This window comes from Dasypus novemcinctus, chromosome X, assembly GCF_030445035.2.
Source record: "Dasypus novemcinctus isolate mDasNov1 chromosome X, mDasNov1.1.hap2, whole genome shotgun sequence".
NCBI classification, from domain to species: domain Eukaryota; kingdom Metazoa; phylum Chordata; class Mammalia; order Cingulata; family Dasypodidae; genus Dasypus; species Dasypus novemcinctus.
In genome coordinates, this window is record NC_080704.1 from 113,813,872 (window position 1) to 113,958,050 (window position 144,179).

Consider the following 144,179-nt stretch of genomic DNA (forward strand, 5'->3'; position numbering starts at 1 on the left):
GGATAATAAGAGTAGAGAACATTTGTTAAACATTTATGTGCCAGGCACTGTTCTAAGCACTTTGCATGGATTAATTTAAGACTCAGAAACAACCCTATGAAGAAAGTATTATTAAAAATTATTACAAAATCATTTCCTAGATGAGATTGAGGAATTTGACCAAGGTCAGAAAGCTAAAAATGACAAGTCTGGGATTTGAACTCAGATAGTCTCTTTGCTCTTAACCATTGCACTCTACTGCTCTTGGGCACCAGTGAAGAAAATGGGTTGTCCAGGGAACAGTGACAGCCTAGGCTGGTGGGAAACTGATGGAGGACCTTGAATGCCAAGTCTAACCCCCTTGGAACAGCTTCTGCCTCTCCTCCAGAAAGAAGATGTCACTCTGTCTCTCCAGCATATGCCTCTCTAGCCAGAGCCCCTGGGGTTGGGCACAGGAAACCCAGGAGCCCAGTAATGGCACTACGTGGAGGCAAGAAGCAAGGTAGAATCTACTCTGATAGAAGAGGAAAGGAGAATATTTTCTCCCCCACCCAAGCCTGTCCCCAAGACGAAAATAGCAAATGGTGCTTGGGCCGCTTTCCTTCTTGTCCAAATGTCCTAAATGTGCCAAGTCTTGGACCCAGTCCTTCAGGTTCTTGGGATTAAGGGTCCCCTCTGGAGAACAGTTTGTTGCTAAGTCAGCACTCCTGCAGTTTCTGCTTCTTGACCTGCCAATTGAGCCAGGGCTGGGTCCCATGTGGTGCAGGCTTTCTTGGCAGAGCATCCTGCAGCTCTCCATTTGCTCTTCATTTGGACTGCAGAGGCTTAGAAAAACAAAGTTCTGAGGAAGGAGGATGGGTGGGAGGAAGAGAGTTTGGGAAGGTCACTCCCAGCTGGGCTTCCACACTCCTTCATTAGATACATCCAGTCCCATCCAGGGTTCCTAGGGGCCTCTCCAGTTCCTCTTCTCTGAGATAGCCTCCTTTCCCAGCCTGGACTGAGGCCTTCAGAAGATGGAGTGGCACTGAATTCTCAGTCGTGCGTTCAATTGTGTTTTTTTTTTTATTTTTGTTTTTTGTTTTTTGTTTTTTTTAATCCAGATGGCTTGCTGATCCTGCCTAAGTCAGCAACAGATACTGGTAACTAGGGGCAGATATCTTCTTAGGAGGTGGATCCTGGTAAGCTAACAACAACAGAAGCTAACATTTATTGAGTGCTTACTATATGCCAGGTACTGTGCTAAGCACTTTATTGTTTTGGTTTTTCATTTACTCCTTATAAAAATACTATAAGGTAGTTACTGCTATTCTTATTTAAAGATGAGCAGAAAACTAAAGCACAGAGAGATCAACTGACTTGTCCAGGATCAAACAGCTAGTGAGTAGTAGATCCAAGATTGGAATTCAGGTGTGCTTTATTGCAGAACTCTCTGAGATTTTCTAATTCAGCAGCGTGGAGGGTGTGACCTCCTTGGCAATTGCCCCACCTGCCTCACTTAGGGGCTAATACACTGCTGCAAAGCCAGGCAGATGGCAAAAGGGACGAATGGAAGTGGGTGACTGATACCACGACCTGAACATGTCTCCCCCATGGCCACTACCATGCTTGGGACTGGGACTGATTTGTCAATGGCACCACTTTCAAGACTTCCAAAGAGAGGCAGCTGGAAGTGCTGTCAATGCTTTCTTTGTGACAGCTCTTAACATAGCCCTCACTAGCCTCTGTTCTATAGTGGATGGCTACCACTCTAGCTCAGGCCCTTATCAGGTTATGCTTGTATTTCTGGAGCATGCCTTAAAGTGGAAAAGCTTGGGCTCTAGAGTTAGAAAGATCTGGGTTTGACTCCCAGCTCCAGCACTTAGCTGTCTGGCCTTGGGCAAGTGTCTAACTTCTCATTTTCAGTTTCCCCATTTGTGAAATAGGATAAATAATGATCTCTACCTTGCAAAGTTGTAGTAAAGATGTGATGAAATAGAGTATGGATTTTACTTAGAGATTGACATATATTAACCACTTAACATATGTTGGCTGTTATCATAATTATAATTATTCCTTTTTTTCCTCCATCATTGAGTATATGGTGGTTGTTCAGGGCATAGTCTTTGTAAGCTGGCCTGGGTTAGAATCTCTCTTTGGTAGTTTGCCATGCAAGTGAATCTCAATTCCCTGGGCATAAGAAAAATTATATCCATCTCACAGGTCTGGAGTGAAATGAAATGTAGGTAATATTGTAGGTAACTCAGTGCTAATACTTTTTGTCCCACACACCTTCAAGCGTTTTCTGCATACTTGGCCAGATTTGGTTTCCTAAAACATACCTTCCATCCTGCTCACACACGTGTACTGGAAAGTCATGACTTATGGGAGTAAGTTGAGTATTCATGAATTTTCTTTTTTTTTTTAAAGATTTATTTAATTTTTTATTTCTCTCCCCTTCCCCCACCACCCCCCCCCCCCCGCCACCCTGGTTGTCTGTTCTCTGTCTATTTGCTGTGTCTTCTTTGTCTGCTTCTGTTGTTGTCAGCAGCACAGGAATCTGCATTTCTTTTTGTTGTGTCATCTTGTTGTGTCAGCTCTCTGTGTGGGTGGCGCCATTCTTGGACAGGCTGCACTTTCTTTCACTCTGGGCAGCTCTCCTTACGGGTCACGCTCCTTGCGTGTGGGGCTCCCCTATATGGGGGACACCCCTGTGTGGCACAGCACTCCTTGTGTGCATCAGCACTGCATAGCTCCACATGGGTCAAGGAGGCCCGGGGTTTGAACCACAGACCTCCCATGTGGTAGATGGACGCCCTACCCACTGGGCCAAGACTGCGTCCCTTCACGAATTTTCCTTACATCTTTAGCCTTACCCCTGAATTCACCCAACTCTCCCCCTCACTTCCTGCAGGCTTGTCACTATACTGTCCTTGCACATGATTGCCTTCATGCCCCACCCAAGTCTAGAATGACTTCTTTCTCCCTTATGAATCAAATTCTACCTTTCCCTTCCAGATGCTCCTCCGACCCACACTTATTCCAGGAAGACTCCAAGCCATGTTAACATTTCCCTCCCTCCACATACCCCTCATCTGAGCCCCCTACCATGTAGGGAGAGTTAGCCTTCCTTTCACTCATGTTTCACAGGTAAGCCAAGCATGTCTATCGAGGTGATCAGGGAAAGGGCTGTGGCTTCCTTCCTATCAACCCGGACATAGTATTGGGTACAGAGCGGGCCCTCATTCCTTGTACATAGAATGGCATTTTACTCTGAGTAGCTGGTCTGAGAAGACTAACAGATTCAGTTTAGTAATGCCTTGGAACTTGGGGGTGGGGATGGGTGGGAGGTGGCAAACGGCCATGATATGTGCACAGGCCAGGAAGGGATTCTCTGTTAGCATTTTGGCCTTATAAAACAGAGCATTTAAGATCCCAGGGGGAAAGGATGAGAGGAACTTTAGAAGACAGCTATTGGCTTGGCAAGAATAGGTCAGAAACAAGGCAAGTCAGAAACAAGAAGGAAAACAGCAGAGGACACTGAGAGAAGGAACCGAGGGTATTTCTAATCATGATTAAAGTAGTAAAAAAATTGTCAATGGGCCTCTTCCCCCAACCCAACCTTAGCCTAGACCAGTAGCTCTCAAGATGTAGTCCAAAGACCCCTGGAGTTTCCTAAGACTCTTTCAGGGGGACCCATTGAGGGGTTCCCTGATATCCTTTCAGGGGGTCCAGTGAAAACTATTTTCATGATAATTCTAAGACATTATTTGCCTTTTTCTGTGTTGACATTTTTACCGATGGAGCAAAAATAATGGTAAGTAAAGGTGCTGGCACCTTAGCATAGAAGCAAGGCAGTGGTATCAATCTGTATTCATGTTCACTATGTACCACTGGTAAAAGAAATGCCAGTTTCACTTCAGAATATTCTTGATGGAATAGTAAAAATTATTAATTTTTATTAAATATCAACATTTGAGTACATATCCTTTTAATATTCCATGTGACAAAATGGAAAGGATGCATAAAACTCATTTTGGTGCACAGTTCTATGAATTTTGACAAATGTATAGAGCCATGTAATAACCATCACAGTTTCAACATACTAATAAATTCCTTTGTGCTGCCCCTTTGTAGTCAACCCCTTTCCCCAACCCCAACCCCAACCCTTGGCAACCACCGATCTGTTCTCCATCCTATGGTTTTGTCATTTCTAGAATGTCATTTAAAGTAAGCCTTTTCATTGGGGCAGTTGAGCAAGTTAGGCCCTGAACACTATTCCATCTATCTCTGGAAGTGGCTCCTCAGGAAACGGAGGTTGGCTATCACTGAGGGCACCAAGGTGGAAGGGAAAATTGACGTTAAATGTGTGGAACCAAAGTAAATGGGGGGTAAGAGAGGAGTTTCTTGAGAGTACACAAGGATGGATATAAAACATGTAATATTACACCATAACATATAGGAGATGACAGACTGATAATGTAAACCATAATGTAAAACATAGGATAACTAAAAATGTAAAGAACTGTGTATCCTAAAGTATGCACCATAATGTAAACACAGATGTCACCTTGTTAGAAAGCTAATGTCTCAGACTCTGTACATCACTTTAAGTAAATATGATATGAATAGGGCGTAAGAGTATCACTGTGGAAGGGAAAAGGTTTTCTGGTGGATGTGTGGGAGTGCTGTATATTATATATATACATTGCTGTGGTCTAGGACTCCTGTGAAGAAAAGCTGAATAATTAGGGGGGGGGGGGGAAAAAGAAAAAAATAGGATGTGGAATTTTTTCAAGTCAACATTCTTTATCTAAGTTCTTTATCTAACTTTATCCAAGTTCTTTATCTATCCTTTAAACTCATCGCTATATGCCATTCCCTAGTAAGGGACCATGACATTATATTGGGCTTCAAATTTCGGGGAGTTCTGGATCACAGAGTGTTTCAACAATGGCAATGGAGGGATACTGGTATGGGATACCAATGACAGGTGATATATGACTGACAGGGAGCTGTACAGAACATATGTCCAGGGTGCATGGTAATGTTTGGATATACTCATAGTGGCAACAATTAAAAACCACAGTAGGGGGGGTACTGGGTTCCTGGCCAGTGGTGCTCTGTCGTGGTCCCTAGGGGAGCAGTGACAGTCTCCCAGGTACAGTGGTGGGGAACGGGAGGGAGTGAGGGTTCAACAGTGAGCCCCTGATACTAATGACTATTCTTGTGAGCTGATAAACCCAAAATAATAACAAGGCCTAGAGCAACTTTGTGCCTGGGAATTTCCTTCTGTCAGCCTTCATGTTACTCAAATGTGGCCAGTCTCGAAGCCAAACTCAGCATGTAAATGCAATGCCTTCCCCCCAGCGTGGGACATGACACCCGGGGATGAGCCTCCCTGGCAACGAGGGACCACTATCAACTACCAACTGATGATGCAACTGGAAAATGACCTTATACGGAAGGTTCAATGCGGATCAGCAGAATATCCATGTCTACATAAAATACCATGACTTTAAAATGCTGTTTGACCTAAAGTAAGGGGGAAATGGAAAGGAGAAATGAGTTTATATGGCTACGAGTTTCTAAAAAAGAGTCTGGAGGCTGGCAGAAGGTTTGCCCTCATGCACAACTGAGCAGAGTCAGAGAGACAGATAAAGCAGATACAACCCCCAGATATTGGTTCCTTTGAGGGCTAAAGAGACCCATGGGAGTTACGGTCATGGCCGATGGGGTTAACTACCAGGGCAGATGGCCCCTCTTTGGAAATGGTGTTTATGTGTGATGAATCTGGACTCAGATGGGATCTCCCTTCATAAGACTTTCATGCTAATGTGCTGGAGGTGCAGTTAATGTTGGGGTTTAAGATATATTTAGGGGATTTGAATCTCTGGACTGACAATGTGATAGCCAGATCCTGAGCCTCAACAGACTCCAGCACCTACAATCTGATTTATTGGACTTACCACACTCAGCTAAGATGGAGGTGAAGAAGGACAACCACCACACCATGGAGCCTAGAGTGATTACAACTGAAAATGGGAGGATTGCATCCAGCATCCAGGTGGAATCTGAGCCTCCTCTTGACATAAAGGTGCAATGGACACAACCAATCCAGTGTCCACATAGAAGAGGTGGCATTGGATTGGGAAAAGTGGACATAATGGACAAAGGGTATGGGGAAAGGCAGGAAGAGATGAGAGGTGGAGGCGTCTTCGGGACATGGAGCTGCCCTGGATGGTGCTTCAGAGGTAATCACCGGACATTGTAAATCCTCACAGGGCCTACATGATGGAATAGAGGAGAGTATGGGCCATGATGTGAACCAATGTATATGAGGTGCAGAGGTGCCCAAAGATGTACTTACCAAATCCAATGGATGTGTCATGATGATGGGAACGAGTGTTGTTGGGGGGGGGGAGAGGGGGGGTGGGGGGGTGGGGTTGAATGGGACCTCACATATATATTTTTAATGTAATATTATTACAAAGTCAATAAAAAATAAAAAATTAAAAAAAAAAAAGCAAAACAAGTACAAAAATATAAGTATATATACAGATTTATATAAGTATATATACAGATAAGTATATATACAGATTTAGAATATTAACAAAAAGAAGTTTTTAAAAACTTTGGTAATTTTTTGTTTTACAACACATATGAAAGTAATTAACTTTTCATTTATATTTACTTAAAAATTTTAGAGGAAAACTTCAATATGTCCTTTATTGTATCACTCTGATATTCTAATATATTCTAATTTTGCTTTTGCAGCATTACAATTACTTAATAAAAACAGGCACACTACAAAGTTCAAAAAAAAAAATAAAGTAAGCCTTTTGAGTTTGGCTTCTTTCATTCAGCACATATATTTGAGATTCATCCATGTGTTTCAATAGTTCATTCCTTTTTATTGCTGAGTAACATTTCCTTATATGGATATAACTCAGCTTGTTTACCCATTCATTAGCTGAAGCATATTTAGACTAGTTCCTAAATAATTTTTAAGAGTATGGAGCAGTCTTGAGATTAAAACATTTCGAGACCCATTGATCTAGAATGGTCTTTTCTCAGAACTCTCCCTATTTTGGGATTTCATAGAACAGTGTTTAGGCAAGTGAGGGTGGTGGAGTTAGAGATGGAAACCAGTAGATGGACGAAAGAGCTATTTTTGGAGGTTGCATTGGAAGGGCTTACAGGTCACATGGAAAAGGATATGGAGAGTCAGAAAATGAAAAAGTTAAATTAAAGCTGACTGAGGTTTCTGGCTTAAACTACTGATTTCCTCAAATGGAGAAGACTGAGGAAGGATTGGTTTTAGTTCGAAAGGGAATCAAGGATACAATTCTGGACATAGAGTTTGAGACGTCTTTGCACTATCCAAATGGAGATGTCAGCATATACAAGTCTGAAGTTCCAAGGGCAAGTCTGGGCTGCAAATGAGGATTTGAAAGTCATCAGAGTATACTTGGTAATTAGAATCATGGGGGGGGGGGGGGAGGTAAATGAGACTTCCAAAGATTGGAATACAGAGTAAGAAGAGAAAAGGACCTACGTCAGGGTCCTGAAGAACATCCATATATAAAGGTCTGGCAGAGAAAAAGGGGCCAATGATGCAGTGGCCCAAGAGATAGGAGAAAAACCAAGGGAGTGTTGTATCAAAGAGGCAAAGAGAAGAAAGTGTTTCAAGAAGGGCAAAGTGATTAGGGGCACTGAATGCTGCATAGAAGTCAAGGAAGTTAAGGACTGAAAATGACCGTTGGATATGGTGACAGGGAGGTCATTGGTGACTTGGCAAGAACTTCTTGGTTTGGTGGAATGGGGGAAATGAAATTTCTCTAAAACTCACTCTGCTCTAGATCTAAGCTCCTCCAAGAGTTCTCTCCTCCCTACCTTTTGCTCTCAGAATCTCTTCTTCCAGACTCCTCTTATCTTAGCACTATCTTCTCCCTCTCTTTCAAGATCTTGCCTTATTCAGACCTCTTGGAAGTTTTTCTTCCTCAAGGATCCCTCTCCTACCTTTTCTTCTGGTCTGTTCCCTGACCCATCTCTTCCCATACACACCACTCACTCCTTTCCTTAACCAGATACTGGTTTTGTCTCCTCATTTCTTTTAGACCCCTCTCCATTCCTCCACCTACCTAGGCTTTCTGGCTCTCCACAAGGGTCTTAGGTCTTAGCAGAATGATTACAAAGCAACCTTCTGGGTTAAACCCTGAGAAGTCATATAACTTTGGCAAGATTCCACCAGGATCTAATGGTACCGACCTGTAGAAAACAGTGTTAGAACCTAGTCCTTGAATGATTGCCAGTTTGGTAACCACATCCTGCCCACACAGTGCCCTCATTCTCCCTGGCACCTTCTCCTAAGAGTTTGCCTTTCTTTAACCTCAATTGCACCAAGTTACTGTGGGCTGATAACGTGTCAGTCTACTTCCAATTCAACATACTTTCATATTCATTAGCCCAGCCTTGGGAATTCAGCTGGGTGAAGCCTAAAGAAGGAAATGGAGAAACTTGCCCCAGGTCACAGCTCTGAGTAGACTATTAGCCTAGTATCCCTCCCACCTCTTCAGTCTTGCTTGCTTTCAAGCCCAAAGAATGTCCCCAGGCCTGATCTCAGTCATGGCTGCCCTTTTAGCCTGCCCAGCCAGTCAAGTGGGAGCACCTTGAAGTGACTCCTGCTCAGGAGCACTGCCAGGTAGTCAATGCCCCATTTCTGGCTTGCTTCTCGGAATTCACCCCAGGCTACAACTTTGTTCACTGTGATATTACTTGAAAGGTGGGAGTAGAGTATAATGATTTAGACTGAAGCTCCAGAAATTGACCAGGCTTGTTGCCCAGACCTGGCTCTGCTCTGTATTAGCTCAGACTAGGTATATGAAAACCCTCAGCACAGTACCTGGCTCAATCAACAGTGGTTGTGAATATCCTTATCATTTTCACAGGTGAATCCCTGGAAGGGAGTCAGTGTGGTACACTGGAAAAGTTTACTGAAACTAGACACCTAGAGACCTGGATTCCAAGTCTATTACTGCTTAACTTGGGATTTTGGGTGATTAATTCCTTTCATCTCCCTGGACTTAGGTTTCCTTATCAGGTAATAATAATAGCTGTTTTACTTTTGTAATATAGTATTTGCCTTTAAAACAGGCATGTTCTTTACTTAGTAATTCTATTCCTAGGAATTTGTCAGTTTGTATGCATATATGTTAGGTGATAATAGTGAAAAAAAATGTAAATAACAAAAATGTCTAATAGTTAATGGTTAAATTTCTATATGATAGAATACAATGCAGCCATAACAAAATGGTATAGATTGTTTATTGATCTGGAAAGAGGTCCATGATATATTATTTAGAAATATTAGAAGGTTACTTTTGTAAATCATTTCTATTGCTCTACAGTACATCAAGATATCTCTTGCTGGCAATATTATGAGGACCCCATATTCTTCTTTATACTTTATTTTTGGAATTCTTTGCAATAGAATCTTGTATTTTTCTAATCAGACAAAAAAACAAGGAAGTTTTTTTTTCCATTTGGAGAGAAACTCATTTGCAGCGAAACTCATTTGCAGCACTGCACTCCACAGAACTTTTGGGAATCTCAAATAAGATAAAGTAGTACTACTGTGTGCAGTACAAATAGGAGGCCTGCCATTATGATGACTATCTCAGTCCCATCTTGTAAGGATGTGCTCTTTGAAGTCACGGGAGTCTGAACTTACAGTACAAACGTTTGTCCTTGAGTCTTGGGGTCAACTTTAAGGCTGGGACTTGCTGGAGAGCAAGGCTAGGTAGAGGAGGCCTGGGGGGGTGCTGTAATCAGTGCGGGGCTGCAGTGTAGGCTGCCGGGATACTAGTTCACAGGACTGTGTTTATGAGGCTTATTTCCTGCTGGGTCTCAGGGCTGCAAGCCAGGGACACCTAATGGGCATAACAGCCCCCTCCTCTCACCACCCCCAAAGGTGGAATGCTACAAATTCTTCCTTGGGCCAAAGCCCCTCCCAAAGGCCTCTGCTGGGCTCACAGAGGTCACCACACAAAAGCCCAGCTGGAGTTTTTGACAGGAAAAACACAAAACCCACCAAAACCTTTCTTTAAGTACCTCAAGCTTCCACAGCCTCCAGGGGTTTAATTCTGATCTGTATAAATTTCTGACCCAAGGCTCAGATTTGCAGATGGATTTTGCAAAGCTGTGGTTAACAATTAGAAATCCTTTATCACTTCAGCCTGGGGTCCCTTGCATCTGCTCCCTCCCCACAGCATCCTTTCTTCCATCTCTCAGGGGCATCTTCTCCTACAAGCCTTCGCAAAAAGAACTGCTCAGTAAGTATCTCAATATTGATTCATTGACTACCTTTTAAATTGATCTAGGTGGGCCTTTCTGAGTTAGTTGCTATCGTTTTGGCCCATGGATTACCTTGGGTTTCTGAGTGAAGGGCACAGGAAGGGGAATTCAGGTGGCACTTAGGTTGGTGGTATTTGTTTCCTCAAAGCTATCACAAAGGCTCCAGTCTTTGAAACTACAGGACCAGAGGAAACTGTCTTCAAATTACATAGTTTCTGGCTTGCTCTTTTGGGAATAAAAGGCTGAGATAAAAGGCTAGAAGGAAAGAAACTACTGTTTATCTCTGCCTAGCTAGGGGGAGCCGAAGAAGACCTGAAGGGGTGCTCCGTTATAGCCAGATCCAGAGCTTTCTTTGGCATGAAGGCTCAGGGAGTCAGCAGAAGGTACATTTTTTAGTGAATACATAAAGTCTCCCCTTTAAGCCCTCAAATGACTACCCTCCCCCACCAGTCTGCAAGTCTGTCATTAGAAATTCCTTCTTTGGATTGAGGCATTAATCTCTTCTAGTGACCTCTTTTAAAATGGAGTTAGAACCAAATCATAACAACACTTCTAGGTGGAGAGATTGTAGGTGATTTTTTTTTTCTAAATTCTGCCTTTGTATGTTTTTCAGTGTTCTAAAGTGAATGTGCTTTGCTTTGATAATCAGGACAAAAATAAACTTCTTTTTAAACAATTAGAAAATCTCTCAATCTGTTTGCAATTCCCTGAGCTGTCATCAATCAACAGAAAGGTGAATTGCTCCAAAAACATACTTTCCTGAAAGTAAGACTTCAACGGAATGGCTTTGCAAGTTACTAGAGCCCTCCATTGTTGGGGGTGAGTTGCAGGGATGGGAGCATGTTTCTCAGATTCCTCTGAGAGGCTTATGAGATCAAGGGATGGAGAAATAAGGCTGACATAGAAGAGGACTGTGGTGGACTCCTTCACCCGGCAGGAGGTATCAGAACCCAATGTGTTCTGCCCAACTCATTCTTATGAGGGTGCCTCCAAAGAAGGGGTACCATGCACAAGACTCTGGAAGCAAGATACGGGGAGAATAGCAGAACAAGTTTACAGGCAAAAAGTGAGTTAATTCAAGAGCTACTGTCAGTTTTTGACCTTCCTAATCCTCTCCTGCAGTTCCAATCCCTCCCCTAAGGAAGATTAGGTAAGGATCCTAAGTGGAGCCTTCTTGTCCAGGCCTTGGGTCATGGAGTATGTTCGCCCCATGCCCAAAGGAAAGATTCACCTGGCATGGACGTGAGTTCTCTGTTCCTCCAAAGCAGCCAGAGCTTGGCTTCTAGGAGGATCTCTTAAAGAGAAGAGTTTCTTTTAAAGCTGCCTGCTTCTAATAACAGCATTCAGTCTTCTATATTTATCAAAGTGGCTTCTATTCCCGTTACCTTATTTTAGAGTTAAAACCTTGGAGATGGGCAAACTAGGAATTGGAGAAGTTAGGGGACTTCTTCAACAGGTTAGATAAAGAACTGGGATGAGAAATTAGGTCTTTTGAGTCTCTGGTCAGGGGCTTTTGTCCAAACCCTGTCTGTCCTCACGTCTACAGCTTTTCAGATAAGCAAAAGCAGAATCTAGCCTGGCCCACCATCCAGTCATTTGCTATTTGGCCTGTCCCTGCCTTTCTGACCTTGGCTGAATGCTGACCTTCATTCAGCCATTTCTCCCAATTGAATAAGCTCTAAAACTTCACTGTTTCTCTTGCCCAGCTCTGCCAAATCAAACTCTCTAGAGATTCTAGATGACAACGATAGCATTTTCTCGACTCTGCTCTCCCAATGCCCAAAATTGCTTTTCTACTTAGAAGGAGCTTAGAAGGACTGGCTCTGGAGAGAGGCCCTCCTCTTGGGGACACTGTTGACTCTCACAAGAAACTCAGGTTGGGCTCTTCTGCTACCACCACAAGAAGGCTAAAGCAGGATCTGCTTCTCTGTGAGGTAGGAGGTCTACTCCCTGAAAACCCTAAGGTGCTCACCAAACCTCACAGAAAGCCCAGATATAGAAAGGGAGTATATAGGAGAAGTATTTAACCCAACCTGGATGGGAAGGGGTGTGTCCAAGGAAGGCTTAAAATAGAGGGTGAGTCCTGAAGGATGACTAGCAATTAACCAAGCAATGTTGGATGGTAGAATAGCACACTTAAGGACTTGGAGACAGAGAGAAAGGCAAATTCAGAGAAGTATAAGTGCTTAAGCATAGCTGGAGCATGTGTGTATATAAAAGCATAGGGGCACGAAGGTGGAAGTTAATAGTGAGAGATGAGGCTGAAAGGAAAAATGGGTCAGAAAATGGAGGGCTTTCCTGCATTCCTGTGCTAGAGTCTGTGAACTTTATCCTGAAAGCAATAAAGAGCTCCTGGAGGGAAGTGGACTTGGCCCAGTGGATAGGGCATCTGCCTACCACATGGGAGGTCCACAGTTCAAACCCCGGGCCTCCTCCACTGCGTGTGGAGCTGGCCCATGCGCAGTGCTGATGCGCGCAAAGAGTGCCCTGCGACGCAGGGGTGCCCCCTGCATAGGGGAGCCCCACGGGCAGGGAGTGCGCCCCATAAGGAGAGCCGCCCAGGGCGAAAGAAAGTACAGCCTGCCCAGGAATGGCGTCGCACACACGGAGAGCTGACACAACAAGATGACACAACAAAAACAAACACAGATTCCTGTGCCTCTGACAACAACAGAAGCGGACAAAGAACACAGCAAATAGACACAGAGAACAGACAACCGGGTGGGGGAGGGGGAAGGGGAGAGAAAGAAATAAAATAAATCTAAAAAAAAAAAAAAAAAGAGCTCCTGGAGTCTTTTAAGCATGGCAAACGGGTGAGGTGAGGTGGCAGTCATGATTTGATTTCCATTTTAGAAAGATCCTTGACTACAGGGACAGGAGTGGAATTACAGAGACCAATTTGTGGTGCCTATGAGATTTTCAAGGGGACAAAAGATAATGTTTGCATGGTTTGAAGTAAGGCTTGGGATAAAAGCAGATGGATTCACGATATACTTTGAAGGTAGATATGATATGAATTCATAACTGATTATATATCAGGAGGTCAAGAAGAGGTGAAGAATCAAGGCTGACTTGCTTGGATTATTGGCTCGATGGTGGTCCCATTGAGAGAAGGAATGCTGTGTGAGGAATAGTTTGGAGATGGGAGAGAAGAGAGCAGATGATTTCAGCTTTGCAAATATTTTGAGGTACCATTAAAATATTCAGGTGGAGCCATTCCAAATGCAGTTGAATATAGAAAGCTTGCGTTCAGGAGAGAGAGCTGTGCCAGAAATATGGATTCAGGAATCATTGGCATTATAGACTAAGTAGATGAGATCACCCATGGAGAATGTGAAGAGTAAGAAGAGAAGTCTAGATGAAACCTCACAGGGAATAGTCAAATTAAAGAGTGGACAGAAGAAGAGGAACTTATGAAGGAGACCTAGAAGAATCATTTGAGAAGGGAAAACTGGGAGTGGTGGTACTGAAAACAAAGAAGACAGAAGGGGAGGTACAAGGTGAGATGACAGACCATTGGATTTTGGGACAAGGAACCTATTGATGACATTGGTGAGAACATTTTCAGTGGAGAGTTAATGGCTGATACCATACTACAGAGGGCTGAGTAGTGAGTGGGAGGGTGAAGAATTAGAGAATTAGACATCTGTATATTTTTGTTTGTCTTTGTTCATTGTTTAAAAATCTTGACTACATAGAGAATGGGGAGTTGATGCTTAATTTGTACAGAATTTCTGTTTAGGTTGATTGTAAAGGTTTGGAAATGGATGGTGGTTGATGGTAGCATAATACTGTGAATGTGTAGTGAATAGCACTGGATTATATGGGTGAATGTGGTTAAAAGGGGAAACTTTAGGTCATATATGTTACCAGAGTAAAATTAAAAGATAAAACATAGGACTGTATAACACAGTGAACCCTATTGTAGATTATGGACTATAGTTACTAGTAAAAGTATAAGAATTTTCTTTATGAATTATAACAAATGTAGAACACTAATATGAGGTGTTTTTTAATTTATTTTATTTTATTTTTTTCTCTCCCCTCCCCTCCTAGTTGTCTGCTCTCTGTGTCCATTAGCTGTTTGTTCTTCTGTGACCGCTTCTATCCTTATCAGTGGCACCGGGAATCTGTGTTTCTTTTTGTTGCATCATCTTGCTGTGTCAGGTCTCTGTGTGTGCGGTGCCATTCCTGGGCAGGCTGCACTTTCTTTCGCGCTGGGCGGCTCTCCCTACGGGGCACACTCCTTGCACGTGGGGCTCCCCTACGCGGGGGACACCCCTGCGTGGCAGGGCACTCTGCACGCATCAGCACTGCGCATGGGTCAGCTCCACACGGGTCAAGGAAGCCCGGGGTTTGAACCGCGGACCTCCCATGTAGTAGGCGGGCGCCCTATTCATTAGGCCATGTCTGCTTCCCTATGAGGTGTTAATAATAGGGTGGTATATGGAAAAACTACACCTAATGCAAACTACAGACAATAGTTAGTAGTATTATTTTAATAATTTTTCATCAATTGTAACAAAGGTAACTACTATTAAAAACTTAATACAATAACATAAAAGTGCTATCATCAACTGTAGTAAATGTTCTACACCAATGCAAGGTGTTGGTGGTAGGGTGATGTATGGGAATCCTGTGTTTTATGTATAATTGGTCTGTAAATGTACAACTTCTCTAATAAAAAAATTAAACTAAGGATCTTGGCTGCAAAGAGAATGATCAATATAGAGCAATAACTGGGTAGGGAGAAAATAGGATAGGAAAGTCAGAAAGAGTGGTAAATATTTGAAGTAGTCACCAGGAGGATGCTTAGCGTAGAGAAGTAAAAGGATTGTCAAGCAGCACTGAAGGCCCCACTGAAATGTATAGCCATGAGGTATCTAGGATAGATCAATTGTTCCCAGTTTAGTGATAAGAAAAGCAATGCCCAGAAGGGACTTTCTCAGTGTCATAGCTGGTAAATGACAGAGCTGAGATTCAAATTAGGTTTCCCTCTTCACCACCATCAAGTATTCATTGGTTCTTGCTCCACACTGCTGTGAATCAACATTGGCATTGTCATACCCATCATTGGTGAATAGTATTGACCACCAACCATGTGCTCAATGCTGTGGAATTACAACAGAAATTTAATATATGGTTCCCACCCTCAAAATGCTTAGAATCCAGTTGGAGACATAAGGTGTTCAACAACTGCATATACATATGGTGAAACTCTCTTTTCCCTGCCTCTTTCATTTTCCCCCTTCTTCTGATCCCCATTCCCCTCTCCTCTCAATCTTCTTTCCCCTTATACTCAAGTGTCATTGAATCATCTAGAACAGGGGTTCTTAACCAGGGGTCCACAGACCAAAGATTTAAGGGGGTATATGAGCTGGAATTGAAAAAAAATCAACTTATTATCTTTATTTTCTCTGACCTCTAACTGAAATCTAGCATTTCCTTCACTTATGAATATATACAATGGATTACAGTAGTATTAATTTCATATTACATTACAGTTGTTGCATATCCCAAAAAACCACTTACAATCATCCATACTTTGAAATTACAGTAGTTGTTAGACTCGATGATAGCTGAGTGTCATAAAACTATTTGCAGCTACATTCTGAGAAGGGGTCCATGTTTTTCACCTGAATGGCAAAGGGGCTGTGGAACAAAAAGGTTAAGAATCCCTGATCTAGAAAATCCATTTCTTATAGTCATATGGAGCCCCTCAAGGTACATCTGAGATGAGCCCTAAAGGATGAGAAGGCATTAAACAGAGGAAGAAATGGAGGCAGGGTGTTCAGCATAGAAGGAATAGCCTGTGCTCAGGTTTAGAAGCGGAAGATAACGTGACATGATTGGGGAACCGAAAGTAATTTATATCAGCAAAAGTATAGAGTATGAGGAGGGCAATGTCAAGAGATGAAGCTTGAGAGGTTATAGAGTGCAAACAAGTTTGGACTTTATCCTTTCGGCAATGGGAGCTACTATAGTGTTTTATGTAGAGTAGTGACAACTTGATCAGATTAATGTGTTAGAATATCACCTTGGCAAAAGTGTAGAGAACAAATTGGAGAAGACAAGATTGCAAGCAAGACCAGTTAGGAAGTGTTGCAATAATCTAAGTGAGAGAGGATGTTGAAGCCCTGAACTAGGAAAGTAGCAGTGGGGACAGAGAGAAGGGGAGCAACAGATTCAAGGTATATTCAAGAGGTAAAATGGTGGGATGTAGTGACTGCAGGATGTAGGAGATAAAGGAAAGAGACGTTTCAAAGATCACTCCCAGGATCTGGTCTGGCACGAAGGGCTGGGTAGAGGTATCATTCAGTGACACAGGGAAGAACTGTTTGGGGAAGGGTACAGTGGGGTAGGTGATGAGTTCTGTTAGAACATATCAAATTTGAGGTGCCTGTGAGATTTCCAAGTAAGCATTCTAAATAGATGATTGATTTGTCAGCTCAGGAGAAAGGTTTATGCTAGAAATACAGTATGGGAGTGCCAGGGGTCGGGTGCTAGATTAAATCATGGGGCTGGAACTACTGAGGAATTTAAGAGATGAGTAGGGAAAGAGAAATCTTGAAGAAGGCTAAAATGGAATAACCAGATTGTTGTCGGTTCAAGAATTAGTGGGCTAGGGGGTCTTGTAAAGATGTGGCAAATGATGGGCCCTTGACCCTCAGTAGCCTGAACCTTGGTGAGAGTGGGGACTCCCTCAGCACTAAAATCCTGGACAGCTCTCAAATCCCAGAGGATTGGCTCAAATGCCTGTCCTTTACAAAGCCCTCTATTCTAGGGCAGCTTCCATTTCCTCTGTCTGCCCTAGTGACTTGAGCAGATAGCCCAGGGAATGTCAGGGCCTCCTCCCTGGATCAACCTTTGCTCCACAGTTCTCTTATATTATCTGAGAGGTAAAGGGCTGGTGGGGGCATCTATTAGGAGACCATACAGGATATGGCTGAATGTGTTTTACATGTAGAAGTCCTTAGTCTAGACTGGGGAGGGGATTTGGGTAGAGATGAGAGTACCTGATATTTCAGAGTCATGGACAGAAGCCTTTGTTGTATACAGAAACCTGATCTGGAGTAGATTTCCATTGGCCAGGCCAATGCTCTTGGAAATTCAAGAGACCACTAACAAGCTGAGGTCCAAGGCTGTGTCCTAGGACCTCGTCCTCCCAATCCAATTCCCTGGAGTTTGGCCTTTGTCTGCTCTTGAGGGGTCCTGTGGCACCGTTTCTGGGCAATGTGTTAAAACAGCAGGCCTTGGAGACAGAGCCATGGAAGCCAACAGCCTGACCTAGAGTTAACACAGCCACCACAATTGCCACTGCCATCACCACCTTCTCGGAAAGCAGCCACCTGTCTGGCTCCTGGCTTTGTCTGGCTGCCAACCTAAGGCATGCGCCTACGCAGGAGGTGATGACATTTTGGCTCCACTTTCAAAGTTTTTTTTTTCTTTCTCGTGTTATTTCTAAAGATAACAAAGGTCAAAAGGCATCCAGCATTTTCTGGTTTCTCATAAGCTTCTGGTCAATATTTAATCTAGTTTATGGATTTTTTTTAGGTCCTCTAGATGCCTTCTTGAGCCTGCTTGTGGCCACCCACAGATACTTGTAAGGAGGAAAGAAGTCAGCCTGACACAGACACTCTGAAATGAGGGATTAGAGGCTGAGATCCAAGGAGCAAGAGCTGCAGCCAGAAGACAAAGGAGCACGACCTGAAGACACTTCAACTGAGAGGTCTGCCATGGCCTCTCTTGGCCTTCAACTTGTGGCCTATATCCTGGGCCTTCTGGGGCTGTTGGGCACCGTGATTGCCATGCTGCTCCCCAGCTGGCGAACAAGCTCTTATGTGGGAGCCAGCATTGTGACAGCAGTCGGCTTCTCCAAGGGCCTCTGGATGGAGTGTGCCACACACAGCACAGGCATCACCCAGTGTGATATCTACAGCACTCTTCTAGGCCTGCCCTCCGACATCCAGGCTGCCCAGGCCATGATGGTGACCTCCAGTGCAATCTCCTCACTGGCCTGCATGATCTCTGTGGTGGGTATGAGATGCACAGTCTTCTGCCAGGACTCCCGAGCCAAAGACAGAGTGGCAGTAGTGGGTGGAGTCTTCTTCATCCTTGGTGGACTCCTGGGCTTCATCCCTGTTGCCTGGAATCTTCATGGGATCCTGCGGGACTTCTACTCACCACTGGTACCTGACAGCATGAAATTTGAGATCGGAGAGGCTCTCTACTTGGGCATTATTTCCTCTCTGTTCTCCCTGGTAGCTGGAATCATCCTCTGCTTTTCCTGTCCAACTCAGGGAAACCACTCCAACTACTACGATGCCTACCAGGCCCAGCCCCTCGCCACCAGGAGCTCTCCAAGGCCTGGTCAACAGCCTAAAATCAAGAGTGAGTTCAACTCCTACAGCCTGACAGGGTATGTGTGAAGAGCCAGGGGCCAGAGCTGGGGGGTGGTTGGGTCTGTGAAAATCAGTGGACTCTCCCCCCACCCCCCAGCTAAAGGTGAGGGACATTGCCACTGGATAATGTCAGAAGTTGCTGCTGAGGATAGACTGACTGGCCATCGGATCACGTGAAGGCAGAAAGGAGAGCTCGTGTAACAGCATGCAGGTTGAATTGTCAAGGATGATTGCCAAGCCAGCCTTTCTGTCCCTCACCTTGCCTCCCGCCCCCTGCTCAGTCCCGGACCCTCAATCCCAAACCCCACCTCTTCCCTTGGCCAGGCCTCAGAGGCTCCCCTCTGCTGTTTTTGTTTACCTGGGAATCCATCCAGAAAACCATGAATCACATCCCACTGACTGACCCTCTCTGTGACCAAGGACTCTCCCTCTGGCTGAAGTTGGCTCTTAGCTCATTACTGGGAGTTAGGGGGAAGGAAATGTGATGGCTTTATGGGTATGGCTTTATCCGCCTTCTCAAGACTCCTTCCAAAGAAATTGATTGGCCAGTAATGGGCCCTGGAGCCACCCTACTCCTGTTATGACTCCCCAGTGTCCAGACTGGTTCATGCATGAATTGCACTAAAGCCATCCCGTGGCATCCAGGGAAAGGAAGGCAAATGGTTGCAAGATGAGAGGGAGGGAAAGCAGCATGGGACCAAAAACCACCAGGACCACTGCCAGAGGCATTTTCCAGCATTCTCTCACATTTGTAGGTCAGGAATCAGACTTTGGCTTGTTGCTAGAGGAAAGCACAAGAAGATTTGGTGGAAAGCAACAGGCAGCTGACTCCACTGAGGAGCTGCCTTAGAAGCTGCAGCCCCAACTTTGACTGAAGGTCCTGCATTCCTCTGAGGCACCTAACCTGATCTCCTGTCTAAACAACAAGGTTAAGGACCCTAGACAATGATTTCCTCAGGAAGAGGAAGTCAATTTTCTAGAGATAGCCCTTGATGGGGAGATGACTGTGTGGGAGCTATGGGAGGCCGAGGAAGATACTAATTCTTGATTTTGGCTGAGAAAGAATAAGAACTTTGGTATCTAAGAAGCTTAGCGGACATGCGTGCTGGCTCCAGTGGGTATTTCTGTTGGGCCAGAGAAAGGCAGCCTCCCAGAGAGTCTCTAGGCCTCTTGGAAAATCAGCCCAGAGGCTGAGGTCAGGCCCTTTGGAATCTACCCACAGAGAAACTACAGGGCCTCTGAGAGACTGTAGCACCAGTGGGGCCCTGTCACCCTTCACATTCCCCACCCCTTCACAAGACTGTCCAGAGTTGTTAGAGGACATCCAAGGGCACTTGTGGAATATCTATGCCTGAGGTGCTGTGCCCATGATGTGAGTGAGAGCTGAGCTGCTGCCTGGGATTACAGTTGAGGTGGGAGAGTAGAGAATGGATTCCAGGCATAGTTTCAGCTCCAAGGTCTGAAAATGCTCCATTTCCCCTGGTGTAGGGGTTGAGGCAAATCAAAGGCCATTTTTCCTCACAAGCCTAAGCATGACTAGCTTTTAAAAAACTCCAGTACCCCTGCTCAAACCACAGTGCCAGAAGAAGGGACTCATTCATTGTCACTAACATATGTTTCATGTTTCAACCTTGCCTGTGTTCAAGATATTTTCCCAACTTGAAAGGCCCTCTCTCCTTAGCCAAGTCCTTAGAGAACTTGCTACTTCATTGAGCCTTCTCTCACCACTCCATCCCTCTTCCAGCCTTCAATGTATAAATTGCTTTTTTAATGCTTATTATTCACAATTTTTGATTGATAGTCATCTTTTTATGTGCGTGTGTACACTGTAAACTCTTGGAGGGCAGGGGCCATATCTTAGATCTCTCTGCATCCCCCAGAATATCTGTAAGAAAGCTGGGTATACAGTAGGTGATCAATAAACACTTGTTGATTGAGTAAGTGTTTTATTGTTTAAAAGGGCAGGTGTGACTGGAGGGAATTGGGCTAAGGGGAGGGTAGGATGGAAGCTGGGCTTTTTCTCCACTGGGCGGATAGAAAATTCTAGAATTTACTGGAAACATTAAGAAAATAAGAAGCCCCCCCAAAACACACACACACACAAACACACACACACAAAACTTGCCTAGGACTCCTCCCATTGTGCAACAATTGTTGCATTTAATTTAATTATTAAATGGTTATTTGTTTATTTCTTTCATATTCTGAACCACCATTTTGAGTAAATAGATCTGATTATCTTTCCCTCTAACAGATGGGGAAATTAAGCCCCACACAAGTAAAGTGATTTTCCCAGGGCCACACAACTGGTGTTAGTGTTCCAGTTTCCTGACTCTCAAAATAGAACCCCACTGCTTCAATTATATTCACAACAAATAGAAAAAGCTTGCCAGTGTGCCCCTAGCTGCCTAATGAAAACAACACTATGGCCAGCAAGGTACCAACAGGAGCACACAGGCTCTCCTGGTTTCACATGAGGGGGACTAGGGAAAGTAGGAACAATTCATCAAGTATATGACCTAGAACTGTCCCTCCTGCCATGTTGGTGAGGAATCCCACTGGAAAGGTTGCCAGGCTTACATTTTAATAAGACAAAATACCCAGTTCCAATTCCCCTCATTCTGGAGGTGTGTAAGTTTGAGATACCAATGATTTGATCCTGGTCTAACCTCTCTAGGAATAAACAAATCCTATTTCATAAACGTGTTAAGGATGAAATACTGACACTGACGGTGTCAGATTTAGCTTCCCCAGGCCCTGGATCTAAAGGGCTCAGTAAGACTCATTCTCCTGATGATGCTCAAGCACATAGGAAATGGTTATCAGATACCCCTGTTTTACCAGATATTACCCTTGAACTCCTGAAGTGTGCCTTCTTTGGTGCAAAGGCTGGGATGCAGTATCCAAGTCCATTTAGAGGGTGTGGCAATAGGCAGGACTAAGGATGGAGGGAGAGGGCTCTCTGTACAGAATCTTAACAAGAGGTCACTCCTCTGGTCTGGCATGAGGAACACCAGAGCCTTTGCTGGGGGGCAACTGGGGTTTGGAAGATTAGGTTGCCTTGCTGACTCTGCTGTGTTGAGCAGGCAGCAATCTGGTATACAGTTTTGATGACCCACCACTGGCAGCCAAAACACTTTCAGAGCCACTGATTAAACCGTATCTTCCATTGCATCCACCCCAGTGAAGCAGGCCTTTTATAGGAAAAAATGGAGGCCCAGGGACCTGAGTAAATTCTCTAATGTCACAGAATGTCAGAGTCTCCTGTTTTGGAGATTTCTTCCTACAGCAATGTGAGTTCAGGATTTCTGTCTCAAGAGAGGTATTGAGCTTCTGTTGCTCTTCAAACTCCTGTAGTCCTCCTGTCCCTGTCTGTCTTTGAGGGAAATAGGGCACAGAGCTTCCTTTCATTTTAGGATGACGCTGGCCTGAGGGCTCACCCTCCCTTTGTAATTCTGGGAAGACTCTATGGAAGGAGTTAGAAGTTCGTCTTTGACTAGAAAAACCAGGGCAGACCTGAAAAGAGCAATCTGTTCCTTTTGACTGGTTGAGCAAGAAAAGCCTTGCTCTGTGTAATTTCCTAGAAATTGTCCTGAGTCTGGGTCCAAGTTGAACAGCTTTCAGCTCACCCCATTGCCTTCCATCATAAAGTAATTTAGATTAGGCATAGGCCAAGGGGATAGTGAGGCCATTGGGTTTATGCCCCAGCGTCATGGCTTTGACCCTTGCACAAGGAGATGTTTCTGCCCTCTCTCATTCTTTTGATGATAATGTGACTCATATCCCTTCCCCACTTGAGGCCCCAGTGACCACTATTATGTGATCATTAATGAGGGAAAGACTGAAACTGGCTTCAACTTTCAAAAAGACCTTCATCCAGCCAAACCACCATTCATCCAGCCAGCCAGTCAGCCATCTAATTAGCCTGCCCACACTAACTGAGTCCTTTCTCTGTGTCAGGCTTTGAGCATAACAGGGCTGAACAAGGTAAAATTTGTGCCTTGTAGGAGATGACAGTTGATATAAGGGATTTAAGAAATGGACACCTAACTGCAGTGCAAGGCAGAATATGATGTATACAGTGAGAGAGCAGAACAAACTGATATAGGATAGGAGTGCCAGGGGATGATTAAAAAAACATTGTAAAAGTCCCCTCAATTCCCAATCCACATGAAACGAGGGTCTGACACTACTTGAGCTGCTTGGGAATGATGATGAAAAGAAACTGCTTCCTCCAGCTGAGGGACTATGGGAAACAGAGAAACAGAGTGGAGAAGAATGCTAACTAAGGAGGAAACTGGGATACCTAGGCTAAGTCCGGCATTGCACAGGTAGGTCAGAATCCTTTGAGTTTGCTTCACAGGACCCCTGAGTAGCTCTAAGGGATGGAGTGATCCTGGAGTTCAGCCTCTCTTCTGGTCTCCTTCCTCTGAGTAGGTCACTGGAAATTGCTGGAGGTAGCAGAGGCAGTGCTCATTTAGGTAGCCTGGGGCCATTTGGCCCTGGACCAGAGGAGAAAGAGGTATGGGAGAAGAGTGGGAGAGGAGAGAACATATGCCCAGTAATTAAGGAAGGCAAATGAGGCCATACAGGGTCAACTGTTGCCCTCCCACTCAGCCCTTGGGTCATGACAGGGGTTTCTTTTGTGCCTGCAGCTGCCCACTCTGGGACATAGAGGTCCCACATTGGGAAGTGCATGTGCTCCTCCTCAGGTGGCTGAAGCCTGGCCTTCACCCAGCTGGTCTCCCTGTCCAAGCGGCTCCTGGCTTTGATGAGAAAATATGTTATCTCAAGAGGGAAAATAAACCTCAAACAGGAAGTCCAGCAGGTTATCTCCCTCTTTTGTCCTAAGTGGTGGCTCACTAAATGCTGTGATGTGATCACTGATAAAATATTAACAGGCTTTATCAGGCACGGTGATACCAGAGGCTGTATTCTGACCATCCCCTCTGCTCCACACAATCCACCATTTTCCTAGGAATTGCAGCTCAGGAATTGTTAATTAACCTTCACTTACCAAGTGCTTTGCCTACCCCTTCCAGGCAAAGACTACATGCTGTGTTGGAAGAGATTTGGGGTTTCTAGTCTTAGCTCAGTCCCACGTGAGTTGTGTACCCTAGAGCAAGTCAATTCCTTTCTCTAGACCTCATTTCTCTGTATGACAAGCAGGAGTGTCATAGGGCTTGACAAAGCAGGATGCCACCATACAAGGGCAAATCATCAGATTCCTTTAAGAGAGGGCTACTGCTTTCCTGTCATCCTTAAAGTCTCTTTCCTCCAGAATTGCATTCTCTCCACTTTACAAGTCACCTACTAAGAGGGCTTCAAAGAGCTGTTTGCAAAAACTTATGACCTTGTGGAGATAACATGCAGAAAGCTCATCTACTTTTGAGGAGATATTAGAAAATGTGAAGGGATGTAAAATCAGATGCCAAATGAATGTGGGCAGTTTGGCAGGCAACCCAGCATTTCAATGGTAGCTCCTTTTTTCCAATAGCCCTTTCAGAGTCTGTGACATTTGACAGAAAGTTCTACGTGGATTGCTTAGGAGACAGAGCAGTCACACCTGAAGTACAAAGAGGAGCATTTTGTTGCCTCTTCACCTAATTTCTTTCCCTGAAATTATCCAATGCGAAGCAATAGGTTGGATCATCATCCTCCTAGAGGGATATTTGATGATATTGTGAAGACTCTACTCCCTTGGGTTAAAGGTGCTGAACACTTGATTAAAAATCACGTACTTTTTTTTGGAAAGAGGCATACACTCAGCCATTAGCACCAAAATTTGCCAGAGTTTCTCAGTTAAGCACTGAAAGGAGACAGAATGAGAAGATGAATACAACGGGTTTAAAAATTAGAACAGCAATTCAAAGCCAATGGACATTGAAATGTGGGGGAATATTACACACACCCTTCAACTAAATGACACATTAGCAGCTTCAAGAAATGGGGATGAGGAAGAAATCAAGAAAAAGACAATGGGAAATGTGGTGCCATCCTCATCTTGTGAATTCCAGAGGTACCTAATATGGTTAATTTTACTCCTCTGTGTGTAATAATAAACCAATATATTCTCAAATATCACTTTCTCACTCCCCAAGAGAGTTGCTCAACTCAGCACTGTCTGGGTCAGAGGCGGGGTGGGGGCAATGTGAAGGAGCCAGTGAGAACACCCATGGGCAGAGGCCAACAAGTCCAAGACCTCCTGGAGTGTAAGAATAGGGTCTTGATGGCTGTTTTTATATCAGGAAAGCTGCCAAGCAACACAGCCCTACGTGGAAAACCCAGTCAAGAGGAAATGAATGTCCATGTTGTTTGGAGGGATATGTGTTACGTAAGTGAAGAATTTCCTGATCATGAGGGCAGTTAAACATTGTGTGGGATTGTGGACCTTTCTTCCTTAGAAATTCTTATTAGTGTGGGCTGGCTCTAGCATTACTCTGTTAAAAGGAAAAAGACTAAGCTAATGGTATTAAGATGGGCAATATGGTATAGTGGAGAGTCTGGGCTCTGGAGTCAGACAAATCTGGGTTTGAATTTTAACTTTGAACTTTATAGCTAATGTGACACTTCGGTTTCCTCATCTGTAAATTATGGGTGATACCTGCCTCTCAGGGAGGTTATGGCATATAGTATGCCCTCAACAAATAGTAACTGTTATTACCTGGGCATATTGATGATCTCAAGAGCAGTGTCAAAGTGAGTCCAAAATGTGTGTCTTTGGAGATGGATGACAAAGTACATTTTCTATCACAGATCTGAATCTATATTAGAGAGGGAATATTCTTTCTCAGGTCAAAACTTTTCAAGATTCTTTTGAAAAGCCTGAACACTTTGAAGACCTTGGCTAGAGTGCTATTGACAGCAGCTAGAGATAAATCAGATTTGCAAAGTTAGAGAGGAAAGCAGGGAGGGTAATGACTTTTTTACTTTCATCCACATCTGTGAAAATCTGGGGTGGAATAGAACCATGATTAACCATGTCACACTGTTAAAAAGTTCAGTCCAAGGGAACCTCAGACTGGGATATCTCCTCAATTATGAAGAAAACTGGGGAGACTTCTCCAATCACTTTCCTGTTTCATAGTCTCCAAAGCAGATCGAGCATAGGCGCCCTCTTGCTGATTAAGAAACCCATTCTGTTCCTTATGCTCCAAATTGGATAATTCACTCTTCTGAAATCCTCTTGGGTATTCCTGTATTTCCTCCCTACCCAGTCCTGTGACTTTGCTCATACTATTCCCTTTTCTTGGAAAACCCTCCCCACATGCCTCCACTTTTCCAATCCTTCCAGGTCTCCAAGACCCATTGGAAAGACCAGGTTCTTTGGGAATGCTTTCCTGAACCCCTGCCTAGAGTCATCTTGCCCACCCATAAAAATCCATTGGGTATATGTATGGAGTGTGGTTGACACATAGAAAGCACCCAAAAATATTTTAACTTTTCTTACCTAAAAATAGGCTGGGGATTTCTGGTGATTATCATCAAAATTTTCAAGTTTGGGGATGGAGACAAGAGAAAAAATTTTCTTGCAGATTTTATTTTCCATTAGAAAATTGAATGCTATTTGTCTCACTTAATGACTAAAGCTTTCATATGCCCCAGACTATTCAAGTCAGTTATTTCAAATTGCCTAGTTTATTATTTAACCATGTATCTTTTTTTAAAATGGTACTGGGGCCAGCCAGGGAATGAGTCTGGGATTGTCTATGTGAAAGCTGGCACTAAACCACTAAGCCACATCCACTTCCCAGTTGTTTTTTTCATTTGTTTGCTGTTTATTTTTAGAAGGCACCAGGGATGGAACCTGGGACCTCCCATGTGGGAAGCAGGTGCTCAACTGCTTGAGCCACATCCATTCTCCTCCCCTCACTTTTGATTCAGAAAGCATAGTTTCTTAATTTTCTCCCTGCTTAATGTAATTCATGATATAGAGATGTCCTTATCATGAAGCACAAGCTATTATTTTGGGGAAATTACATTTGACTTGGCCTGAGCTCACACCCAGCATTGTTGAACAGACCCCCATGCTTCACTTCTAACACAATGTTACGGAAAAGAGGTATTAAATTCACAGAACAGAATGCCAAAACATGTTCTATCTGGATATTGCCCTTGAGAACCGAGAACCTACTAATTAAGCACATCTCTACATTTTTACCCCAGATTATTATTTGCAGTCACTAGCAAATCTTCCTGTTCACATCATTTCTGGGCTAGTCCTCTGCCAGGTACCCATGTGTTCATCCAACAAGTATATACTGACTTCCTATTATGTGACAGGGACATTTTTGCTTGGTACTGTTTTTTTCTGGTCTTTGCTTATGGATAGCTCTTCTTTCTGCTCTTGAATAAACAAACCATTGCTGTTCTTCAAAAACTGAGCAAAAGCCTCCTTGGATTTTTCTCCATTTATTGCCCACTCTCAATACCTGGTCTCTACAGCCTTTTGATGGTCATGATCTGTAAACCTCAGTATTTTGTATTGTGTTCACCATTGTACATTACATAGGTGTCCAATAAAATCTTGTTTAATGAGTTTAAGTAAACAACCAAACATATCATTATAAATTATTAGAAGCACTATGAATTAAACAAAACGGGAAGAAATGATAGAAAATAATAGGGAAGATAGAGAAAACAGGCTACCAGGGAAGGCATGTCTGAGAAAGTGACACTTACGCTAAGTCCTGATGGATGAGGAATAGCCAGCCATGCCAGGAGTGGAGATAAGAGCATTGCAGGAGAGGGGACAGCATGGGTAAAGGCTGTGAGGTATTTATTTCAGGAATATTTATTCCAGGAATAAAGGACAGTGTAGATAGACCATTGTGAGCCAACCGAAGAGTGGCAAGAAACAAATCGGGAGAAGTAAATAGGAGTCTTGTAGGGCACAGTCTTGGTTTGTCAGAGCTTTATGACAAATACCACACAAAGGTTGGCTTAAACAAGAATGTACTGGCTCAAGATTTTAAAAGTCAGAAGTTGCAAATCAAGGTCTTGGTAAAGTCATGCTTTCTCTTGGAGTCTGTAGCGTTCTGGCTACAATCCTTGGGTTTCCTTGATGCTCACCTTTGCCTCAGTCACATGGCGAGGTCCTTGATCTCCTCCTGTGGCTTTCTCTAACTTCTGACTTCTCTTTATAAGGCCTCCAGTAATATGGATTAAGAACAACGCTATTCAATTTCGCTACACCTTAACTAATAATATTTTCAAAAGGACTGATATACACATGGATTCATACCCACAGGAACACGGATTAAGATTTGAATGTATCTTTTGTGGGGGACATGATTCAATCCCCAAGAGGCATCATAAAGAATTTGGATTTTATTCTAAGTGTACTGAGAAATCATTAAAGAGTTTGAGAAGTCGCATAATCTGATTATTTTTTAATCACCATGGCTATATGATAATTGTGGGAAGTGTAAGCAGGGGCACCAGTTAAGAGTTGCAGTAGTCCATGGAAGATGACAGTAGTTTGGATTATGGTGTCCATGGTAAAAGTGAGTAGATTCAGAATATAGTTTGGGAGTAGAATTGATAGTTTTGCTAACAGACTGGATGTGGGAGAAAAAAGGAAAATAAAGAATGACTTATAGGTTTCTTGGCTTTAGCAACTGGGTGAGTGGAGATGTCATTTTATAAGATTAGGAATATTGAGGAGAGGAGCAATCTTGGGGGTGGTGGCATATTGCTTATTTTTAACATGTTTTATTTGAAATGTCTGTGCAACATTAAGTGAATGTCAGGTAGGCAGCTGAATATTTGAATATGGAGCTTTCTGATACACGAGTCAGGACAAGACAATTTGATTAAGAGACTTATAGGTAGCACAATAAGACTTAAATGTTCAAAGAGAACTGTCATATCTATCTGGGTTAATCATAGAACATTTCAGAAAAAAGTTGACATTTAAGCCAAAGAAAAGATGAAGCAAAATATTCCAGGAAAAGAGAATACTTGAAAACAGTTAAAATGAGACATTTTGAATTGTATTACAACAAAAAAAAGATTTTTAAAAAGTGGAGGGTGGCGGACTTGGCCCAGTGGTTAGGGCGTCCGTCTACCACATGGGAGGTCTGCAGTTCAAACCCTGGGCCTCCTTGACGCGTGTGGAGCTGTCCACGTGCAGTGCTGATGCACGCAAGGAGTGCCATGCCATGCAGAGGTGTCCCCCGCGTAGGGGAGCCCCACGTGCAAGGAGTGCGCCCCATAAGGAGAGCTGCCCAGCGCGAAAGAAAGTGCAGCCTGCCCAGGAATGGTGCCGCTCACACGGAGAGCTGACACAACAAGATGCCGCAACAAAAACACACACAGATTCCTGTGCCGCTGACAACAGAAGCAGACAAAGAAGATGAAGCAAATAGACACAGAGAACAGACAACTGGGGTGGGGGTGGGGGGAAGGGGAGAGAAATAAATCTTAAAAAAAAAGTGGAGAGCCAAAAAAAAAAGGATGTAAGACACTGAGGAAGAAATGGAAGAGATTGCCTTGCCATACAGGGCAACACCTACTATAGTGATGAAAGGCAAAATGTCAAGAAAAAATTTTATAGTATTTTTCATCTTTAATACCCCAATTTATTTTTTTACTTTTTTTCCAAATTATGTATTTTATTTCTAATGTTTAAAGCTATCATTACTATTTCATTTTCCTATTAATTGAAATTGGCAATATATTAGGCTTCATTTTTGAAGAAGTTTTGGATTACAGAGGGGTTCAACGATCACAGAGGAGGGGCACTGGTGTGGGATGTCATTGACAGGGGAATGTATGGGTGGGAGTTTTCCAGGGTATGCATATAGGGTTTATATACATATATGTTCAAATGTTCGTTGGTATTGACATAGCAGGTAGAGTTTTATGTGACAACTGAGGGAGTGCTAAGTTCCCATCCTGGAGAGCTCTGTCACATTCCCCAGTGGAAGAGCAACAATCCCCCAAGTGCAAAGGCAAAAACCAGTGAAGATGATGGCCCAATGATGGGCCCTTGATACTGATGATTATGCTTATGAGCCTGTGTGCTTAAAATTTCAGCTTGGCCTAGAGCTGCAGGGTGCCTAAGAGTTATCTCCTGAGAGCCTCAATATTGTTCAAATGTGGCCACTCTCTAAGCCAAACTCAGCATGTAAATCCCCCCAGCATGGGACATAATTCCTGGGGATGAGCCTCCCTGGTGCTGAGGGATTAAAACCAAGCACTGGCTATTGATGCAACTAGAAAAAGACCTTCAAAAAAGGGGGGACATGGTAAATACAAATGAGTTTATATGGCTAAGTGACTTCAAAATGAGTCGGGAGGTCATCAGAGGGGTTGCACTTACACACGTCTCAGCAGGAACTCAGAGACAGCCAAAGTAAATACAATCCCAGGTAGTGGTGCTCCTGAGGGCTACAGAAACACCAAGGTCCTACGGTCATGGCAGCTAGCTCTGGAGTTCAGTGCCTTGCCAGTGGGCCCTACTTTGGAATTTGTGCTCCTTAGTGTGAGGGAGTTGGACTCAGATGTGACCTTTCCACACATGCCTCTTCTGTCATGTTTACTGAAACTGTGGTTGGTGTATGCCCAGGAGACTTGAATCTCTGTACTGTCCACACGCCATCGAGGCCCTGAGCCTTAGCAGAGTTGAAACACCTACTCTCTGGTTCATTGGACTTACCCAGGTCAGCTAACAAGGAGGTGAGGATGGTCAACCATCACAAGGAACTGAGTCTACAACTGCAAGCAGGAGAATCCCATTCATTAGCTATGTGGGATCTAAGGTCCATCTCAACTGAGAGGTGGACATCGCCATCCCAGCATCCTCAGGATGGAGGAATAAAATATGGATTAGAGTAGACTTACTGGTATTCTACTATAGAATTATTGTGACTCAAGCAATGGAAGAACTTATATCATTGATGTGGAGACAGTGGCCATGGGAGTTGCTGAAGGCAGGGAGAAGGAAAAAGAGGTGTGATACGGGGGCATTTTTGAGACTTGGAGTTGTCCTGAATGATATTGCAGGGACAGATGCAGGACATTATATCCTGCCATAACTCACTGAATGGACTGGAAGAGAGTGTAAACTAAAATGTAAACTATAATCCATGCTATGTAGCAGTGCTCCAAAATGTATTTATCAAATGCGATAACTATACCACACTAATGAAAGAAGTTGATGTAGGAGGAGTGGGAAGTGTGGGGAATGGATTCTATGGGAAACTCATATTTTTTTAATGTAACATTCTGTGATCTATGCATCTTTTTAAAAAAAGGAAAAAATTTTTAGAGTTTTTTTTTTTTTTAAATAGAGAGTGGGAGCAGATGTGGCTCAAGCAGTTGAATGCCCGCCCCTCACATGGAAGGTTGCGGGTTTGGTGCCCGGTGCCTCCTGAAAGAACAAAAATGAACAAGCAAAACAAAGAACAAAACCAACTCAGAGCCAATGTGGTTCAGTAGTTGAGTGCCAACTTTCCACATATGAGGTCTTGGGTTCAATCCCCAAGATCTCAAAAAAAAAAAAAAAAAAAAAGTGAAAAGGAAAACCTAAGTGCATTCTCAGAAACTGAAAAATAGTTCAGTTCAGATGTAAAATGGTTTGTGTTTAGAATATTGGAAGATAAGGCTAGAGAATAGTTGAAGCCAGATCACAAGGCCTTTGAGCACCTAAGGAATTTATTCCAGGGAAAATTGGTCTTTGAGCAGAGGAATCACCTGATGAGGTTGTTAAGAGCTCCTTAATGAGAGTGAGCAAGGTGGATCAATGAAGTGAGAATAAGATGCAAAAGAGGCCATTTAAGTATTTATTTCAAATGATCAAAGAATGAGGTAATAAGGACCTAAATGTAGAAGGCAGAAATGGAAAGGAAAGGGCAAATGTGAAAGACATCTGGAAGGAGAATTATGATTCTGTTAACCTAACAGGAAAAGCCCAGGAGAAGGAATTCACTTTTTTCTTCCAAATGTCTTTTGTCTCCACATTAGATCACAAGCTCTGATAAGGTAGGGAGACACTTTTTCAATCTCCCAATAGAGGCATTTAACGCTGGATAAAGGGACTTCATGGAGTTATGGTTTCACAGGAGACAGGTAAAAAATTTTAGTAAATGAACTCACTCAGGTAACTATTGCTGGAAGAAGCAGTATGGGAAAAGGGAATGCACTGAAAGTACGAATTAAAAGGAGTTAAATTTCCCCGCATTTTCCTTTTTAAAAGCCAATTGCCTGCCCTCCTTTCTATCCTGCTCCCTCACTTACCCAACACACCCGCTTACACACACAGGCTGAACCACCATTGTTCGAGTATTTTCTTCCACCAGACTCTCATCCATATTGTCCATCTCTGTACAAGGTCTCACCCCCTCAGAGCCCCCATTTCATGAACAAGCATCACTTAGAGAATGGTTGAAGGTGCTCCTCTTTCAGTAACATTTATGTTTAGACAACTGTGGTCTTCGATATCATAATCCAAATGGAAAAATTGAAAATTAGTCATGTGTGAAGTTACAGCTCTAGTAAGGTGGAGGGTTACGGGGCCAGGGGATATCTTTAAGTACTCATTCTAATGGTGAAGCCTGGATTTTACCTCCCACCATCCCTGACATTCTAATTGGAGTATCTATGAGAGGCTGTCCTTCCAATGAGATAAAATAAGCTGGGAAATGTCTTACGAAGTAACTGCAGAGCAGAAACAGAATGAATGTCCAATACCTTCCTCTGGATTAGCTATTTCTTTTGCCACTGTTTGATTCTACCACTTTATTGTTTCTCCTCTACTTCTTGTTCTCCACTGTTGGTGTATTTTAATGCGTTAATTATTCAACAGTTTTTGAAGAGTACCTTGAACTCTTTGGAGAGTATATGCTATACAAATATAATAAAGCAATGAGTAAATACAATTCTACTTTTATAAGATTCTAAGTTTTACTATTTCTGATACTATGAGATCTACCCCTCAACTCAGCACTAGCCTGAAGGGTAGGTAGGCGTAGTCTGAGGGCCATCAAATAGATCTCACTGCTCTAAAATACCTCCTCTTCTACCTGAATTTCCACAATGTAGCAATCCATATTTTTAAGATTTGAGTGTGGAAGATTGGTTTTATAAAAATTCCTTATTAAAATGCAAAAAACCACAGGGGGTGGGAGGGCTAGGTGGGTCAAGATTTAACCTTGGTTCCCTTTACATGAACCCACCACTCCTACCAACCACATTCTTTACATTCCAGTTTTTTTCTGTGCCTTTGTTCAGGCTGTTCTTCCTGAGGTAATGTTAAATATAACAAACTATAAATATAACATCACCTTATATTTCCATGCACTTTCTAATTTGAATATCTACATCCAAGCCTACTCATTCTTTTTTAAAACAATTTATTTTTCCATTGTAGAGAATAACAAGTTTATTATAGAAAATTTGAAAAAGGCAGGAAGATAGGAAGAAGGAAAAACAACCATTGTCTTACCATCTAAAGAACAACCATCATTAACAGTGTGGTCATGCTCATTCTTTAAACCTTAGTTTAGGTCCCATTTCTGATGTGATACCTTCCTTGAACTTCCTCCCCCAGATCTTCTATATCATGGCTGTACCAGTCACTTGCACATATCACATACTTCTCTGTATAGTTAGTTAACCTGGTATGTGTCTTTTGTTTCCAACTGGATCGTTAGATCCTTAAAGGCTGAAATCATGAGTTATACTCCTTAGTTTACCACAAAACACCTGGTACACATTGGCCCCAATATTTACTGACTGATTAAACCTAAATGAATACCAGTCATTTAAGAAAGGGTATGAAATAGGCCAAGTATCTAAGTGATGAAAGTTAAAGCTTTTAGGTCACCCATAATAGTGACTATTACTTTTCTGTTCCTGGACTCTCTAAAGCCTATTTAACTGGCCTCTTTCCCCAAACCAAAACTGAGTAAGAAGCAGACTGATTAAGAGCCAGGATTTACTCAGATTCTCTATATAAGGCATAATGGTGAGAGAGAAAAAGAGAGGGTAGTGGAGAGAAGGAAGGAAAAAAAAAGAGAAGAGGAGACAAGGGGAGGGGGAAGGGAGAAAAAGAAAGGAGAGCAGAGGAGAGGAGAGAAGATAGTCTGGTGCTCAATCCAGTATGTGATTTGCCTCCAGCACTGTGTACAGGATCCCATCCACTTGTTCTGAGTCATACCCGATCTCACGAAGCTCCAAGTGAGGGAGGACAGAAGTAAGGAGATAGCTGACGTGGATACGCAGTCGCGTAAGCTTTGCCAAAGCCCTGTATGATGGAGTGAGGGGGCAGGAGAAGAGATGACATGAAGTCATTAGCCAACAGAAAAAAAAAACAAAGCTCCTTAAAATTGGGCCTACATTTCTCAACTATTATGTTTCCATTAGCTAGAAAGAAAGAAGAAAGCCATCAAGCTCAGGAAAACTGGCTGCCAGCTTTCTAAGAAGGAATAACTCAATCCTTGGTGGCCTAGGAATTAAGGCTTCCTCCCTTATCTATGACCAGTAACTGGGGATCTGAAGGGACACTTCCCATTACCGCTCACAAGCTGATAACTAAACCTTAGTAATTAACCTTTCTAGGTCATCTCCCTCTGGGGTCCGGTAGGAAACCTGAGCCTTCTGCAGCACCTCCAGGTGCATCTCTGTCTCCTTCAGTTTGTCTTTTAGTTCTTGCTTTTCCTCTTTGGTTCTTTCCAGTTCAGCTTTCAGAATCTGGAATTCAGCTTGGCGATAACCCATGTGTTTCTTGCTCCAATACAAGCCTTCTGTCTCCTGGGTACTGTAGGTCACCAATTCATGTTGGACTTTCTTGAATTCAGAATGCCAGTGATTTCTTTCCTGTTCCAGCTCCTCTACCTGTAGTCCAAGAAACAGAAATTAAATGACCATACATATTACTGAAAGTCAGAGAATGCTAAAAGTTGTCCCTAATATATTCATCCTGCAATTCCGCATACATATTGCTCTACTTATAGAGCATTTCAGTCCCAAAAGATGAGAAAGAAGCTCATTAGGATTCACTCAACCTAAGACACATGGCAGAAACACTCAATGACACATTTTCTGATATAATAAAGGCCAGAGAACATAAAATAATAACAGCACTAACTCCCTGGTACCTTGGTTACAATGGTCTCTTATTATTAGTGTTAAAGTGTTGCCCTAACCTTCTGCTGGAACAAATTCCTTTCAGCCAAGACACGTTCCAGTTTTTCAGCAGTTCTCTTCAATTCTTCCAGCTCTCTCTGGTTCTTAATCTTGGGCATATTACAACCGCCACTCTCTTCAAAGCCTCTTCCTTTCTCTCCAATAGCTGCAGCAGGGATTGTAGCAGAAGCCACAGAAGAATAAGGCACTGGGTTCCAGGATTCAGCTGCTTTTCTTCTCTCAGCAAGCTCCTCTCTATTAAAAGGGATCAGCTGAATGGGAGCTCCTGAATCTCTAACACCTTTTGCAACACCAACAACAGCTACAAAAGGTCCCTTGTTCACTTCTTCCTTGTTTATGTTTGTGCTACCTCTGTTGGATTCTTCTGCTACCAATCTTGGCATCTGATCTTCTAATTCTTCAGGGAGTAGGCACCCCTGGTGTTGGTCTTTGGCCCCTGAATACAGACCTGAAACCTCACTACTTGGACTGGGATTCTTGCTTGCTTCTGTGTATTCTGGGAAAAGGTACGGTGGTGTGCTTCTCTCAAAACTGGATTTATCATGGTTGTTGTCCCCTTCTGGGTAGGTAACAGCTGCCTCTACCCTCTCAAAAGGGCTAGGCATGGAATAATCTAGAGGAAGTGTTGTCATCTCATTCTGGAGCCTTCTTCGTTTCTCTACAGGTTCCTCACCTAGGATCCATTTGTATTTACTGCAAGAAGAAGAGGAAATTAAATTTTAAGCTGTTAAAATACAGGCTAAGTATATTCTTATCCTATGGAGCACATCCTCAAATTTTCCACATTAGAACAATCTCTAGCTGTTATCTACAGATCATTTCAGGTTAGGAATACAACTTTACCTTCAAACCCCAATCTCTTTCACTTATGCAGCTAGATGAGACAGCAATTGGTGTTAAGCGGGAGAAGTTGAAAACCATGAAGGGTCAGCAACTGGATTTAACAGTACCAGATTGTCCTGGCTAAGAATTCTGAAAATAACATTGAAATTAGCCTGACTTAGAAGTTTCCTAAATGCAAATAAAGGAAGCAAATAAAAATACACACACAAAGTCCTCTAAAATGAGAATGGGAAAAAAAGGTCATGAAAGGGCTAGTGGAGTATGTAGAGAATAGAGCCAGCTGTAAGTTTTAAAGTGTTACAACAACCTTCCAGCATCAAAGATTTATAAACATTTTTTATATTGCAACAGAATGCCATTCAATTTCTTTGAAAGTGAACTGGATTGTGACTGCTGCCCATTACTCACTTGGAAAAGTTAATTAAAACAGAGGGCCCTAGTTAGAAACAAAGAAACTGAACTGGTCAATTCAAGTTATTTCACTCTTATGGCAAAGAACTCCCATCTGTCAGGTACAAGCAGGCACTCCCTCAATTCTTCAGAAAAGCCTGGGTTGATGGCCTCAAATCACCTTCCATTTGTGGCTGCTATATGCACTAATGGTTGAAGGAACTAACAAAACACCTGGTGCCAGGGACATCCATAGGCAATTTTATATCATGTGGCAGGACTGGAACCCAGTTTTTACCCTTATAACTATTCTGCCCTTTCTCCAGATATCCAAGGAATTTTAACATAAAAATCAACTTTCAAATTTTCAATGAAAGAGGCATGTTACCGGGCACCATGTAATAACCTCAAGGCTGTCCACATGTCACTGAAGTTTCTGGGAACATCTGATAAGAAATCTCAAACCTCGGCTTCCTATATGTTCTTCAAAACTAGTGTTCACCCAGAAATTTAACTGGTCTGCTATCTTCATAGATCTTGTTGTGTCAGTCTTAGGGAGAAAAGCAAAAGGATTTAGGGGCTCTGAGAGAAGAAATGGCATATCAATCTTTAAACATGTATAAAGGGCACTATAGATCAGTTCATTTATCTGTGGTATTTAGGAAGATAATAAAACAGCAAGTTTTCAGGTATGAAGAAAGGGTTTATGATACTAGGCAGCAACAACAAAATTTTATGAAAGGCAAAATCTTATGAAAGGCAATTTTATGAAAGGCAATTATCTACCTTCTCTTTATTTTCCCACTTCTAAAGGCTCTGTCCTTAGCGGTCTCCTCTCCCAACACCTTTTCCCTCTTTGGCAATGTCATATAACCTCTTAGCTATAACTGCTGAGCAATAATTCCCAAGTCAATCTCCCAAGCCCTGCCTGCCACACATTTCTTCCTGGAGGACCTACTGGTATTTCAAACTCAGTATGTACAAAACTGACCTTTCATTCTCTCCATTAAATCTCTTACCTCCTCCCTCTCCCATGTTTTCTATTTGTGTTACACCACCACCTAACTTCCAGAAATTTTACAGTTTTACCACTGTCAATATCCAAGTTTAAGATTTCATTACCTCTTCTGGACACCCCCTCCCACCTCCAGATCACCCACAGCCAAGTTAATTTTCCCAAGGTACTGCTATAATTATGTTACTCCCCTATCTGAAATTTTTGTCTTCCCACAACATAAAAATGCAAATATCTTAGCCTGGCATGCATTCAAGATTTTCCATGTGAAAACATAGCAAACACTTATTGAGCACTTACTCTGGCCAAACCATGTATAAGTAGCTTAACGTATATTATTTCACTTAATTCTCTCAATAGCTCTGAGGGAGGTGGCATTATCATCTCTACATTTTAAAGAGGATACTGAGGCTTAGTGAAGTTAAGTAACTTTCCAAGGCCATGTAGCTAGTAACTGGTAGAGCTGAGATATATTTGGCCCCAGCTTTATAGCCTGTTGCTCTCCTTCAAAAGCACTGACCAAACTAAATGCCCTGTAATTTCTCATATTGATATTTCTGATTGGAATGCCCTTCTCTCCATCACTACATGCCTAAATCCAGCTCAAGTGCTACTTTTGAATTCCTATAGCACTTTCGCACGCTCATAACATTTGCCACTTTCTACTGTGTGTGTGAATCCTAGGTTTCCTACTAAAGTAAGCTCTCTGACAGAAGAATTTAAGACTTAATTGTAATAGAATGTGGGTAAAGGAACAAAACTTTGCACGTAAGAGGCAATTAAAAAACTACACGAATGAGAGAAAAGTGGATTCTAATGATTGATTCTATGTTTCTTCTCCAGAAAGTCTGACTCTTTTTTTCTAGGAATCAGTGCTAATACTAGACCTGTAATTCACTCATTTAAGCAGAGATTAATAGTTTACATACTAGGAATTCTTCTCCAAATGTACAGTTTCTTCTCATTTTCACCATATTCCTCCATTGTCTGTCACCTTATAGGTATGTTTTGTTTTAAATACAGTATTATCTGACAAAGACACCCATATGCCATGCTACCTATCCTTCTAAGAGATGTGTGTATTTTATCTCTCCCAGTTAAAGCATTTCACTAATCAAGACAAAATCCCACTTTCATATTAGGTTATTTTCACTTACTAGTCCACAAATATTTCCAACTATGTTTAATGCCTTGTGATGGACAAAGATAATGAACAAAATCATGGTCCCTAGAGTACACATGTATTCCTTCCAAATCATCTTTTTTAACGTCTTTGAGATACAACTGACACAACTTCACTCATTTAAAATGTACAGTTCATTGGTTTCAGTATATTCATAGAGTTGTGCAACTACCACAATTTAGATTTAGAAATTTTTCATCACCCCAAAAAGAAACCCCATACCCATTCAATAGTCACTTCCCATTCCTTCAACCAGCCATAGGCAAACACTCATCTACTTTCTGTCTCTATTGATTTGCCTATTCTGGACATTTCATATAAATGGAATCATAAAATATATGGTCTTTTGTAGCTCAGCATAATTTTTATGATTTATCTATGTTGTAGCATGTACCAGTATTTCTTTCCTTTTTCTTTCTGAGTAATATGCCACATTTTACATATCTATTCATCAATTCATAGACATTTGTTTTCCACTTTTCAGCTCTTAAGAAAAACACTAATCTGAACATTTGTGCCAAAGTTTTTGTGTGGACATTGTTTTCAATTTTCTTGGGTATATACCTAGGAGTGGAATTGCTGGGTCATACTCTAGGTTTAAGATTTTGATGAACTGCCAAACTGATTTCCAAAGCAACTGTAACATTTTATATTTCTACCAGCAATGCATAATGATGTTTGCCACATCCTCCCAATCACTTCTTATTGTTCATCTTTTTAATTGCAGCCATCTTAGTGGGTGGATATGAAGTGGGATATCATTGTGGCTTTGATTTGCATTTACTCAATGGCTAAAACGAGCAGGGAAAAAAGCATCTTTTCATGTACATACCTTCTCTGGAGAAGTCTACTCTTTGATGAGATCTCTGAAGATGCTGAAGATCTTTTGCCCATTTTTAATTGGGTTGTCTCTATTATTGAGTTGTAATAGTTCTTACATATCCTGGATCCAATCACTTAGCAGAAACATTTCAAAAAGTTTTCTCCCACTCTGTAGCCGGTCTTTTCACTTTCTTGTATCCTCTACAGTGCAAAAGTTTTGAAATATTTATGCAGTCCAATTTAACTATTTTTTATTATATATTTCTTCAAAAAATCTGACCCACACTCAAGAAATGTCTTTCCATTTCCTTAGGTCTTCTTTGATTTCTTCAACAATATTGTGTAGTTTTTAGCACAGAAGTCTTATGTTCATTCTGTTAAATTTATTCCTTAATATTTTATCTTTTTGAATCTACTATAAATAGAATTGTTTTATTGACTTCATTCTCAGATTGATCATTGCTAATTGTACTAGTCAGTCAAAGGGGTGCTGATGTAAAATACCAGAAATTGGTTGGTTTTTATAAAGGGTATTTATTTGGGGTAGGAGCTTAAAGATACCAGGCCATAAAGCATAAGTTACTTCCCTCACCAAAGACTATTTTCACATGTTGGAGCAAGATGGCTGCTGACATCTGCGAGGGTTCAGGCTTCCTGGGTTCCTCCCTTCCAGGGTCTTGCTCCTCTCTGGGTTCAGGGTTCCTCTCTTCCTGGGGCTCCTGCTTAAGGCTTCAGCATCAAACTCCAACATCAAAACTCCAACATCAAAACCCCTCAACTCTGTCCTTTGCCATGCCTTTTATCTGTGAGTCCCCACCCACTAAGGGGTGGGGACTCAATGCCCTATGGCACAAGAGTTTTACCTGATTACTTAATCAAGTAAACCTCTGAATCTAATATCATCTAATATGCCCAGCGGAAAAGATCAGTTTACAAACATAATCCAGTATTTCTTCTTGGAATTTATCAATACTATCAAACTGCTACACTCCACCCTCTGAATTCCAAAAAGGCATTACAATATTGAAAAAAACAACAACACCTTAAGTCAGTTACAATGCAAGTACTAAATTATATCATAATCAATTTAAAGGAATACAGTTTGTCCTGGGGCAAAATTCTGTCTGTTATAGACCTCTGAAACGTACAAAATAATTCATCTACTTCCAATATGCAAATGGACAGAAAAAGGATAAACATTTTCATTACAATAAGGAGAAATTGGGGGGGAAACATGAGTCACAGTTTCTCTACATTTCAGTAGACCCTCAGGGAATCCTCTGTTCAATTCCAAAGTCTAAGAGTCATTCTAAAGAAGATGGTTTCTTCTCCTTGGGGCCTTATGGGAACCCACCCTTTCCACAGTTTTGCCCAATGGCCATTTTCCTGGTTCCACCCTCATCAAGCATCTGGGTGTTGAACAACCTCCAGATCTCTCCCTCCAAGAGTGTTGGGGTGATTGCCGCACCTTATCCATATCTTTGGGTTAGAGTCTTAACCCCCCTAGTACAGTGATGTGAAGACAACATTCCCCCTAACATTTGTCAAACAGGCTCAACCCTCTCAGAGCAATGAGCTGACCACCTGGCCCTCCGTAACTTTGAGGGATAGGTTCACCCCTCCCAGACCTGTGGGGTGCTGCCCTTAACCACCCTAAACCTTGGGGAATGTGTTCCCCCATCTCTGTACCCTGGGGCAGCAAAAATATCCTAGAACATTGGGCAGGAACATCCACCCTCTTCAATAGCTGCGGCAAACTCACCCTTTCTCCACACATGGAGATGTCCTAATTCCAAGATCTCAGCTTCCATGGTTTTCCTCTTGAAGTTGTTTCCCCTTCAATCTTTCCTTTCCATGTCCCTTTTATTCCAGGCTGACAGTGGTTTTGTTCATATAGCTCTCTCAAAAAGTCTGTTGATTTAGCATGCAGGAAGCAGGGGTGCAAACCATCAGACATAAGACTTTCCACAAATCTTTCCTAGATAACAGCATCTTCAATCTTGATTTACAAGTTCCAAGTTGAGTAAGTCCTCCAATGGAGCATGTTCATCTGGGAGCTTGATTTCCAGAGGCTTAGAATTTCCAGAATCAGTTTGTTTTCTTTGTGCTCAACATTTCAGTCCTCATCATATCTCTCTCATCTAGCATTTTGCTATAAGCTGCAAGCTCTGGGTTTACTTTGGAAATTTCTTCAGCAAAATGCCCAGGCTCACCATTTTCAAATTCTGCCTTTCATAAAACACCAGGAGTTAGTCTTCCTAAATTCTCTGCAACTTTAAAACATGGATTGCCTTTCCTCCAGTTTCTAATAATAGTTTCATCATTTACTTCTAAGGCATCATAAGAAGTCTCTTTAGCATCCATATTGTTATCAACAGTCTCTTCAGAGCGACCTAGGCTTTATCCATCAAGCATTTCACAATTCCACCAAAAATACCCCTTATCCATTTATAAAACCGTTTCAGCATATTGGTAATTGCAAAAGCACTACCTTACTCCTGGTACCAAATTCTGTATTAGTCAGTCAAAGGGGTGCTGATGTAAAATACCAGAATTTGGTTGGTTTTTATAAAGGGTATTTATTTGGGGTAGGAGCTTAAAGATACCAGGCCATAAAGCATAAGTTACTTCCCTCACCAAAGACTATTTTCACATGTTGGAGCAAGATGGCTGCTGACATCTGCGAGGGTTCAGGCTTCCTGGGTTCCTCCCTTCCAGGGTCTTGCTCCTCTCTGGGTTCAGGGTTCCTCTCTTCCTGGGGCTCCTGCTTAAGGCTTCAGCATCAAACTCCAACATCAAAACTCCAACATCAAAACCCCTCAACTCTGTCCTTTGCCATGCCTTTTATCTGTGAGTCCCCACCCACTAAGGGGTGGGGACTCAATGCCCTATGGCACAAGAGTTTTACCTGATTACTTATTCAAGTAAACCTCTGAATCCAATATCATCTAATATGCCCAGCAGAAAAGATCAGTTTACAAACATAATCCAGTATTTCTTCTTGGAATTTATCAATAATATCAAACTGCTACAATAATGTATTTAAATAAAATTGACCTTTGTATGTTGACCTTGTATCCTGCAACCTTGCTGAACTTTGTTATTATAATTGTTTTAGTATATTTATTAGGACTTTCCATATACAAGATGTCACCTGCAAACAGAAATAGTTTTACTTCTTTTCCAATCTGGATGTCATTTATTTCTTTTTCTTGCCCAACTGTCCTGTTAGAATGTCTACTTCAAATTTGAATAGAATTTGTGGGAACACACATCCTTGACTTATTAAGCTTTTATTCTTTCAGCAACTCAGGGTATAACTGTGGGCTTTTCACAGATGTCCTTTTGCTCTTTAGCAGGTTGAAGAAGTTATATTTTATTTCAAGCTTGTTGGTGTTTTTATTTTGAGTTTGTTGAGTTTCTTGGATGTGTAAATTAAGCATCAAATTTGGGAACTCTCCAGTCCTTCTTTGAATATTTTTCTGCCCTTTTCTCTCTGTCCCCTCCTGGTACTCATTCTTATTATGCATATGTTGGTGTGATTAATGATGTCCCATATTTCTCTGAGGTTCTGTTGATTTTTATTCACTTATTTTTTGGTTCTTCATTTTTCTGTCTTCTGCAAACTCTAATATATTGATGAGCCCCTTTAGTGAATTTTTTCATGTCAACTACTGTACTTTTAACCTCAAGAATTTCCATTTGGTTCTTTTAAAAACTTTTATAATTATTGATAGTCTCTATTTGAAGAGTTATTGTCATCATACCATCCCTTAAGTCTTTAGACATGGTCTCATTTAGTTTTTTAAACATACTTACAATGACTGATTTGAAGACTTTGTCTGCTGATTCCAACATTTGGACCCATTCAAGAGTCATTTCTATTGTTCATTAATTTCCTCCTTTAGCCACTTAGATTTTCACCCTTTACTGTTGGATGTGTGTGTACATGGACTGGAGGTTCCTATTACAGTTCTGGGAGTTTTCACTTGTAACCCACATTCAGCCAGGGTCTGATAGCTTCAATTTTCCCTCTCCCATCACTTCTGAGGGAGCACAGCCTTGGGCATGCACATATTATTTCAGACCACTAGAGATGTGTGTGATTTCATTTTTAAGCTTGGCTTCCTAAGAGTTGTCCTTGGGTCAGATATCACACTGTTAAGCCAGTGAAGCTTCTGCCCTTTGTTGTTTTATTTTTTTTAATTTTTTTATTCATTTTTTAAAAAATATTACATTAAAAAAATATGAAGTCCCATTCAACCCCACCGCCCCCACCCCCTACTTCCCCCACAGCAACACTCTCTCCCATCATCATGACACATCCATTGCATTTGTTAAGTACATCTCTGGGCATCGCTGCACCTCATAGTTAATGGTCCACATCATAGCCCACACTCTCCCATGTTCCAACCAGTGGGCCCTGGGGGGATCTACAATGTCCTATAATTGTCCGTGAAGCATCACCCAGGACAACTCTAAGTCCCGAAAACGCCTCTAGGTCTCATCTCTTCCTCCCATTCCCCACACCCAGCAGCCACCATGGCCACCCTTCCCACACCAATGCCACATTTTCTCTGTGGACATTGGATTGGTTGTGTCCACTGCACATCTATGTCAAGAGGGGGCTTAGATTCCACATGGATACTGGATACAATCCTCCTGCTTTCAGCTGTAGGCACTCTAGGCTCCATGGTGTGGTGGTTGACATTCTTCAACTCCATGTTAGCTGAGTGGGGTAAGTCCAATAACTCAGAGTGCAGGAGTTGAAGTCTGTTGAGGTTCAGGGCGTGGCTATCATATTGTCAGTCCAGAGATTCAAATCCCCTAAATATATCTTAAACCCCAACACCAACTACAATTCCAGTAAAGTATCATGAAAGTCTTGTGAAAAGAGATCCCATCTGAGTCCAGTTCCATCACGCAGAAACACTGGCTCCAAAGAAGGGCCAACTGACATGGCAGTGAACCCCATCTGCCATGACCATAGAACCCGTGGGTCTCATTAGCCCTCAAAAGAACCAATACCTGGGGTTGTAGCTACTTTATCTGTCTCTGAGACTCTGCTCAGCTGTGCATAAGGGCAATCCTTCTGACAACCTCCAGACTCTTTTTATAGAGACTCATAGCCACATAAACTCATTTCTCCTTTCCATTTCTCCCTTACATTAGGTCAAACAGCATTTTAAAGTCATGTTATTATATGTAGACAGGGATATTCTGCTGATCCGCATTGAACCTTTAATTCAAGGTCATTTTCTAGTTGCATCTTCAGCTGGTATTTGGTAGTGATCCTTCGGTGCCAGGGAGGCTCATCCCCGGGTGTCATGTCCCATGCTGGGGGGAATGCACTGCATCTACATGCTGAGTTTGGCTTCGAGACTGGCCACATTTGAGTAACATGAAGGCTGTCAGGAGGAAACTCCCAGGCACAGTGCTGCTCTAGGTCTTGTTCTTATTTCAGGCGTATAGGCTCACAAGCATAGTCATTAGTTTCAGGAGCCCACTGTTGGACCCTCATTCCTTCCTGATTCTTACCGTTGCGCCTGGGGGACTGCCGCTGCTCCCCTACGGACCATGACAGAGCACCCCCGGCCAGGAACCCAGTACCCCCCAGCTGTTGTTTTTAATTGTTTCCACTATGAGTTTATCCAAACATTACCATGCACCCTGGACATATGCCCTGTATAACTCCCTGTCAACCATATATAGCCTGTCAATAACATCCCATACCAGTATTCCTCCGCCGCCATTGTTGAACCACTCTGTGATCCAAAACTTCCTGTAAAGCGAATCCCAATATAATGTCAGGTTCCCTTACTAGTAAAATGGAATATAGCGATAAGTTTAAAGGTTAGATCTAGAGTACGTATTGATTTGGAAAAATTCTACATCCTATCTTTTTCTTTTCTTTTTTCCTAATTATTGAGCTTCTCTTCACAAGAGTCTTAGATCACAGTAATTCATATATACAATATACAGTACTCCCACACATCCACCATAAAATCATTTCCCTTCCACAACGATACTCTTTTAACTTATTCATATCATATTTACTGAAACTGATGTACAGACTCCGAAACAATAGCTTTCAAACAAGGTGACTTCTGTGCTTACAATGTGGTCCATACTTTAGGATATACAGTTTTCTAAATTTTTTAGTTATCCTATGTTTTACATTACGATTTACATTATTAGTCTGTCGTCCCCTATATATTTTTGGTGTAATATTACATGTTTTATATTCATCCTTGTGTACTCTCGCGAAACTCCTCTCTTGCCCACACATTTACCTTGGTTCCATCCATTCAACATCCATTTTCCCCTCCCCTTGGGGCCCACAGCGACAGCCAATCTCCACTTCCCGAGGAGCCATGTCCAGAGATACTTGCAACAGTGTTCAGGGCCTCACTTGCTCAACTGCCCTAATGCCCTGGGAGCCACCCTTTCTCTCGAGAGATACAGTTCCCTCTATTTGATGGCATTAGTCCTCCCCAGGATGTGGGTCCAGCCCAACTCTCACTTCTTGGGTCTCTACCCAATGGTACAACCCACCCTGGCAAAATGAGCATTCAGACATTCCCCAGGAGTCCGTCCCGCATCAGACCATCCCCTCCGAGCATCCTAAACAGGTAACCCTCCTAATTATATTTTGATACGGTTTTCTCAGCATTTTACTCTCAACCATCACCTGACACATATATGTGTGTAGCTTGGGGAATGCTGTCAAGTCTGCCTTATATGCTGCTTTGATTGCTCCTGAATGGGTACAGCTTAGTGTTTGTACACAGCCTTCCAGACCCTGAGGGTGGACTGTAATACCAGGGGGGTTTATTATTGGCTCTCTTTCCCTGGTACTCTCTGCTAAATTTCTGATTGCAGTCTTCCTTATTGTTGCTTGTATCACAGAGCTATGAATGCCTTATTAACTGCTTCCCACCAAGATCTCTGTTGTTTTTTGACAATGCCTTTAAGCAGGGAATTCTCCAAGTTCAGTTCTAGATAAGCACAAATTACAAAAGAGGTCACAATAAATTTTTAAAAATTGAAATCATAGAATATGTCTTCTCTGATTATAATGGAATGAAGCTAGAAATAAATAACAGAGGGAGAAATGGAAAATTTACAGATATGTGGAAACTAAACCATGCACTCAAACCAATGGGTTAAAGAGGAAATCACAAGGGAAATTATGAAATATCTTGAGGCAAATGAAAAGAGAAACAGCCTATGAAAACTTATGGGATGTAGCAAAGACAGTGCTGAGGTGCAATTTTGTAGCTCTACATGTGTACATTAAAAAAGAAGGAAGAGAGGGGCAAGATGACAGCAGAGTAAGGAGCTCCAAGAGTCAGCTCATCCTACGGGTCAGTTAATAATCACCCAGAGCTATCTAAAGCACCTGTTTGCGGGCCCCAGGAGACCAGAAGAGTATCCTGCCACATCTTTGAAAGAATGGGAGGAGGAAACTGCCCATCTGCAGTGAGGATTCGTGAGTAGACAACTCCATGCTGTGGAGGGTCGTGCTCATCCTCCAATAGTGGTACAAGTCACATTGGGTGCTATTCCTTGGCTGGATTTGGAAGTTCCATTTGCAAAGAACAAGTGAGGAAGAGATGGTTAGGCACTGACTTCAGCTGCTGCTTAGTAAATTCAGCTGGGTAAAGTATATTACTAAGAACAGGTAAAGTTTGAACCTGTCCAAGTTGGAAAGAGGGTGGTAGCCACCATTTTGACTCTGCCCCTGGCATGAGGGGAAGCAGGTCTGATTGAAAATTTCAGTGAAGGTAGGGACTGGCTTCTTTCCATTCACTTTGGATTGCAGCTGTAACCTAAGCCCCTTTCCAGAAGGGACTAAACTGGGGGGACATGCAGCAGCCTCTCCAGGAAACTGCAGGTGTTTTCAGCTGGTACAGACTGGACAGTCACCCACCTGGGACTCTATCCCTGCACTCCAATGGGATAGGAATGTGGCTGTGTTTCTTCGCCCTCTCCGGGCAATGGCTGGCACTTTTGGCTGGCACAGACTGAATAGTCAGACACCTGAGGCTCCATTCCCACCCCTCAATAGGATAAAAGGGGACTGGTGTTTCCTCAGCCTCTCTGGGCAATGGAAAGCACTTTTGTCCTGCATGGACCAGACTGATGAATGCCTATGGCACCACCCCAATCCCCAATAGAATAGGAAAGGAGCCGTGTTTCCTCAGCCTCTCTGGGCAACTGAAGGTGCTTTTGGACTGCATGGACTGGTCTGTTGGGTACCTGTGGTTCCCTGCCCACCCCTTAAAGGAGAGAACAGACAGTATTTCCTCAGTCTCTCAGGGAAAATGCAGGTGCTTTCGACCTACATGGATTAGATCATTAGGCACTCTGAAGTGTCCATCCCTACCTGTCATGGTAGAAGGGGGCCAGTGCTATGTCAGTCCACCTGGATATCTGTGGTCACCTGAATTTGACCGATACAGCTTAGTTTGATATCAACAACAGCAGCTCCATCCCAGTCCCAGGATGGGGAAGACAGTGCTTGAAGCTTAATCAGTCTCTCCGAGCAAATACAGATGGTTCTGGATCATACAGATTGGATTACTAAACACAGTTGCAGTTCCAACCCTACCCCTGGCAGAGGAGAAAGTTGGGAAAAGCTTCATCGGTTCCTGGGTCAAGATGGGCAGCGTCAGCCTCCAAAACTTACAGCACAACTACATCCTACTCCACAAAGAGCAAGGGAAAAAGGACAAGAAAGCCCTAAACTCAAGAGAGAAACTGTACTCAGAATAAATACATCTAGTGAGTCAGATGCCAAGACACCAACAAAAATTTACAAGCCATACTAAGAAAGAGGAAGATATGGCCCAGTCAAAAGAACAAGATAAGCCTCCAGATGACATAAAGGAATTGAGACAACTAATCACAGATGTTCAAACAAATCTCCTTAATAAATTCAATGAGAGATCTAAAGAGATTGAGAAAATGAAGATGACACTGGGTGGGCACAATGAAGAATTTGAAAGCATACGTAGAAGAGCAGCAGATCTAATAGGAAATAAAGTCACAATAAATGAAATTAAATATACACTGGAGACATATAACTGCAGATTTGAGGAAGCAGAAGGATGGATCAGTATGCTTGGGACATGGCTTTCAAAGGCAAATATACAAAAGAACAGACAAAGAAAAGAATGGAAAAAATTGAACAGTGTCTCAGGAAACTAAATGATGGCAAGAGACCCATAAACATACATGCCATGGGTGTCCCAGAGGAGAAGAGAAGGGAAAAGGGGGAGACTGTTTGAAGAAATGGCTGAAAATTTCACAACCATATTGATGGACATAGATATGTGTCCAATAAGCACAAGGTACTCACATCTGAAAAAGTCCAAACAGAACTACTCTAACACACTAATCAGAATGTCAAGTGCCAAAGATGAAGAGATAATTTAGAAAGCAGCAAGAGAAAGGGATGCATCACATATAAGGAATACCCAATAAGATTAAGTGTTTATTTCTCATCAGAAAACATGGAGCAAAGAAGGTAGTGGAATGATATATTTAAGATACTTTAAGAGAAAAACTGCCACCCAAGAATTTTATATCTGGCAAGACTGTCTTTAAAAATTGAGGGTGAGTTTAGAATATTCACAGATAAACAGAACCTGACAGAGTTTATAACTAAGAGACCAGCTTTGCAGGAAATAATAATTGGAGTGCTACAGCTTAAAAAGAAAAGACAGTACAGAGAGACTTGGAAGAGGGTTTAGAAATGAAGATTTTATCAATAAAAGTAACTAAAACTATAAAAGGAATAGTGAAAATAAAATATGACAAATAAAACCCAAAGGAAAAAGTGAGTGAAAAACTGCATTTATAATAACAACATTGAATGTTAATGGATTAAACCCCCCAATCAAAAGGAACAGACTAGTGGAATGAATAAGAAAATACGAGCCATCTTTATGCTGTCTATAAGAGACTCACCTTAGACCCAAGGATACCAACAGACTGAAAATGAGAGGCTGGAAAAAAATATTCCACACATGCACTAACCAAAAGAACAAACAAACAAACAAAACCTTGGCATAGCTATACTTATATTGGGTGAAACAGACTTTAAAAGCAAAATTGTTATTAGAGACAAGGAAGGACATTATATATTAATAAAAGGGGCAATTCATAAAGGAAGAAATAACAATCATAAATGTATATGCATCTAACTATAAGAAGCCAAACACTGGCAAAACTGAAGGGAGAAACAGATGGTTCTACAATAATATTTGGAAACTTCAAGAAACCACTCTCAGTATTGGATAGAAAATCTAGGCAGAGAATCAGTAAAGAAACAGAAAACTAGAATAATATGATAAATGGACTAAACCTAATAGACTTATACAAAACACTGTACCCCAAAACTTGAAATTCTTCTCATGTACTCATAGATATTTCTCCAGGATAGACCATTTATTGGGTCACAAAGCAGATCTCAATACATTCACGAAGATCAACTTATACAAAACATTTTCTCTGATCATAATTGAATAAAACTGGAAATTAACTATTAGGCAGAAAAAGGGAAAATTCACAAATATGCAAGTTTAAACAACACACTCTTAAATAACTAGTGGATCAAAGAAGAAATTTTGAGAGAAATCCATGAATATCTCAAAACAAATAAAAACGAGAACACAACATATAACCAGTGGGATGCAGTAAAGGTAGTGCTGAGAGGGAAATTTATAGCCCTCAAAGTGTACATTAAAAAAGAAGAGCTAAAATCAATGACCTAACTATACAGCTGGAGGAAATAAAAAAAGAACAGCAAACCATTCCCAAAGCAAGTAGAAGGAATGAAATAACAAAGATCAGAACAGAAATAAATGAAATTGAGAATAAAAAAAACAAACAATAGAGAAAAGTAACAAAACCAAAAGTTGTATGTTTGAGAAGATTAACAAAATCAATAAACCATTAACTGACTGAAAAAAAGAAGATGCAAATAAAGTAAAAAATGAAAATGGGGATGTTACTGCCGACCTCACAGAAATAAAAGAGATCATAAGAGGATTCTATGAATAACTATATTCCAACAACTAGACAATGTAGATGAAATACAAAAATTCCTAGGAATGTACCACCTACAATGACCCTAGAAGAAATAGAGGACTTCAACAAACCAAATCATAAGAATTGAAACGGTCATCAAACAACTCCCCAAAATGAAAGCCAAGGACCAAATGGTTTCACATGAGAGTTCTACCAAGCATCCAAAGAAGATTTAATACTTATCTTACTCAAACTCTTCCAAAAACTGAATTAGAAGGAATTCTACCAAACTTATTCTATGAAGCCAGTATCACACTAATACCAAACCAGATAAAGATATTAAAAAAAAAATTACAGACCCAGTTCCCTAATGAATAAAGATGCAAAATTCCTTAACAAAATACTTGCTAACTGAATCCAACAACACATTAAAATAATTATTCATCGTGATCAAGTGGGTTTTATACCAGGCATGCAAGGATGTTTCAACACAAGAAAATCAGTGTAATACAATACATTAATAAATCAAAGAAAAATCACATGATCGTTTTGGACTCAGAAAAGGAATTTGACAAAACACAGAATTTCTTGATAAAAACAATACAAAAAATAGGAATTGAAGGAAACTTTCTCAACATGATAAAAGCCACATATGAAAACCCACAGCTAACATTATACTCAATGGCTAAAGACCAAAAGGTTTCCCACTGAGATTGGGAACAAGACAAAGATGCCCGCACTCACCACTGTTATTCAATATAATGCTAGAGGTCTTAGCTAGAACAATCAGGCAAGAAAAAGAAATAAAACATGCCCAAATTGGAAAGGAAGAAGTAAAACTTTCGCTATTTGCAGATGATATGATCCAATATCTAGTACGTACTGAAAAATCTACAACAAAGCTGCTAGAGCTAATAAAATATTTCAGCAGAGTGGCAGGATACAGGATTAATATTCAAAAATTAGTAGTGTTTCTATACACTAGTAATGTGTAATCTGAGGAGGACTCAGGGGAAAAAAACTTCATGTACAATAGTGATGAGAAGAATCAAATATTTAGGAATAAACTTAACCAAGCATGTAAAGCACTTGTATTCAGAAAACTACAATGCATTGGTAAAAGAAATTCTTTTAAAAACACCTAAATAAATGGAAGAACATTTCATGCTCATGAATCAGAACACAAAATTTTGTTGTCAATTCTATTCAAATTGATATATAGTATCAATGCAACCCAGATAAAAATTCCACCAGCATTTTTTTAAAGTAATGGAAAACACAATTATCAAATTTATTTGGAAGGGTTAAGGGCCCCAAATAGCCAGAAACATCTTAAAAAGGTGAAGGAAAGTTGAAAGACTCTCACTTCTGGACTTTAAATCATATTACCTAGCTATAATGGTAAAAACAGCATGGTACTGGCATAAAGGTAAGACACATAGATAAATGGAACTGAAGTGATGGTTCAGAAACAGACCCTCACATCTATGGTCAAGTGATTTTTTTGTTGATTTTTTTAAATATATCCCCCTCCTTTGTGGCTTTTTTGTGTGCTGTCTGCTCTCTGTGTCCATTCGCTGTGCGTTCTTCTGTGTCTGTATTTATTTAATTTCCCTTCCCCCCTTGCAGCTTGCTTGCTGTCTGCTCTCTGTGTCCATCTGCTGTGAGCTCTTCTGTGTTTTTTGCTTGTCTCCCTTCTTCTGTTGCATCACCTTGCTGAGTCAGCTCTCTGCTGCGCTCGTGGGCCAGGCACTGCTCTGTGGTTCTGTGGGCTGGGTGGTATTCCACAGTGCTTGCTGCCCGGGCAGCTCTCTGCAGTGTGCAGGCGTGCCTGCCTTCACAAGGAGGCCCAAGGACATGAACCCAAGGCCTCCTGTATGGCAGACAGGAACCCAACTGATAGAGCCACAGCCGCTTCCCTGGTCAAGTGATTTTTGACAAGGCTGTCAAACCCACCTACTTGGGGCAGGAGAGTCTATTTAACAAGTGGTACTGGAAGAGCTGGCTATCCATAGCCAAAAGAAAGAAAGAGGACCCCTATCTCATACATAATATAAAAATTAACTCAAAATGATTCAAAGACCTAACTACAAAATCTACAACCATAAAGTTCCTTGAGGAAAATATAGGGAAACACCTTCCAGACCTGGTCGTAATATGGTGGATTCTTTATGTGTCATGGAAAGCATGAGCAATGAAAGAAAATATGGATAAGCAGGACCTTCTCAAAAATACCTGATAAGGATTTGATTTCCATTCTATATAAAGAGATCATACAATTCAACAATAAAAGAGAGAGCAACCCAATTAAAAATGGGCAGAAGACGGTCTCTAAAGGGGAAATAAAAATGGCCAAAAAGCACATGAAAAAATGTTCAATTATCACTAGCTATTTAGGGGAATTCAAATCAAAATGACAGATATCATCTCACACTGCACAGAATGGCCATTATTTAAAAAACAGAAAACAAAGTGCTAGAAAGGATGTACAGAAATAGGAACACTCCTTCACTATTGGTGGGAAAGTAAAATGGTACAGCCTTTGTGGAAGACAGTTTGGTGTTTCCTCAGGAAGCTAAATACAGAACTGCTATATAATCCAGCAATTCCTCTATTAGGAAGATATCCAAAAGAGGCAAAACCTGATACAAACTGACATTCATACAGGTGTTATTCAAAATTGCCAAACGATGGAAACAATCCAAGTGCCCATCAACCAATGAATGGATAAACAAAATGTGATATACTTATGAAGGAATACTAGTTGCTGCAAGAAGAAATTAAATTGGGACCTATATGACAGCATGGATGAACCTTTAAGACATTATCTTAAGTGAAATAAGCCAGATATAAAAAGACAAATATTGTATGGTCTCACTAATATGAACTAAACACAAAGAATAAACACATGGAGAGAAAACATAAAGGTTATCAGGAGATAAGAGGAGGGCTAACTAAGAAGGTATACTGATGCTTAATGTACGTGGAAGTTTTAATTAACTTGATTGTAAAAATGTGAGTGCAGTTGATGGTAACACATTATAGTATGTAGATTGAACACACAGAGCCTATAAATGGGATTGTGACTGAAAAAGGTAGTCTAGGGTTTTAACTGTCAATTGAAAGAAAGCTAGAGAATAACCTAGGACTGAATAACATCGTGAACTTAGAGGTGGATGGGAATTGTGGTTAATAGTACAAATAGAAAAATGTCCTTCTATGAACTAGAACAAATGTACATACATCACTATTGCAAGGTGGTAAAAAATGTGGAGAAGCATGGGAAAAATAGTTAATGTAACCTATGGATTATAGTTAACAGTAATACTGTAACATTCTTGCATTAATGCAAAAGATGTACTGTATTAATAATAGGGGGGTACAGAAAAAATATGTCAAATGTACGCAATAGACCATAGTTGTAAAAGTCTGATGACATTATCTCATAATTTGTAACAATTCTTCCACAACAATGTAGTGTGTTCATTGAGGGGTGTTGCATGGGTATTTCATACATGTTCATGACTGTTTTTTAAGTTCATAAATTCTATAATTATGTATATATATACACATACACATAAATAAAAGAAAGATATTAAACTAGATCTAACCTCAAAACTGGAAGATGTGGAGGGGAGGGAGAGGATGGAGTAGGAAGCTCCAGGAATCATTCCCTCTACCAGAACAACTATTAAACAGCCAGGAACTATTTGAATCTACTACTGCAAGCTCCAGGGCCCAGTGTAACACCATTCAGCATCTAGGGAAGAGCCGGGGTAGGAGGCTAGTAAATTATGGTTAATACCATATGGTAAATCCATTTCTCTGTGTGGTGTTTACTGGTGCCCATCCTGCACTCGAACACCAGGCAGCAGTGTGGTCTGTCTCCTGTCACAGCTTGCTGGTGCCAGAGAGATATATTAACATCTATTTCTCCCAAAATCCTAGGGCAGGGAAGGAGTGTGGACTGATTACTGATCAAGGCTTTTGATTAGCTAGTATGGCTCAGTAGGGGACCTGGCTCTGAGGGTAGGTATTGTTCCAAGCTGCCCTGGACAAAGGCAAAAGAGGAACTAAAAGACATGCTTCCTCAGAGCTGTGGAGGAGAGTTGAAACCCTGCATTAGCTGGACAGAGGCCAAGTCAAGAAAGCACAACTATGGGGAGTCATGGAAGAAGCTCCTGGTGCTCTTCTTGTTTCCTCCTTCATTCCTTCCCCCGGCCTAAAGCACAACTATGGGGAGTCATGGAAGAAGCTCCTGGTGCTCTTCTTGTTTCCTCCTTCATTCCTTCCCCCGGCCTTGCTCCAGATGGGAAAGACTGATCTGAAAAACTCTTCTCCAGCATGACCACCCTCTCAGAATTTGCTCTCCAGGCAAAAGCAGCTTGAGATAAGGAAAGTAGAGTAAGAAACAATTGAGGTGGATGGCCTGGGGCAAAAGCTTACCTGTTCTAAGTCCTTTAGTGGAAGACCCTGGAAGGGGAATGCTTCCAAAGCAGAGGGGGCATTCAAACTCCTGTAAACAGGGAACCTCCTAAGGTCACTAATAAGCACAAGCCCAGGACAAGACACAAGCTTAGGAAAGACAGGGAGGATCCTGCACTCTGCACTGGCTTTGCGCTGGCCTTCCTCATAGGAGGGCCAAACTCTGACCGAGAGCACCAGCCAAGGCAAAGGCAATTTGCAAAAGACGGTGAAATAGGGTTTTTTTTGCTTAGGTTTCCTTGTTTTTGTTAGCTCTTGACCCTAGAGAAAATCTCTGTCCTATTTCCAACTAGTTACAAACTCAATAAATAGACATCTCAGGGAATAAATCCCAGAATTAACATTTTAAAATAGTAAAATGTACCGTGTGCAACAAAAGATTAGAAGACACAGAAACAGGAAATGATGGCCCATTCAAAGGAATAGGACACAAATAGAGAAAACATTGACCAAAAAGACCAGACTGTGGAAAAATCAGAGAAAGACTTTAAAAAGTGATCTTTAATATGCTCAAAGAGATAAAGGAAATGAAAATACAAAGAACTAAAGGTTATCTGGAATGTAAGCAACAAGCTCATGGAGATGAAGGAAAATACAGGAAAACAATGAATGAACAATACGAGAATCTCAATTAAGAGCTAGAAATTTTTAAATGAACCAAATATAATGACTAGAGTTGAAGACCACTGTGGCAGTTTGAAATTATTTTATGAATCCCCAAAAGAAGATTATGTTTGTTTGCTGATCCACTCCCACGGGTGTGAGATTCTTTCAAAACAGGTTGAGTTTCTGCCCTCTTGCTGGGTCTGATAAAAACAAACAACCAAGAGACACACAGGAGAAGAGAGCTCTGCCATTTTTTATTCTGTCATGTGATAGAAAGGAGAGGTTCAAGGAGCTGAGGCCCCAGGGAGAGATGAGCTAGCCTGACAACTTGAAGCTGAAATGGGGAAGAAAGCAGAGCAGTAGAGTCTGAGAAAGGAGGCCCAGTAAGAGATAAGCCCAATGCCTGGTTGCCCACAGTTGAGCTCTAGGAGATGGTACAACCTGGAGAGTAAGGCAGAAAGCAGGTGGAGATCACTTGCCATCTTGCTTGAACATGTGGTGGTTGACTTGAGTGAGAAAGCACCTCTTATGATGCTGTGAGTTGGGCTTTTCACAGCCATAGAACTGTAAGCTTTCACACCAAAAAAATACTCTTTATAAAAGGCAACACATTTATGGTACTTTGCATTGGTACCCCTTCGGCAAACCAAAATAACGGCAATAACTAAAATGAAAAATTCCAAGAAGGGTTTCAATAGCAGATTGGAGCTGTAGGAAGAAATAATTGGCAAAATCAAAGACAAGACAATTGAAAAGAATCAGGTTGAGGATCAGAAAGAAATAATAACTGTAAAAAGCTTAAATAGCCTAAGAGACCTCTGGGACATCATTAAGTGTATTAATATACACATCATAGGAAAGCCAGAAGGAGAAGAAAGAGAGAAAGGGACAGAAGGAATACTGAAAGAAATAATGACAGAAAACCTCTCTAACTTAGCAAAGATGTGAATATGCACATCCAAGAAGCCCAGAGAACACCAAACAAGATAAACTAGAAGAAAAATATGTCCTCTCATATACTAAACAAAGTGTCAAACCGAAGAACCAGGAGAGAGTTCTGAAAGCCGTAAGAGAAAAGCAACACGTTATGTACAAGAGAGTCTCAGTTAGATTAAGTGCCAAATTTTCATCAGGAACCACAAAGCAAGAAGGCAGTAGGTTGAAATACTTAAAGTGCAGACAAAAAACAACTGCCAACAGAGAAATTTATATCTAGTGAGACTGTCTTAAAAAATGAGGGCGAGTAAGACATTTCCAGATAAACAAAAGCTGAGGGAATTTGTCACCACTACATGTGCCCTACAATCAATGCTAAATGGAGCTCACCAGATTTAAAGAAAATGGCACTAAAGAGTGGATCAAAAGCAGTATAAAGAAATAAAGATACCCAGTAAAGGTAAATATATGGGTAATTACAAATGCCAGTACTATTGTATTACTTTTTGGTGTGTAATTTCACTTCTTTCTCCCTAAAATGCAAATGTATAAAATGTAATAAGAAAATCTATGGTTTTGGACATGCACTGTACAGATATAGTTTGTACAAGGACAAAAAAGGTGGGGGAATGGAGGGGTATAGTAACAGTGTATGTATATGCTATTGAAGTCAAGTTAATGTCAAATCAAATATGACTTGATTTAGGATTTTAAATTTCAACCTCATGGTAACCACAAGGAAAATATACAAAAAAAATCCAGGTAGAAATGAGAAGAGACTCAACATAATACAATACAAAAAAATCAAACAAATATGAAAGTAGATATTAACAGAAGAACTGAGAGACAAAAAAATTATAAGACAAAGAATAAATAGCAAAATGACAGAATAAAATCCTACCTTATTGGTAGCAAATTTAAATGTAAATGGATTAAACTCTCCAGTCAAAAGGCACAAATTGGCAGAATAGATATAAAAGCATGACCCAAGTATACAATGTTTACAAAACAAAGACATAAGTAAATTCAAAGACAAAAGTAGGTTGGAAAGTGAAAGGACAGAAAAAGTATACCATGTTAAGTAGTAATCAAGAGAGAGCTGGAGTAGCTATACTAATATCACATAAAATAGACTTAAAAGTCATATGGGCTATAGATAGTAGTAATATTTTGAGGCTGCTCTTTCAGAGTTTGTAACAAATGTTTTACAACGTTAAGGTGTTGGTGGTGGGTGATGCATGGGAGGCCTATATGATGATATGTATGTTTGTTTTGTAAGTTTACAACATTTACTATATACTTATTGCTTATAAATGTTCATGCATGAATGATATACTTCAATAAAATTCTTAAAATAGACAAAGTCAAAATCGTAAATTCAATGACATGAGTAGGTTGAAAGTGAAAGGATGGAAGAACTATACCAAGTAAGTAGTAACCAAGAGAGAGCCGGCACGCTCTAAGCCAAATTCAGCATGTAAATGCATTACCTTCCCCCCAGTGTGGGGCTTGACTCCCAGGGATGAGCCTCCCTGGTGCCAAAGGATTACTACCAAACACCAGCTGATGATACAACTAGAAAAAGACCTTGAATAAATGGGGGAAATAGTAAAGACAAATGAGTTTATATGGCTAAGAGACTTCAAAATGAGTCAGGTGGTCATCAGAGGGGTCCCGCATACGCACGTCTCGGCAGGATCCCAGAGACAGCCAAAGTAAACACAACCCCAGGTAATGGTGCTATTGAAGGCTACAGAGACACACAGGGTTCTACAGTCATGGCAGATGGCTCTGGAGTTCAGTGCCTTGGCAGTTGGCTCAATGTTGGAATTTGTGTTCCTGAGTTTGATGGAGTTGGACTCAGATGTGACCTTTCTACACATGCCTCTTCTGTCACTTACTGAACCTGTGGTTGACACTGGGATTAGTGTATACTCAGGAGACTTGAATTTCTGAACTGGTTATGTGCCAGCTGGGCCCTGAGCCTCAGAGTTGCAACTCCTACTTTCTGGTTCACTGGACTTACCCAGGTTAGCTAACAGGGGGGTGAAGATGGTTAACCACCACAACAGGGAACCAAGAGTGCCTACAACTGCAAGCAGAAGAATCGCATCCATCAGCCATGTGGGATCTAAGTCCCTTCTTGATTTAGAGGTGGGGTGGACATAACCAACCCTGGGTCCACAGGATGGAGGAATAAAATATGAATTAGAGTGGATTTACTGGTATTCTACTATAGAACTATTGTGACTCTAGCAATGGAAGAAATCGTTATCACTGATGTGGAGACAGTGGACACAGTAGTTGCTGAGGGGCAGGGAGAGGGAAAAAGAGATGTGATGTGGGGACATTTTTGGGACTTGGGATTGTCCTAAATGATATTGCAGGGACAAATGCTGGACATTATATATCCTGCCAAAACCCACTGAATATACTGGGGGAGAGTGCAAACTACAATGTAAACTATAATTCATGAGGTGCAGCAGTGCTTCAAAATGTATTTACCAAATGCAATGAATATGCCACAAAGATGAAAGAGGTTGTTGATGTGGGAGGAGTAGGGGTGGTGTGGTGTGTGGGGTATATGGGAACCTCTTATATTTTTTAATGTAACATTTTTTGTGATCTATGTATCTTAAAAAAAAACAATTAAAAAAGAAAATTTTTTAAAAGAGAGTTGGGGTAGCTATACTAATATCAGATAAAATATACTTAAAGTCAAAATCAGTTATGAGGGACAAAGATGATCCCTATATACTGATGAGTCAATTCAGTAAAAAGATGCAACAATTACAAATATATATGCACCTAACAGCAGAGCACCAAAATATATGAGGCAAATACTGAGTAATTTGAAGGGAGAAACTGACGGTTCTACACTAATAGTTGGAGACTTTTATACACTACTTTCAATAATGGATATACTATCTAGAGGGAAGATCAATAAGGAAACACAAGACTTGAACAATACTCTAAACCAACTAGACCTAACACATATATAGAAATACTTCACCCAATAACAACAGAATGCACATTCTTCTCTAGTGTACATTGAACGCTCTCCAGCATAGCATGTATGTTAGGTCATAAAACAAGTTTAATAAATTAAAAAATATTAAAATCATATAATGTATGTTTTCCAACCACAATGGAATGAAGAAGTCAGTAACAAAGGGAGAAATGGAAAATTTACAATTATGAGGAAATCAAACAATGTTCTCTTAAATAACCAATGAGTTAAAGAGGAAATCACAATGGAAATTAGTAAATATCTTGAGGCAAATGAAAATGAAAATACAACATACCATACCGTACAGGATACAGCAAAGGCAGTGCTGAGAGCTCTAAATGCTTATTTTTAAAAAGAAGGAAGGAGACCTAACCTCAAAACTGGAAGAACCAGAAGAGCAAACTAAACCCAAAGTGAGGAGAAAGAAGAAAATAACAAATATGAAAGTGGAAATAAATGAAATAGAGAATTAAAAACAATAATGAAACAAAAAGATGTTTTTTAGAAAATATCAATAAAATTAACAAACTTTTAGCTAGATTGACAAAGAAAAAAAGAGAGGACACAAATGACTAAAATAAAAAATGTGAAGGGGGACATGACTACTGACCCCACTGAAATAAAATGGATTATAAGAATATACTATGTACTGTAGGCCAACAAATTCGATATCTAGATGAAATGGACAAATTCATCTAAATACACAAACTCCTAAGGCTTCACAAGGGAATTTTAGCAAACATTCCAAGAATTAACACCAGTGCTGCTCAACGAAACCCTAACTCATTTTAACGAGGCCAACATCATCCTCACACCAAAGTCAGATAAAGACACCAGAAGAAAAGAAAATTATAGATTGATATCTCTTATGAACATAGATGCAAAAATCTTCAACAAAGTACCAGCAAACCTGAGTCCATAGCTCATCAAAAGAATTATATACATGATGATCCAGTTGAGATTCATCCTAGGTACCCAAGGATGGTTCAACATAATAAAATCAATAAGTGCAATAAACCACATTAACAGAACAAAGGAAAGAACATATAATCATCTCCATTGAGGCAGAAAAGGCATTTAACAAAATCCAGTACCTATAACTTGATAAAAATACCTAGATAACCAGGAATAGGAGGACACTTCCTCAATATGATAAAAAACATAAATGAAAGACCCAGAGTTTCAAATTAAGTCAGTTCCCTTATAAGGAGCTGCAGAATTTTTCATCCTTAAAGCCTGCCTCTTCCCTGGGCAGAATTTCTGTACCACTGCACAACACCTGAGGTGATGGGAGTGGGATAATGGCCCATTTCTCCTGGGGTTAAACCCTTTCTTTATGAGAAGTCTCTAGGGTGGGCATGGCTCCCTGGTCTTCTTGGCTTGCCCTTCTTGGCAAAGAAGTGCCAGGTGGGGCAGGAACAAAAGGCACCCACTGTTTGCTGTGTCCCATTATTCCTCTGAGGAATGCCTAGAATAGAGCTTCTGCCAGGTAGGACTGGTGAAGATGGTAAAATGCCAGCAGCCTGCCCCTCCCAGGGTGAAGCCATAGCTCTAGATTTGGAGCTAGGGGAAGAGGGAGCCCCCCACTTTCCTGATCACACCTGCCTGGAATTGAATTCTCCAAGTAATTTTCCTAAGGCAGTGCTTGGAGGGGTAGAGAGAGCAGGTCATTGCACAAATGCCACACATGGTTGTGGTTCTTCCCAAGATTTAGAAGATTTTTCTTGAATGAACGAATTTCCATTTGCCATAAGTCCTTAGGATAATTTCCAGATAATTTAAATAATTGTTTGCTTTTATAATTTTAATTAAAATGTTTTTTTGTTGGGGAGAATCTGCCATGCTCCTTATTTTTCTGTTGTGGAAGTTGGTCTTCCAGATTATACTTTAAAATATTCCTTCTCCTCTCACTCCACCATTACAATGTAATTCAGATTTTTTTTTCTGGTTATCCTTTTAAACACACACTAATTGGCCTTTGACATATAGCTTACTCAAAGGCTCTCTAAACATCTAAAAAATTACAGCCACTAATTCTCCCTTTGTCCATATGCTTATGACTACTGTAGGCTTTATATTACTCAAATGGAACTCATCACATATTGGTGACACAGATGAAACGTGGACTACCGTAAGCTCCTTCAAATTGATTCCATTACTGTCTTCATACAGTAAGCAATCAAATATTTATAGAATGTATTAACAGCAAGGGATTATTTCCTTTAACAGAAATAAACTCTTCTCTCCTAACAGGTTATGCCTGCTTACATACCCGCTGAACCCATTCTGTACTGCAGGTCCCTCACCTCCACCTACTGCAAGATTTGTGAGACTCACAAAGCTGTTTCCAAAGACAACCCACTGGAGTTCCCTCCATGTCATACAATCTGCTCTTTTGGATAGTATAGCCTTTATTTTATCTAGGTCTCTACATGACCCAGGGGTCCTTATCAGTTTCAGGTTTTGATAATGACAAAGGAGACCTTTAAAATTCTTGATGAAACCTATCGTGCAATTAACCTTGTTTTAGCAAAAACCCTGATATCTTACTAAGGTGAGTGCCTTTATTTTCTTCAAAAACAGAAGATAGACTCTCCCCAATCAATCTGAATCCCCACATACATGTAGTTTGAAATGACATAATTATCATTTACTAAATTTACATATCATCAACCAGCTGCATAATTATCATGCATCTCTTTCTCTGGAAATAATCTTACTCTCTAGATTAAAATCTCACATGAACAGATTTTACCTGTCCTCTAAAGGCAAACCCCCAACTGTGGATACAATAGTTGCATAAAGACTTGTAGAAAAATCTCAGCAGAGACTGAAGTATGCCACCCAATGGATGTACTGCCATACTACACATAAAATACACACAAGTGAGCATTTGTAATACTCTTCAGGTTACCAAAACTACTACAAAATAAACACCGAAAAATAAAATAGGCAAAGTGGTCATAGAAGGGAAAGCATAGCCTTCAAAAGCAATGAGACCTGATTCTCCAGTGGCAATGGTGATACATGCGCATCTCCAGGAGACAGAGAAAGTAGAGAGGTAAACACAGTGGTTAAAAAGCACATGGCACATCCATTGGATTTTGTTGTTGGGGGGGGGGGAGAGGGGGGGTGGGGGGATGGGGTTGAATGGGACCTCACATATATATTTTTAATGTAATATTATTACAAAGTCAATAAAAAATAAAAAAATTAAAAAAAAAAAAAAAGCACATGGCACTAAAAGCTGGAAACTCAGGTGTCCATCAACTGATGAATGGATAAACAAATTGTGGAGTATACACCTGATGTAGTATTATGAAGCATTAAAAAGAAATGAAGTTGTGAAACAATGACAACATGGATGAACCTGGAGGACATTATGTTGAGTGAAGTAAGCCAGACACAAAAGGTAAAATACTGTATGACTGTCTTATTATGAACTAAATATATTATGTGAAATATAAATATATTATGCAAAATATGAATATGGGCAGAACTGCATATATAAGACCATTTTTCTTTGAAGCTGAACAAATGTAACTTAATAGTACAAAATGTGAATATCAGACAAAAAAATTATACTAAGGAGACCAGACACAGAGCACTACATATTGTATGATTCCATTTATATAAAATGTAAATACACACCAATTTATAAAGATTATAGGTGATAAGTGGTTATGTAGGTCTAAGGAAGAATGCTAAGGGGTGTGGAGTCTTTCTTTTGGGAATAATGAAATTGTTCTTAACTTTTTGAGATGATGAATGTGCACGACATTGTGATTATACTAAAAGCCACTGATTATACACTTTGGACAGAAGAGCCAGAAATAGCTGCTATGTACAGTGGGAGCACCACAGGGAGATTGAGAGGTGAGGAATTTTCTTGTTTGTTTATTATTATTATTATTATTGAAATAATGAAAATGCTCCAATAATGATTGATGAACACATAACTGTGATTATAGCAAATACCATTGATTGTACACGTTCGATGAATTGTATGTTTATTATTAATATGTATCAATAAAATTGATGTTAAAAAAACATGGCACTTACTGTATACTCCTCCCAATCTACAATGGGAACTGGAAAAGCATGGATGGAAACAGGGTAAGGTTAGATTAAAGTTCCTGAGACTATGGCTGTACTCTCTTTCTTATCCCCTTGCTGTATATTTCAATCTTAGAAATTGCTCCTTCAATACAATTCACATTTAACAATTACTTACTGAGCACCTACTATATCCAAAGCACTATTCTGGATGCTTTCATACATATCTCCTCATTTAGACTTTCATTAGTTTTCTCCTAAAAACTGACTTCCTCTTGAGACTTTCTGTTCATATTTAGGGGATCATGAGATCCTACCAATAACTACAGGGCTTAATTGTGAAGGAATCATTGAATATGGGACTTGCACACCTTTAGAGAAGTTTTTCTAGATGAAAAGATGAAAAACCCTAAGAAGTAAGAAATAGGAAAAATAATCAGTACTATTAAGGAAAAAGACAAGCCAGGGAGGGATTTTTATCCTTTTGTGTGTTCTAGTGCCTTTATCCTACAAATTGTGAAGAAGATATCCAAATTGAAAGGGTGTTATAGTTCATATCCTACTATCTAATAGTCACATGACTATAGACATTACTACTATTAGAAAGCAATTATGTGCCTACCCTGCGGTTTGGCATTGCCAGAAGTGAAAAGCATAGTAGACAGGAGGAAGCAAGGAACTCCAATTAGGAGCCCTGAGTTCCAGCCCCATGGCAATATAGGGGCAGTCATATCATACACTGCTTCAGTACTCCTGATGTTTAAGAACAATAATAATTACGCCTCTTCCTGTTATAAAGATTTACATAATAATGTTGACCAGGTGCTTAAAGATGAACAAGTAAAGCCCAAGACCACTTATACTAATAATTTATTTCAAGAAACAATTCATAGAAGGCTTACTCAATGGTATAGACCAACTTCTAAACAGTTACTTTTATACGCAGACAACATGTTCTAGGCCTATGAGGTCCCTGAGGACTTCAATATCCACAAGCTTAAGGAAAGGAACAATGCTTATCTATGTAACATTACATTTGTATAGCACTTTATGCATTTCAAAGACTTTTCATATCTGTTATTTCATTTGCAGTGTTTCCAACATAATGTGTATATATATATATATATAATAAATAAAAGCTCAATTAGCAAATGGTCACCTCAAAAAAAAGATTAAATAGCAGTGGCAGTGTTGAAAAATTGGGGGTACATGCAGCACACAATTGTATCAATCCAAAATGATGTTTATCCTCCTGAATTCTGTGCTAGGCTTTAGGAAAAACATAAACATGATAAAACATACCAACGCAATCTACAGGAAGGCTGGCCCTGAGGTTTAATATTGAAGGGAGACTTTTTTTTACCCACCTGGAAAACTGAAAAACACTGGAATCCAGAGGCTTAACTTGAAGAGGAAGAGTTCTACTTTCTTCTCCAATGGATGGAGACAGACGAGGGCTATCAATTCCCTCATATCTAACTGTCTTGTTATTCAATCCAGGCATATCTTCAAGAGTAGGGATCCTCAGTGGATGAGGGAATACCTAGGAAAGGAAGAAATGATTCATAAAGATCCCAATTTCAAGCCAAATACCAAAGGATGAGTCAATCCTTCTGATGCTAGGAAAAAACACTTGACCAAATAAAAAGAACCTGTTTACTATATAAAACAAATAGCGCGCAGTAAGGTACACTAGAACACTGAACCCAGGAAAGTTCAGTTATCAACCTTATGAGATGGACAACAACAGACCTCCTCCAAATCACTTACTGGCTCTTAGCGAGTTATTCCACCCACAACATAAACCCAGGGCCCTTAATCACTGTCTAATTTTCTCTTTTGACCAGTTTGAGACTGAGTTTTCACTTTTCTGAGATCTGTAATGAAGGTAAGGGTGAAGGGAAAAACATGGCAGCAAGAGTGTCTGTGCGGGGCTTGGAGAAATGCATGCGAGAGACTAACATATATTCATAGTGCATACACACAAAGACATGCACCTCGGGTCTGGTGGGAAAGCCAGCTTATGAACATAGTATGAATGATTAAGGTTAAGGAATATAAAGGGCAGGTAAACTGAATGAGGACAGGGCAATCCCAGGAAATCCCCCAATCTCCAGATCAGATGGTTAAAGCAAGCCAGTAGGGTATGAAGCCTGATTATTCACATGCCTTGGTATTGGCGGTATGTCAAAGAAGAATTACCACTAAATTGCCCTATCCTCACCAGTCTGACCTATCCTAATTGAGTGGGTGAAGGTGAATCTAACATGCGACTAGCAGGTCTCTCTGGGAAAGAGGATCAAAAGGAAAAGCATGCAGAAAGGCAAGGTTGGGTGGGGAAGATAGATGGGTGCTACGGTGGCTGTCAGAAAAGGAGTGTCCCTGAAAGGACGGCCAACCTTATTGCACCCTTCAGCGTCCGGAGTTGGGCAACCATGTCCGAGAGACAGTGCTCCTGAAAATTCAAAACAGCAGAGTCTTTATAAAGCCAGCCAGCCTGAAAGCAGGGATGGGGAGGGGCACAAAGAACCACCCCTTTTTCCCAAAAGGAAGGAGGAAGGAATCACCCCTGGCATCCTAAGAAAGAAGGGAAAATACGACACTCAACAGGAGCAGCCTGTATGAGAATGGCACATAACCTTGAATATTCCGTGACACTGAATGTGACATTCATACTGTTCAGAATCAGTATTGCATCCAAATCTGGGAAAAAATGATTTGGTTCTTCTATATTCCTGAAATGTAGTTGATGATCTGTACATAGGACCTCAGTAACAAGAGACATCAAAGCAAACCCAAGAGCTCCAGTGAAAAAAGGACCACCAGAAGGAACAGTTCGATATTTCTATACAGCTTTCGAGACTACTGCTTCCTTCAACTTATGTTCTCTGTTGGGGAAATTTTTGTGTGAGAAAAGGAATGGGATGGTTTATCTCTCACCTGGTGGTTTTCATTTTCCATAGGCACTTTGTTCTTCTCAATAGCAGTTTGATCTCTAGGGGAAGAGAAAAGTGTTATTTAGTTTACTCATGAAACGTCTCAGTTTGAAAGCGTTTTCCAATTGTAGATTTACACTATTATGTCCCTTCTAAATGAGAAATACTGTGAGCTCCATTGAGTAACCATGGGTGTGCCATCCTGAACCATGCTACTGATGAGCTATTTCAAATGTCCCATCACATAAAAAGGAAATAAAAACAATCACTATTGAAACATTCAGGAGATGGTTAGAAGGAATAAAGAAGTGGGAGAGCAGAGGGGTGAGGAAGGAAATCATTAAGAACCCCCCAAAATAATCATGTGTTTTCAAAACTCCCCTGTCCTACTAGGAAGGGTCCAGCTGTTCTACTATATGATATAAGAACATCACCTCAGAAATACTCAACTGTTTCTTAGCTTTGCTCAAGCACAGGTCTTCATCAATGAGTTCTTGTTCCTCAGGAACAGAGCATCTCCTGCAGTAGAGAGAAGGAATCATCTTTTGAAAGCACAATATGCCCATTTACTTTTACCCCTTACTTCCCTTACAACTATGACAAGGCAGCTTAACAATCCTCTAACATTAGACTTCAGAACCTATCCACATCACAAAACCTGTGTGCAGGCTAACATGTAGCAGTTCATATTTCAAGGCATACAATCATATAACTATTTTGGTGCATATATCACCTTTCACTAGAGACACTCAAGGTATGTGACTGCTACAAAATTCTTATTATTGGAGGCAGCAAGAAGCATAATCTAGTTTTACACAGTAATGTTCAAGCATATGAGAGACTTGCTGGAGGTTCCACACCAAGGGAATATTCCTGAGACTATAACCAAGGTCTTTTGTCTCTTATCTACTAAGAAAATAGTTCTCAAGGTACAGACTAGAAGCACTAGCATATCTAAGTTTAGGTGATGATGTCTGAAGAAGAAAAATCAGAGACTATGATAAACAGAGAGCAGCAATAAGATACTAGATTACACTATAAAAAGAAGAGAGCTGAGATTAGCAAAGATGAGGAAAAAGAGGGTCCTATAAATTAAAAGTCACTTTCTAGATGTAAAGCAAAAGGAAAATAATTTTAGGAATAAAAAATGAGAGGAGCAAAAGAAAATTTATTCTATGTCTAAAAGTGATCCTAGAATAAAAAAGAATTATAGTAATTGGAAATCCTACATTATACCCATTTCATAAGGCGGCAAAGTGACCAGGAAGGCTATGTCTTCTAGACTAAGTATAAAGTAATAGGAGGGAGAGACATGATTCAAAAATTAGACTTCTAAATACTCTATCCCATATTTTAATCATACAATCCCATCTCCTGTTCATGGAGTGGTGCTGAGCCATATCTCCAGACTATGAGAGAATGTTTGCACATTATAGACCCAGACTTCATTTACTGAATTTTATTCATCTTTTTTTCCCCAAAAGCATACTATATTTTAATACCTTTTTTTTCTATCAGCATTTATCCTTCCAAAAATATTTTTATAAAGTTACAGGTAAATCAAAGCAAACTGCCTTATTATTATGACCTTAGGCGGATACCAAGTTAATTCAATAAATATTTGTTAAGTTGAAGTTAATGCTCATGGTATGCCAGACACTATATTAGATGTCAGGAAGACAAGTATGTAAACAAACAGCATTCAATGTATAATAGGCACTGTAACAAAGATAGAGGTGTAGTAGGCATATGAAGAAAACTTTTAACTCTGAAGGATCTGCTCTCAAAGAGTTTACAATCTCTTGAAGAGCAAACTTATATATATTCGTGAACAATATCAAAAATAATAGAAAACAGTAAGTAAACAAATATCAAGAAATGAATACCATAGGATGTCAAAGTAAGATTACTATAAACAACTGTTAACAGGAAAAGTGTCACACTGAAGACAAGCTCCCCAGACTCATGATTTGGAATGGCAGATGGAATGCAGAAGGTCGCTGCAATCAAGAGGAAAGGCATTATAAAGTCATGGAGGAGGAAATAAGCATAGCCTATGTGGAGAACACTGAAGCCACAGGTCTGGCTAAAGCATAGGGTTTGTGTTAAGGTATAAAGCAAATGAAAATGCTGGATAGGTCAGTTGGGACCAGATGGTATAGGGGTTTGAATGCCAGGTTGAAGATGAAAAATATTTTTAGAATATAGAGACAAATCAGGAGTTATCTCAGTTATAATATGGAGTACTGGAACCTCACCTGTACTTTGGATGGGAGTTATAGTAACAAAACCATCTTGCAGGTAATGTCGATGGATCAACCTTGCCAGGAAGTTTCCTCCATTTAAGACACTCATCACACTGTACCCATGTCTGGTCAGGAATCTTCCTGAGTAGAGGAAAAGGAGAAATGTGACTGTGTACATCCTAGCTCTGTGCCTTGTCTTACATTAAAAAGATACATCTTAAAGGTGAAAGAACATAATTTTAAATGTGTAATGTCTTTGAAGTGTTATAGCCCAGTTGTCAAAAGTGTATATATTTTGAGCTTCACAAATAAAATGATGATAGAACTATAGTAGATATGAACAAGTATTAAATGGTGAGCTACCAATGTTTATGAACATCAATAATATTTATCCTGGAAACTTTGTTTTAAGCAAAAAATAAGATAATTTTAACTCTAAAGTGTATTAACGAGGAAAATTATACATATATATACATATTACAGTATTTCCCAAGGATGAAAAGCCATAGGAACATTTCGTTTGCTTTTGTCCAATCCCATGACAGGTTTAAAATGCATTTATGGGGGGATGTGGGGCAAGATGGTGTCTAAGTGAGTGCACCTCACAATCTCTCCTGCAAAAGAAGTGGCTGAGAAGGGTTGAAATCTTGCCAGAGCAGGGTGTTTTGGGGACTAGCAAGGCAGGAGGTGTATGGACATCGATTCGGAAAGACTGTGACAGAAGTAGAGCTTGCTAAAGGTAGAACTGCGGGTTCCTAGGCATAGGATGGAAGTTGTGGGTAGGCAGGACTCTTCTCCCTAGGGTTGGCGGCCACAGTGTTCCTTGAAAACTGTCGATTGTGTGGCGGCGTCCCCAAGCCCCATCATCCCCAGACGCATGGTTCCGAGATCCGTGTCCCCTAAGTCCCATAGCCCACATTCCACAGACCCACATACCCTCAGTCTGCAATATCTTGGACTTTCTTTTCCCAAATTCAGCACTCCCAGAGGTCTGAGATTACCCTAGACCTCCGGTTTTGGACTGAATCTGTGAGTGGGAGGGATTCGGTGAGAGGTGCATAGGGGCCAAACGAGTGTGGGTTCAATTTTCTGCCCCACCCCCCTTCTGGGCTTGGAAGAGCATACCTGTTGGCTTGGGGAGAGGCTGGGAAGAAAGAATTGGCGAATCTGCTGAGAAAGCCCAATTTACCTAAACACCCTGGGATAGAGAACTTGGTCTGTGAGAAGGTGGAGTCAGAAAATCAACTAGCCCTCCTGTATCTCCCTCTGGAAATTAAGAATCATTGTTTTCAGTGCTGAGTGGGTTCAACAAGGACTCACTTGAGTCTCCTACTGGACCTTTCAGGCAGCTTTCCTGCTGCCCTGGGAGAGAGGGAAGGGAGGAAGGGAGAAAGGGGGAACGTCAAATTCCTAAGTGTTTTATTTAACTGCAAAGATGATTACTTGCTTGAAACTTTGTCTGGTATTTTGTTGGTTTGTCTTTATCCCCCCAAGGCCTTTTCTTTTTTTTCCTCTTTATCTTTTTCTTGCTTGCTTCCCCCCCCCTCCTTTGTCCCCCCTTTTTTCCTTCTTTCTCTCTCTTCTATTTTTTTATATACTAGGTGCTACAGGGAGCACTTCACATTTGCTGTATTTCCTAATCCTCCATTTACTCTTTTCTGTGTGTACTGATTTTGGCCACCGACACTATCCCCTTTCCTCTACGTCTTTCTATCCTCAATTATTTTGTTTTGCTTACATTACACCTCTCTCTGCATGGCCCCCAATTTTTCTGACTTTTTATTTCTAATACCTTTGTTCTGTTTTTTTGTCTTATATTCACTCTTCATATTATTGTCCATTCTTTTCTCTTTCCCTCTCTCCTGAACACACTGGCCTTTTATTTTTTTTTTGTATTTTTTTTTAATTGACTTTGTAATAATATTACATCAAAAATATATATGTGAGGTCCCATTCAACCCCACTCCCCCACCCCCCCCTCTCCCCCCCCAAAACACTCGTTCCCATCATCATGGCACATCCATTGGATTTGGTAAGTACATCTTTGGGCACCTCTGCACCTCATAGTCAATGGTCCACATCATGGCCCATACTCTCCTCCATTCCATCCAGTGGGCCCTGTGAGGATTTACAATGTCCAGTGATTGCCTCTGAAGCACCATCCAGGGCAGCTCCATGTCCCAAAGACACCTCCACCTCTCATCTCTTCCTGCCTTTCCCCATACCCATCGTCCACCATGTCCACTTTTCTCAATCCAATACCACCTCTTCTATGTGGACATTGGATTGGTTGTGTCCATTGCACCTCTATGTCAAGAGGAGGCTCAAATTCCACATGGATGCTGGATGCAATCCTCCCATTTTCAGTTGTAATCACTCTAGGCTCCATGGTGTGGTGATTGTCCTTCTTCAACTCCATCTTAGCTGAGTGTGGTAAGTCCAATAAATCAGATTGTAGGTGCTGGAGTCTGTTGAGGCTCAGGACCTGGCTATCACATTGTCAGTCCAGAGATTCAAATCCCCTAAATATATCTTAAATCCCAACGTTAACTGCACCTCCAGCACATTAGCATGAAAGTCTTATGAAGGGAGATCCCATCTGAGTCCAGATTCATCACATATAAACACCATTTCCAATGAGGGGCCATCTGCCCTGGTAGTTAACCCCATCGGCCATGGCCATAACTCTCATGGGTCTCTTTAGCCTTCAAAGGAACCAATATCTGGGGGTTGTATCTGCTTTATCTGTCTCTCTGACTCTGCTCAGTTGTGCATGAGGGCAATCCTTCTGCCAGCCTCCAGACTCTTTTTTAGAAACTCATAGCCATAAAAACTCATTTCTCCTTTCCATTTCCCCCTTACTTTAGGTCAAACAGCATTTTAAAGTCATGTTATTTTATGTAGACATGGATATTCTGCTGATCCGCATTGAACCTTCCATATAAGGTCCTTTTCCAGTTGCATCATCAGTTAGTATTTGATAGTGGTCCCTCGTTGCCAGGGAGGCTCGTCCCCGGGTGTCATGTCCCACGCTGGAGGGAAGGCATTGCATTTACATGCTGAGTTTGGCTTCGAGACTGCACACTGGCCTTTTAATTCACACTATATTCCTCCCCATATTCAGTTTTCTGTCTCATTATAGGTACTCCACTTTTCTTACTTTTATAACTCTACAGAGCTTACATGAGTCTAATATCCACTCTCTTAGATCACACATGGTTCCTCTATTAATATTTACTATAAATACTGCTATAATTCATTTTCTTTTCTTACTACTTTTGCTTTCTCTAGCCCTAATACTTTCCTTCAAGTGAACTTGGGCAACAACAAGGAAACAGAAGAAGAAGAACAAAGTGACAAAGGAAAGATTTAAAACGCACGCAAAAACAACAATTAATTGAACCCCAAACAAGACAAAGAAGCTAAGCAACTGCTTAAACCCTTCAAGATAAAATGATGACCAGACAGCAACAAAAAACAAACAATAATCAGGAAAACAGGCCCCAATACAATGAACAAACTAAAAACCAGGAAGAGCAGAACATTGAACATGTAATTAAAGCTCTCAAAATATATATTAGGGACCAATTTGATAAAGTGAAAGAAGAGATTAAGAATATGAAGAAAACACTTGGGGAGCATAAAGAAGAAATTGTGATCATGCACAAAAAGATCACGGAGATGATGGGGATCAATAGCAATGAACTAAGAAATCAAAAATACACTCTCAGCAAATAACAGCAGATTAGAAGAGGCAGAGGAGAGAATTAGTGATGTAGAAGACAGTACATCTGAAATCAAACAGACTGTAGCACTGGTTAATAACAAGATAGAAAAAATCCAGCAGGGTCATAGGGACATGAACAACAATGCAAAATGCACAAACATATGCTGTATAGGAATCCCAGAAGGAGAAGAGAAAGGGGACAGAAGGGCTGTTGGAAGAAATAATGGCTGAAAACTTCCCAAATATATTAGGGAGATGGATGTACATGTTCAGGAAGCACAACACACCCCAAAAGAAAAAATCCCAACAGGCCTAAACCGAGACATATACTTGTGAAATTATCTAATGCTCAAGATAAAGAGAAAATACTAAAAGAAGCAAGAGAAAAGAGAACCACTACATACGAAGGAGGCTCCATAAGATTAAGTGCTGATTTTTCATCTGAAACCATGGAGGCAAGAAGGCAGTGGTATGACATAGTTAAGGAACTAAAAGAAGAAATTTCCAACTAAGAATACTCAATCCAGCAAAGTTAGCATTCCTAAATGCCGGAGAGTTCAAAATATTCACAGATAATCAGAAACTAAGAGAGTATACAAACAAGAATCCTGCCCTTCAAGAAATAGAAATGGGAGTTCTGCAGGAAGAAAGAAAAAAAACGAGAGAGAGAGTTGGAGGAGTGTTTAAGAGCAACTAAAAAGAGAAAAACAGGAAAAAAACCAAACAAAATATGACAAAAACAAATCCAAAGACAATATGGCGAATATAAGTAATTCCCTGAAAGTAATAACACTGAATGTCAATGGATTAAACTCACCTGTCAAGAGACTCAGACTGGAAGACTGGATAAGGAAATATGACCCATCTATATGCCGTCTACAAGAAACACATGTTAGACCCAGGGATTCATGGAGGTTGAAAGTGAATGGCTGGAAAATAATCTTACAAGCAAACAATAACCAAAAATGGGCAGGAGTAGCTATATTAATATCAGACAAAATAAGACTTTAAATGCAAAACAATTGTGAGAAAGATGGACATTATTTATTAGTGAAAGGAATAATCTTTCAAGAAGAAAGAACAATCATAAATATTTATGCATCTAACAAGGGTGACTCCAAATACATGAGACAAACACTGGAAAAACAAAGTGAAGGAATAGATGCCTCTACAATTATAATGGGGGACTTTAGTACACCACTACCAACTTTGGACAGAACATCTCAAAAGAGAATCAATAAAGAAACAAAGACTTTGAACAATATATTAGAGGAGCTGGACCTCATAGACGTATATAGAACATTACACCCAAATACAGCAGGATATACATTCTTCTCAAGTGCACATGGATCATTCTTCAAGACTGATCACACGTGAGGCCACAGAAGAAGTCTCAATGAATTCAGAAAGACTGAAATCATACAAAATAATTTCTCTGACCACAGTGGAATGAAGCTGAAAATCTGCAAGGGCTAGAGACCCAGATTTGGCAACAGGATATGGAAGTTAAACAACACACTCTTAGAAAAACTGTGGGTCAAGGAGGAAATCTCAAAAGAAATTAATAACTGCCTTGAAACTAATGAAAATGAAAACACAACATATCCAAACTTATGGGATGCAGCAAAAGAAGAACTGAGAGGGAAATTTATAGCCATAAATTCATACATCAAAAAAGAACAAGCTAAAATAGAAAACCTAACTGTACACTTGGAGGAATTAGTAAAAAAAACAAGAAACTAACCCCAAAGGAAGAAGAAAGATTTAATAAAGGTCAGAGCAAAACTAAATGAAATAGAACATAAGAAAGCACTTGAAAAAATAAACAAAGCCAAGAGCTGGTTTTTGGGAAGAACAATAAAATTGACAAAACTTTAGCTAGACTAACAAAGAAAAAAAGAAGATGCAAATACACAAAATAAGAAGGAAAAAAGGAGATATCCCCACTGACCCCACAGAAATAAAAAATATCATAAGAGGATACTTTGAAAAACTATATGCCAAAAAGAAGGACTACGGAGGAAATGGACAAATTCCTACAAACACATAAGCAGCATACATTGAAGAAAGAAGAAATTGATGATCTCAACAAGCCAATCACAAGTAAAGAGATAGAAGTAGTCATTAAAAACCTTCCAAATAAGAAGAGCCCTGGGCGAGACGACTTCCCAGGTGAATTCTACAAAACATTCCAGAAAAAACTAACACAAATCTTAATTAAACTCTTCCAAAAAATTGAAACAGATGGAACACTGCCTAACTCATTCTATGATGCCAACAATACTCTATTACCAAAGCCCAACAAAGACACCACAAGAAAGGAAAATTACAAACCAATCTCTCTAATGAACTTCGATGCGAAAATCATCAACAAAATACTTGCTAATCATAGTCAACAACACATTGAACGAATGATACACCATGACCAAGTGGGACTCTTTCCTGGTATGCAAGGATGGTTCAACATAAGAAAATCAATTAATGTAGTACAACATATAAACAGACTGAAGGAAAAAAAATCACATGATCATATCTACAGATGCAGAAAAAGCATTTGACAAAATGAAGCACACTTTCTTGATAAAAGAACTGCAAAAGATAGGAATAGAAGGAAACTTTCAGAACAGGACATAGAGTATATATGAAAAACCCAGTGCTAACATCATTTACAATGGTGAAATCCTAAAATCTTTCCCTCTAAGATCAAGAACGAGACAAGGATGTCCACTATCACCCCTTCTATTTGACATACTCTTAGAAGTACTTCCTTGAGCAGTGAGCTAAGAACCAGACAAAAAAAGGTATCCAAATTGGAAAGCAAGAAGTAAAAACTTCACTATATGCAGATGATAAGATCCTATACATAGAAAACCCTGAGAAGTCTACAACAAAGCTTCTAGAACTTATAAATGAGTTCAGTAAAGTTGCAGGTTACAAGATCAAAGTGTGAAAATCAGTAGCATCTCTGTAGACCAATAACAAGCAATCTGAGGAGGAAATCAACAAAAAAATACCATTTACAATAGTAAATAAAAAATCAAATATTTAGGAATAAATAACTAAAGATGTAAAAAACTTATACAGAGAAAACTACAAAACACTGTTCAAGGAAATTAAAGAAGACCTAAATAAATGGAAGAATATTCCCTGTTCATGGATAGGAAGACTAAATAGTAATAAGATGTCTATCCTACCAAAATTGATCTACACATTCAACGCAATCCCAATAAAAAAATCAACCCAGCATTCTTCAATGAACTAGAGAAATTATGAAATTTACTTGGAAAGGAAAGAGGTCCCAAATAGCCAAAAACTTATTGAAAAAGAAAAATGAAATTGGAGGAATCACACTACCTGACTTCAAACATACTAAAAAGCTACAGTAGTGAAAACGGCATGGTATTGGCACAAGGGTAGACACACTGACCAAAGGAACTGAACTGAGAGTTCTGATATAGATCCTCATATATACAGCCATATGGTATTAGACAAGGCCACCAAACCCTCCCAATTGGGAGAGAATGGCCTTTTTAACAAATGGTGCCTGGAGAACTGGATATCCGTATGTAAAAGAATGAAAGAGGATTACCAACTCACACCTTATACAAAAATCAACTCAAGATGGATCAAAGACCTAAATATAAGAGCCAAAATCATAAAGACCTTGGAAGGCAATGCAGGGAAGAATCTACAGGACCTTGTAGTAGGAAATGGCTTCATGAACTTCACACCAAAAGCACAAGCAGCAAAAGATCAAATAGATAAATGGGAGTTCCTCAAAATTAAAGCCTTCTGCATCTCAAAGGAGTTTCTCAAGAAAGTGAAAAGAGAGCCTACACAATGGGAAGAAATATTTGGTAACCATACATCTGATAGGAGATATATCCTGCATATATAAAAAACTCCTATATCTCAAAAATAAAAAGACAAACATTCCATTTAAAAAATTAGAAAAAGATTTGAACAGACACTTCTCCAAAGAAGATACACATATGGCTAAAAAGCACATGAAAATATGCTTTTTGGGAAATGCAAATCAAAACAACGAGATACCACCTGACTCCCATAAGAAAGGCAGCTATCAAAAATCAGAAGACTACAAGTGCTGGAGAGGTTGCAGAGGAATGGGAAAACTTATCCAGTGCTGGTGGGAATGTAGAAGGATCCAGCCATTCTGGAGGACAGTTTGGCGCTTTCTCAAAAACTAGCTATAGATTTGCCATATGACCCAACAATTCCACTGCTGGGTATATACCCAGTAGAACTGAAAACAAGGACACAAACCGATATATGCACAACAAAGTTCATAGCAGCTTATTCACTATTGCCAAAAGTTGGAATTAACCCATATGCCCATCAACAGATGAATGGATAAACAAAACATGGTATATACATACAATGGAATACTACTCAGCTATAAGAACAAATACAGTACAAACACATGTGATAACATGGATGAATCTTGAGAACCTTATGTTGAGTCAAGCAACCCAGGCATTGAAGGACAAATACTACATGACTGCTCTGACATGAAATAAGTCAAACTGTTTCAGAGAACTAGAGACTGGATGATAGGCTTAAATGAAGTTGGGGGGTAGAGGAAGGTTGTGCGCTGACATGTACATGGGTGAAATCTATGATAAACTGGAGGTAAGTATTTGTACAGGGAAGGGATAAAATGTGGGCATAGGGATACCTTTGAGTGGGGCTTTGTGGGCCTGAGGGGGGGCTAGGGATGGGAAGGAGGGTCAGATGACCCAAGAAATTGGGGGGAAGATGGGGGGAACATTTGAACATAGGAGGTTGTCAGGGATGTGTTTGAAGTTACAATATAGAGAAAACTCTTTAGAAAATACAATAAGGAAGTTTACGCATTTAAGATGCTTAATGGGGGACATCTGACAAAGGGCAAGCTTCTAGGGAGTGTGAGAGTGCTCATTTTGTCATAGTGGGTTATGTTATTGTGTGGAGGCTCATACAATGAGAGTGAAGGTATACCCACATCCTGGGGAGGACTCATGTTCTCAAACAGAGGGAATTGTATCTGTCAAGGGAATTGGCGGCTTCCAATGGGTTAGGGCAGTTGAGTATGTCAAGCCCTCAACATTGTTGCAAGTATCTCTGAATACTGTCTTTCAAGTAACGAAGCCTGATTGTCACTGTGGGCCCTGAAGGGAGGGGGAAGGAGGTATTGAATAAATGGAATCAGGATAACTGTGGGGCAGTGTAAGTGTTCCACAAGATCATGCAATGATGGATATAGTATATGTGCAATTACACCAAAAATGTATGAAGGTCTACAGGCTAAAATGTAAACCATTATGTAAAACATAAGATAACTAAAAATTTGGAAAATTGTAGAGTCTAAAATATAAACCATAATGTAAACCCAAATGGAACCACGTTTGAAAGCTATTGTTTCAATATCTGTACATTAGGTGCAGCAAATATAATATGAACATATAAAGGTGCAGGAAACATAATATGAACATATAAAAAGATCATTGCTGGGAATGGGACAAAGTGTTTGACGTTGGATATGTAGGAATACCATATATTGTACATGTGAATTACTGTGATCTAAAAGTTTTGTGGGGGGGTGGCGAACTTGACCCAGTGGCTAGAGCATTCATCTACTACATGGGAGGTCGAAGGTTCAAACCCCAGGCCTCATTGACCTGTGTGGAGCTGGCCCACGTGCAGTGCTGATGTGCACAAGGAGTGCCGTGCCATGCAGGTGTGTCCCCTGCGTAGGGGAGCCCCATGCGCAATGAGTGCGCCCCATAAGGAGAGCTGCCCAGCGCGAAAGAAAGTGCATCCTGCCCAAGAATGGCGCCGCCCACACGGAGAGCTGACACAGCCAGATGACGCAACAAAAAAGAAACACAGATTCCCATGCCGCTGACAATAACAGAAGCAGACAAAAAGAAGAACACGCAGCAAATGGACACTGAGAAGAGACAACTGGGGCGGGGGGGGGAGGGGAGAGAAATAAATAATAAAATGAATATTAAAAAAAATAACACTTTTGTGAAGACAAACCTAATAATAAGAAAAAAAAAAAGGATGTAGACACCGAGGAATAAATAGAATTACTTTGCCAGTGTGTATATAGGGCAACACCTATAGCAGTGATGAAAGGCAAAACATCAAAAACAAAGCTTTTTCATTTTTGGATACCCCAATTTATTTTTACTTTATTTAATTTTCCTAAATTAGTATGTATTCTATATCTAACCTTTAAACCCATCACTATATTCTATTTTACTATTAATGGAACCTGGCAATATATTAGGCTTCATTTTTAAAGAAGTTTCGGACCACAAAGAGGTTCAACTATGGCAGGGGAGGAACACTGGTGTGGGGTATTATTGATAGAGGGCACATAGTTGGGAGGGAGTTCTCCAGGACATGTATACAGGGTACATAAAAATGTTGGGATATTTTCACAGTGGCTTCAGTTAAAAACAACAACTGATGGAGTGCTGAGTTCCTAGCCAGGGAAGCTCTATCACAGTCTTAATGGATCTGCAACAATCCCTCAAGTGAAATGGCAAAGACCAATAAAGATGGATGATCCAACAATGAGCCCTTGATACTGAAGGCTATGATTATGGGCCTGTGCGCGCCTGAAATATGAACTAGGTCTAGAGACGCAGGGTGCCTAAGAGTTACCTCCTGAGAGCCTCCGTGTTGCTCAAATGTGGCCACTCTCTAAGCCAAACTCAGCATGTAAATGCACTACCTCCCCCCGCCCAGTGTGGGACATGACTTCTGGGGATGAGCCTCCCTGGCACCGAGGGATAACTACCAAGTACCAGCTGATGATGTAACTAGAAGAAGACCTTGAATAAAAGGGTCAACTCATACCAGCAGAATATCTCAGCCTACATATGATATCAGGTGTTAAAAACTGCTTTCTGACTTTGGATATGAGGGGGAAATGGAAAGGACAAATGAGTCTCCAAAAAAGAGTCGTGGGGTCATCAGAGGGTTCGCACATATGCCCACTTTGGTAGGGTCCCAGGGACAGCCAAAGTAGATTAGAAGCCCAGGTACTGTTTCTCCTGAGGGCTACAGGTTCTACAGTCATGGCAGATGGCTCTGGAGTTCAGTGCCATGTCAGTTGACACTACTTTGGAGTTTGTGTTCCTGAGCATGATGGAGTTGAACTCAGATAGGACCTTTCTACATGTCTCTTCTGCTACTTTTACCGAACCTGTGATTGGCATTGGGGTTGCTGTATATTCAGGAGACCTGTATCTCTGAACTGTCCAGGTGACAGCCAGGCTCTGAGCCTCAGTAGACTTGTAACTCCTACACTTTGGTTTATTGGACATACTCTGGCCAGCTAACAGGGACATGAAGTAGGTCAACCACCACACCAAGGAATCAAGAGTGCCTACAACTGAACATAGGAGAATTGCATCCATCATCCATGTGGAATCTAAGCCCCCTCTTGATATAGTGGGGGAGTGGACATAACCATACCAGGGTCCACAGGATGGAGGAATAGAGCATGGATTAGAGTAAACTTACTGATATTCTACTAAAGAACTATTGTGATTAGTAATGGAAGAATTTGTAGCATTGATGTGGAGAAAGTGGCCACGGTAGCTGCATGGTAGGGAAAGGGAAGAAGACATATGATGCGGGGGCATTTTCAGGACTTGGGAGTTGTCCTGGGTGGTACTGCAGAGATAGATGCTGGACACTGTATGTCCTGCCATAGCCCACTGGGTGGACTGGGTGAGAGTGTAAACTACAATGTAAACCACTATCCATGTGGTGCAGCAGTGCTCCAAAATGTATTCACCAAATGCAATGAATATGCCATGATGATGAAAGAGGTTGTTGATGTGGGAAGAGTGGGGTCAGAGGGGTGGGAGGTATATAGGAAACTCATTTTTTTAATGCAACATTAAAAAAATAAAGAAGGAAAAAATAAAAAAAAATTTAAAAAAATGCATTCATTGTGAATCACTGAGACATTGTCATCAAAACAACTCCCCAATCCCTGAAGAATTTCCCTATTCTTCTTTTTCTTTCCTTTATAACAGCCATGGTTAATACTTTAATTGAAATTTTATTTAGGTTGATAATCCCTAAATTATTCTTAAAAAGTAATATAAATTTGGTTAAATTTCATTCCTAGAAATGGTGGCTCCAGACCAAACGTTGGGTTAAATCATTAAGATAAAACTCTTTCAGATTTCTATTGTAAGCATACCCCCAATATCAGTAGTCAGTATTTTAGGTGTGAAAGGAAGGCTTGAGTGGGAAGCGGGGAGAGGCTGGAGAAAAGATACAGAAAGAGGGCAGAGAGGTACCTCAGGCCAATTTAAGTAACACAATTTAATTTAGGATGAGTTTTGCATAAGTTGTATTTATAATGGCCTTAGACATTTCAGTAGAGTAGTGTGGTTCTTTTATTTCTTAATTTAATATCTTTATCTTTTAAAATAAAGTTTGTTTCTAGTTATAAAAGTAATATAAGCTCATTATACAAAACCCAGAAAATAATGAAAGAAATAAAGGACACACTCAATTCTACTGCTTAAATGCAATGTTCATTTCTTTTTTGAACACTGTTTTAACAAAGAAAGCTTGTATACATCTTTAGCTACATAGCTTCGAATATCCTAGTTCCAGGCTGCTCCAGCCTTGCAACCTCAAAACTCTAAGCTCAGGTCTGACACCTGGTGTCTATATATTTCCATACAACCACTGTTTTCTTTCTTTCTTTCTTTCTTTTTTTTTTTTGAGCATTTATTACTTTTTATTGTATTTTTTGGAAGATACAGAGATTACAAAAAAATGTTACATTAAAAATATAAAAGGTTCCCACTCCGCCCACATCAACAACCTCTTTCATCATTATTGTACATTCATTGCATTTGGTGAATACATTTGAGTTCTTAGCCAGGGGAGCTCTGTCACATTCCCCAATGGAAAATAAACCACTGTTTTCTTCAGAGCCAGAGCCAGCAAAAAACAATTTTCAGAATAGTGGGAGAGAAGAAGAAAGGTCACTTTAGTTTTAGTTCTATACGTACATACAAAGAAGAGCTTTCTGCAGAAACATGCCAATACTACTCTCTGGGGGATAAACATACTTAGAGGAAGAAACTCCTTGCTTCAAGTTACATGCAGACTATCATAGATCTTTCCATTCCGCAGACAGGAGGTTTTCAGCTCATGCTTGTAGTATGTAGGTAGCTGAGGGGACTGTACCATACTACCCTCACTGCATCCATCCAGCAGAATTCAGTGATTAAGAAGTTAGGTTTGGGGTCCTATCTACATATTTGAACCTTAGCTTAACCACTTATCCAGGACAAGTTTTACTTAAGCTCTCAGTGTTTTAGTCTCTATATCTGTAAAGCAGTAATATCTGCCTAGCTCATAGGGCTACTACATGTAAAGAACTAGAACAGTACCTGGCATGTAAGTAAGTACTCAATAAATACTAGCTCTCTTATTATGATTCTGTCTCCGGAAAGGTTGTATAACACACACATACACACACACACACCAACAGTATATGAACATTTGCTTCATTGCATTAATCATTGCTAATTTGAAAAGCAAAAAGTGACATCTCATCTTGATTTGAATTTCTGAAAACCAGGAAGTTTGAAAATGAGCTGAGATCTTTAGAATAAGAAGATGGTGATATACATAGAGCAGTCAACCGATTTAATATGAAACAAAATTTTATGTTACATTTGTCTGACGATTTTCAGTTTAAAAATAAATGTGTGCCTATTCCAAAATGAACTTTTAACACTATAATCTTTGTCTTGGTGGTATTACGTGTATTGCTATTCATTCTATCTTCTGTATTATGTCTCTTCCCCAGCCTACTGAGGTAATTCATCCTGATGTACACCTGTATAATTCCCTATCTGACATTCATAAATTCTATCTTTTCTCTAATAAGCTGGGTCCCCTGTTTCTTCTCTCAGATACCTTGGTGCAGTTCTAATGATGTTCACCAGGAATACAGAGAAGTCTGCTAACATTTCTGAACAACTACTATATGCCAGGCATTGTGCTAAGAATTTTATTTCAGTTCATTTATTATACTCAGATAGGTGAAGTGACTTAATTACTTTAAGCTATTAAGAAGCACATCCAGATTTATCATCTAGGAGTGTCTGATTTAAATGCCTATCATCTTCTACTGTATCACTGAATATAGGATAAACTCATGTATTAATCATATTTATGATTCAAACCCCATGTTGTTAAACCAGAATATAGACATTTAGAGAATAATGTAATTAGTATCCGTGATTTCCTAATTTTAATTAATTAAACTTTATGATGTGTAGAGCATCATCTTACCCTACTTCCTTCCATTTGCAGCACATTTAATACTTTCATATTATATAGTAATTACTCACGGTACTGGCCTGGCTATGACTGAGCTCTCGAAATTCTCTTGAGATGTCTTTTCCTTCCAATAAGCATTGAGCTTCTGGGCAAGGGCATGTATGGTCAACCTGAAAGAAAAAGCAAGAAGTATCATGTCAAAGTTCAGTATTTTTCAGATCATTTTAGGATCTTTGGGAAGCTCCCATTTAATACAAGACAACCACTTAGAATATTCAGCTAGTTTTGAACAATGATACTTTCAGAAACTAAGACGAGAATCTGCTGCCTTTGCAAATTGCATGTCAAAATGACAAAGTCACAATATTGAATATTCACTTTGGGTGCACAAGTAAAATGATCATAAGTCTTAAAAAGTATTGAGTTTTACAAATTTTCAAGACTTGTAGAATTATGGGGGCGGGGGGGGGGGGAGGGTAATAAATTGACATAAGAGGCTCTGACAGAGTACCAAGTTGCAGAGTTAGAACAGAGCCACGTAACGGTAGTTGGTGGGAAGCGATATGATTGTCTGATAAGGAATACCTATAGGTAAGGAATTCAGGACCAAGTTGAAACCCAGAATACCATACCCTACCCATTGCCAATCAATATATGTTAACTCGAAAATATCTACATAGTTCCGTTTCATCCAAATGCTGACCATAGTAGCTTCAGAACCAACAGGCCACAAAGTTCCTTTCAACCTTCTATTATATAGCTGTTATTAGAAGCTCTATCCCAGTTCTGGTTCTTGAGTTTTCTCCTTTATTTCCCTCCCCAAATGAATAATGGCACACCCAGGGTCAACAGATATGTACAAGTCAAATCCGAATTTTACTTTTAAAAACTGCCAACTTTATAATTACTAATCTGTTTAATTCTACAACCCAGAGTTACAACTTAATGTAGATCTGTGTACTCCTAGAATATTAATACAAATTTAGTATTTTTTACTCTCTTTACCCTGTGCAGTGACGGTAATGGACATGGAGCTTCTTTTAGGGGTGATGAAAATATTCTGGTATTAGACAGTGCTGATGGTTGTACAACTTTGTGAATATACTGAAAACCACTGAACTGTACATTTTAAAATTGTAAATTTTACAGTATATATGAATTGAATATCTCCATTTAGAAAAATTAAAAAAACCTCAACCTGTTCTCATATATTGAGGTAAAATTTAGAGAATATTTACACACAGTAAAATTCACCCTTTTCAGTGTACAGTTCTGTTCAGTCTTAACAAATGTATATAGTCATGTAGCCACCACCTCAATCAAGATACTATTTCTATGTCTCTGAAATCCATTCCAAGAGGATTATGGGCAACCTATAGAAACTAGAAAAGGCACAGAAATGGATTCTTTCTTAGAGTCTCTACAAAGGAATGCAGCCATGACAACACATTGATTTTTAGCTCAGTGAGACTCATGCTGGGATTTCTAAACTATAGAACCCTAAGATAACAAATTTATATTATTTTAAGCCACTAAATTTGTGGTAATTTTTTATGACGGCAATAGAAAACTAATACAGACACTGAAATACGTGCCTTATTTCCCTCAAAATTTTAAAATATCCTGTGGTTCTCCTCTGAGTTCACTATGTGCACCCTGGCACATAGTTTGAGAACCATGGGTCTAGGACAGGGGTTGACAAACTACAGCCTGAAGGAAAAATCCAGTTCACTGCCTGTTTTTGTAAACAAAATTTTATTAGGCACAGGCATACTCATTTCTTCATAATTGTCTATGTCTTCTTTCATACTATGGCAGAATCAAGTAGTTGTAACTGAGACCATATGGTCTATAAAGCCTAAGTTATTTACTATCTGGCCCTTTACAGAAATATGTTCCCAACCCCTGCTCTAGGATGGCCCTACTCTAGTCATATAACTTTATTTCCCTTCATACTTGTTACATCCCCTTATCCTCACTCCCCACATGCTTACTGTTCTGAGTTTCTGTCACTACTTCAGCTCATGCTACAATTCTATCCTGGAATTCCCTTCCCTTCCTTTCCTAAATCCCATATTCTTTAAGATACATCTCAAGTCATAACTTCTTCCTAAAATCTTTATTATCTATTCTATCTATCAGGGCAGTTTCTTCCCTATACAACACCACTTAAGTTACTGATTTTTAAATTGTTTCATGTATGTGACACTGTCATTCCAAACAGACTGTAAGTTCTTTAATGGCAGCAACCATGCCTTGAATTTCTCTGAAAAATTACACAAAGTCTAGCCACTGAGCTATGCACCTATAGGGTGTACAGTTAATATGTATTGACTGCATCTCTTAATCTGATATTGATTCTAAAAATGTCTTAAATTTCAGGCCTGATAGTTGCAGTTGAAACATCATCTCTATGACTGTTAAAAGTGATATTATAGATGATTTACTTGTAGGCATTCTGAAGTATGATGCCTGGCATCTCTTTTCTTATCTGCAGTTTTGATATTGATAATACACTTAGGATGAGTTTTATTTTTACTTTTTTTCTTTTTAAGTATAATTTTATTGAAGGATATTGTTCATACATGAATATACATAAATAATAAGTGCATAGTAAAAGTTGTGAAATTACAAAACAAACATGCTTATCATCATACAGGGCTCCCAAATATCACCCCCCCCACCACCACCATCTTGCATTGTTGTGTAATATTTGTTATAAACTATGAAAGACCATAGTCAAAATATTCTACTAACTATATCCAATATCTTATATTTTGTATATTTTCCCCCAATCCACCTGATTATTAACATCCTGTATTAGTATTATATATTTGTTATTATCCATGAGAGAACATTATTATATTTGTTCTGGTAACCACAGTCCATCTTCTACCACTGGATTCCCTGCGTTAAAACAGTTTCATGTTTTGCACAATCCATTCGAAGTTTACATTCAGTGGCTCTCATTTTCATCAGAGTTGTGCTGTCATCACCTCAATTTCAGAATGCTTTCATTACTCCTAAAAGAAAAATTCCATACCCCTTTATATCCCCCTATTGTTGCCCCTTAGAATTGATATATCTTCTTTGCCATTGCTGCAAAAATATTACAATATTACTGTTAACCATGATCAATAAGTTACATTAGTTGTAATTTTCCAGTGTATCACCATATTCTTAACTCTTTGTAAAAGAAGAACATTCTTATGTTTATGCTATAAATAAAAACCACAATCTTAATCCATCACCGAAATCACTGTTACTCAATGTTATTCATTCCCTAGATGATTGTCTATCTTCCTTTCAATTGACATTTATGTCCAAAGACTACCCCTTTTAGCTACAATCACATTTATAAATCAGCAGTGTTAATTATACTCACTATAATGTGTTACCATCAACTCTATTCATTTCCACAGTTTTACAATAGGCCTTATTAAAATTCTACATAAAGCATCAACTCCCATTCTCAAACCACATTCTATTTCCTAGTAATCTATATTTTAGAGTTCACCTCCATGAGCACACTCATCATATTTAGTTCATATTAGTGAGACAACACAATATTTGTTCATTTGTGTTTGGTTTACTTCACTTAGGATGAGTTTTTGATAGTAGTTATCCTTCTCTAATCCCCTTCTCAAATTTCCTTATTGTTTGTTTCCTTTTTTATGGAATAAGTTGAGTAAAAAAGGACTGAATTGATGCAAGAGTATGTAAATTCATGATCATCAAAACACTCCATATGCAAAAGAGTACACAATTTCTTTTTGGAAAAAGAAAAAATGTAACAGTTATTTAGCTACTTAAGTCAGAAATTCTGTATGTTTAACTGAATAAATCTACTGTTCATGGGATATCTCTACTTGGATCCCCTGCAACTCATCATACCAAAACTAAACATCCCAAATCAAGGGTGTAATACCTTTAAAATTTAAAAGGTAGTTTTACTGGGGGGGGGGGGGCAAAAATGATAAAGACGTTAAGTAATTTTTAATATCTAACATTTGAATTTCACAAATCTTAACTATTTGGTTAATTATCAGAAATTCACTATTCCTTACATTCAAGAGAAACTGGACTAGGCTCTGTCTGTCTAATCAATGTTATTATTAAACTGTCACTCTTAAGAACCCCCAATTATGAGCCAGACTCATATTTAAAAGGTAATTTTACTTAAACTGAGGGTAGGTAGTTACCATAACCACTGAGTAGCCTGGATGTCCAAGAACTAAAACCCCCAAATTAATTTGGGGTTGCCATCCAAAGAGTTGTCTCTTTCTCATGCACTAAGCTAAAACTCTTTATGGTTCCAGAGAATTATTAAGGTATAAAACTTAACTAACTTTTACAACAGTTGAGGACATAAAAGAGAAAAGAGATTTGGGAAATTACTTTTCTCCAATTTCAAGAAAAATTTTGCTACTGAGACTTCAAGGAAAATGACACCCAATGTCCTCAAGCCTTGTTGCTTCACACTCCCCGAACACACCATGCCCTTTCATGCCTGTGCATATACTTCCCTCTGCTTAGAATAGTCTTCCACTATTTTTCAACTAGCAAACTCTATAGGCGTATTTATAGGTTCTTTCCACTTTGCACATATATTCCCCATAAAGCAATTTGATAGATTTTAAGTTTTTATTTATATATTATCTCATCCCACTTGGTCACAGATATCAAGAATTCTTTTCATGCATATGTTCCTAGTACCTGGCACAAAGTCAGTGTCACAATACTTGATGAAAGAAGTAATGAATGACCCATCCCGCCCCCAAAATTTTAAAATAAACTATTCTATCCTGGCTTTCTTTGTCTCCTAAAAATCCCTGCTACTTGAGCCTTGATGTCAGTTCATTTCTGATTATTACGTTTGTCTTCCTTATTAAATCCAAAGGCTTCCATGAAAAGCACAAATCTTTCTGCTAAGTCTGCTCACTGGCTTCAAGAAAAATTTTTGGAATAAACTTTAAATTGCTGTTTTTTAAAAAAATATATACTCAAGAAACATCATACTTACTCATCTGTTTCCATTAAGATCAATTCTAAGGCTATTGATTTCACCAGAAATATTTACCAAATTACTCCTATGCTCTTTCCCTTCCATAATTTCTAAAGATAAGGTTTATCTCAACTGGGATCCATATTTCAAGTATTATTAGGCTTTAATTTGAAAATCAAATCATTTTCTAATCCTAGAAAATAGATTTGAAGGATTTATCAGTTATGTTAAGTGGCTGGTTTTAGAGGTTTCAGAGAATAGACTCAAATCTGAAAAAAACTATCAGAAGCATCTCAGGTTGGAAGTGACTTACCGGTACTCCTTGGTGTACTCAAAGTCTTGTTTGTTGTAGGCAGGTTTTAGGAAATTGCACTCAATGACTCCAATTACTCCCACACCTTCTCCATGAATTGGCTTAGAAGACAAATATTAATTTCAACATTTACATTACTGTTAATTGCCTGAAGGCATTTCCTTTTGATTCCAACCAATAATAGGTTATATAATCACTATGGGCAAGGAAAGACCATCAAGATCCAGAAAAACACTTAGAACGTACTTCAAAAGACCATAAGCATTACATTGAACTAGAACCTCTGGCAAATTCTAGGATAGAGATTTTCATCCATATAATCCATGGATCCCTATGATTCTTCAGGGATCAACAGTCATCCCTACTTCACCCACATCCACACTACCTCCACTTTCATGCTTTGTATTTCAGGAGTGTCATAAGATTTCATCTGAACAAAGAATTATACTTCTAAAAAGATCAAGTTAATGAACTAGGGAATTGAAACTGAACATAATCTGAAAAAATTTAAGGCTGCTAAGCGATTATCACACCTCATCTATTAAAAGAAACATTTTTTTCTACATATTTAGATCACCAAACAACTACTAAAGAGAGTCAGACTTGCAGTGATTTTTAATTACAAGTTGATGCAAAGGGTTATGGGATCTAAAATCATTTTTTATTCTTTAATGGAAGAAACTAAGTCAAAGTATAATTACACTTGCTCACAAACATCTGTTGTGTAAAGATAATATAAGAAGGAAAAGCAAGATAGGATATCCTGAGACTTACATTAACTTTCTCCTACTATGTAACATAAAGCCAGTTTATCATTCTTGATATTTTAGCAATCTTATCTGTAAACTAGGAATGACTAAAGTAGTTATGGAAATTACTACGTTAAATTATCATTAAAACATTAAACAAGATGGAAACATTTACATGGCAATTCTCAGTTTATAAAATATTTCCACACTGTTTGTCCCATTTAAATTTCTTAACCCCATAAACTGTGAGGGCAGAGAATGTAAAACTATTATTGTTGTTTTCATTTTACAGATAAATAGAGCCTCAGAGAAATTAGATTTGCCCAACATTACACAGCCTGAATAGAAAGCTAGGACTCAAATTGTAGTCTTCAATCACCAAATTTTATGCCCTTTCCACCTTGACTTAATGCAATTTTAAATAGTAATTTAAAAGCTGATACACATAATGATGCTGGTAATCTGACTCCACCTCTTATTAACATCTACCTAGAAAATGCATTCAGTAAAATTCCTGGGTTAACATTTAGAGAAAGTGAGATACAAAGTTTTTCAACACAAGATGGCTCTCTGATAATACAGAATTCTAGGATCAGATTTTTTTTAGTGTGGTATACATCTGTTATGACTCAACCTTAATAAGATAGTTGTAAGAGCCATTGAATTTATCCCCATGGAAAATTTTAAACTTTCTTTCTACTCCCTTCAGTTCTCTATAACAAAGAAACATTAACCACTTACCTTCACCTGGCATCCCACCTTCTCAAAAGACTTTATCAGTCGGTTGTTATGATACATCATTACTCCAAATTGGTTATTATTCTTGCAAGAGAACCCAAAAGTGATTCTCACATGCTTATTCTGAGAAGAAAATCATTAAGGAGGCAAACACCAGGGAATTTAGCAGGCAAAATTTTGTGCTACAGTATAGCAAAAAACCCATCAAATACCAATTGGATATAAAGTGGTACAACCTTTTTAGGTAGCAATTTAAAAATCTGTAGGGATAGCTTTAGAAATTTTTTTCAACATTTGATCAACTAGTTTTCTTTTTAGGAATTTATCCTACAGAAACAATCAGGGGCGCCAAAAAAGCTTATGGGTTACAGAAATGTATCAATCAGAGTTACATATAATGGCAAAAAACAATCAAATAAGGGAATTGATAAATAAATGTCAGTATATTCATATGATGGTCTATTATGTAGCTTTAAAAATTATGTCCTTGAAAAAAATTTGGGAACATTAAGAAATGCTGATAATAAGCATTATCTAAAAATGCACATATATATATAAATAAAAATACTAAGTAGATATATACTAAAATATGATCAGTAATTTAAAAATTTATAAATAACTACAAAATATTTCTTATGTCTTAACTCTGCTAGCTCAATTTGCTGCTAGGTCTCATAGGCTCTGTAAGGCGTTGTGAATGGTACAACACAAATCCATACAAGTATAAGCAATAAGGAAAGTCATGCTAATGAAACAAAACAAGATGAAAGCAAAAGCATCACGAAAAAAAATCACTTTTAAGGGTAAAGGACAATGAATATTCCTGTAGCAATATGTTTCATGGGAAGAAGTTTACAAGTTTGGATAGATGAAATTAAGAAAATTAATTATTATAAGTAAAACATGAACAAAGACAAGTTTTAATAATTCCTACCTGATTAAAAAACTAAGGTGAGACTGGGGGAGAGTATAAACTACAATGTAAACTATTATCCATGTGGTGCAGCAGTGCTCCAAAATGTATTCACCAAATGCAATGAATGTGCCACAATGATGAGAGAGGTTGCTAATGTGGGAGGAGTGGGGTGAGGGAGGTAGGGGGTATATGGGAACCTCTTAAATTTTTTGAATGTAACATTTTTTGTGGTCTATGTATCTTCAGAAAATACAATTTAAAAAATTGATGGGGTTGGGGCGTGGGGAGTGGGGTATATGGGAACCTCATATTTTTTTTTTTGATATAGTGGTTTGTGTGATCTATTAACTTTAAAAAAAAGATAATTAAAAAAATAAAGTAAAAACCGAGGTGAGAGAATGAGAGATGAAAGGAGGGAAACTGTGATTTTCATTAGAACAAAGAAATCTTCATAAACAAATTATTTGAATGAAAATTTATTTTGTTGCCTATGCAAAAAAACAAAACTCCACTGTCCCTTCTAAATGCCAAGTTACTTCCATCAAAACCATGTGACAAATGTGTCATTTATGATACAAAAACATGACACAAATGGGTACATAATACAGTAATGTCTGTCTCAGAACATATGTTCTGGACTCCAGAAGCTGAAATCAAACCTCAAATAAGACCCTACTCCAGTGCAAAAATAAAAGACGACAATCTCCCTGAAATATACAAGCCAAAATCCCATACCATAAAATTAACATTTTAAAGATAAAGACTGCCAAATAATTGTCTTCTGTGGTACACTTTTAACTTTCTACATTATGATGTGGGTGCAGTGGAGTAGGAGGTTCCCCAAACTAGAATAGGGAAAAAGGACAAAGAGGAGAAAAGAGGCCTTTTATAATGGAGGAATAAGTAAGTCAGCATTGGTGATCTCTTTCCACAATGAACTTGGGAAATTTTTATCAGTTTCATTTTCTCACGCCTACAGTGAATCTGTTTAGCCTAAATTCCAATATTGGACTGTAACTGGTTTAATGGGAAGGGGGAGAGAGGAGAGTTGAAGTATATATATAGAAGGCCTGCATATGAATTGCTCTGACAGAAATCCACAAATGAAAGAAGCTGGAGATAGAAATGTAGAGGAAAGGTCAAGCTGTGACATAATCGTGATATCTTAGGGAAATATAGATACATCCTGAAACAGTAGTTGGAAAACACTAAGATCCCATCCTACATATGGTGATATTATAATAACTAATTCATCTATAGATATATGTTGTAGTTTCCTGGCTGCTAAGCTAATATCACACATTAGGGGTTGGCTTAAATAACAGGCATTTATTGGCTCACAGTTTTGGGGCCACAAGTCCAAAATTGAGGCATAAGCACAGCAATGCTTTCTACCATGATGTTCTGTGGCTGGCTGCCAGCAATTCTTGGTCCCTGGCATTTCAGTCACACGACAATACACATGGCATGTCTTCTCCCGTCTCCTCCAGGTTCCCTGACGTCCATTTCCACCTCTGACTGCTCCCTGGAGCTTCTCTCTTCCTGACTTTCACACTCTGCTTATAAAGGACCACAGGAATCTTATAAGCCTAACCTGATTTTGTCGGACCACACCTTAAGTAATATCTTAAAGATAATTTATTTACGATGGGTCCACACCCACAAGAATGTGGACCAAGACCAAGAACATGTCCGAACTAAGGTACACAATTCAATCCACCACAGCATATGTTCTCAAAAAGGAGAAAACTTATCTGTTTATGAAGGACAACTACATGACTTTTTAAAAAGGGAAGGACAATTTCTAATGTTTAGTCAGGGAATAAAAGGCAAAGCAAGCTGCATAATAACCATGGTAATGCATAATAACCAAGCGAACAGAGTTTGAATATGTTTTTTGGGACAATAACTGTGCTTAGTTACCTGAAAATAATTTACACAAGCAATTCTTCACAACTGCTTAGGAGTTATCAGTCTCTGAAAGGCTTTTTTGCCCAAAGAAACAAAGACAAAGATGGTCTCACCTAATATCATAGCTCACTTCAAGAATATCTCTAGTGTATGAAATCCATTCCCACTGCAAATGACATAGAAGTAAAAAAAAGTAACTCCTCTTCCAGTCACTTTCCAGTGACTATCACTGTGAGATGTACCATGGAATCCATGTCAAACCTGTTGAAGATTCCTCTCACCCTCAAAAACCAATCTTTAATTTTCACTCTCCTAACTTTCATCAATACATGTCTGGACCTGTTACAACAAAAATCTAACTATAGGTGAAAAATTCACAAGTTCTAGTCAACACTTCACTTATTTCAATGTAATAAATAAGAAAATTTCAGCATAAACCAAATTCCTTTCAACAGAGATTCTCAAACCTGGGCATCCATTATAATCAGTCAAGGAGACATTTTTCAAAAAAATAAAATAAAAATTTCTAATATAAAAATAAAGATTTCAAAATTAGAATCAGAGTCTCCAAAATCTCAGGAATTTACTATTTTTAAAATTTCCAGGTAACTTGTGATACAAATGTTACACAGATGTCATTTAATAAATACCTCCTTAGAGTACATTGTAATGAGATTTGTACAATAACATTTTTGAATTGGAGAAGTGTTTTTTCCTTGTGCCAACCTGGAAATCTAGCCATGAAATTAAGAGGTCAACTTCATGTAGTTGTAAGGATACTGTGAAGGTAGGTTTATATATATCATATCCTACATTGGCCAGGCTCTTGGCAATCATCTGGGTAGTCACCTTCTTTTGACGCAGAAAAATTTTCATTCGTGGCTTCATGTATAAAATACTACAAAATGCCTACGGAACAGTAAAAAGGAAGTCATTACTCAATATTGCCAATTCTACTGACATACCTATAAAACACTGCTAGCAACTGAGGTCTATTCTGGGCAAAGATTTGGCTCAATTTCTACACCTTATTATACTGGGTCAACTAACACACTAAAATGTGGCTGAATATATTAGCTAAATTGTTTCAGTGGTGACAGAGAAAAGGGATTCTAGTACAGGACTAAATGTGTTTTCATGTTTATATGAATAAAAATTAAATAGTTTTCTATATTTTTGTATTACAGGAAATCTTACTTCTGGTTGTTGAAGAAAAACCACTCTTACCCGTAAAGAATACTCTGTTTCTGGCAGCTGAGAAGTAACATCACCAGTATCTTTTTCTTCTGTGCCAAAGTCTGATACCAGGATGTCATACTGATCTGTATCAAAGTCCAACTCAGCCTTTCCATCTTTATTTCTGGGTAAAAGAGACAAGTACCAATCTAACAAAAACTGGCTGAAAAGGACAAAAATGCATGAGGAACCCAAGAGAAAATAGATAATATGAGCCCAAACTCAGGTATCTATTTCTTCCCTAACTACCAGTGCAAAGGAACTACAACCACTTAGTTTGAGGATCACGCAATATTTAAGGGTATTTTCAGTCTGAACAAATCTGTTTCATAGAGGTTGTGCTGCCAAGTTCATAGGAAAAGAAAATAAAACGAAATATGAAATGTCTGTAATCTGATTAATTAAATGGATGTCAGCTATCTATGAAGAAGGATCTTAAAATATTGTTGGATAAATCACTCACCATTTTTCCCAACTGAATGAATAGATGAATTAAAACCTATTTCTACTAACTTTAGTGATAATGTAAGAACTAATGAGATACCAAGATTTCCCCAGAGCTAACCCTATTTAGCTTTCCAGAAGGAAAAAAAAAAGATTGTTATAGGAACAGCATATAATTGATAGTTCTCTAGAATACTGTTTATAGAATTATCATTTAAATGTAATAGTACAATATTCCCTTCATAATGACATTTTTTCTTCCTATTATCCTTTCGGGTCACTTAGATTTGGAATTTTCCAAGACCGTGGGCTATATCACTAACTACTGCCTTGGAAAAAAGACAAGATACATCTTTATTCCTGGAAAAACTCCAAGCAAACAACAGGTTAAGAGAGAAAACATATATATCAGAACAGCAGTTCCCAAAATTTTTTCTGTAGAACATCAGTTTCCCAAAATGTTCTTAAATAAGAAATTAAGAAATAAAGGTTTTATGATTAATAAGATTAAAAAACAATTCCCAGCCCTCAGAGCTACCTTAAGCTCTAGTGATACCTCCTTCATACTTCCAGGATCCATAAGCTCAGAGCGGTCATGCTGAAAATGTAGCTCCTTCTTCAGGGCTGGGCCAGAACCACCATTGTATGTACCTTGGATAAAGCCCATGTCACTGTAACAGTATATTCTGGATTTTCCAGGACAATCCTGAGTCTTACTATGCCATCCCACTCTAAAACATATTCCCTGAAGAGGTTCCCTGTCCTCCTTGCCCCTCACTATGCAAGAAAAAGAGGTCTGGAGAAACATTTATAAAAATGGGGGACTACTGTACACCATATTTTTCTGTTAAATATTCTCAGTGCACATTAGAAAGCTTCTGAAAAGTCCTGCAGTATGGCAATATGGTGAGCTTTGTTTAAGCTATCTTTTCCCAGTATTATTTGACCATGGAATCCTTTATTCACATAATACCTAGTACCATACAATTGAGAAAGAGTATACAAAAAGTCTGCTCAGAGTGTATATGTCACTGGAAATACCTCAGGAAAATGGTCCTTTGTAATAAAATCATATTACTTGAAGTTTTCCCAATAGGAAAGAGAAAGATCTGAATTACAACAGTGTAAGCCCTCATTACTTTTCTTTTTAACTGAAAGTACTCTTTATATAAGTTACCATTTTTATGTTTTACCCAGCTAAGAAAAGGGACTAAATACTTGACATGAGAAAAGACTGAATATATCTGCTATTCCATTATCTTAAATATACCAATAACACCTCTATTTTATAATAAAGGTTTTTAGGTTTTAGTGGCTACTCAAAGATATTCTATTTGACATGACAAAATTAAACAAGTGATCCACCCTAGAGTATTTCTAGTTTTTTTTTTTAGTTCTAAATACATAACTATAAATCAATCTCATCATGGTTTGTTACCTACTTCAAAGATCTTTATATTTCTAATCCAGGTATTCTGAAGGCACTAATATAGAGGTCCCTATTTTTTAAAAAGATCCTGTCATGCTTTATTACCCTAATCTCTTTCTCATATTTCATTCTCATTGTCCAATAGGTATAATATCATTTATCTATCTCAAAACAATGCCCGTGAAAACTAAAAAGATATTCAAAAAGGATTTTGAGGGTCTTAAAATAAGGTTGAACTGTCTTATTTGTGGTGATAGACTCAGGATAGGTATTTTTCTCCTTTATCAAGCTCCAAATTTTACCAACAAGATCCACTATCTCAAATAGAGATGTGGTTCGAAGAGAAAGTTAAGGAAAGGCATGCAATGAGATACAACTATGTATCAAAATTTATCTACTCTGATTCTCTAGAGAGATTTATTTAAATGTGCTATCTTTGCTTATTAGAATCTACCACTCTTGGTATACTATACCTGCGGATGTTCCAAATGAGAACACGAGTGCCTTTTTTGCCTGGGATGGCATCAAACTGGGAGAGCAGGTCATTTTCACTGTTGAAAATTGAATAGTTCAAGATGGCTTCTAGGCTGGGCAAGGAATCCTCAGTAATAATCATTTTTTGTAGAATCAAATAATAGTCAAAGAAAAATTAGTATCTTAAGATGATGCTATCAAGAAGGAAAAGCTGCCTTTGCGTGTTTAGAGCAATATGTGGACATCAAGCATGGAGATTACTATTACAGAAAAAAGTAAAAGGGAAAAGTGGGGAAAAGCTCTAGAGACAAACACCAAAATCAGTTATCCTGGCAAAATATAGCTTCAAAGATACAATGTAAAAACAAAGACAGTCCTTTATTTGAGAAATAGATCAAAGGTTGAATTTTTAGGCTCTTCAGAAGCAATGAATTCAGACCTTACTGCTATACTGTAAGAAAATACACCTTGTGCAGGTATAGGGAAATGAGCTATTCTGCAATAAATTACATAAGGTGAGGAATAATATGTTTCTAGGAGTATGGATACATATTTAGCTACCCTTAGGTAAAAAAAGAGAGGGCCCTGAGAACGTTTCAATTATGGGGATGGAAGTGGGGTGGGGGAAGATACACTGTATAGATCAAATTGCATAACAATGAAAATTCAATATAGCAAAAACATTTCTAAGCCTTTGTCAATGGTCCACTTATTTTAAAAATATTTAATAGAGGAAATTCCAGTTAAATTAAGGCCTTTGAATATCTCTTTAAATATGAAAATGCTTGGTAGCTAGATTTGCCCTGAAGAAAGACATTCCTGTCAAAATAGTCAGATTTAGACTAATTTTTAACCAACATTCTCTATTTCCAGAAAGGATATTGTTTTGCTGGTTGAATGGAACAATTGGTACAATAACTGCCTGGGCCTGGACACATTCCAGATAGGTCTGTGATAGGAGTCCAACAGTGAGAGTACCCCCATTCTTGGTGAAGACAAGAGCGTCTTTTCCTAGCCGCATGGAGCCTGACTTGAAACCATTACCAAATACCCCGATGGGACACTGGCTCTTCTTTATTACTTTATCTGTAAAGCCAAAGCTGTAATTACACAAGAAAAAATAAATCAGAAAGGTGAAAAGCATCCTAAGATAGGTGACAGGCAGAATATTTGGCTTACAAATGAAAAACACTTGTAAAAAGCCTGTCCTTGATTATTCCATTTGTATTTCTAGGCAAACTATTGAGTTAAGAACATAGGAAATTACTATAGTGTAATGGGTCTGATTTTCCTGTGTGGTCTTTGTAAACATAAACAGTTCTACCACTTTAACATTTTATATATGTAAAAAAAAAAACCCTTATCACTGACTAACAGTTGCAGAAGGTCATGGGTAGCTCCATTTCTTGTCTAGATAAAATGGCTCTGATTGCTGGAAATAAAGTTTGAGGAAGATGAAAGGTAGTTATCTCAGAGCACACCCTAAAGAGGGTAACAAAAGTACCAGACGGTGTTACCAGTCAGAGGTGCTAAACTTGGATTCTCCTAACCTGGTACCATCACCCTCTAGAAATCTAAAAGTCATAAGTTATTTTCTTGACAATTTTGACTCTCTACCCAAAGAGTAACTCTTCCAATTCTTACCCTCTGCTCCATCTGCAGGGACAGTTCATTGAAATGTGGCCAAAGGATAAAAATAGGTAGTTGTGCCTCTGAATATCAGCAAACAGCTGCAGCATAAAGTCTCTCTTGTTCTATTAAGAGCTTTTGACAGAGTCACCTCAACAAGTCCCTATAACCCCTTAATCTGGGAAGCAGATTCTATTTCTTATATTCTCCATATAAACACACACCAAAATAATAGTATCAAAATAAATTAAACTTATAAATTCTAGAAAATAATAATCTTTCTTGTATATCTTTCCTTGCCACAAGTAAATCTAATTATAAGGCCTGTTTGTCTCTGGATTGACAAATTTTACAATGTTTTATGCTACCAATCACTAAATAAATATTATGTGCTGTACGCTGTGCTAAGCACCAGAGACACAACTTTTAATTAATAAAAAATACATGATTCCTGTCCTTTATGGTTTACAGTCTAAGGAAGGATTTCATATATTATAGATTAGGTGCTTCTCGCAATAAAATAGACACTGTACCACAGCTGAGCATCTTGGCCTTGGCTTTTACTCTTTTGAGCAAAGAAGGCAGAGGCATCTGGTTTCCACTTGAAGATTTTCGTTTGGTGTTTAATCCCTAATAAAGAGGGACACCTTTTAATTTTCTATTTCCAAGTAGTATACACTAATACCATTCTGTCCTTTTATAGTAGACATTGCACAGGAGTTTTTTGTATCCTACAAATAAATCTAGCCACACAGAAAGATACTTTCTAAGGCAATGGTCCCCTTGAAAACACCAAGAGAGCACTGAGTTTCTACTGTCTATGGGACTTGTTATTCTAGGAAATAGACTCATAGAAGTTGATAAAATTCAGGTATTCCTATTTCCTTTGTACAAAAATTGGCTAGAAAAGACGGGGTGGTTTTAAGGATTAAAAACTCTAATGTATGCAGAATATATTATAAAGGAGTATTCAAATTTTTTCGTTTAACAAATAAATTTAATTGATACATATTAATGAGGCATAAATAGATCCAAAGTGTACAATCAGCAGTATTCAGTATAATCGCATAGTTGTGCATTCATGATTTCAATCATTTTTAGAACATTTTCATTATTCCCGTAATAATAATACTAAAACAAAGTATTCAAATTTTAATTTTAAACTAACACCAGGAATCATTCTGAGAACTGCCATGTGCTATCCCCTACCCTTACTTCAGATCTAATGTCATACCTAAAATTCAGGGCTCTTTTTTTTTTTTGGTCTTAATTTTTTTAATGTTACATTCCAAAAATATGAGGCCCCCATATACCCCCCACCCTCCCCACCCCACTCCTCCCCCCATCACAACCTCCTCCATCATCATGAGATATTCATTGCATTTGGTGAATACATCTCTGAGCACCGCTGCACCTCATGGTCAATGGTCCACACCATAGACCACACTATCCCACAGTCCACCCAGTGGGCCATGGGAGGACATACAATGTCTGGTAACTGTTCCTGCAGCACAACCAGGACAACTCCAACCCCCGAAAATGCCCCGACATCACATCTCTTCCTCCCACTCTCTACCCCTAGCAGCCACCATGGCCACTTTCTTCACACCAATGCCACATTTTCTTCAATTACTAATCACAATAGTTCATGAATAGCAGGGCTCTACTTAAATAATAATCTTACCCACTGCATGAATTGAATCTGTCTGATTACTCGGACTGATGATAATACTTCACTAATACCACAAAAGCTTAAATTAGGTGGTCAAGGGAAATGGGAAAATAGGGAGAATGCATTACTGCCTTAATTTCCTAGTCATTGCTGCCTCTTCCACCATTCATCACCTCTTTTTCCCTTTTTAAGTAAAAACCATGTTTATGTTACTTAGTTTTGGCAGACCAAATGACTATATAAAGTTCATAAGATAAAGAATATGGCAGCATCATAACCAAAATGGAAAAGGACAAGAATAATGAGAAGAAAGGAACTGGAAGCTTGGATTTTTTTTTCAATGGTTCACTTAACTCTTCCCATGTTCTTTTATTCCACTGATGTTCCCATGCTAGGCATTCTATTTAACAGCAAATTTGCAGATCAGATGCTAGATAGCAATCAAGTAATACCTAATTTGAAATCTCTTCCAATACATTAATAATAGAATTTTAGGAATCAATTTTATATAATTTGGTGTAACTCAATAATATTCTACAGAGATTTCTTGGCTTAGACGGTGGTTTCTTAGTTAAGTAAGTCCTCTTCTATCCTTTCATGTAAGAGACATTGTTTACACACCAAATGTCTTTTTGTAGCAGCTTGCTCCCAAATACTACAAAATATAAAGTATCTAGAATCTAGAGATGTAAATTTAATTTGGACTCTGACCAGTGAAATCTTAGCAAAATCCAGAGACATACAAGACCAGGCACTGTTGTTTCCTAGATATATTGGTGACGTAATATATAACATAAAAGAAGGTAAGATTGCTGCTGCTTTGAAGAGAAGACCTAATAGTAAATGCACTTCTAAGCAGAGGTAGCAAATACCTTCAATGTGTGGATCTGTGGCTGTTTTTTTTTTAACACATGACACAAATTTTTATTGTCATTTTTTAAAGATACATAGATCACACAAAATGTTACATTGAAAAACATAAGAGATTCCCATATACCCCACTCCCCACCCCCATCCCCCCACTCCTCCCACATCAACAACCTCTTTCATCAGTGTGGCACATTCATTTCATTTGGTGAATAAATTTTGGCTGTGGCTGTTTTTAATCCTTGACTTTTGAAAGAGGTTTTTCACCTTGCAGAAAAAAGGCTGCTGAATATGCAGATTAGCAGGTTTGCACACTATGCCCCGAAGCTAAAGAGAATTATGCAGACCTTACAGGAATTTAATGATAGGTTTTTCCCCTTTTTGTTTTTTCATGGGATTCTGTACATGTGGGAGAAACTACGATGCCTTTAACATAACTATTTTATTAGCCTGAAGGTGTAAAGAGTTGGAAAATGTGGACAGGATTATAACAGATGATAAATGGAATTTCTGTAGACTTAACATTTTACATAATTACCTCTATTACTTTTTTCCGAATACAAAGGTAATATGACCCCAACCACAAAAATAAAAAAATTAATATACTTAATAATAATTCTCAAAGCTACATTGAAGATCAATTATTTAAAAAGAAATTGTAGTAAGTGGAATTCTTGTCTAGAAGAGTGGACTAAATGATTTTTAAAAATAAATGGGATCTTTGGCTGATTCAATTTTGTTTTAATATTACAGAAAAAATCCAGCAAAAATACTATGTTAAGGACTTATTAAAACAACTCTCTACAATTAACTGTGGAAATAAACAACAATTGTCCAGTTCAAATTAGTGGGAAACATTTGGCATGACAAGTAAAAATGCTACAGCTAAAGAAGTTTCTGCCTACTTTGCTGTGTTTTATTCCGTGGGGAGGGAACAAAAATTTTAATGATACTCATTCTTCATATTTCAACTCAAATGTCATTTTTCAGGGTAGCCTTTCATTAGCCCCCAAACTAGATTGGATTCCTCTGATACATGCTCTTGTAGAAACCGCAGTTTTCCTTCATAGCACTCATTACTAGGTGGAATCACTTATTAGTTACTAATCAGTTCTCTTTCTCACTGAACTGTTGGGCTCTTGAGGGCAAGGGTCATGTCTGTCTAGTTCACCATTTTTTAAAAATTTATTTTATTTATTTCTCTCCCCTTCCCTGTCTGCTCTGTGTGCATTTGCTGTGTGTTCTGTGCCCTCTTGCACCCTTGGTGGCACTGGGAAACTGCATCTCTTTTTTTTGTTGCATCATCTTGTAGCGTCAGTTCTCCGTGCACGTGGTGCCACCCCTGGGCAGGCTGCCACTTTTTCCACGTGGGGCGGCTCTCTTGCAGCACATACTTGAGCACGCAGCAACTCTGCACAGGGGCGGGCTCACCACACGGGTCAGGAGGCCCCAGGTCTCGAACCCTGGACCCTCCATATGGTAGGCGGAAGCTTTACCAATTGAGCCACATCCACTTCCCTGTCTAGTTGACCATTGTATCTCCAGTGCCTAGCACATAGGTGCTCAGTAAATATTTGCTGAATGAATAAATGAATGAATCTACAACAAAAATTGCCACAATTATTTTGAAACCATTCTTCTCCTTCTTCCTCTTGACCCATAACTATTATCAACAACTTTCACAGATAAAATGGCAGGCAATCAAATTTGCTGGACCCACTGTTTTGACACCCATGTGACTGGGCTAAGGTATGGTAGGAAGGAGTTATTTAAAAAGATAAGAAATTTTAGAGGAAAAAAAAACTAGTACATATAAAATTGGACAAATATTTTTATTCCATACCCTATAAAATTCAATTTTTTTCTTAATATACAATGTTAACTTTAAGAGAAAAAACGCTCTAAATTAAAGAAAAGGACCAATTCCATATCTTAACCTGCATATGGGCCACACTCTTATTTCTTTCCTCAAATATTCTAATTACGAAGGTCTAGGACACATATGTATAGTAAAACATAGTCTTTTACTTTGCCCAAATTTCATTTTTGATTCTTTGATGGAATAAAGGGATTTCTCTAAAAAAAAGATTATAGATTTAGAATACCTTCAAAGAGAACTACAACCAAATGAATTTGCTTTCAATTTCTAGTTCTGCGCCCTTTCCCTCCTAACACAGTGCTCCTTTATTGTTACGTGTGCTTCAGGAACTTCAGTTCAGGAAGCCACATGGAGAGTAATCAACCTCATCTGCTAAAAAGGAAGAGAGAAGGAAGGAGTTGAGGAAGACCTTCCTCTTTCACTTAGTGATATGAAAAGATAATAATGTACAAACTAACATTCTCAACTACAAACACTTTAGAGTAATTATAGAAAATTGTGACACTAGATATCAATCGCTAGCTTCAATAGTCAGAAAAGAGAAATTTCCTAACTTTGCAATTCTACTGTAAAGCCTTCAAAGATTATGCATGTGGAAGCTTTCTACTTATCCTTCATTGGACTTGATTATACCCAGGCACTGATCTTCATGCTTCTAATCCACAAATCGCCAACACTTCTGATTTAAGAGTGAATTAGGGTTAATATAAATTGGAGAAGGTCTCAGACCTGTTTTCTCTGCCTGAACTCTCACCCCTTACCATGCCTTCTTCACCTAACCTAGCTAAGTTCTCCCCATCCTTAAATCTCGGTTAAAATTTCACTTCATCTAGAAGGATTTTTCTGACCTTCTTGACCAGATTAAGTCTTGAGGATGACTGATCCCATTGTATCCTGTACTTTCCTATCACTGTACTTATAACTATTATGATTGCTTTTTATTTTTCTACTTTTACTTACTTTTTATATTCTTATTGTTCAATTGTCTGAATTGCTAGCTAGAACATAAGCTCTGAGAGGGCAGGAACAGTGTTTCATAACCAGTGCCCCAGAGCATAATAAATGCTCAATAAATATTTGTTGAATGAATAAAGGAAAAGTGAAGTATTAAATAAAATTATTACTCCTTAAATAGAGGCCATGGACTCAAGAGAAAGAGAATGAAGACATTTTTACCTGAGCATTCGATGTAGTTTATGAGGTGTCATCCCACATCCGTCATCAGTAAAAGTCAAACAAGATTTATTCTTGACCTCCTCAACATCTATAAAGACCGTCCTGGCAGATACATCTGGATCTACAGCATTATCTGCAAAAGGTAGAAATCTGTGATATTAGATCACTTTTTCTAATATTCTGTTACAATCTCTTGTTTAGAACCCCAATACTTGAAAACTGTCCTTTATTCCTCTCACACAGATGTCTCAGAAGGCAAGCAGGGAGTATTAGTAGTAGTGCATTTACTGGGTCACAGGGAAAAACACACGTGATGGTAGATGGGGTTAGGAAGCCAAGTTTTAGATTCATGTAATGACTATTCTGTAATTTCCCTTTCTCCCTTTAAACTGCAGGGTTGGTGGGAAAAGTATGCCTATGCACCAAGCATTTTATTTCAGCCACTTTACTGCTCATATATGGATATAGTAAAGGGTGGCTATGGAGAAAAATCGAATTTGCAATTTTGCAACAAATAGATGCCTACTATGCATATTAAAGTGTTAATTTTATTTTCTCATTGCAAGACATTATAACCTCCTCTGTAAAAGATATTATCAGCTTCCCTGTTTATATTCTAAGAGGCACTGAAAGAGTAGGAGGATAAAATCAAAATATTTCTTTGCCTGCCTAGCTCCCAGTGAAAGCAGCCAGCATAATTAGAGAGGATTGACTCTGCTTAGGTACTCTGTAATGGTCTTAAAGAGGAAGCTGCCCATCCCTTCCATAAAATGGAAAGCACAGAAGTAGAGAAAAAACACAGAAAGTTTCATGATTCCTTCCAAGTTAGGCCTTCACAGCGGGTTAATTATGTAGGACTCCAAGGACATCAAATACAGCCAGATTCTAACATATGTGCCATGTCCCAAACCCCAGGGGGTGCCACTGTCTAGTGGCCACATCTTTTTTTAAAATAGTTTTCAAAATCGCAATCACAGCCTTTATTTCCATATAGACTATAGCAAACTTTTTCCCTATTTCTGCAGTCCTCACAATTATTTTCGTTGACACATAAGAAATAATATATTAGAATGAATTAATTGGAAGTCTTTTGTTCTAGGATGGAAGACTTCTATATCGCTAGTGGTGCTCTCACTGGAGGAGTTTTGCCCTCAAAGCCATAATCCAGTCAGAACAGCGGGTCACCAAGGCTGAGCCCGGAGCATCTACAGGTGAGGAAGCACACATTTCCAGTGTTGCTGAACCACCGCAGAGCCTCCTCCTGGGTCCCCATTTACGTGTGGCCTCCAGGGGGCGCCACTGTCTAGTGGCCACATATTTTGCCACAGGCACCAGTTTATATAACTGTCATACTGGATAGGTTCCTAAGCACCCCTATTCCTACTAGCTTTTTTTTCTATTTTTTATTTTAACAAAATCAAATTTATTGATACATATTAATAAAGCATACAATTCATCCAAAGTGCACAATCAGTGGTATTTGATATAATCACAGAATTGTGCATTCATCACTTCAATCATCATTAGAGCATTAGAGCATTATTTCAATAATAGCAATAATAAACAAACAAGAAAATTCTTTACCCCTTGATCTCTCTATGCTTTCTGTGCTGTACATAGCTGTTATTTCTGGCTATTTTTGCACAATTATTTATTTATTAAGCAGTTTTACTGAGATACATTCATATACCATACAATCTATCCAAAGTATATAATCAATGACTTTTAGTATAATCACAATATTGTACATTACCACAAAAAATTTAGAATTTCATTACTCCAAAAAGAAAACTTCCATACCCTTAGCAGTCCTTCCCTAGCCCTATATAACCACTAATCTAACTTCATCTTTATAAATTGATTTATATTTACATTTTATATAAATGGAATCATACAATATGTAGTACTTTGTGTCTGGTTTCTTTCACTTAGCATAATGTGGTTTTTTTGGTCTGATATTAACATCTTGTAGTGTTAACATAACGTTTGTTCAATTTCAAAGCAAAACAGTCTTACATATACAATTCTACATATATTCATATTTCCCATGCAGTTTTACTATGCTCTACAGTTCCATGTTACATTTTTAGCTTTCCTTTTAGAAATATACATAACCTTAGACTCTCCCTTTAAACTCCTTTCATACCCACATAATAGTACTGGCTAGATACAGATATTACGTTGGGTTTTCACCTTTTTTACTCATTTCCAAGATTAACATACATCCTTTTTTACTAATTCTGCACAAGTTAACCCTCAGCTTTCCATTCTCTAATCTCATTTTATTTCTGGTGACAAGTTTTTTAATCAAGATAGCAATTTCCCCTTCCATACAATTCTCTTTCCTTGGCATCCTATACTGCTTGGCTGATATGACATGGCTGGGCTGAGAGAACCCATGTGGGGTCCTAGTTGCATACTCCTCCCACTACCATTGCTCTAATTGTAGCATTTATGTTGGGAACATTCCTTTATAATCAAGAGCCATATTACACATATTCAAAATATCAATTTTTACCATTCAATTAATAGTATCAGTTACAACCCATTGGATCTGTGGCATTTTCAAATAACATAAGACTGATTAATTTTAAGGACCACAATGGTATTGACAGAGCTATTGATAAGACTGTCACAGCAATGGGGCTAAAACGGCAATATTGTACCTAGAAAAGTCTTATCAGCAGTGAGCTATTAACAACTGCCCCAGAAGGGGGTTATGAGTTCTGAAGCAGTCAATCACTTAGGACCAGGTAGGGGGGCGAGCCCCATGTAATGTGGCCTCTTTACTACAAGACAAGTGGGCCAGCTTTAGGCGGAAATTACAAGTTTGGCATGCTGTGGTGGCTTTATCAGAAATAGAGAGGCTTTTTTTTTTAACTTTGTAAGGGGCAGCACATTTGTTCTTTAACTTCCAAAGGGATTCAGCAATGTGAAGGTACCTATGTTGTTTTACGAAACCTTACTTGGCAATCAGATCCTAGATTGTGTTGGGACTTATCAAACACTCCTGCTGGCAGGTTGCCCAGTCCATTGAGAGTGATACCTTTAACTAGTCAACCAACAGGACAACATCCATATATTGAAAACTTTGGACATGGAGGATTTTTTTCTAACACTTTATGAACATTTGTAATTAAAACATTAAGTAACAAATATTAATTCCAATTAATTCAGTGCATTTAATGAATCAGTTTGCAGGCCTCTCACTCATAAGAGCACTTTAACTTTTTCCTTTTTCATTTTAAGTTGTGCCCAACTTTATTAGGTTCTTTTTAACAGAAACACAGACCAAACAGTTTTAACGCAGGCACTTTGGGTGTTCCATGGTAGCTGCCAGGAGCAGCTACAGACATTTTATCTCCTTGGCTGGAAGCTCAGGGAGTATGGAGGGGGTGGGGTGGGGTAGGGGGAGGATGACCACAAGAGGCCAGGGTCAGCTGGAAAGGAAAAATTGGGAAAGAATGATCAGGGGGCTAGTACTGGTAAGTACAGCTTTGCATATACTTTCAGTTTTAAGTGGCCTTTCATTCAGCCTCCACAAATGAACTTATAATAACAACAAGGCACAATGTGGTGGCTGTTTTTAATCCTACCTCTTGCTGCTTAACCTTCCAAAAGTTTATCAACATGTAATCCACACTATCAGATCCTAGGGGATTTATCTTATCTCCTAACTTAGGCTACACAGTCCATAAATAGGTAGGACAGTGGAAGGACTGTTATTCCTCTTCCCTAACCCACCACTTAGGTGAGAGCTGCACTACCAGATCCTGGGGCATCTTTATTCCCTAACATGACCCAAGCAATCTCATGTGTTACCAGATCCTGAGGAGTTTTATCTCACTTACTGGTCCTATGCAATCTCCTGATGGAAGGACCCTTATTGGGAGCATCTATTTCTCACCCAAAATTTAGGCAACAGAATGAGGTACCAATTCCGGGGTAATTTATCTTACCCCCTATCCTGGCCCACCCCATCCCTTGTCTCCTAAAAAGGTATTGTAACTGAAACCTCATACAGCATTAGAATCTTGGAGGCAAAGATAAAATGTCTCATGACAGCTCCAGAAGAAACAGGGAGATGAATGGAGATGACTTTGGGGTAATGCTTCATAGGATTCCCATCCTTTTTTATTCCACAGTATCACAAGCCTTCCATCCTTTCCTGTTCCCAGAGGATGGCCTATGTGGATACATGTAAGGTCGCCAGGGCCAAGCCACTGCTCTACAGACATTGTACAAGTATCCAGAAGTATTCTTGTTGAAAAGTAAACTCATCACCTTCTGTCACAATCCTATTCTTCTTTCACTGTTTCATACACATACATATACACACACACATACAACACACACATAGTGTCAATATTCAAATGGCTCCAAGTTTGAAATTTGGAGTTCATTTTTTAGTCCTCATTCTTCCTTGCTCCATATATCCCAGGGCTCTCTCACATCTTGCATTGTCTATTCTCATTGCCATTCTCTTAATTTACTGACTTTCTACCCTCTCACCTGGATTATAGCAATAGTCTCCTAACTAGTCTTTCAAAATTGTGTCTCACTTTTCTCCAATCCATTTTATACAATGCTGCAAGATTAAACTTTCTAAAGTACAACTCTGATCAGGACATTTCCCTGCTCACAATGAGACTGAAAGTCCAAATACCCAAGGCCTCCCAGTCACATCCTGGCCCAGCCTATCTTTCCAATCTCATTTGCCCCTCAGTACTATGGAGTAGAAGGACCCATGGTTTGACAGTTCTGGCTCTGACACTTACTAAATATGTAACCTTGGAAAATCTATTCAATTCTTTGAGTTTCTGCTCCTTATCTGCAGGGTGATAATAATAATAATAATAATACCCATTATCATTTATCTCAAAAGGTAAAAATTAAAATGGTATTTGTGGAAGCTCTCTGTAAATGCTCTAAGCACCTACAGTTTTTTTTTCCAGTGTGTGAACTTCATGTTCTAATTAAACTCAACTACTCAGTATTCTTCGTGCCTTTGTTCACACAGTTGCTTTTGTCTGAAATGTCCTCCCCCCTCACACACATATCCACATGTCCCAATCCTTCAAAACTCAGTTCAAATGTCACTTCCTCTACAAAGCCTTTCCTAACCCTCCTCTTCCCAATAAACTGGAAGTCATCCCACTTCCTTTAAATTCCCACCACACTTGATGGGTGTACCTTTGCTGATGTATCACTTTCTATTTTGTTATACAAAGCATAAACCTTCCATACGTGTTTTATCCCCATGGTATCAGTGACTCTATATTATATTCATCTTTGTACCTATCACTGTGGCCTTGCACAAAGTGGGTGTTCAATAGTCACAAGAAGAATGTTTCACTGGAAAATTAACACATAACTGGAGGAGAAAATTCTTGAAGGAAAACATAAAATGAAAGCTTTGGATTACCAGTTAACAGTTTACTCTCCCATTTCCCTATTATTATCACAAATAATTGTGATTTAACTTTAAAATCTGTGTGTTTGTATGTATGCATGTATGCATATGTATGCATAGAATACACATCCCTACTCACTTTTACTGGACATCTTTGGTCAGGCTTACGATATTTATGTTAGTGGTTATGACAAAAGCAAATATATTTAGAAATTACAGATTGAACACCCTTTAAATAAAGCACGGAATACACAGTACAGCATAGGTACATGTGGTTTTGCACGTGCAACTCTGAGGGAAACAACATACTCTACCTCTGAGCTCCCACTGTTTAAATTGTTACTTTTCCCTCTTTTTTGGCCCTGGGCTGCAACATGGAGTGCGTGTTACATGCACATTGATCTCCTTCCTCTGTGCAGTTTAACTTAAGGTACAGCGCGAAACTTTAAAGACACAGTCCCTGCTCTCTAGGATCCAAAACGTGTTAATAACACCATTTTTTCTGTACTTTCTAAGTCACAGTCGCACATATTGTTAAGCATTCTGTATCACCACCAAACTAATCATCAAAGATCTCTATCATCCTTCCAAATAATTCTGCTGACCATCTCCTGCTGCTGCCCACTGACTTCTTGCCCAAGACAACTCACAGTATGGTCACAGCGACTGCTAAAGTAGAGACTGGGGCTCACGCTGGGAACTCTGAAACCATTTTCAAGATTTCGTTCTGTCCTACCTTGCTCCATCAATATCTGCCCCTTCTTTCAATTTTCGAAGCATTTATAATGTGTTCTGTAAGTCGCCGCATTTTGTCTAGGACTGCTTTTTCTTCTTTGCTTCCCACAGCATTTAGCACACTACTGCAAAAGCGGGTATACTTGACTCCTAGGTATCAACTAAAAGCAAACATGAGCGAAGCGAGAGATTAAGTCCTCAGTATTCATTCCAGCGGTGTGAGGGCGCTCGTGGACCACGGACCCAGCCCTCCGCAGTCACAGGGAGCCAAATGCACTCGTGTCAGCTCTTAAGAGATGTCCCATCATTCCCAGACATTCTCGTCCCCAAAGTTACAGAACTCCGTTTTCCAGACCTTTCTTCATGACCCTAGCCCCTCTACAATGCCCCTTTTCCGGTCTGGCGCCCTCCGTGGACCGCTAGGCCCTGTGGAGTCCAACTGCCTCAGGGCCCGAGATTTTTACGCATCGCCTTTTGATTATTAACTCAGCTATCCTAAAGTGCCCGGAACATCAGGAACATCAAGAGCCAGAGAGGAAAACCAAACGAGAGTCCTCGCTCTTGGGACACACCTTTATTTCCTCGGCTTTGTTCGCCCAACCTCGTGCCCGACGCAAGTGCGGGTCCCGACGCCCCCGCCCACGCCCCAGCCGAGACGGCTCCGCACTTTCCTACAGTCGCCGCGACACCACGCTGGCACCGCTGCCTACGGCGCTCGCGGCTGGGCCCCCTCGCCACTCACCTAGCAGCTCCGCGATGGCACTGAAGGGTCGCGTGTGGCTGCTGGAGTTGCTCTGTAGGTAGCGGGGGCTCATCTGGGGGCGAGAGAAGGTCCCGTCCCGGTGAGGCCTCGGCCCACCGGGCCCACCCCGCGCGCCCCTCCATAGCTCCGGGGCCCGCGCGCGCGTCCGCCCCCTCGTCGCCTAGACCTACCGTGCTCAGGCGGATCCCAAAGGCCTGTGGGCCGCCGCCCGGCCGGGTCAGCCCATAGCCCGGCGCGCCAGGGCCCGCGGGGGCCCCTCGGTACAGGAGCATTTTTTTGGCCGCCACGATACCCGTTTGCTGCCGCCGGACTCTTCGCCCGGCCGCCCCGGACTAGCCTCCTCTCACTCCCACTCGCAGCTGGCGGCGGCCGTCCCGGACTGGCCCTCCCTCACTCCCACTCGCAGCTGGTAGAGGCGGAGCGTGCTCTAACCACCTGTCCCGGGCGGGAGGGGTGAGGTCGGCTGAGCCCAGCGGGCGGCTCCGCCCTGTCAGCACCTCTCTCGACCCACGGACTGCCTGGGCTGCCTCGGAGCCGTACAGGAATATGGCGACCTCCTAACAGCCGCTCCTTGATCCCCGCCCCTAATTAATTCTTGGCGTTTCCATAGGCCGGGCCTCTGAGCGGGAAAGCGTGGGGGTGGGGGTGGGGGAGGGCACGTGGGGAGGGGCTGGAATGAGGCAAAGGGTGTAGGGATTTCTGGAGCCGAGTTCCAGCCAGGCTGTATTACTAACGGACAGGATAAGACAAGTCTTTCAAGTTCCAAAGACTACAGTATTTACTATCTGGGAAGATAGCAGGCTTGCGTGATGGGCAAATATTCTGGCTGCACGGGCTCTAATGCCTCCAAAAGCACTCAAAACTTGCTAGTAGACAATTGGTAAGACATCTCCAATGTGCAAGAAATTGGAATCCACTTAAACACCTCAAAATAGGGGATTGGCTGAATTTTGGAGTATCCGTAAAATGAAATATTGTGCAGTTCTTAAAGTCCATGTTTGTAGATGAGTATCCATATGGAAAAATATTCACGAGGGGAATGAGGAAACATGAGGTTATAACATTTTGGGTAATGTATGATACCATTTTTGTTGGAATAATAAGTATACATACAAATGCATATATATGCATGTATTTACATATGCATGCTTAAATACATACACATACAATAAAAAGGCAGAATAGTCTAGGAAGATTATTTTTCTGGGTGTGGAATTAATGGATAATTTCATTTGTAAAAAAATATGCATTTTCTCATTTTTGTACCATAAGCATACACTGATTATAGAAAAAAAATATTTTGAATTAAAAAAATACATAACATTGCCTTGCATGGATGAAGCATAATTTACTTGACCATTCCTCTATAATCAATCAGGCTTTTATTTTGTTGTTTGTTTTATTTTGTATTTTTGTGTTTTTTGGCAATACAAATAGTGCTGCCTCTGACATCTTCACATACAGATCATTAATTTCTGGTGCTATTATTTATATAGAATAAATTCCAAATACGAGATTGCTGTAATAGCATCTGCATAGTTTAATCTTAGTAAGTACTGCAAGATGGAGACAATTTGCCCTCTGAACAGCAGAGTAAGTCACGTTGCCACATAGCACAAGTTTGTCCTAACCTTTTTGCTTTTTTACTTTTTTTGGCCAATCTTTTGAATGAAAAGTTGTATCTGCTTATTGTTTCCATTTGAATTCCTCATCTGCCAGCAAGGCTATCTTTTAGAGTGTTTTTTTGTAGATTTGCATTTTCTCTTCTATAAATACCTGTTTATATGTTTTTTTTAAAAAAGATTTATTTATTTATTTCTCTCCCCTTCCGCCCCCCCCCCAGCTGTCTGTTCTCTGTGTCTATTTGCTGCGTCTTCTTCTTTGTTTGCTTTTATTGTTGTCAGCGGCACGGGAATCTGTGTTTCTTTTTGCTGCGTCAGCTCTCCGTGTGTGCGGTGCCATTCCTGGGCAGGCTGCACTTTCTTTTGCGATGGGCCTCTCTCCTTTCGGGGCGTACTCCTTGCGCGTGGGGCAGGTGACACCCCGCGGGGCAGGGCACTCCTTGCACGCATCAGCACTGTGCATGGGTCAGCTGCACATGGGTCAAGGGGACCCGGGGTTTGAACCACAGACCTCCCATGTGGTAGACGGATGCCCTAACCACTGGGCCAAGTCCGCCGCCCCTTCCTCAGGTGTAAATCCCAAGAACACTTCTTAATAAGCATCCTACATACTAAATTCTGTCTTGGAATTTGCTTCCTGGAGAACTCAAATTGTGACTCTTGAAATTGGGAGTGATCCAAACTTGGGCATCAGTTGTAAACCCTGGGTTTTGTTGCAAAATGAGAAACAGGAAAATGCTTTAGCAGGGTGTGGTGAAGCCCTCTGAGAATCCATAGTATGCCTCTGTCTTTGGCCTGTCCTTTAGTTGACAATGCCATCCTCCACCTGGTCCAGGGTGTTGGGTCTTAAGCCCTGAGCTGTCCATTATCTTCTTTTGAGCCGCCCCTTCTGGGCCAGACTGAGTTTCCCTAGCCACTCTCGCTTGGAGGATCCAGTCATCCCTTTCCTCCTGGATGATTAACCTTTAATATTTAGCTTTGACCATTGGACACATGTATGTAGTCATTACAATGTAGGAAAGTGAGGTCCTTAACACTTCCAGTCTCTAAACTCATATGGTCCAAATTCCTGGAGGATGTGAACAAGAAAGAGCCTAAGGGGTATTTGTTGGAGGGGTTGGAGGAGGCAACTAGGCATGGTGGAAAGGTTAAGAGTCAGAGGATGTTTCCTGTCCTGACTCCTCCACAGAATCAGTGAGGAGTGACCTTGGAGAAGTGTCACAGGACATTTTCCCAGGGAGACGGACTCTGAGACAGAGCTTTGTAGGCCAGAGCTTTATTGGGGAATACTCTCAGGTTCAATACCTATGGCGGAGTGAAGAAAGCAGGACGGGGCAAAGGGAGAATTGGAACTGCATGTGATACAGCCACTATAAAGACCTCAGGTGAAACCATGGTGAGCTCTGAAGCTGGTGTGGCCCTTCGAGTTGTCCTGAATTATGGCAAGGAGGCCAGGCCTTTATGCTCCTGCATGGACCAATCATTGAATGCAGTCCATTACCTGGAAAGGGTGCATGGCCTTGGGCATGGTGGCTCTCTTCAGCCAAGAGTCATGCTTGGAGAAGGAATCAGTTGTGCATGGTCCCTTGCCAAGAATTCATGCTGCTGTGGAAATAAGTGCCTCAGAATTAAAGGGTAGGGACGGTGCTGGGCAGTGACCATAGCATGCATTACAGCAAGTTTCATCTCCTCTCTGGGTCCCTGTTTTCTCATCTGTAAGATGACTGATTAGAACTCTAGAATCCTTCCAGCTCCAGGGCTCTTCTCACCACCTACCTTTCTCTTAAGCCTCATCCAATTTTAATGTCCTATTCCTTCTTAAATTTTTACAGTGACTTCTCATTGGCTATGATAAAAGGATAAATTCTTTAGGAGACTTTCAAGGCCTCCATAACCTAGGCCCGAATTATCCTTTCAGGCCCTGTAGCAGTTTGAGATTGTTTGTGAATTCTAAAAAGAGAGATTATGTTTGTAAACTGGTCTGTTCCTCTGGACATAATAACCTTTTGATTGTATTAGATTCAGCTGAGACATCTGATTAAATTATGCTAAGATTAGGGCTTTGGTTTCAACCACTTCAGTAGGGTATGACTCAGCATTAAGTACCAGCCCCCTGGGTGGGCTGATAAAACAGACTCTCACAAGGAAGTAGACATACAGAGAAGCTGATAGGTGAGGAAAGAGAGAAGGCTCCGTTAGACACGCCAGAGGTCCTGGGAAGAGAGATGAGCCTGATAGTCTACAGCTAACCCTGTGAAGAGAGCAGAGCATCTGAGCCCAGAAAAAAACCAGCCCCAGAGAGAGAGACAAGCCTTATATCAGCCTACAGCTGAGATCAAAAAAAGCTGGGACCACCTAGCCTTAAGAGGAAAAAAGAAGGCCGAACCCTTGCAGACATCGCCCACTACCTTCCTTTAATGTGTGGCAAATGACTTTGGGTGATCAAGTACCTCTTATGGTACCTTGAGTTGGACTCTTTAGGGCCTTGTGACTGTAAGCTTCTACCCCAAATAAATACCCTTTATAAAAGCCAGCAGATTTCTGGAACTTTGCATCAGCACCCCTTTTGGCTGACTAATACAGGCCCTTTTCTCATTACTTACTTTCCAAGCTGAACATTGTATTTCTATCATGCTGCCCCAGAAAACACCCACCATTTTTTCCTCTGTTTTGTTTTAAAATAAGGATGTGTCCTTTTTGCATTCATGAGCAGGGTATGGTGGAAAGAGCTTTGAGTCAGATTAGCATTGGGTTTCCTAGTTCAGCCCATATAAGGTATGTGACCTAAGGCAGGTCACCTAAGCTCTCTGAGGCTCAGTTTCCTGAAAAATGGGTTTTTAATATCATCTTCATTTGGTTCTTGTGAGAAGAAAATGAGATAATATATGTAAAGGAACTAATGTGAAGCTAATAGAGCTCATAAATCTTAGTTCTCTTCCCTCCTTCTCCCTTTGTAGAAATAACTGCAACTAAACAGCACCATCAAATAATTAGCTTGAAAAATAGTTTAAAATGGATAAGTACTTTATATAATTTGATATCCTTCTTACTAATCCTTGACTCTAGAAAAATAAAATCACTCAGAATAGTCTAGTGTCAAGTTCCTTACTCTAAATAAGTCCCAAATCTACATTCAGGCTGCCAGAGAGAGATAGAGATCATTTATTCATATATAAAAAAGAGATCTATTATTAGAAATTGGCTTATGCAACTGTGGGGGCAAGTCTGAATTCCATAAAGCAGGCCACAGGCTGGAAATTCTGGTAAAGGTGATATTAAAGTCTGGAGGCAAAAATTATTCTGACCTCTGAAACCCTCAGTTCTTCCTGTTAAGACCTCAAACTGATTGGATAAGACCCACCCATATTATGGAGGGCAATCTCTTTTACTTAAATTCAACTGATTTTGCATGCCAATCCATCTACAAAATATCTCCATAGTACTGATAGGTCACTGTTTGACTAAATGACTGGACAACACAACCTAACAAAGTTCACACATGAAATTAGTTATTAAATTAGCCAAGACCTCTCTGTCTCAATCATAAGAACTTAAGAATCCTTTTTATTCTTTTCCCAGCAGCATCAGCAGCACCTGGGAACTTATTAGACATTCACATTCTCAGCACTCCCACCCTCTTTCAGATATGCTATTTAGAAACTCTGGTGTTGGGTACCAGCAATCTGTGTTTTTCAAGAACCCTGTCCCTCACCAGGTGATTCCAATGCAAGCTCAATCTAAAGAACCACCACGCCTCTACAAGAAGGCTCATCTTGGGCCACATGCTCCTGGGGTTTATTGGTGCCTCAGTTCCCTCTCCCCATCTAAGAAGATGGAAGAAGGGTAGAATTATAGCCCAGTAGGCAACTCCAGAAGTGATTGTGGCTTTTGACAGGAGGTCTAGGGTATAAGCTATGCTCTTTGACAACTATATGAGCATCAGAAGCAGGTTGCTGAGCTCTGCCCAAAGTGTAGGCCTCACTGAAATAGAACCTCACTGAGGTCACATGATGCGGTCCTGGTATCCAGGCAAGGCCTCCCAGGACTAAAGACTTACGACTTTCAAACCTACTCAATACTGTCACTAAAGAAGTCGTTCTAAAAGTATGGTCTTCGTTATTACCAACCTTACAAAAATAAAAAAGATGAAAAGGAACATTATGAACAATTATATGCCAAAAAATTAGATAATGTAGAAAAAATGGACAAATTTCTACAAAAACACACAAACTATCAAAACTGACTCAGGAAGAAATAGACAATTTGAACAAACCTATAACAAGTGAAGAAATTGAAGAGTTTGAGTTAATAGTACTAAAACTACCACGAATAAAAGCCCAGGCCCAGATGGCTTCACTGGTGAATTCTACAGAATATTTAAAGAAAAATTATACCAATTATTCTACAAACTCTTTTAAAAAACAAAAGAGGAGAGAGCACTTCCTATATTCTATGAGTTGGTGTTATCCTGACATAAAAACCAGAAAAAGACATCACAGGAAAAGAAAATGTCAGGTCCGTAACTTTTATAAATATATATGAAAAAATCCTTAACAAAATTCTAGCAAACCGAACACAGTGATATATAAAAACAATTATACACCTTGACCAAGTGTGATTTATCTCAGGCATGCCAGATTGCTTTATCATATGAAAATCAATTCATATAATGTCCACATTAAATACAGAAATAAAAAAAGACACATAGTCATCTCAATTGATACAGGAAAAGCATTTGACAAAATCCAACAACCTTTCCTGATACAAAACATTCAACAAACTAGGACTGGAAGGAACTTCCTCAACTGGATAAAGTGAATCTATAAAGAACACACTGCTAACTTAATATTTAATGGTGAAAGACTGAATGCTTTCCCATTACATCAAGAGCAAGACCAGGATGTCTGCTCTCACCACTTCTATTCAAGGTTGAACTGGAGATTCTGGAAAGGAGCAATGAGGCAAGAAAAAGAAATGAAAGGCATACAGATTGGAAAGGAAGAAGTAAAAAAAACTATCTCAATTCAAAGATGACATGATCCTGTATGAAGAAAATCCTAAGTAAATCCCTAAAAAATAATTAGAACTAATAAACCAGTTCAGCAAGAATGCAGTACAGAAGCTCAATATAAAAAATCAATTTTATTCCTATCCACTGGCAATAATCTGAAAATAAAATTAAGAAAGCAATTCCATTCACAGTAACATCAAATATTTTAAGAAAAAATTTAACACAAAATTAGCAAAACTTGTACTCTGAAACCTACAAAACGTTATTGAAAGAAATTGAAGAAGTTCTAAGTAAATGGAAAGTCATCCCATGTTCATGGCTCAAAAGACTTAATAGTGTTAAAATGGCATTATTCCCCAAATTGATCTATAGACAATGCATTCCTTATCAGAATCCCAGCTGACTTTTTATAGAAATTGACAAGCTGATTCTAAAATTCATAGGGAATTGGAAGGGATGTAGAATAGGCAAAACAAAAGAAGAGTAATACCTCCCAACAAAGAGAAGCCCAGGACTCAGTGGCACCACTGGTGAATTTAACTAAACATTCAAAGAAGAATTTACACCATTCTTGTTAACGCTATTCAAAATTTGAAAAGAAGGGAACACTTCCTAAATAATTTTATGAGGTCAGCATCAGCTAATACTAAATCAGTAAAGATATCACAGAAAAGAAATGCCCTTATGAATATAGATGCAAAAATTCTCAACAAAATACCAATAAATTGAATCCAACAGCACATTAAAAATTTTTCACCTTGTATACTCAGATATGCAAGAGTGGTTCAACCTAAGAAAATTAATTAATATAAAATACCACATTAACAACAACAAAAAAAAGGTAAAAACACATGATCAGCTCCACTGGTACAAAAAGGCATTTGACAAAATCCAGCTTCCTTTCCTGATAAAAATACTTAAAAAATAGAAATAGAAGTTAACTCCCTCGACACGATAATGGGCATATATGAAACCCACTGCTAACATCATAGTCAATGTTGAAAGACTGAACGCTTTCCCTTTAAGATCACGAACAAGACAAGGAAGCTCACTGTTACCATTGTCATTCAACAATGTACTGGAAGTTCTAGCCAGTGCAGTTAGGCAAGAAAAAGAAATAAAGTTTTCCAAAATTTAAAAGTAAGAAGTAAAACTTTCCTTAATTTCAGAAGACATGCTCCTAGATATAGAAAGTCTTGAAAAATCTACACCAAAACTACTAGAGCTAATAAACAAATTCAGCAAAGTGGTGGGGTACAAGATCAACACGCTAAAATTAGTAGTGTTCCCCAATCCTGAGGACTGAACTATGGATTAAAGTAGACTTACTGGTATTCTACTATAGATTTATTGTGCCTCTAGCAGTGGAAGAAATTATATTATTGATGTGGAGGCAGTGGCTATTGGAGGTTCTGTGGGCAGGGAGAAAAACAGGTGTAATACGGGGGCATTTTGGGGACTTGGGAATTGTCTTGAATGACATTGCAACAACAGATGCAGGCCATTATATATCTTGCCATAATCTACAGAATGGGGTAGAAGAGAATGTAAATTACAATGTAAACTTTAATCCATGCTTAGTGGCAATGCTCCAGAATGTGTTCATCAATTGCAATGAATGTATCTCACTAATGAAGGATGTTGTCAATGTGGGAAAATGGGGGAGGTGTGGAGAGTGGGGAATATGGCAATCCCCTATATTTTTTATGTAACATTTATGTAACCTAAGTATCTTTAATAATAATAATAATTAAACAACAGTAGTGTTTGTGTACACTAATAATGAAAAAGCTGAGGAGGAAATCAAGAAAAAATTTCATTTACATAGCAACAAAAAGAATCAAATATCTAGAAATGAATTAAACCAACTTGTATATAAAAAAATACAAAAAATTGCTAAAAGAAATCAAAGAAGACCTAAATAAATGGAAGGACATTCTATGTTTACGGATTGTAAGACTAAATATGGTTAAGATGTCAATTCTACCTAAAATGATTTACAGATTCAACATAATCCCAGTAAAAATTCCAACAGCATACTTTGCAGAAATGGAAAAACCTATCCTGAAATTTATTAGGAAGGGTAAGAGTCCCCAAATAGCCAAAAACATTTTGAAGAGAAGAACAAAGTTGGAGGAGTCACACTTCCTGACCTTTAAACCTGTTACCAAACTACAGTAGTCAAAACAGCATGGGGGAGAGTGGAGGTGGCTCAAGCAGGTGAGCACCTGCTTTCTCACATGGAAAGTCCCAGGTTGGGTCCCCAGTGCCTCCTAAAAAGAACAACAACCAAAAACCAAACCAGCAAACAAATGAGAAAACCAACTCAGGAGAGCCATGTGGCTCAGTGGTTGAGTGCTTGCTTCCATATACAAGGTTCTGGAGTTCAATCCTTAGCCCTGGTACCTCAAAAAAAAAAAAAAACCCAAAAAACACCACACAAAAACTCTCATGGTACTGGCACAAGGATAGATATATAGACCAATAGAATTGATTTATGAGTTCAGAAATAGATTTTCATATATATGGCTAATTGATTTTTTAATATATTTTTTATTAGAGAAGTTGTGAGCTTACAAAACAATCATGCATAAGGGACAGAATTCCCATACAATATCCCACCACCAACACCTTACATTGTTGTGGAACATTTGTTACAGATTATGAGAAAATATCATCAGACTATTACCACTATAACTATGGTCTATAGCGTACATATGTTATACTTTTTCTGTACTCTGTTATTAACATAGTACCTTCTATGACATTGATGCAAGAATATTACAATATTGCTGTTAACTATAATCCATGTTATATTAATTGTATTTTTACCATGCATCTCCATATTCTTACCATTTTGTGATAGTAATGTACATTTGTTCTACTTCAAAGAAGAACATTCTTGTATTTGTACTTTTAACCACAACTCTCTCCACCTCTGGACTCACTATGTTATTCAGTCCCTAGATTATTCTACATCCCTAGACTACCCCCTTCAGTCTATGGCCAATTGAGTTTTTTAAGATTTATTTTTTAAATTTATTTATTCCCCCCCCCCCATTGTTTGCACTTGCCATCTGCTCTGTATTCATTCACTGTCTGCCTGTCTTCTCTTTAGGAGGTACCAGAAACTGAACCTGGGAACACCCCATGTGGGAGAGTGGCGCTCAATCACTTGAGCCACCTCTGCTCCCTGCTTTGTTATCTCTCCCATTGTGTTCTCTCCTTGCATCATCTTGTTGCATCAGCCTTATGTGCCAACCTGTTGTGCCAGCCTGCTGTACTACTTGTCCTCTCCAGGATGCACCAGGAACGAAACCCAGGACCTCCCGTGTGGTAGGTGGGAGCTCAATTGTTTGAGCCACATCTGCTTCCCACTAATTGATTTTTGACAAGACTTCCAAGCCCACTCAGTTGGGAAAGAATAGTCTCTTCAACAAATGGTGCTGGGAGCACTGGATATCCATGTGCAAAAGAATGAAGGAAGACCTCTGTCTCACACCATATACAAAAATGAACACAGAATTGTTCAAAGATCTAAATAAAAGAACCAGGACTATAAAACTCCTAGAAGAAAACATAGGGAGGCCTCTTCAGGATCTTGACTTAGGCAGTGGTTTCTTACATTTTACACACAAAGCACAAGCTACAAAAGAAAAAAAAGATAAATGGGACCTCATCAAATTTTTTAAAACTTTAGTGCATCAAAGGACTTTGTCACAAAACTGAAACTCAACAATAGAAAGACAAACAACCCAATTAAAAATGGGCAAAAACTCAAATAGACATTTCTGTAAAGAGGACATACAAATTGCTAAGAAGCACATGAAAAATGCTCAATATCATTAGCTATTAGGGAGATTCAAATCAAAAGCACAATGAAGATCCATTTCATACTCCCTAGAATCACTTCTATTAAAAAATGGAAAATAAGTGTTGGAGAGGATGCAGAGAAATAGGAATATTCATTCATTGCTGGTGAATGTAAAATGGTGGAGCTGCTGTGGAAGACTGTTTGACAGTTCCTTCAGAAGCTACGTATAGAAGTAACATATGACCCGGCAATCCCACTACTAGGTATATACCCAAAAGAATTGAAAGCAGGGACTCAAACTCATATTTGCACACTGATGTTCATAGAGGCATTATTCACAATTGCCAAAAGATGGAAGCAACCCAGGTGTGCATCAACTGATGAAAGGATAAACAAAATGTGATATATACATACAATGGAATATTATTCAGCCCTAAGAAACAATGAAGTTCTGATTCATGCAACAGCATGTATAAAGTTTGAAGACATCATGTTTAGTGAAAGAAGTCAGACACACAAGGACAAATATGATATAATCCCACTGATATGAAACAATCAGAAGGAGCAAACTCACAGAATCACAATCTAGAAATATTGAAGGCCTGGTTTGGGTGTAGGGAATGGTTAGATAATGCTTAAATTGTATGGGCTTTCTATATTTCTATCTGGTTTGATTGTAAAGTTTTGAAAATGGTGGTGATGGTAACACAACATTGTGAATGTAATTAGCCCTGAATTATATATGTGAATGCGGTTAAAAGGGAGGATAGTTTAGTTCATATATATGTTAGTAGAATAAAAATTAAATAAAAAATACTGTCAAACCAAATCCAACAGCACACTAATAGAATTATACACCAAAACCAAGTGGGATTTATCAAAAGAATGCATGGGTGGTTCAACATAATAAAATCAATGAGTGTAATATACCACATTGATAGAAGGAAGGAAAAAAACACATTATCATCTCAGTTGACCCATAAAGGCACTTGACAAAATCTAGCACCCCATCTTGATAAAAACACTTAGAGAAGAGAGATTTACATGTGGTGAATGCAGAGCTGCATCCACAAGCAAAGAACCTCAAGGATTTCTGGGAGAAAGCATGGGCTGTGGATATCTTGATGGGGATTTCTAGCCTTCAAAGTCAAGAGAAAATAAAGTCCTGTTGTTTAGACCCACCAGTTTGTGTTATTTTTTGTAGAATCTCTGGTACAATAGGGCACTCAGTAAGTGAATTGGGAATAAATTTTTGAAGTGTACGTTTAGACTTCCAAGGTTTAGATGACCCAAGAAGTTGCAGTATAAAATCAAAAGTTCAGTGTTCTTACTGGGATTAAAATGTTTACAAGGAGGTGGTGGGGCAAGATAGCATTGGAGTAAGTGAAACCACATCATCTCTCCTGCAAAAAAGTGGCTAAGTGGGGACCAAATTCTTCCAGAGTGAGCTCTTTTGGGAACCCACAAAGCAGGAGGCTTCAGGACATTGATCTGGTATAGCCAACTTCTTTCTTGTTTTCTGTGCTTCCTCATCCCTGATTTCCTCTTTTCTGTGGGAACTGATTTTGGCTACCAATGCTATGTCTTTTCCTTCCTACATCTTTCTATCTTCCACCTTCTATTGTTGCTCTTACATTACACCTCTCTTTGTTTAGCCCCCAGTTTTTCTGGCTTTTTATTTCTATCACTTCTATTCTGTTTTCTATCTTTTATTAACTCTTTATCTTATTGTCCTTTCTTATCCCTCTCCCTCTCTCCTGGTCACACTGGCCTTTTAATTCATACCATATTCTTCTCCATATTCAGTTTCCCATTTCATTGTAAGTACTCCATGTTTTTATTCCTAGAATTCTACACTGCTTACATGAGTTTAATATACATTCTTCTAGGCTTATACAGTTCTTCTGTTAACATTTCCTATCAATACTACTATCAAAATTTTTCTTTCTTACATCTTCAGCTTTTCCTGGCCCTAATCTTTTTCCTTCAAGGAAATTTAGACAACAACAAGGAAATAGAATAAGAGGAACAAAGTATCAAAGAGAAAACTGAACACACACACAAAAGTAGCACCTAAATAAAACATGAGACTAGAGGGAGAAGCTAACAAACTTAAAAAAAAAAACACTTAGAAAATTAGGAATCAAAGGCAACTTCCTCAACATGAGAAAGGGCATATATGAAATACCCACAGCTAACATCATACTCAGTGGTGAAATTCTGAAAGCTTTCCCCCTAAGATTAGGAAGAGGACAAGGATGCCCACTGTTACCACTGTTATTCAACTTTGTACTGGAATTGTTAGCCAGAACAATTAGGCAAGAAAAAGAAATAAAATGCATCCAAATTAGAAAGGAAGAAATTAAACTTTCCCAATTTGCACATGATATATATGTTCTTATATAGAAAATCCCAAAGAATTTATAAGAAAGTTACTGGAACTAATAAATGAATTTGGTAATGTGACAGTGTACAAGATCGACATGCAAAAATCAGTAGTTTTGGGAAGCGACTGTGGTTCCATCAATTGGGCTTCTATCTACCACATGGGAGGCCAGAGCATCCTTGTAAAGGCAAGCTGGCCCACACCCACGGAGAGCTGACAGCCCATGCCCACGGAGAGCTAGTGGCAGCACGATGATGCAACAAAGGAAGACAAGCAGACACAGAAGAACACGCAGTGAATGGACACAGAGAGCAGACAGCTAGGAAGCTGCAAGGGTGTGTGTGTGGGAATAAATAAATAAATAATAAATCTTTAAAAAATCAGTATTTTTTCTGTATACCAGGAATGATCAACCTGAAAATGAAGCCAAGAAAACTTTTACAATAGCACCTAAAAGAGTCAAATAGCTAGAGATAAATTTAACCAAGTATGAAATTGATGTGTACCCAGAAAAATACAGAATATTGCTGAAAAAATTAAAGAAGACCTATGTAAATGGAGAGATTTTAGATGTTCATGGATTGGAAGATTAAATATTGTTAAGATGTCAATACTACCCAAATTGATTTACACATTCAACACAATCCTAATCAAAATGTCAACATCCTTCCTCACAGAAATGGAAAAGCCAATTATCAACAAACATGTAAAGACAAATAACTTGTAATAGCCAAAACCTTCTTGGAAAAGAACAAAGAGGGACTCACACTTCCCAATTTCAAAGTGTGGTCCCCACACTAATGTCATTGATATCAGCTGGGAACGCTTAGAAATGCAAATTCTCAGACCCAACTCCTTATCTACCACAGGTGGTTATGATACAGGCACAAGTTTGAGAAACTCTGGCCTAAATTGTGCAAACTAATTTAACAATACAGGATGAAGTGAATTTGATTCATCAATCTCCCCTTCTCTACTTTATTATTACACAGAAAATTAAAAGAAGACAAAAACTTTAATGGAGAGATTATATAAAGTTGGGTTTCCTAATTAGAAGGATATCCCTTTCCACTTTTCTTTGGATTTACCTGTTCTGACCAGTCATATCCAATGGGACCTGTGGGTAGTCTACCTTGATTTGCATTTAAGACTTATTTCTCCAGTGTCTTATTGCTACTATTCAAAGCTTCAGCACAGAAGATGGGACATTTGGAAGATTTATACTATTTTCATTACAGCCATAGGCATGGTGTGTACCTTGCCACTTTGATTTCAAAGTTGTTAAGATTCAATGAAGGCACATAGATTTTTAAAAAATAAATAAATAAAAGAAATGACCGGAAAAGAGGGCAAAAGATATAGTCCCCAACTGGGAAATCAAGGCCAGAGAGCTGAATTAGTCAGGTAGCTTTAAAGTTAAGAAAGCAGGGTAACTCAGCACTTTGGTTTAAGTAAGCTGGGGAACCAGCAGGGCTGGCTGGGGGCCTGGGTAGAAGAGACCAGGCACTGGAAGGAGCTCTGGGAGAGGCCAAGAGGGCATATCAGGGCCTGAGCTGTGGCCTAAGGGCTGGTGGCATGGACTAATCAAAGATGTCCCCTCCCTTCCTGAGCGATATCTCCACTGGAGCTGAGCAAATGTGTGCCCCTGAGAATGGAGGCCAAAGACTTGCTAGGAGAGGAGTTGGTGCTCACCCTGTGTACTGGCCAGTCCCAGGCAGATGGTAGAAACAAAGAGTGAAATGAGCCTTCTCTCAGGGTTCCCACCCTTCCCCAGTACCCCTATCAGGCCTACATTCAGCTCCTTTCCTTTTCCTAGTTAGCAGGAAGTCTGTGGCAGTGGCTAAGCTCAGCAACAGGACATCACAAGTCTTCAGCTTGATGCTGGGGATAAGACCTTCTTAGAGAAATCCACTCTCCTCCCTGGTTTTTGTTTGTTTTTAAATGAATTCTTTATCTCTTTTTCCCTTCCTAGGGTCTTATTAGGGGCCCTGGGTGTGCCTGCACCAGGGCTTATGCCTTAGCTCAACACACAGCTCAGAGATATTGTTTTCCCAACTTGACAAATCAGGGCTGCATGCTCCTGACTCCTACCTGCTTAGAAGCCCAGGGTACGTCGGGGAGGAAAATTGCCTCCAGCCACTTTGAGTAAAGGTCAGGGGGCAGCTGTGGCAGTGAGGGCGGAGGCTCCAGACCAGGCAGTAGTGTTCTATCATAGCAAAAGCTGACTATCACTGGAAGTCCGCTGAGTGGCAGGTGGCCACGGGTGCCAGTCTTCAGCTGTGAGTAAAGGAGATGTGTTTCTTGGTACATAGTGTTCAGAGGGAGGAAGGCACTTATTTAAACTAAGCACAAAGTTCTAGATGAACTTATTAGTTCACTTAGGCAGGTTAGTGTAAGGGGGGTTGTCACTAAATTGGCATGATACACAAAGTGTATGCATTTGTCAAAAGTCATCAAATAGGACTCATGATTTTTGCATTTCATTGTATGAAAAATTTTACCTAAAAATTGCTCTAAACAAATACTGAATTCAATATGCATGCTGAAGTGTTTTGAGGGGTATTCTGACATTTACAACTTTTTAAAGCACATCAGAAAAATAAGATAAATTGACAGATGAATAGAAGAACTGATAAATATGTGATAAAGCAAATATACTAAAATGTAAATTTTAACTGGTGTATATATTGGCATTTGCTGTACATTTTTAAAGTTTTTGTGAGCTTGAACTTTTTTCATAATGAAATGTTGGGATAAATAATATTTTATTGGTAGAGGATTGTGGAAATTAGTGTCACTCCTAAAGATCTAAGCAATGAAGAGTGTTAGATTCTGTCATATCTACATTTAGTTCACCAACATGACCCCTGGGGAAAAAGTGATAGATCTTGGAAAAAGATAGACTACTGTAAACTTAAAAAAGTAGTGGTCCAAATTTCTGCCACTGTTCTAAATGTGGTATATTTGCTAGCATAGATTAACATAGCCTCAGGTACATAGTATGCAGGCATAAATTTTGTAAAGGTGTTCTTTTCCAAACCATTCAGAGAAGAGAATCAGATTTACATGGGACAGACAACGAAACGCATTTGCAATTTTGCTACAGAACTGTGTTAACTCTCTTGCCCTCTGTCATAAAATAGTCTGAAGCGATCTGGCTATCCCACAGAACATCACTTCCCTTAGCTATATGAAATAAATCATGGTAATCAGACTGGAGAACCAGGAAGTGGCTAGCACATTGATGACCTTGGTAATACACATTTGCTCTACAATATGGGAGATAGTCTATGAAGACTGAGGGACCTGGCACATCAACACATTTTTTAGGTGTCCCTTGGTTAAGGGCATGCTGAGCAATCCCATTCAAGGAAAAGTACAAATGATTTCACTTTTCACCTCTCACCACAAAGAGGGAAGCACAACATCTTATAGGTCTCTTCAGGTTCTGGAGGCAGTACATTTCTCACTTAGGAATACTGTTCTGACCCAAATAGTGGTGAAATGAATAACTGACAGCTTTGAGTGGAGCACAAAGCAGGAAAGTACTTTGCCGAAGGTCTACAATGCTGTGCAAGTAGCCCTGCTGCTTGGGCGATATGACAAGAATATTCTATGGTATTAAAGATAGTAATGATGGGAAAAGGTGCTATGTGGAGTTTATGGCAAATCCAATGGGATAATCAAAACACAGACTCCTGGAATTGTAGAGCAAGGCCATGCCATCTGCAGTGGAGAATTATATGCCTTTCAAAAACAACTCCAAGCATCCCACTGGGTCCTGATAGAATTGTAACAATCTGACCATGGGACACTAAATGAACATGTGGCCACAACTGCTCATCATTAGCTGAGGTCTGTAAGCTCCATCAAATGCTAAGGCCAAATGTGCCTAGCAATAAGCTGTCATAAGGAAGTGATACATACAGAACAAGTAGGACCAGAGGACACAAGCTACATGAGCAGATGGCCCAGACCACCATGTCTTCACGATGATTTCACCAGCATCTCTTCTTACGTTCAAACTTATGGCTGATAAGGGAGGAAAATGCCTGAGCTTGTTGCATGAATGAATTGCCATGATATGTGGTTGTATTCTGAAAATGAATGTCAGCTGCACTACAGCTCCACTCATGGATGGCCTTGAAAGAAATTGATGAGAGATAGCTCTGAAGGACCAGTCTACCTGAGGCTGTCATTGGACCTGCATCACACCTCAAATTCTCCCTCTGCCCACTCCTGCTCCTTTCCTCTCCTTTTTGTAAGTGTTGATCCAAAAGCTACTTCTTAATATCCTGCTCAGTAACAAATTCTGAGTCTGCTTTCTATTGCAACAGTGCCCTTTTTTTCAAATTCTCAGTTTGTAAGATTTCTTTGTATATTAAGAATATTAACCATTTGTCATATTTGTGGCAGATAATTTTCTTCTGTTCTGTTTTTAAATTTTCCCTTCCCCCTCCCCCACCCCCACCTAACTGTTTTTGCTGTCTGTGTCCATTAGCTGTGTGATTTTCTGTATCTATTTCTCTTTTGGTATTCTTTTCTCGTCTTTCTCTTCCAGGATGCATCGGGATTTGATTCTGGGGACCTCTCATGTGGAGAGAGGTTCCCTGTCAATTGCGCCACCTCAGTTCCTGGTCTCTGCTGCACTTCACCTTGACTCTCCTTCTTTTCTTTTGCTGTGTCATCATCTTGCTGTGTGACTCACTTGCACGGGCACTGGCTTACCATGCAAGCACTGGCTAACCACGCAGGCACTCATGCGGGCACTTGGCTTGCCATGTGGGCACTTGGCTTACCATGAAGTCACTGGCTTACCATGCAGGCACTGGCTCACCATGTGGGCACTCCCTTGGGCACTTGGCTTGCCCCATGGGCACTTGCATGGGTACTTGGCTCACTGTGTGGACACTCAGCTTGTATATGGGCACTTGGGTTACCATGCAGGCACTTGCATGGGCACTCAGCTCACCACGTGGGTACTCGGCTCACCATGTGGGCACCGACATGGGCACTCAACTCGCTGCATAGGCATTTGGCTCACCATGTGGGTAATTGGCTTACCATGAAGTCACTGGCTTACCATGCAGGCACTGGCTCACCATGTGGGCACTGACATGGGCACTCAACTCACTGCATAGGCATTTGGCTCACCATGTGGGCAATTGGCTCACCGCGTGGGCACTCAGTTTGCCACATGGGCACTGGCTCACCATGCAAGATGGTTTCTCTTCTTCTTTTTTTACCAGGAGGCCCCATGGATTGAACCCAGTCCTTTCATATGGTAGGTGGAAGCCTTATCACTTGAGCCACATCCGCTTCCCCTGTCTTTGTATTTTAACTGTACTTACAGTGTCTTTTCCAAACAATTATTTTTTGTAATTCAATCTGTTTATCTTTCCTTACATCTACCAAAAAGTTCCTTGATCTGGAAGTGGGAAGGCTGACTGCAAAAGGGTATGAGGAAACTTTCAGGGGTGCCAGAATTGTTCTGTGTCTTGATTTGGGAGATGGTTGCACAGGTGTATACATTTGTCAAAACTCTTTGAATTGTATACATTAAGATTTATGGAAGTATAGGATTTTTTCTTTTGGACTAAGGAAAACGTTCAAAGGTTTACTGGGGTGATGACTGCATAAATTGGTGATGAAAGTGAGATCTACTGAGTGTTCACTTTGAATGGATTGTTCAAGGCATGGGACTGTAGAGCACAGGGAATCCAGTGGTGGAAGATGGACTGTAGGTAACAGTACAAATATGAAATTGTTCTCTCATGAACTATCACAAATGTACAATACTAATACATAGTGTTAATAGTGGGGATCTCTGGAAAAAATATACCAAATGTACACTATAGACCATACTTAGTGGTAATAGTCTGATCATGTTCTTTCATAATCTGTAAAAATGTTCCATAATACAAGGTGGGGGGGTGATGTATGGGAATTCTGCACATTATGCATGATTGTATTTGTAAGCTCACAACTTCTCTAGTAAAAGCTTTATTTTTTTTAAGATTTATTTATTTTATTTATTTCTCTCCCATCCCCCCCCACCCGCCTCACCCCCACAGTTGTCTGTTCTCTCTGTCCATTTGCTGCGTGTTCTTTTCTCTTTGTCCGCTTCCGTTGTTGTCAGTGGCACAGGGAATCTGTGTTTCTTTTTGTTGCATCATCTTGTTGTGTCAGCTCTCCGTGTGTGTGGCGCCATTCCTAGGCAGGCTGCACTTTCTTTCGCGCTGGGCAGCTCTCCTTATGGGGTGCACTCCTTGCGCATGGGGCTCCCTCATGCAGGGACACCCCTGCGTGGCACAGCACTCCTTGCGCACATTAGCACTGCACTTGGGCCAGCTGCTCATGGGTCATGCGGTTTGAACCGCAGACCTCCCATGTGGTAGACGGACGCCCTAACCACTGGGCCAACTCACTTCCCATAAAAGTTTTAAAAATATATGCATGTTATTGTATGTAAAGCACGCCTTAATTCAAAACAATTTTTCACTTCAAGAAAAAAAGATAATGACTTTGGTGTATAGGCATTAAGAAGAAAAGAAAGCCATGATAATTGTTGTAAGATTAAGCAGAATAATATACAGGCATACCTCATTTTATTGTATGTCATTTTATTGTGCTTTTCAGGTATTGCATTATTTTACAAATTGAAGGTTTATGGCAACCCTGCATTGAGCAAGTCTGTTGGCATCATTTTCCAACAGCATGTGCTCACTTTGTGTCTCTGTGTCACATTTTAATTAAGTACGTGCGTTTTTTAGATGTAAGCTATTGCACACTTAATAGACAACAGAATAATGTAAACATAACTTTTATATGCATTGGCAAACCAAAAAATTCCTGTGACATGCTTTATTGCCATATTCGCTTTATTTCATTTTTCTATTTTTTAAAGATACTTAGATTATACAAACATCATATAAAAAATATGAGGAATTCCCATATGCCCCACTCCCCACACCTTCCACATTTTCCCACATTACATCATCCTTCATTACTGAGGTACATTCATTGCTATTGATGAACACATTTTGAAGCATTGCCACTAAACATGGATTAAAGTTTATACTGTAGTTTACACTCTCTCCCACACAACTCTGTAGGTTATGGCAAGATATATAATGGCCTGCATCTGTTGCAATGTCATTCAAGACAATTCCCATGTCCCTAAAATGCCCCTGTATTACACATGTTCTTCCCTCTCCCTGCCCTCAGAACCTCCAGGGACCACTGGAGGTTATATCACATCAATGATATGATTTTTTTCCATTGCTAGAATCACAATAAGCCTGTGGTAGAATACCAGTAAGTTTACTTTAGTCCATAGTTCATTCTCCAATCCTGAGGATTCTGGAATGGTGGCTCACTCCACCTCTAATTGAAAGGGGGTCGTGACTCCATAGTGCTGATGGATGGGACTCTCTTGCATGCAGTTCTAGACTCTCTCAGTTACTTGGTATGGTAGTTGTCCATCATCACCTCCTTTTTAGTTGTCCTGGGTGAGACCAATGAACTGAAAACTAGGTGTTGCAACTCTGGTGAGATTCAGGGCCCAGTTGGCACATGAACAGCTCAAAGATTTAAGTCTCTTGGATGTACAACTACCAACTCTAGCACTAATTATGGGTTCAGATAGAAGGACAGAAGAACCATGTGTAGGGAAAACGCAACTGAGCCCAACTCTGTCACACTGGGGAGCATAAATTCCAATGTAGGGCCCACTTGCAAGGCATCAAGTTCCTGAGCTATCTGCCCTGACTATAGTGTCTGGATGTCTTCAGAGCCCTCAAGAACCTGCTATTTGGGGTAGTATCTACGTTGGCAGTCAATGAGATCCTGCTGAGACGTGCATAAGAATAACCTTTGGAATGACCTCCTTACTCACTTTGAAGTCTCTTAGCCATATAATCTCATTTGTCTTCACATTTTTCACCTTTTGGTCAAGGTCTTTTTTCAGTTGCATTCCTTGTTGGTGTTTGGGAGTAATCCCTTGGTGCCAGGGAGGCTCATCCCCGGGAGTCATATCCTGCACTGGGGGAAAGGTAATATATATATATGCTGAGATTGGCTTAGAGAAAGACCACATTTGAGCAACAAGGAGGCTCCCAGGGGGCAAATCATAGGCACCCTATAATACTAGGCTAAATTTCAATTTCAAGAGTAAAGTTTCATATGCACGGTCATCAATATCAATCGCCCACCAATGGACCATCCTCCTTCACTAGTCATTGCCCCTATACTCGGGATTCTTGCTGATCTATTGGAGAATGTGGCAGAGCCCCCAGGATGGGAATTTAATATTCCTTCAGATAATGCATGAATCTCCACCCACTGTGACAATGTCCCATGAACATTTGAACACATTTATATTCCTTATATGTTTGACCAGGTGAGCTTCCTCCCATGTATCCTCCATCACTAACACCCTGCACCAATGATTCTCCCCTGCAACAGTTGTAACCATTCTGTGCTCCTGAATTTCTTCAAAAATGAAGCCAATAAAGTAGTTAAATACAATTAATAAGAAAATGAAGTAATATTTCATATTCATTTTATTGTGGTAGTCTGGAACTGAACCTATGTTGTCTCTGTGGTATGCCTGCATAAAGCAATGTTTTTCAAACTCTTATGATTACAGGATCAAAGAATCTCCTTCTTTGGAGACTCAGATTCACTAAGTCTAGGGTTGGACCCCAAGATCTCTATTTTAACAAGCACTCAAGGTGATTTTATGATCAAATAAGTTTGGGTATAAAATAGTATCCCATTTTTCTAAGGAAAATAAAGGAAAGAGGAGCTCTAGTCATGTCTGTGTGTATTTGTATGTATTTGTACATGCTATATGAGCACAGATAAAAGTGTGTAAATGTACACATTAGATTTAATATTGGTTACTCCAGTGGCAAGGACTAGAAGAGAGGAGATTATGGTTTTCGTTACATGCTTATGTTAGTCTCATTACAATGACCATAATTAATTGTGACTTTTTCTTAATGCAGTAAAATTTGAAGCTGTTTTCAAATTGCCTTTTTTCTTTTAAGAAAATAAGATGAAGAAGAAAAAGAAGCACCCAGAGAGCTGTCAAAATTCTTGGCTAAGCCTTCCCTGCCAGCTCCACTATAGCATCAGAAGTTTCCCCTATTTTAAGGCAGCTCAATCTGGCCGATGGTGGATGAGTTTTACACCTATGTGACCATGAAATAGTTAACAGAGTTTCTATGTTGTTAAAATTTTGGTTCACACCAAAAATAGTTTATACAGGTTGTGTAACAGCTGCTGCAGCAATTATGTCTAATGGAAGGTTTTGATTCACACCAAAAACACTTACATGTGTTTTGAGTGGCTAAAACTTCTGGTTTCCTAGGAACTAACTATACAAGTCTCCCCTGGGGACTCTGAAATCATCCTTCTTACTTTTGTCTGGTTCACTGCCTTGGAAACATTCAAAACAGATTGCTGATCTACTTGTAGGCATTGGGCTTTTGAGACTTGCTTGTCCCTTTTATTTAGAAAAAAATATTTTTCTGATTATACAAGTAATTACATGCTCACTGTAGAAAATTTGGAAAGACAGAAGAGTATAAAAAGAAACAGAAGAAGAATCATGCATAACTCTACCACTCATACATATTAAAACTTTTGACATATTACCTTCCAATTTTGTTTCCATGTATTTTTTAAATGGTTGAGCTCATGATGGATATATACTTTTGTATACTCTTTTTTTCATGTAATGTGATAAAATAAGCAATTTCTGATAAATAAATCATGCCTTTATATAAGATTCCATTGTGTAAGGATAAACTTTGATTTACTTAACTATTTCCCTTTATTCAACATTTAAATTATTTCCATTGTTTTGCTATTTTAAGTAACATTGCATCTTATATCACTGGGAATAATACTTTATCTGAATTTGCAGCCATTGATTATTTCCAATGTCAATGATGATATATGCTAAAACCTATACTCCAGTAAAATACTTATAACTTTTCACCTTGTAAGCATCACAGGGAAATTAAGGATATATTAAGCCCGCCATCTAAGAAGCAGCTCTTCTCCAAATGATGGACAAAGACACAAATGACATCGTAGCTCCAATGACAGAAAGGACAAACGTGATTTCTTAAATCCCAAATATATGGAAACTGACAGAAGAGTGAAAACAAAGTTATCCTTTATATTCAATCAAAACTTTTATTTATATATTTCTACATTTCACTTTGTTCTTTTTTATAACTTTATTAAAAAAAAACAAACAGAAAAATGCAACTCAACAAGTTATGGAAGCATTACTCCTAAAAAGTTCTGTCTAGGTACTTTTATCTCATCTAATTCCAACTGTTAATTCAATTGTTCCTCTAGTGGTCAAAAAGATACACAGATAAACAAAGATTAGTTAAATGAAATAGTCAAGGTCTCCTTAGTAATGAAAAAATATGAGGAAGAGAAAAATTGCTTAATCCTATTCATATTTCACAAAACCAAACCCCATATTCTTTTTTTGATCTTTAGCATTAATATAGTACCAACTTTGCTTTTACTACAAAATATTACAATACTGTTTTTAACTATAAGTCACATTATTATATTTTCCTATGTATCACCACATTCTTAACACCTTATAGTGGAAGAATATTCCAGTATTTATATTATTAACCACAATACTCATCTACTGCTTTGTTCTTATCTGAAGTTATTAGTAAAAAACTTTTCCATTTTGTTTGTTCTGGCAGAACTCTTTTAAAGGGAGAAGGACCAAAAGACACCTTTTCCAGTTGAGCTGTGTTGTTAGCTGAGTTAATGCCATAATAGAGATTTCACTAAAACGGAAATAATTTTTCTAAAAAAAATTATGTTGGAAATTTAATTAGGGCTAAAAACCCATGAGGTTTGGAAGGACATATACTTTCTCATTCTAATTTCATACCCCTTCAAACCTTTCTCAAAAAATAAGGTCATGAACAGAAAAAATATATAAGGTTATAATTACTTTAAAATACCCTAGAAAGAAAAAGTGTGATTATGTGAAGAGATAAATAAGAAAAAAAATAACAAAATGTTGATAATTGTTGAAACTAGGTCATGTTTATGGAGGTTCATTATACCATTTTCTGTACGCTTGGGTACATTTGAAAATTGTGGGGGGAAGTGAGAGAAAGAGATGGGGGAGAAAAAGAATTAAAAGGCATCAAGAAAGTATAAGTAAAAAACAAAACAATACCAAAAAAAGGACAAAGTCCCCATTCAAAATGTATGCTAGATTTGTAAGACGGTTTTTAAAAAATATATACACAAATTAACTAGAAAGAAGGAAACAGAATAGCAGCTATGTATGGCAGGAAAGCATAGAAGAGATTGAGGGTGATGAGATTTTTTTTGGTCATTTTTGTTTATTATTATTATTGAAATAATGAAAATGCTTTAATAGTGATTGGAAGTGATGAATGCACAACTATGATTATACCTAATACCATTGATTGTATACTGTGGATGGATTTATGCTTTTTAACTATGTATCAATAAAACTGATTTGTTAAAAAGTATATGCTATAATTTTATCACCTTCTAAAATAGTTAATTTTCTAAAATAGCTTAGGAAACCATAACCAGTTTTAAGGGCTGCATTTGATTGAGTAGTTTTTTGCCTAAGATAATTCAGCTATCTATGAAAGACAGGAATCCTATTGGTCCCTAAATAATTGTTTAACTGATATTTCATTGGCTCAGAAACTGACTACCTCTTTACACACCTTGCAGGAAAAGTTAGATGAATGTGAGACCAGAGGCCAACGAGACGTACACAGAAAGGCAGATCTTCCAGCAATATGGCCAAAGCATGGCCTTTGAATTGTCTATGGCCACTGTTTGATGTTAGCTTCCTTAGCAGAACCAGTTATTCTACCCAGTTTGTCCAAGTCTCTTGCCCAGCATTTGACCTGTGATATTATTTTATATTTCTCTACTGGTCTTTCTTCCCTTATAAAATGTCAGCTATTTCAAAGTCAAGGCTGTGTCTATTAAGTTTTTGTTTTCATAATACCAGGCACAGTCCCTGGAAAGAGGTAAGAAACAAATGCATGATATGTGAACAGATGATGAATGAATATACAAAAGTACTGGAGTTGGAGTATGCAAATAGAGGATTAAGATCTGACTTCTATTTCTTAGTTGTTAAGGTTTTAAGAGAGTTTAAAATATCTGAGTCTCAGCTGCAAAATGGGAATGGTAATGCCAAACTTTCCTATTTCACAGTGTTTTTGCAAGACTCAAAATCAACTTGAAGTAGTGTATATGAAAGCATTTTGGAAACCAGAGGGAGGGAAGGTCATTTATGTTGTGTTAAGGGGTGAGGCAGTGTAGCATGGTGTTTATGGCTCCTCTCACTGGACTGCTGTTAGAGTAAAATGAGGTGATGTATGTAAAATATTTGGCAAGTTACCTGGGACATATTGACCTTTCCAGAAATGGAAGCAAGAATAATTATTCTCTTGTGTGTGAAAGGGTCCAGGCAGCTGAGGATGGTGGGAATGTGTGGAGGCTTTCAATATGGACCAGATGTCCTTTAAAATGACCACATGACCTCTCTCGTGCTATGGCAGGCAATTTTGCAATTTTGAATCCTAAATAGCATCAGACTCACATACAGTCTCTATAGCTGGCTGCTGCCTTCACTGAGACTAGGAGTGGCCCCTCCGTGTGTGTGTGTGTATGTGTATATATATATATTTTATGTTTGTGTATGTATTTGTATATATGTGTGTGTCTGTGTGAATGTATGTGTGTGCATCTGTTTAGAGAAGTCCACACAACAGTTTCTATGGCCAATTGCTGAGTCTTATGATGGCTCCAACTGGACTGCATGCATCTCTATTTTCGTCTGTGTGTGGTGTTTATGTGTGTATTTGTATATGTCTATATACGTATGTGTGTATATGTATGTATATGTATGTGCTATACATGTGTATTAGTGCGTATTTATGTGTATGTGTGTATGGTGTGTACTTGTGAATGTCTATGTGTGTGTGCATGGGTGTGTATTTCCATCAGGGCTGGCCACCTTGACTGATCTGAGTGGAGGGGCAAGCAGAAGCTGCTGGCCATCCAGGTCTGTTTAGAGCAGGTCATAGCCCTGTCAATGGGGCTCCAGGGTAGGAGGTAGGGCATTGGGGTGGAAGTCATCCATAGGTAGGTGGGGATCCTCACCAAGGCAGGCAGGCCTAACTGAGGCAGTGCTAGGTATGAGGCAGAGGACAGGGAGCTGGGCATTTGAAGATCAAGAGCTGTGGATAGAAGATAAGGAAGTTATAGGCTGGTGAGGGCCTGGTGTACAGGAACAGGCCTTTCTCTGGGGCCTTCCACTAATGGGTGTGTGGAGAAGGGGATGAGCAACAGAGCACCAAGGGTCCAAAGGGGACAAGAACCTAACACTAATGAGACTGGATTTGATACTGAAAGCTCAAACTTACACATTTTATCTCAGTAGGATGCTATACAGAGATAGAAAGTCATCCTCTCTGGAAAACAAATAAATTAGGCTTGAGGATAATTGTAGCTTTAAGAACTGTATTATTTTAGTTTGCTAAAAACCGCTGGGAGCAATATATCAGAAATGGGTTAGCTTTTATAATAGAAATTTATTAGGTTAAAAGCTTACAGTTTCAAGTCTGTGAAAATGGCCAAATTAAGGTATCATCAAAGATACTGTTTTTGATACTGTCTGAAAGCCGCTGGCGATCCTGGATTCATGCCATGTGGCATGATACAATGGAGACTCTGGTATGGGTCTCTGCCTTCTACTTCAGGTTTACTTTCTCCCCAAACTCAGCTGTGGGTGATCAGGCATATAACTCAGCTCTCCCCTCTCGTTCTGGCCTCTCAGCTTCTTGGGGTTTCTCTGTCTCTACCATTTATTCCCGTGTGTCTCTGCACGTTTCTCCAGTTTACATAGGATTCTAGCAAGAGGACCAAGACCCACCCTATGTCAGCCTCACTGAAGTAATCCAATCAAATGCCCCCCAACTGAACCCACTCTACTGAAAAGGTCCCATAGGAATGGATTTACTTTAAGAATATGATCTTTTCTGGGATCCACAAAAAGCTTCAAACTGTCACATACATTCAAACAGTCTGATTATCCCTTTCCCTAAATTTATCTACAGGTGACTTCACAGTGTTAACTTTATTTTAGAGACCTGAATATTTTATTGAACTTCCAAGTCAGAGCTTTCTGCCTGCCTCATTTTACATTTTACATGACACTCAAGAGAAAAAGAGGCAAAGAACCCATAATAACATCGAGAGGCATGAACAATCTTACACTTGGATTTACTAACTTTTGTTGGAAGACGAGAAAACTTGTTGATGGTAAGGGACACTTAAAAATTGCCCATAATCTCACCTACCAGTAAACTCATGTTGGAAAAATGTAATTCATATGTAAGGTTAGAACATTCAAACAGAGGAGGGTAGGTTACAATAAGGGAATCGTTCTGTCCCCTCTCCACCACACCCTTTTCCCGAGGATAACTACTTTTTAAATTTCTTGTCATCCTCCCAGAAAAGAGTACTCATTTTACTAATTCCCTCAACAACATTTGTCTCACTCCTCCTTAAACTATTTCTTTACTGTTATTCGAAACCCTTCATACTCCCCTGGTTCTCCTCCTCCTTCCCAGAAGCCAACTTCTCTTTCTCCTTTGTGGGTTCCTAAATCTTTCCCACACATCCTTGCCCAAAACAAACTTGATCATTTTCTGCTTCCTCACCACCTGGGGTTAGCAAGTAGAATATAGCCATATCCAACTCTTATATGTGCAGTTGTGTTCTGAGTTCAAAGGCTCACAATCTATCTATGGTACCTTGTTTTCAAAGATGACTACAACAGTCTTTCTCATCCTTCAGGCTAATATGCAATGTGATTTCACTGCTCTTCTCATCAAGTGGAGGAATCTATTTTCCCTGTCCTTGAATCTGGGTTGGCTCTGTGACTGTCTTTGACAAAGAGGATGCAGCAGAAGTGATTTTGGCCTCTGTCACTTCCATTTTGGCCCTACTGGGAGCTATCCTGGAGAGAGAGACTACATGGAGAACTGAGACACCCTACCCAAGAACCAGAACCAAGACCCCAGACAAGTGAGTGGGGCCTTCCTGGATCCTTCAGCCGCATTTGAGCTGCCACAACTAACACCATGTAGACAGCTGCCTGAGTGCTGCCTGAATTTCTGAACCACAACATTGTGAGCAAATTAATGGTTATTTTAAGCCACTAATTTTGGTATAGTTTGTTAAGTAGCAAAGAATCCATATTCAACCAAACATTAGACTGACTCTGACAAGCTTTGGCTTATAGGTGCAAATCTGCCCATTTTACAATAGTTAGGAAGATAGCCAGACAAACGGAGGAATCATTAGCTCTGTTAGTGCTGACATCATGTAAACAGAATTTTCTGTAAATCTCTGTACTTCAATGAATTTAAAAAAGTTCTCAAAAGTCAAAATCGTAGTACTTTTTGATGAATTCATTGTTTGTGTATTCTGTTTGCTCCATGTTAGAGGTAAAAAATATCACATAAACATGGGCCAGAGGATATGCTGGGTATATTATAGGCCTCAACTAATCTAACCCCCACAACAACCTATTTTGAGTAATTAATGTATTCCCATTCTTCAGAAGAGAAAACTGAGTTTAACTAAGTTGTACTCAAAGTCACACAGCTGGGAAGAATTGGGGGAGGGAAATATACTCAAGTCTTTTAACCAGCATGCATGTTGCCTTCCATACACTAACATGATGACTGATCTTGGTCTTTAGGGTGTTCACACTGTGCTGTGCTGAAAGCTGGGGGACAGAGTAGGGTAGATGCAAGGGAAGGGTCATAGCAGCCTAATCTCACTCTCTACACTGGTCTCACCTTCTACTCCTATCCCTGGTGTCAGATGGTAAGCTCCCTCTCAAACCTTCTGAATACAAACCAAAGCCTATGGTTACATTGCCCCCAGGAAATGTTTGCCTATCAGCTCTGCCATCAGCCAGACATAATTCAACTGTTTGTGTACGCTAAGAGACATGTATAGGAAGATTCACGATAACACAGTTTTGTAACAATCAAAAATAGGAAACTGCCAGAATGTCCATTAAAGTTAGAATGGATAAATTGAGGTATATTCAAACAATGATATACCATGAAACAATGAACTACAGTTTCTGCAACAACTTGGATGAATCCCACAAACAATGTGAACTGAAAGAAAACTGTCACAAAATAATACATACAGACAATCCCAAGTATATAAAGTTCAAACATCTGTAAAATGAAACTGTGTTGTTTAGGGAAACTTACACGGAAGATAAACCTAGAAAGAAAAACAAAGAAATGATTATCACAAAAATGAGGATAGAGGTTAGCTCTAGGATGGAGGGAGGGCATATCATCTTTAAGGACAGAGATGGGAAGGGCAGGAGAATTGGGGGGAGGGTTATCAAGGTGCATCCTCCCTGAATATACAAAGCCTATGGAGCTTATACCTCTCAACTGGCTTTCTGGGAACTAGGCATACTTGGATACAGAATAAGTTTGAATTTATGCACAGGTCATATTACTTCCCCTTTTGATGCCTGCTTAAGGTTATTAAGCTTTGGCATCACTATTGTCAGAGTCTTTCTGGACTGACTGGTATGTATATAGAGCCATGAAATGGGGAGCTCTCTGCATTTTTACTATACCATTTGTTAGGGCACATATCCTGTTTACAATGAAAGGGAGGAGGCAAGGAAGTATGGTGCATCCTCCTGTGAGGAAGGCAATTATTCCTACCAGAAGCTTGAAATTGTCTGCAATTGACTGCCAGTTTCCAAAGGGATTACTTAAATTCCAACCATTCCAGGTATGCTTGGAACATGAGCAATTTTTATCCTTTTGCTTGTGATTTCATCAATAGCCTTTCCAGTGCTGTTTAGTTCAAGGCAGCAATTAGAGAGATTGAATTTTCTGCAAACTCCCCCTTCAGCTGCCAGGAGATAGCCTAGGGTGAGATGGTTTTGATAGATAGTGTTTCTGAATTTAGTTTGCTGTTGGGCTAGTAAGTTTAGAGCATGGGTGGTTTCATTAGTTATTATTTCTACCATGGCTTGTAAGCGGATAATTCAGTTAAGCATGTAGATAGGGGTTCGATAACCCCACATGCCATACTCTTCCCAAATTGCTGGCCCGTATACTGGAGTATATGCTCAGGGGGCCATTCTTCACCTCCCCAGGTAATGAAAACCTTTTTTTATTTTATGTTTTGATATACTTGTTGGCTTAGCTCTTTTCCTTTTGCTAAGGGAATGAGGAAGAAGGAGGGTTTTATTGTACTGAACATACAAGTACCACACTAGTTTCAGGGAAGTTCTCAGAATTCGACTTTTCCACAACCAGACCATTTGGGGCAGTAAAGGGATCCTTTGCAGTGGAGTTCCACACTGTGATTAATTTGGGGAAAGAATGATTTCTGAGAATGAGGTCAGATTCATTCCATGTTCCCCAAGGCTTCATTGTATTGATGGTGTAATTTTGGAATTTCCCCCCGTACATGTTAGATTTCCAATAGATATGGAGGAGTTTAGGCAGGCCCTTGAAGCACAATGTTTTCCTACGACAGAAATTTGCAAGGGCCACATACTATCCTGGGCAATGGCCAGGAAGCCAGTTTCATTATACGGGTGGCTGTAATTGTATTCTTTAGTTTCCCAGGGCCATTGGTCTCCCATATTAGTATCTCCACATACATAGCCTGAGGAGACATTGAAGGCTACCCCTACTACTTCAGCTAGGTTTATAAAGAGGTTTTTTGCTGCTTGTGGAATGGTAAAGGGCTTTTCCATTTCTTCATAGAAGGATTGGAACAGAGTGGGCTTTACTTGTGAGTGGGTGTTCCCTATACCCAACCCAGATGTAGGCTCCTGGGTCTATTCCTCTACCATCAATGCAGAGGCCCATTTGGACTCCCTGAGTCTGCCAGGATTCAGGGTTAAGGATGGTGAGGTTTGAGGGGTTACATTGACCACATGGACAGTTAGTTGGGGCTGTTCCTTTGGTGAGGATGGCTGTTTGTTTAGTTGTGTCTATGTTCCAGGTGGCCCAGGTGACATAGGACCAGTAGGGGCAGTAGTATGCTCCTATGTGCTTGCAGCAGAAGCCCCCACCTCTGGCTGCATTTTTCATTTCTGGAGCGCACATATACTTATTGTTATTAGTATATTTCTGGTCCCAGCTGAGCCCTCCACATTTGGTGTTCCATGGTATCCCAGAGTCTATAACATGACATGCGTCAAAAAGGAGGGATACTCGTTGGTTCTGGCTAGTGACTGGGGTGGAGTTAAGTAGTTCCACATTTTGATTCAAAGCTCTTATTTCCCATTTACAGGAGACTGTTTGGGGCTTGGGGTCATAGCAAGTTATTTGGCCAGATATGTTACAGATACTATAGGAGATTCCCTGAAACTGGCAGGTGGTTATATGGCCCTTGCAAGTGTAATGTTATGATATATTAAGGTAGTATTGACATGGGCCCCCGCTCGCACTTCTTGGATATATGGCTTACACTCCGTGTTGTTGACCTGTGACCACGGGAGGATTAAGGCTAGGAGTAGGGAAAATAACTGAAGGGGCATTGTAACTGGGATTAAACTGGATTCCTACTCTTGACCTATGCATAGAACAATCAGCTTCTGGGGTGTGACTGGAGCAGAGCTCGGTGTTCTGTCCTCAACCTTTGGCTGTGCACGGACCAGTCAGCTTCCAGGGTGTGACTGGAGCAGGGCTCAGTTTTTTGTTCTTTCATAAGATGAGTTTGGCTGAGTTGTGGGTACCTGGAACACAGGTCCAGGACTCTAGAGCAGCTTGCTTGACCCGGCTATGGTGTATCCATGGGGTGATTTCGGCTACATTAACTGTACTGGGGGTGGATAAAATGACAAGATAGGGTCTTTGCCATCAAAGGTTTAGTGGAGCTGATTTCCAGTCTTTGACCCAGACTGCATCTCCTGACTTGTACAGGTGTATGGAGCTGCTTAAGCGAATGGGGGCTCTTTCTTGGACCCAGTGATTCAGGTTTTGTAGGGTTTTTTCTAAGCTGATCATTTGTTGAGCTATTGATAAGTTTCCTCTTTCTCTGGGATGCCCTTCTATATTTCAGATTAAGGGGGGGGGGGCAATCCCAAAATGGATTTCATAAAGGGTTAGACTTAGCTTTTGGCTTGGGCTGGCTTGAACTTAGAGGAAGGCACTTGGCAGTACTTGCACCCATTTTAGTCCAGTTTCTTAGCAAATCTTGGCAATATAAGTTTTTATTGTATGGTTCAATCATTCTACTTTTCCTGAGCTTTGAGGATGGTAAGCAGCGTGCAGTTTCCATTGAACGTGCAGTGCTTTGGCAATCTTTTGAGTGATTTCGGAGATGAAGGCAGGTCCGTTGTCAGAGCCAATTGAGAGGGGTAGCTCATATCGAGGAATGATTTCCCTGAGGAGAACTTTGGCCACTTCTTCAGCCTTTTGAATGGTGAAGGCTTCTACCCAACCAGAAAAGGTGCAAACAAGGACTAGTAGGTATTTGTGGTTTCTGGATCGTTGCATTTCAGTGAAATCAACTACTAGATCTTTGAGAGGCATATTGCCAATTCTTTGGACTCCTGGGTCTCCCATGGGTCCCTGGTGAGGGTTATTCTTTGCACATGTCATGCAGCACTGGCACACGGCATGGGTGATAGCGGCTAGACTTGGGATGTAGAATTATCTTTCTAACACTTCTTCAAGATGGGTTTTTCCCAAGTGTGTTTTCATGGTAGTCCTGAATACGGTTGTGGCTAATATTTGAGCCATGACTATTCTGTGATCGGGCAATGTCCACCACCCATTTGCTCCTTGTGTCCCACTCTCAGAGGGTATTGACTCTCTCTCAGCTTGAGCATATTGTCTTTCCCGGTGACTCAGAGGCTGTAGGATGAGAGCAGGCAGTGTATACTGGAGTTTCTGATAAGAGGTTGAGGAATGGGGGCAGGCACCAGGTTTTTAGATAGGGATCCTTCTCATGCTGCTCTTTTTGCTTCCGTGTCTGCACTCCGATTTCCTTGAGCAATGGGGCTATGGCTTGTCTGGTGTCCCTTGCAGTGCCTCATGGTCACTTAGATGGGCTCCCAAACTGCTTCTAGTAGTTCCAGAATCTGCATGCCATATTTAATGCTCTTTCTTCCTGAGTTCATGAGTCCTTTTTACTTGTATAAGGCTTCATGCGTATGCACATTAAGGAAGGCATATTTGGAGTCTGTGTAGATGTTAACCTTGGCCCCAGCTGCAAGTTGTAGGGCTTATGTGAGGGCAATGGGTTCAGTTTTTTGTGCTGATGTGTTATCTGGGGGGCCCTGGGCCCTACTGTGGTTTCGGAGGTTACTACAGTGTATCCCGCTTGCCAGTCATTCCCCTGAACAAAGCTACTCCCATCCGTGAAGAACTCCATGTCAGGATTTGGTAGTTGCTGGTCTTGGAGGTCTGGCTGACTGGAATACACCTCTTGCATTGTCTCCAAGCAGTTATAGGTTGGAACCCCCAGCTCAGTGGGTAGCAGGATTCAGGGTTTTTAGGAGTTCTAGTTGGATGGAAGAATTTTCACATAATAAGGTTTGATATTTAACCAGGCAGCTGTTAGCAAGCCAGTGTGTTCCTTTGGCTTCTAAGATTGTGATTACTGCATGTGGAACCTGAACAATTATAGGCTGCCCAAGAGTTAATTTTATGGCTTCTTGTGTTAGCATTGCTGCAGCTACTACAGCTTATAGGCATGAGTGTCCAGTTGTTTCGATAGATAGGTTACAGGTCTTTTCCAGGAACCCAGGTATTTTTAAATTTTATTTAATTTTATTTATTTCTCTCCCCTTCCCCCCCGCCCCCCACAACCCGGTTATCTGTTCTCTGTGTCTATTTGCTGCGTCTTCTTTGTCTGCTTCTGTTGTTGTCAGTGGCACAGGACTCTGTGTTTCTTTTTGTTGTGGCATCTTGTTGTGTCAGCTCTCCGTGTGGGCGGTGCTATTCCTGGGCAGGCTGCACTTTCTTTCGCGCTGGGCGGCTTTCCTTACGGGGCACACTCCTTGCGCGTGGGGCTCCCCTACGCGGGGGACACCCCTGTGTGGCAGGGCATTCCCTGCGCGCATCAGCACTATGCATGGGCAAGCTGCACACGGGTCAAGGAAGCCCGGGGTTTGAACCACAGACCTCCCATGTTGTAGACAGATGCCCTAACCACTGGGCCAAGTCCGCTGCCAAGAACCCAGGTATTGAGTGAGTACTCCTACTGTGATGCCTTGGCAATTATGAATGTAGAGGTAGAACGGTTTACTGAGATGTGAAAGCCTGAGGCTTGGTGCTTCCATCAGAGCCTGCATGAGAGTGGTGAAAGCATCTTTCTGTGGACTTTCCCAGAGCAGGGGATCATGATCTCCCCACTTTGTGGCTTC

At 39.7% G+C, this 144,179-nt stretch overlaps 2 protein-coding genes across 6 annotated transcripts; one reads left to right on the forward strand and one right to left on the reverse strand.

Moving 5' to 3' along the window:
* The first annotated feature begins 10,137 nt into the window (after nucleotides 1-10,137).
* Nucleotides 10,138-20,650, forward strand: CLDN2 (claudin 2). Its single transcript, XM_004478165.4, has 2 exons — nucleotides 10,138-10,289; nucleotides 17,866-20,650. Exon 2 carries the CDS (start codon nucleotides 18,048-18,050, stop codon nucleotides 18,738-18,740), a length of 693 nt encoding a protein of 230 aa, XP_004478222.1. The 5' UTR covers nucleotides 10,138-10,289; nucleotides 17,866-18,047; the 3' UTR covers nucleotides 18,741-20,650.
* Nucleotides 20,651-33,053: 12,403 nt separating this feature from the next.
* Nucleotides 33,054-110,424, reverse strand: MORC4 (MORC family CW-type zinc finger 4). Of its 5 annotated transcripts, none has more exons than XM_004478166.5 (17): nucleotides 110,015-110,424; nucleotides 109,824-109,896; nucleotides 102,934-103,066; nucleotides 96,593-96,810; nucleotides 95,710-95,857; nucleotides 93,355-93,487; nucleotides 92,908-93,036; nucleotides 89,304-89,423; nucleotides 87,814-87,914; nucleotides 82,567-82,665; nucleotides 68,443-68,571; nucleotides 66,635-66,703; nucleotides 66,189-66,243; nucleotides 64,616-64,791; nucleotides 34,865-35,558; nucleotides 34,270-34,553; nucleotides 33,054-33,963 (listed from the first exon to the last, which is right to left on the reverse strand). In XM_004478166.5, exons 1-17 carry the CDS (start codon nucleotides 110,114-110,116, stop codon nucleotides 33,810-33,812), a joined length of 2,817 nt encoding a protein of 938 aa, XP_004478223.2. In that variant the 5' UTR covers nucleotides 110,117-110,424; the 3' UTR covers nucleotides 33,054-33,809. The 5 variants fall into 5 exon arrangements, with proteins under 5 accessions (XP_004478223.2, XP_071069247.1, XP_071069248.1 ...); XM_071213145.1 differs by having other exon boundaries at nucleotides 33,743-33,963; nucleotides 34,308-34,553; nucleotides 110,015-110,374; XM_071213146.1 differs by lacking the exon at nucleotides 109,824-109,896 and having other exon boundaries at nucleotides 110,015-110,392.
* Between the last annotated feature and the right edge of the window lie 33,755 nt (nucleotides 110,425-144,179).

What these genes read in the sequence shown, in the direction of transcription:
- CLDN2 (XM_004478165.4), top strand. Translation starts at nt 18,048, where the DNA reads ATGGCCTCTCTTGGCCTTCAACTTGTGGCCTATATCCTGGGCCTTCTG.
- MORC4 (XM_004478166.5), bottom strand. Translation starts at nt 110,116, where the DNA reads ATGCTCCTGTACCGAGGGGCCCCCGCGGGCCCTGGCGCGCCGGGCTAT. An exon ending in TTGGGATCCGCCTGAGCACG is followed by an intron (nt 109,897 to 110,014) that starts GTAGGTCTAGGC and finishes TCTCGCCCCCAG; the next exon opens with ATGAGCCCCCGCTACCTACA. An exon ending in GTCATAGCCAGGCCAGTACC is followed by an intron (nt 68,572 to 82,566) that starts GTGAGTAATTAC and finishes TCCTCTACTCAG; the next exon opens with GAAGATTCCTGACCAGACAT.